The 144,179-nt window shown below is 38.6% G+C and overlaps 2 long non-coding RNA genes across 3 annotated transcripts; both read right to left on the minus strand.

The window, feature by feature from the left end:
* Window positions 56,591-118,060, minus strand: LOC106503347. 2 transcript variants are annotated; one of them, XR_001919921.1, is made up of 3 exons: window positions 116,281-118,060; window positions 110,065-110,252; window positions 56,591-56,752 (listed from the first exon to the last, which is right to left on the minus strand). It is a non-coding gene; the product is annotated as an uncharacterized LOC106503347 (long non-coding RNA). The 2 variants fall into 2 exon arrangements; XR_001919922.1 differs by lacking the exon at window positions 56,591-56,752 and adding an exon at window positions 98,972-101,929.
* Window positions 82,689-92,510, minus strand: LOC106503346. The gene is made up of 3 exons (XR_001919923.1): window positions 92,141-92,510; window positions 89,017-89,086; window positions 82,689-83,261 (listed from the first exon to the last, which is right to left on the minus strand). It is a non-coding gene; the product is annotated as an uncharacterized LOC106503346 (long non-coding RNA).

Here is a 144,179-nt window from a genome sequence, read left to right on the forward strand (position 1 = left end):
AAAGCCCCCAAGTTTAGATTTTGAAGAGGAGAAGGATAGAAAAGCATTCTGTGTTGAGAAAGCTCACAGCGTTTGTAAATATCCTATTGCTGAGAAAGATCCTGGTACAGTAAGGGCAGAATGAGGAATTTCACACAGTCAGGAACCATATTTCTTATTTTCTTGAACTCCATATGGTTTTTAACATGGCAAACTTGGGTAAAGCTCAAGAATGCCTTGATGATATTGTTGATTAATGTCTTGAGAAGAAACTAGAGAAAATGCTTAAGGAAAGTCACCTTAAAATTTCCCAGCTCTCTATCTAAATTCAGACCTAACTTCTTGAGAATGTCAGACTTAGGCAGGAAGCCTTTTGATTATTTGTGGTGTTTTTCTCTTCACTTCCTGCTTTAATCTTATAGCACAGGGACCAAGCTATTCTAAGGGGAACCACTTCCTTGGTATTTTTGGCATGTCTCTTACCAGGAAACTGGTGGAAGTGTCAGGGGTACCCTTTTCAAGAGATTTCCACTTGAACCAAGGGGGGTTGCATCTACTTCCTAACCATTCAAGGCTTTGGCCATTTGTGGTTTACTCATGTTCACTATCATGGAGATTGTTGAGAAAAAACTCAGGAAGTCCTTAAAGGTCCCAGAACCATATTTTCTTAGCTGCCAAGTTATAACTCTATTATTCACAAGAAACTTTTTTTAGAGAGATATATTGAAAATTAGTGTGTTTCAATTGGAAAGACACTCTGAACTCATTGGGTCCAGTCCTTCCCATTTGCCAAGTTGGATGAGCCTGTTCTGGGTGCAAAGTAGTAATAATAATAATGACTGATTCAAAAATCTCATTAATTAAGGACAAAATGGAACTGATTCTCTTGGCTTCCAGGCTAGTGAGTCTAGAACTACACCCTCTTGCACTTTTTTTTAAAAATAAAATTGTTTTCAAATATTTATTTGAGCAAATAAATATTTTCTTGGTTTCTTTAGAATTATTACTCAGCATCACTATTCATTATTTCTGTTTTTTCCTTTGATTATATCTTTATTGTCATTTAACACAGCCCAAAAGTTCCCTACCTATAAGAGTTCAGATTTTGTATATTAAAGGCATTCATTTTAATCAATTCTCTACCTTTGAGTTTTTAATTTTTATTTTTACTATAGTATAGTTGATTTACAATGTTGTGTTAGTTTCAGGTATATAGCTGCCTGAATCAGTTATACATATTATATACATATATTTATACATATGTGCATATATGTATTTATACATCAATTCTTTTTCAGATTATTTCCCCATATATGTTACTACAGAATGGTGAGTACAGTTTTCTGTGCTATACAGTAGTGTACAAGTTTGGTATTCCAGATAATATGTATTCTTGGTTTCTTATACAGCTCATATTATCTAGAACCCCAAACCTGATTTACAAACAAAACTTATACAAAGAGATAAACAAAATATTCTAGTGTCTTAAAACAAGAAAGAGCAAGTCAAAAGAGAAAATGTCATCCAGGGTTCCAAAAAGAACTGAAAGAATGAGTTTCACAGGTAAGGTGATTATTCTGCAGTGGCAAAATGATTAAGGAACTTGGGATGGAGGTGTTTGAAGTGGGGAAATGGACAGGAAAGGAAGGAGAGGAAAGAAGACACTATGTCTTTAAACTGAATTGAATGTTCTGTGACTTTAAATGAAAGCTCTTCTGTTGTTGGGCAAATAAATTTAAACCACTTAACATGGCAGAGAAGGTCAGGCAAGCTTATTATAGTGATCATAGCGTTACAGCTATTGCCATTGACCGCTGCTCTCCGGAATCACCAATAATCAGAGACCACAAGCTGTGTTTGCAGAGAAAGGTCATCATTCATTTTTTTCAAAGCATTAATATCTTTTGTTTGTTTGGCTCAACATGAAACAGGAATCGATAGAGGTAATTCACAGAGCAATTAGCCCCTCATCTGTCAAACGGCATCTGGGTGTATTTAACAAAAAGACCTTTGGAAAGGTTTAAAAAGGAAGAAAGTGCCTATACCATCAACGATTTATATTTTCTACATGACATGTTGTGTATGTATCTGTGAAAAGGGGGGCCCTGGGACTAAGAAAATATACATAAAGCATGCTATAAATCTACACTTCAATGTTATGATGTTGCAGTGTAGAGATAGACCAAAAAAAGCTCGGATTACATTCTCGCCTGGTTCCTGTGAAGAGGGCAAACGGCTTGGGGTTTTGTATCATGGCCACATGCAGCCTTGATACAGGAATTTCACAAAAAGAAGACCTCAAGGAAAAACTGGTTTGGAGAGGTTAAGAATTGGGAAAGAACAAGTGGTCCCTCTTGGCATCAGACTTTTGTGCTGGGGAGCAAGAAGCTCCTAAGACCAGCCACTAACCCATTACATGGAAACAGCCCCACCACAACTCAACCTCAGCCATGCCACCCTGGAGTGGACCTATCTCTATACCTAATTTGCCTTTATTTACATAAGAAAGAGAAAATGAGATGCAAATTAACTTAAGAGACTTCAGTATTCAAAAAATAAAATAAAATTCTGTTCTGGCTCTATTTTTCTTTATTGAATGTCAGTTATGTGGACTATGGAATTAATGCAGTATCACAGATAGGCTTTTTAAAAAATTCAGCTTAGGGAGTTGTCTACACATTTACACAAACGCTATTACTCTCAGCAGGACCAGATGTATTTGGGAAATTTGGGGAATGGTATATTTTCTTTTCAATTCTCTGGCTCTTCACATTTTTTTCTTGACTTTTTTTGTTTTGTTTTGTTTTGTTTTGGTGTTCATCCAGAATACATCAGCATGACCAAAAACGAAGTCATGAGATAAAAAAGAAAGTTACAAAACTTTGCCTTCCCCATGACTCCAGAAAATATGCATTTTGGGTTTTGAATTTAGTTTTATTCTTAATACCTAGACGTTCTAACAGGTTGACTAGCCATCTCTCAGGCTTTTTCAAGGTAAGTATAAATGTCTTATTTACAAATTACATGATACAGTTAAATTTAAAAAGCAAGAGACTGTACTGAACTTTGAGTATAATTACAACTGTGAAAAAAAAATCACAGTAAAAGACTCAGAGGAAACAATACTTAAATAATGTTGTCTTTGGATAGAGAGATTATAGAAGTTATTTTTGTTTCATTTAAAATTTCTGTATTTTCAAATTTTCCTATAATAAACATACTACTTTTTAATTGGATACACTAAAACATTACTTAAATTTAATTAGGCAATGCATACATGACAGTAGTGTCTTATATTTCATACTGATCTCAGATAACCAGAAATTCACTTTTTATAAAATTGTCAAATATTCTTGTTAAATTTTGTTTTCATGGCTAGATCTAAAACCAGTTCTTAGAGCCTCATGAAATTGTACAGACCATGTACAATTCCAATCTAACTATAAGACTGAAGTTGAGGACAGTGGGATAGCAGGAAGTAACTCATAGTACTTCTAGACTTATGAAATAATGAAATCCTGTTATAAGAGAATTTCACTGTCAAATTCTTGGTTTATCTCATTATTCTGTATGTAGAATTTTATTCGGGAGGCATTGTGACCTAGTGTTCCTTTCCCCTCAATCTCCCAGTTTTTGTTTTGTTTTTTTTTTTCTGTTTATGTCAGCTGTGCTGGAAGTTTCCATACATTCAACACATGTCTTCCTTTATGTAGAAAGGTTCTCTGCAGCCTATGCATTGGCTAATAATTATTTCCCACACTTCCTGTTACTAAAGCAAATATTACAGTCCAGCAGTTACCTAGGGTCTCTTTGGTCTTATGAAAATGCTATAATACACGTCAGCAATAATCCAAATCATCCCATTTCCTAAATGGTTATCCAAAAGAAGCTTTTATTTCCTTGTTGGACCATCTTAGGGGTGGGTCTGGCTTCCATGGACTTTGCACATTCTTCTGATTTGTGAGTCAAACCTGAGCTAGAAAGATGGACTGCCGCCTTCTCCGGACTCTGCTTAGAGTCACAGGGGTACAGTTCATCAGACAAACACCTCATAAGCATCAGTTCTGGCTGCTTTCCAGGGAAAACCATGTCATGCCATTGAGTAACACTTAGGACACAATCTTTCATCCTCCTCCTCCATAACTAAATAAATTGGGTAAAGGTCTTGCCCTGCCTCAAGATAACAAGAAGTTTAAAGAACTTACTTATGTTTCATGTGGCAGACACTAAGCTTTAGGGAAGTGAACAAAAACAAGATGGTGGCTTTCCTGAAGTTCAAAGGCAGCTTCTGTCAGCAAATGAACATAGACAATCCTCATTTCCCTGAAGGGAGCAAATAATGTTGCTAATTAAAAGGAAGGAGATTCAGATGAGAGGGCTGAAAGAAAATGAACCTAGACTTCTCTAATGCTACTTTACTTAAAACCTGATGATCAATCTAGCGTAAGACTCTTTTTGTCTAAAACTTTTTCTGTGAATGATCTGATAATAAATAATTTTGTGCTTTGTTCAGCAGTTACTAAACTCTACTGTTACAGTATGAAACAGCCAATGAAATATTTAAACAAATGAGTGTTGACCATATGTCAATAAAACTTTATTATGGACATGAAATTATGAATTTCATATAATTTTCATGTTATCTCAAGTTATCATTCTTCTTTAATTTTTTTTCAACCATTTACAAATGTAAAAACTATTCTTGGCTCACAGGTAATACAAAAGGAACCATTGGCCTGGATTTGGTGGTTGGGCCACTGTTTGGCATAGAACTCTCAGTTCTAGAGTTCAGAAATTCTAGTTCAAGTTTGTGTATCAGATTCTACAGAATGACAGGCCTTTCTTGGCTACTCTCAGTTCAGTGACCGCTGTCACTTATTATTCAACTACCTCAGAATAAACGTTCTTTTCTTCAATCTTATCTTTTGTTATTTCAGAAAACGCTCATGAAACTTTTTAAACTCATTGAATTTAGTAGAGAATCTTAATTATGTGTGACTCAGGTATGGAGTTGGGGGAGAATTTGCATAACCAGACCAAATTAAACTGCATAAAATCACGTCTTCTGGTTTTCCTGTTATATTTTTCAGGTAAAAATCCAAAGTAGTCTAAAAGTCAATATCAATTTAAACTACAGTTTATTCAAATAATAATATAAAAGTAATTATTGAATAAATTTGAAAACTTTCTAGTGACAAAGGAGAATATTCTTTTTCTGATGTAAATGAAAATGAGTGCAAACCTGCATTTGTGTATAGACCTATATGTAACTGAACTATAGAAATTAAAATATTAAAAATATTTTGGGGGAAGTTAGTGCTTCTTTCTACTCTTTTTCCTTGGAGAAGGAAAAGGCAACCCACTCTGGTACTCTTGCCTGGAAAATCCCATGGACAGAGAAGCCTGGTGGGCTACAGTCCATGGGGTCGCAAAGAGTCAGACACAACTGAGTGGCTTCACTTCACTTTACTCTTTTTCTACTTTCTAAATTGTTCACAATGTGTATACTGCTTGTATAATTAGGAAAAAAAGTATTACAATAATATATTTTGCTCCAAGCTTTCAAAAGTATTTCTGTGGACTGACCTATGCTTCTGCAGCAATCTTGGAAGAGGAATCATGAAATATACTGCATGATTCATTGACCACTGGAAGACTTTGCGATAGCACTGAAGATAACCTCCAGTGAGCTCATAAAAATAATTACCTGAAAGTTGTACAAATTCAGCAGTTTTATGACATACAAAATAAAGGAAAGGAAGGAAGAAATAGGCAATAATACAAGTAAGATCTCATTAAAGGGACAGGGACAACTATATGTAAAAGAGAAATAATAGATGTTACTAAATTCTGTAAAATTGTTTCAGGTCAATAGAATTAAATGAGAGAGAGCCAACAAACCCTCCCCTCCTTTGCTATTCAAAAGAGAAACAAAACGCTAATTACTCTCTGGCATCAAAATCTTATATTTATGACCAAAGTTTTCATAAAATCTTGCCTTCCTCTTTATTTATAATTTTTCTAATGTTTGAGGCCAAACATTCAACTTTTATTTGTGGAGACAATATAGTGAGAAGGGATTCTTTCATGCACTATTCAGTGAATTTTTCAACTTTTTTAAGAAAAGAATCAATCTCAATTGACAGTACAACACATGATTCTTATCCATATATTTATTCCTATTTATATTCTAGACATCACCAGGAAGATGAAAATATGGCTTGCTTTTTTCTGAATATATAAAAATAAGACTTTGAAAGGACCTTTAAAGAGAACATCATATTAAAGATATATTATTAAGTGATGGTTTTAAATTATCAAATACTGAAATAGCTTTATTTATGATTTTCACTGCTTAGAAGATAAATCTATGAGAACAAAAGGACCAGTGACATCTTAGAAGTAAGATAAAGACTTTTTAGACATTTGGGTTAAAGCTTAGAATTTAATCATTAGACTTGGCATGTCAATAATTTTAGACTGAAAAGCACTTATAGAAACATACCTGAGAGAGAGACTATTGTGTGTCTCTGTCCTTCTCTCTCTTTTTTCTGCTTCCATCCCATGGAAACTGAGCTCCCAAGCAATCTACTTGACTGACGGACTTGTAAGGAAAGAAATTATAGCTGTAGGACCCAACTACTTTACTTCACCTTATCAAATGCACTCACCAATTTATGCTCTTTTTCCACAGTCTGACAAGAATCAGGACTGTTCCAGGGCTTTCGGAGCCCTCTTGTCTCTCTGGATGGTGACATTCTATCTTGACAACTCAGATCCAGCCACCAGGTACCACCCACCGGCCACTGATAGCTTTTCAGCCTGTTCCAGGTGAAACAAGAGGAAGCATGATCCAGACTGCAGTTTTAATTATTCTATATTATGACTCATAAGTTTGCTTTAGTATTCAAAACTCAACGTGGTAGACTGAGCTCTGCAGCATAAGCTGCTGATTGAAGGCTTGTAATAAATGAGAGTCTCGGATGAGATGGGGAGGGGGATGGGATTGCTTCTTCTGTTGGGTGGGGGAGGCCTTCCAGGCACTCAATAACTGTGTGAAGCTGTGAGTAAGTGCTAAGTGAGTCGTCCAGAAAACAAAGTTAGAAATTGATGCCATGGCCTCCCAGGGAAAGTCATGAAGAACTTTGAACTAGAATGGGAGTTGGAACTTGAAACATCAGTAAGTTTGGGGAGATGCAGAGAACAGGAGAGGCAGGAGGAAGTAATGAGCTGTGTTAGTGACTAATACATTGTGTCCCAGGACTTGTGTTGGTAGCACAACATATGTAATCCCATTTAATTCTCACCGAATCCTGAAGCTGAAACTCAAAGAAAATAGATTTTATGAATATTTCACAGCTAAGAAATATGGGAAAATGGATTGAGACCCAGATCTGCCTCATTCTGAAGCTTACATTCTTTTCAGTACACCAAACTATGTTGAGGATGGTTTTTGGAAGGCAGACTGGTGGGAGCTAGAGTGAAGAGGTGTGAATAAACACAAGCTATAGGATGACAGAGCTTCCTTCCTGGAACAGTGGTTGGGATGAAGAAATAAATACCAAATTTATTCTTTTTTTTTTTTTTCTAGGAAGAATTGCAAGATGAAATCGCATGCACTTGACAAGCGCTTATCAAATCTGAATTTATTTCCTGATTACAACAGTATTCCATGTTACTGGTAGGCTAGGAAACTATAGAAAGAATCACCAGCTATAGAATCAGAATGAGCAACTGTTAATATTTTTCCAATCTCTTTCTTTTTTTCTTCAGATATATACACAGTGCTTATAAGATTTGAATTTTGCTTTTTATATGTTTATATTCTGACGTCTGAAGCAACAGTATTTTCTTAGGCTCTCTTTGTAAACCTATTTTAATGAATACAAAATATTCCATATGTAGAGAGTACCATAATTTATTAAACTCTTATCATTGAACATTAAAGTTATTTCTAATTATTCTAGGTTTTAAAATTATAAATGATGCATAATTTTGTGTGTAGATCATTTTGTTCATTTCTGATTTTTTCTTAAGAAAACAACTTTTAAACAAAACATTCAGTTTTTCTTATTTCCTATGGTATAGAAAGTTTAAATCTAAATATCAATCTTGTAACATTCTAGAACCTGAAACCCAGAGCAGATCCTTGAAGGAATAAGCCAGCCTACCATAAGCTTGACCCAACCATCATCGTCACCACCATCTTCACTTGGGAGAATTAATCCCCCCCTGCATCAAGAAGAGAGAGAAAAAAGCACAGAGAGAGAGAGAGGGGGAAAAGAAACTGAAGAAAAGACGGAGGAAGAAGGCAAGAAAGAGAACACTGATTTCTTTCTCTCAGAAACAGATGAACTTTCTCAAGGTGGGCAAACTTTTTTTTTTTTAGAGAAAACTCCATGGGGGACTCATTTCGGATTTTGTCAAAGTGGTTACTGGCTTTTTAATGTTGAGCAACCTTCAGAGGTGGTACATCTGCTGGTGCATCTCTTCATTCCGGAACATCACACAGTGTCGGAGAGCACCCAGGTTTGAATCCCAGCCACTCACTATAACAGTTCTGTGACTTTGGACAAGTCCTTGAATTTCTCTGAGCCTCAATCTCAGCAAGAGTCAAAGGGGATAATGATGCTAACTGGGAACATTGGATCATGACGATTAAATCAAATTATGTATCACCAGGCAATCGCACCCCAAGAGCTCCTTTCTCAATTTCTTCCATGCTTTTACTTTTCACAGGTGGCAGGTAGCTTCATTTTCTTCAGCACATTTTTTCATTTTTAAAACTAGAGTGCAATAATTTGACAAACTTCAATGATTTGACAAAGTATCCCTAGGTACTGAGAATTGAAAGGCATTGCCCAGTCCCTTATGGGGATCACGGTTCAGTGAAAAAGACAGGAACGGTAATGGAGTAATGTGCTAAAATGTCAAAGGGAGAGAACTGGGTACAACACTGTGTGTGTTCCCAAATAGGGGAGGGAAAAATCTATTTGAAGAGAGTGAGGCAGAGGAATAACCCTTGAGATGAGTTTTATGAGTACGCGCTTGCCAGGCAAAGGCAGGAAAGGAGAGTTCCTGGTGTGAGTTAGCACTTGGTCCATTGGTGGTGGGGTGAGGGTTACTGTTTGGTGTAAGAGTCCTTAATAGAAGCTAAAAGTTATTCAAATGCCGCTTCTGCTGCAGACCATTGCCTGGTCCCCTATACAGGAAACCCTCTCAACAGGCTCAGCACTTTAACTGTTCTCCATTTGTGGATTTCTTTGACATTTACTACTTCCTGCTTTGCATCAGAGATATTTGTGTACTTATTTTACTTTCATTACACAGCAGAGAAACTAGAGACTGTTTTATCCTGGTATTCCCCACAGAGCATTCAACTTAAAATTATATGTATACGTATATGTGAAAGCCAATGTATTTCACTTTCACTCTCTCCATCATGGTGGAGTTCTTGGTCATTTTATTTATGGACTTTACACGGGTGAAAAGAAGCTCAGCTTTTTGTTACATAGCTTGTTGCATATTAAGCATTGATGAGTATGCTACACCTTCCTCATTACCCAGGAAATTGGCTGAGCTTGTTTTGTTCCTGCTCTTAAAGCAGTGATTTCTTCTAACACCATTGATTCTTGCAGAATAATAAAAAACAAAGTCAAGGTATCTCCTCTTTACTACTCACTCAACTTAGGGCTTTTCAGGCAGAGGCTGGGGAATGACAAGAAACCTCTACAAGATGTGATTTGCTAAATTCTCAGCAGAGATAGAAAGTGACTTGGATCTTGAATGGTTAAGGGGCCAGTTTCAGTTCAGTTCAGTCGCCCAGTAGTGTCCGACTCTTTGCAGCCCCAAGAACTGCAGCACACCAGGCCTCCCTATCTATCACCAACTCCCGTAGCTCACCCAAACTCATGTCCATTGGGCTGATGATGCCATCCAACCATCTCATCATCTGTCGTCCTCTTCTCCTCCTGTCTTCAATCTTTCCCAGCATTAGGGCCTTTTCAAATGAGTCAGCTCTTCGCATCAGGTGGCCAAAATATTGGAGTTTCAGCTTCAACATCCAGTCCTTCCAATGAACACCCAGGGCTGATTTCCTTTAGGATGGACTGGTTTGATCTCCTTGCAGTCCACGGGACTCTCAAGAGTCTTCTCCAACACCACAGTTCAAAAGCACCAATTCTTCGGTGCTCAGCTTTCTTTATAGTCAAATTCGCACATCCATACACGACTACTGGAAAAACCATAGCCTTGACTAGACAGACCTTTGTCGATAAAGTAATGTCTCTGCTTTTTAATATGCTGTCTAGGTTGGTCATAACTTTCCTTCCAAGGAGTAAGCGTCTTTTAATTTCATGGCTGCAATCACCATCTGCAGTGATTTTGGAGCCCCCCAAAATAAAGTCAGCCACTGTTTCCACTGTTTCCCCATCTATTTGCCATGAAGCGATGGAACCAGATGCCATGATCTTCGTTTTCTGAATGTCGAGTTTTAAGCCAACTTTTTCACTCTCCTTTTTCACTTTCATCAAGAGGCTCTTTAGTTCTTCTTCACTTTGTGCTATAAGTGTGGTGTCATCTGCATATCTGAGGTTATTGATATTTCTCCTGACAATCTTGATTCCAGCTTGTGCTTCCTCCAGCCCAATGTTTCTCATGATGTACCAATTTAGGGACATTTTGTTTCTCAGTCTTTTGGGTTTAGATCCCTTTCAGTCAACTAATGAGGTATACTTACCTGCAGGTCAAATCTGTCAAGAAGATCATTAATATTCACCTTATCCTCTGGCTTATTATAGGTAGAAATGAGTTATAGTATATTACAACAATTTGTTTCAAAATGACTTACACCTATTAAGCATTAACCATAGCCAGGGACTTTCTAAACATTTTGTCAATACTAATTAAATTCATATCCAAAGTGTTTCAATGACTCGATTGCCATTAGCATCTTCATTTAATAGATGATGAAGCCAAAACATGGAGAACTCAAGTATTTGTAACTTTCCCATGGATCACACTTGATAAGTGATGATCTTAGACATAAACCTAGAACAATTTGCTATCTAGCCTGGGCTTTTATCCTCTATGACACCTGAATTGAGGAAACACTATTGTCTTTATTTTATAAAGAAGGTACAGAGATTTTCATGACTTGTCTAAGTCTACACACTGGAAAAAGGCAGAGTCAGGATTTGGAGCCCAGTCCATCCAGCTCTAAAACTGAGTCTGAATCTTTCTGGTTCTCACTCTTGGCCAAGGTTTATAACACTTTTGGTTATAACTACATGGTACCTTCTCCTACCTATGGGATTTATCAGGAGGGCTTCCTAGGTTGAGGAAGAAGAGAACAAGGTGGCTTCTTGAAGTCAGTCTAGAAGTCATTGATTGAGGTCAACTGAAAGAGGCTGGGATGACTCTATGAGTGATTTAATTTCAGGGTATTTGAACTATTAGGGATGTTTCCTATAGGATCTGTTGAAGATGACTTACCCCACTATACTGTGCAGCGAAAACTATAGTCACTTTACTATATTTTGTTACAGTCCAGGCTTGAGGCTGTGGTTCTGGACAAAAGGAGTCGAGAATCCAGGTCAAAGAGCAAGAAAGGGGGTAAAGGTACAGAGCACAGAATACCAAGATCACATTCATCTTTTGAAATACTGAATGGATACACATCAAAGACAAAGGAAGCCATGGATGGTTCATTTCCAGAACCAAGGCTGGTGTAGGCATCTGAACCCACAGGCCAAAATAAGCAGAGCCCTTTAAAGATAAGTAGAAGTGAATGCTGGTCTGGATTGTGAGATCAGAGCTGAGTTCAGTAGGAAATAGGAGGAAAATAAAAGTGGTCGATTGAGTGCTACTGGTGTAACCTATTGTTCTGGAACCCTAAATGGACAGCCCCCTGTTTTTTCATTATGGCAGCTGTGTTTATACCCATCAAAATCGTGGAGTCTTGAAAATGGACTGATGAATCACCACAGGAAGCTTCTGCTAATTAACCTGAAGTATCTATTTTATGTGTTTCTTTCCTTCAATGAAATAGGATGAAATGACTGTGTTGTCTTTTCATTCTCTGAGGTACCAAAAGAGACAGCAGGATGTATAAAGTATTTCTTCTCTATTTTGAGAATAAAATCAGTGGTATGTGTTTATTTACAGATGGTTCTTAACAGTTGTCCCTTTTAAGTGAAACCTGATGGTTGGAAGTGATTGTACTTAATGGCAGTGAGTTCTGCCAAATAAATAATGCTCTAGAGAAGCAAATATATGTAATTAAATTTGACAAAGTAGTCATGGTTTGCTTTGGAATCATCAACAGCTACTTATATGACAATTAACCCTCTAACAGTCTCTTTAGGTCTTTCTGTTGCCTATATGAGATTATTAAGCCAGTCAGAAGGTGATTAGTTTGGTCAGACTGACAGAGAGTACAATGGATGCCTTAGCAGTAAAGTTGGTTTATCAAATAACCTTAAATGGGTTAAGAAACAAAACAAGTTCTTTTTGTTGTTGTTTTACTTTGTTTTCCAACTCTGATTTTCAACCATGCTATGCCCAAAACTCCCTTTTCCATTCTTGAAAAATAACTTGACAGGGCTCTATAGCTTTCTAGTCCTTCTCAGGTATAAAGACTCAGTGTAGTCTATTTTGAAACTAAAATCTCATATTGGATTCAAATTTCTTCTCTTGGAACTCTCTTACACTGTTGGTGGGAATGTAAATTGGTACAGCTACTATGGAGAAAGATACAGAGGTTCCTTAAAAAACTAAAAGCAAAGTAAACATATGACCCTGCAATCCCACTCCTGGGGACATATCCAGATAAAAACATGATGCAAAAGTATACATGCACTGCAGCGGTCATTGCGGCACTGGTTCCAATAGCCAAAGCATGGAAGCAGCCTAAATATCCATTGAGAGAGGAATGGATACATATATACAGTGCAGCGTCTATATACACAATGGAGTACTACTGATCCATTAAAGAGAACGAAACAGTGCCATTTGCAGCAACACAGATGGACTTAGAGAGTGTCATACTGAGGGAAGTCAGACAGAGAAGAAGTGTTGTATGATAGCCCTTATGTGTGGACCCTAAAAAGAAATAATAGAAGTGAACTTACTTGTAAAACAGAAAGAGACTCACAGACTTACGGTCGCCAGAAGGAAGGGATAGGTAGGGGGTTGGGGAAGGTCATGTACATACTGCTGTATTGAAAATGGATAACAAACAAGGACCTACTGTATAGCACTGGGAACTCTCCTCAATGTTATGTGCCAGCCTGGATGGGAGGGAAGTTTGGGGGAGAATGGATACATACACACACATACACACATACACACACACACGCACACACACATACATGGATATATATGGCTGAATCCCTTCGCTGTACACCTGAAACTACCACAATATTATTCATTGGCTATGCCCCAATACAAAATAATAAGTTTAAGGTTAAAAAAAAAAAACCAAAAAACTGAGTTCTCTTCAGAAGACAATAATGAAAATAACTTTGTTATTATATTATACATAAAAAAAATTCTTCTCTTTCCCCCAGCAGATGCCAAAACAGACTCTATTATGACTACTTGGATTGGAAAAGGGAATTAAGAATTTTTATTGATACTCTTATCTTTCTCTCTCCTCCTGTCAAATTCTCCTGGCCTGCCTGATCTGACTCCTATCAGGAAGAGAGCTAAAGGCACATTTGGCTTTCCCTGTCCTTAACTGACCTTCTGTTGTTGGATAAAGTATGTTGGGAAGGAAGGTAAAGGAGGAAGGATTTATCTAAATTGTCAGAAAACTCAGACTGGGACATGCCCGTGGCTTCACTGATTCTCTTTGCAACCGGTAGCTACCACTCATTATGTATTCTTTCCCCTTGAGGTGTGTAGCTTAACCTCAGGCAACTTTCTGCAGACCTTGCCTATTCCCTTGATGTCCCCAGAAATTCTTAGTTTGCTTCTCCATTGGCCAAGTAGCCTCCTGGGCAGCCCTAAGTTTCCCAAACGCTCTTTAGTTTCAATGCTTGCTCAACTGGAGATGAAACCAGTGAGTCCTCTCCTCACCCTCTGGGGGCAGGAAGGCCACTTAGAGGGAGGGCCGTGGCTCTATCTTCTTCCCAGGCACACTGAACCATGATTCCAGCAAGCTCCACTTTCAGGGGCGCTGGTGGTAAAGCACCTGCCAGCAAATTCAGGATTCGCAAGACACTCGGATTCAACCCCTGGGTTGGGAAGATCCGCTGGAGTAAGCAATGGCAATCCACTCCAGTATTCTTGTCAGGGAAATCTCCTGGACAGAGAGGCCTGGAGGGCTATGGTCCATGAGGTCACAGAGTCGGACATGACGAAACACACCTACACACATACTAGTAGACTTCCCCCCTTTGACGACCTCTTTTGACCAACCTTGAGCCCAGTTTCTATGGGAATTTCACCCTAAAACACAATTAGGCACTTGTTTACATCACACAGGCTGCCCTGGTGGCTTAGAGGTTAAAGCATCTGCTTCCCATGCGGGAGACCCGGGTTTGATCCCTGGGTTCAATCCCTGGGTCGGGAAGATCCCCTGGAGAAGGTAATGGCAACCCACTCCAGTATTCTTGCCTGGAGAATCCCATGAACGGAGGAGCCTGGTAGGCTACAGTCCACGGGGTCACAAAGAGTCAGACACGACTGAGCAACTTCACTTTCACTTTTCAGTTTCACTTTAGGTCATGCAGAATCTTCCTCACTGTGTTCTTCCACTCGGTCACGGTGGTAATAAGATATACTGCAATTTCTCGGTTCCAGCAAACACCCAGCTAGAGGGTAACTCAGTTCCCTTTCTCACAGGTGCCTCCAAGCTGTATAAGTTATCCCCTCGAATCCCTTATTCTGCAACCAGTTACCTCGGGAATGGGGAGGAAATAGCCTCTCTCCAGAGCCTGCTCAACTCATAGAGCTGAGAGATTTTCTCCTCCATGATGTCCACCACCAGTAGACTGGGAAAGAGGTTGAGACTGAGTTGACTGAGACTGGCTTGGTGGTAGCAGACTCCACTTACACCACCCGGGGGAAATGTCTGGCCCCAACTGCAGTTGGCTCACTGGTGACCTGAGTGTGGGGCACCCATGAATCTCATTTCCAGTTGTATACCATGCTTACTGCTTTCAGGAAAATACCAAAAAAATTAAGTTTTATAGACTTAAATCAGTCATAAAATAGTGGTTCTCTTCAACTATATATGTATGGTGGCTTTGATGGTAAAGAATCTGCTGGCAATGAAGGAGATCTGGGTTCAATGCCTGGGTTGGCATGATCCCTTGGAGAAGGGAATGGCAACCCACCCATTCCAGTATTCTTGCCTGAAGAATTCCATGGACAGAAGAACCTGGCAGGCTACAGTCCATGAGGTCCCAAAGAGTTGGGCATGACCGATAACTGACACTTTCACTTTCATTCATTCATGTGTATATATATATATATGTTATAAATATATATATGTGCCTATATATATATATATATATATATATATGTTTGCATATGGAAGACAGGATGGGCTTTATTTGCAAGGGTAAAATGGATGCCATAATGGATGCCATGTCACTTCTGTTTTTTCCTGCCCACTGAATCCTCTACTACATGACAAGCCAGTGCACCTAGGATCGCCAACATCAGAACGCTAGTTCTAGAAGAGAGTTGCCAAGGATTCTCTACCATTCACAGGGACACTGAAACACTTGTCCTCCACTTCATCTGAGTTCCTTCCAGAAGCAGTCATACTTTTGACCACAAGGTCCACTTGTAATCACTGTTTTGTCCTTGTTTCTAATATTTCAAAGAGACAGCCATGAAAAGAAGCACTTGTGGTAAGCAGCCCTTTGCTCCAGTCAAACGAGTACCAGATCATTGCTGCTCCTCCTGTCTATGGCATCCCCTAGCTTCTGAAGAGCCAAAGTACTTCCTCACTCATCCCCTCCAATGTCCTTTAGAGATGTCCACACTGCTTCTTAACAGGCACAATTCTGCTTCTTGCTTCTTACTGGAAATCGGCTCAGTGCTGACCGGATCTGATCTTTTGGTGGGTGGAGGGGAATGAGGGGTCAAAACTGCATTTGACCCTTTGTTCCACAGCCTTACTTCATAGCTGAGCAGTCAAATTCTGATTTAAACTTCTTTTTTCCTAGTCCCTAGATCAGTTTCTTACCTTGGAGCATGTCCCCTTTGCTGATCTCATACATTTTTATTTTATTTGATACTTGATGTTATGCTTGGATTATAGAACTTCCATTCAGTAAAGGTTCTGTAACAAATTGTTCTTTTGTACAATTGCCAACTCTCTCAGACTAAAAACTTATTGGGGGAAAAAGCCAGATAAAGAATTAAATGGAGTCCAAATTAGGGGCTGGCTAATAAAATCAGATTTTCTTGACACTTTTAGTCAATGCAAAAATAATTGTGGGAATATAAAAGGTTTTTTATGGTCAATTATTCTTGTCTTAGTAAGTATCTATAATCATAGCCCCCTTGGAATAGGTAATAATCCTCCACTGAGAAAAGTGAGACTTCCCTACAGATCCATAAGAATGGTAAGACATTATCACATGCATGCATAAAATATATTAATATTGAAATGTGCTGGCTTTAAGGTCAAGCAGGTAGGCGTCTTTTTTTCTACCTTGAAAAAATATATATACTCTCTGACTTTATTGGGCTACTGACATCCAATTGATCTGTATTATTCTTAGCTGGCAAGAGCCTATATACCTAAATGCCTAAGATAATAGGTATTACAGTATTAGGTAAAAAGCCTCCATGCAGTCTATAGCAATATCAAAAAGATAGAAAGTGTAAAATAAGGGAGATTAAGATGACACTAGAAAGCTTTGAATGAGGTGTCATTTTGCATTTAGAGAGACAACCAGGAAAGTTAAGACAGAAGCAAAAAAATCCCCTTTCTCACCAGCTGCCCTTAAAGGTTTACAAATGATCTGTTAACAGAAATGAGTTTCTCTTGGGCTTCAGACACCATTTATTACGCTGGGAGAGAGACAAAAAAAAAGGAGATGGAAAAGACTGGAAAATTATGCTTATTTGAAGGCAAAATGCTTCCCATCAGCAACATGATGAAAATGCACCAAAGGTGTCAGGCAGATGTTGACATGTTACTATTTCTCATGAGGCCTTTCACTGAGGAGTGAGTGCAAAGAACTTTTGGGGTGTTCTTTAGAATATGAATGGAAATGCACTGCTAGGCTAGATGCCTTGCCTGAGAAATTGTGATTATATTCGATGATGAAGAGGAAGAGGAAGTGTGTCCTAAATAGGGGGCTTGAACCTCGATTCCCTGGCTGCCTCCCAGATGTCTTGTGCTACGAATGGGCGCATCTGATCTCTCTTAGTCAATTTCATTCTGGAAAGTAGCCAGTGGGCCTAGTTCACGACCCAGTGATGTCATTATAATTCATTCTCCCTCACCACAAAGACTTAGGAACTTTCCAATTTACAATGGGTCTTTTTAATAAAGAAAAGTGTCATGCACAGAATTTTTAAGTGTTTCTAATAATTTATCTTTTTTTTTTCTGTTTTAGCTTCAAAATGGCCTATGGTATTTCTATGAAGACTGGACTCTCAAAACCATTCAAAGAATTTATATCTTTGTTAAACTACACGGTAAGTTTTATGAGCTGAACTGAGGTCATCGAAGCTTCTTTCAAGAGAGCATCTTGTCCAAATAAACAGACAAAAACTAAATTTTTATCTTTATTCATAAAGCAGGTTAGGGCCCCTCAAATGTACTAAGACTTAACTGATCTTACATCTTGAACATGGATGTACAAACTCTAAATAGGATAAATGCCAATTTTAGCAATATTCTCTGTGTTTTGAGCCTGGCTTTCCAAGCTGAGGGTAGGGCCAAGAACCAATAGAGACACATGTAAGCCAGTTAACAGCATTTAAGGGCTATGGCCTCATCTGTGCATTCTCTCAACACTTCTCCCGGGCTGTAAGAAAATATTCACTGATGAAGATGACATATAAATCGAACTCAGCATTGAGGAGTTAGAGCCCCGCCTGCCCAAGTCCCTCACCTCCTTGAACTTGGTTAACCCTCCTTGCTAAAATAAACTTGGCTGAGATGACTTCACTTATCCTCAGCATGGTTTTTTAAAGCCCTGGGTAGTGCACGCCGAGTGGATGATCAATGGATGTGTGGCCTGTACTGTAATTTAACTTGCTCTGTCTGACAGGAGATGTGGAATAGCTAAAGAGAGGCTTTACTTGTAATCTTCTTATCACCTTATCCTGGAGTGTTTGTGAAGAGCAAGGCCTTGCCTACCCTGACTCCCAATTGAGGGTTAATACTAAGAAAGAGAAATTGCCCTTTAGTAGGTCTTGATGGAGCGACCTGACAAAACCTTTTCTGGACACATCGGGAACTCTGGCTTCTCAAGGCTGGATGGACACTGGCTTTCACGAGCTATAGAATGGTTGTTTTTCTCCTCTATGCTTTGTAGAAATAACTTGCTGTAATCCTGATGTGCTCGGAGGAAAAAAAAAGAAAAGAAAGAAAGAGCCCCATACATTTGTTTTCATTCCTTTTCTAAGGTATAGATTCTAAGTCAGATCTTCCTGCACGTGAAGTCGTTTCTTTTCCCAGGGGATCTTCCCGACCAGGGGATCTAACCCGCATTGGCAGGCAGGTTCTTTATCTCCAGCGCCGCCTGGGAAGCCCAGATCTTCACAGCTGGATTATGATGAGGCTAAGAAGGAGTGCGAAGAGAGAGGTGCCAGACTGCCAGGGCAGGATGGGGAGGAGGTGCGGGCCCCCTGAATGCTGAGATGCAGATACAGACAAGGTCAAAACTGACGGGGTGAGGGACGAGAGGAGGAAAACAGAGAAAGGCGGAGAGAAACAGAGGCAGAAGGAGAAAGAAAGGGCCAAAAGGGGGCTGGGAGAAAGGTTATTAACGAGAAGTAAACCCCATCTGGGGGCGCTTAGAAGAAAGAAAGCTCAGGATATAGCCAAATTAGGGAGGTGTGCATGCAGAGGGAGGGCTGCACAGAGAAGGGGCGTTGACCTTCTCCGGAGGCAGTTTTCCTGTTTTCGCAGAAAGCTGAGCCTCCACAGAAAAGCCTGTCAGCGTCAGGCTTTCCAGGGTCAGGTAATTCACACTCTCCCTGATGACCTTGAGGTATATACAATTCTTTGAAGTGAGCACTCCGTGAATCTGATCAAGGGACTATTTTCTTTCCAAGGAGCAGGTCCGGGATGGGCTATGCCCTCAAAATGATCCTGTATGAGTGGGATGGTGGTTATAAAAGGCAACAATCAGAACTCAGGGAACAAGTGTCACATAGCCATAGAGACGATGGGCTGGGGGACCCAGAGAGTAAGTAGAAGGGACACAGGACAAACTTCTCGGAGTAGCTGTGATAATGCCGTTACTGATAAGAAGAAAAGCAGCCATTTTAATGGCAAGATTCAATGCAGCTACTGATATTTTTTCAGCCCCTATCATTTGCGTGTGTCCTGAAAATGTGTCTCAATTACTGTTGAGCTCAGTCCTGTCCGACTCTTTGTGACCCCATGGATTGTAGCCCGCTGGGCTCCCCTGTCCGTGGGGATTCTCCAGGCAAGAATACTAGAGTGGGTTACCATTTCATTCTCCTGGGGAGCTTCCCAACCCAGGGATTAAACCTCTGTCTCCTGTGGCTTCTGCATTGTAAGCAGATTCTTTACCCACTGAGCCACCTGGAAAGCCCTATATATTTATGTATTCAAATATGTATGGGTCTATAAATACATCTAATGTTCACAGACTCTCTCAAGGTAATTATTTTTATTATTCTAATTTTATAACTGAGGCTATTAATAAATGCTTGAAAAACTTACCCAAGGAAAGATGCCCGTGTATTCAGAAAGTTTGATCAAGGTATACTGCATAAAAGCATGCAGCTATATCTATGGGATCCATAATACATGTGACCAGAGTGGGAAAGAAGGAAAAGGGGGATGGTGTTAAGTGAAGGAAGACAGCATGGGGAGATCTGGGGGAAACTGGCTCACTGAGTGGTTTACATGCAGCTCCTAGAGAACTATATTGTATCTTATAGGCAGTGGTAGATAGGGGAGTTTTATTAGGGAAATCATCTGATTAGATTTGTATTTGTGAAAGATAACTGAATGGTAATTGATTGGAGGAGGGGTGAGAATTCTGATAGGGTGTCAATGAGAGATTCAGGAACGTCATTTAAACAAAACATAATATGAGTTAAGAACTCACAGAAATAAACATGGTAGTTTATTTAATCCTAACGCCAAAAACTATCACTCCTTCTTTGTACCCTCCCCATCGTCTGGCAAAGAGGGTTTAAATAATCTTCTCATGTCAGCACAACCAGTAATAGCAGAACTGAGAACAAGTTCTCAAAGTCAGGATGCAGAACTTACTCTTATATTCACCATCCTGTATTTTTAAGAATGAGAATAAGAGTAAGGAAGGAAATCGAAACCATGAGCTAGATTCCGAAATCTTCCTGAATTAGAGGGCAAGATAAGGATGACTGTAGATAAAAGAGAAGAAGGTGGAGAGTCAGTGCCTTTTTTATGAGCACAGGAAAATCATGGTCAAAAGACATACTGAGGATCAAGAACAGTGACCAGAGTTCTTGACCCTGAGGAATTTGGGGAATGAGTATAAAGCATCCTCTTCCTTGAGGGACTGTGGATGGAGCAGTACCCTCAGGTACCAGTCCCTTTCTACACACTGATTCAGTTGGACAGAGGTGGATTACAGGGCCTCAGCTTTTATCCTGAGCTATTGCTATAAGTCAGATGTGAACCCTCAGTTGACAACCACAGAGTAAACTCAAGGAAAGGTACATTGTCTGACAAGAGGGAGGAAATTTTTCTGGACAGAATGGGAATTCTAGCAGGACAAGTGGAAGTGTTTGAAGAAGAGAAAACAGCCATTGATGTCATTATTGCAATTGTGTGTGTACCCATGAGTCACACTCTTCTCCATCACTTGATATTATATTGATTCCATGACAATGGTTCATTCAGATTGCATTATTCTTTTACTGCAAGCATCTAAAATATTTTTGTTCAGAGAGGCATGGTGTGTGAATTCTAAAAATAAAAAAAAAATGGAAAAAACAGTGATAATAAGATATAGCAATGTGTGATTGACTCAGTTCAGTTCAGTTCAGTCGCTCAGTCATGTCCGACTCTTTGCGACCCCATGAATCGCAGCATGTGATTGACTATAGGCTTGTAAATACTGCTGCTGCTGCTGCTGCTAAGTCACTTCAGTCATGTCTGACTCTGTGCGATGCCATAGACAGCAGCCCAGCAGGCTCCCCTGTCCCTGGGACTCTCCAGGCAAGAACACTGGAGTGGGTTGCCATTTCCTTCTCCAATGCATGAAAGTGAAGAGTGCAAGTGAAGAGTGAAAGTGAAGTCACTCAGTCGTGTCAGACTCCTAGCATCCCCACAGACTGCAGCCCACCAGGCTCCTCCGCCCATGGGATTCTCCAGGCAAGAGTACTGGAGTGGGGTGCCATTGCCTTCTCCATGTAAATACTAGACAACACAGAATATTAAGTAGTTCTAGGAGAGTGAGTTTTTCTCTGTTTACGCTGTGAAGGGATGGCTTGGGCTGGATTATCCACCATGTCACGTGCCAGCTCCTTCTTTTGCATTTCCCTCTCTCACATACCAAAAAGTTTCTGATCTCACTTAAATCAAGATTTGAGAGAAAAAGAAACAAAGAAAAGATGAGGGAAGGAAGGAAAGAAGAAAGGAAACTAGGAAAAGGAATCAAGAATTCCTTATATATCAAGGACAAGTAGAATGAATTTTATGGCACATATAAAGCATAGAAAGATTGCCTGGAGGAGGAAGGACAGTTCATGATTATTTATTAGACTAATGAAAGAAATAAGAAATGAAAGCAAGCTGTTTCCTGAAACATGGCAGTATATAGATATAATCAAAAGATATTGCAGTTTCATATGTAGTGTGTGCACAGGTGATGATTCTAAAGAAGTAGATGGAATTAATCAAAATCTTTTTTTTAAAAGCTATTAAGGAAGAGTTCCGTGGTTTTTATTATTAACTGCCAGTTTAAACATTTGATTTTGATTATATTTGAAAAATTAATTATGCTATAAGAATAGGGAAACAATAATTCAGAAACTGGTACTTGAGCTTGTCAGTCAAATATGAACTCTACATCTGAGTCCAAAACCTCATTAAATCAGGACAGTATGCATTCATATAAGTAGCATATATGTGAGCTGTATAATACGGCTGCATAAGAAAGCAAAGTAGGCATGGCCACATAATGAATGACTCAAAGCAGGAAAGAATATAATACTGCTTACCTGTGGGACTTTGCCGACAAAGGTCTGTCTAGTCAAAGCTATGTTTTTTCCAGTAGTCATGTATGGATGTGAGAGTTGGACCATAAAGAAGGCTGAGCACTGAAGAATTGATGCTTTTGAACTGTAGTGTTGGAGTAGACTCTTGAGAGTCCCTTGGACTGCAAGGGGATCAAACCAGTCAATCCTAAAGGAAATCAGTTCTGAATATTGATTGGAAGCACTGATGCTGAAGCTGAAACTCCGAAACTTTGGCCACTTGATGTGAAGAACTGACTCACTGGAAAAACCTTGATAATGGGCAAGATTGAAGGCAGGAAGAAAAGGGGACAACAGAGGATGAGATGGTTGGATGGCATCATTGACTTGATGGACATGAGTTTGATCAAGCTCCAGGAGTTGGTGATGGACAGGGAGGCCTGGCGTACTGCAGTCCATGGGGTGGCAAGGAGTAGGACAGGACTGAGTGACTGAACTGAACTGAACTCACCTGTGGACTGTAGTAGTCATACCTATATAGACATAGAATTCTGTTCAGAATGTTAAGAGGAGCATTGATGAGCTTGAACAGAGAGGAGATGACTGTTAGGCTTTTTTTCTTGGTTAGTAGACAATTTACAGAGACATAATAAAAATCAACTTCAAAAGCTTGTATGCCATCCTAGAAAGTCTTGTTAAAACAATTTCAAGAAGGGCAATTTTCATCTGATTATAAGAAAGAGCATTTTAATAATCAGAACTTTCCTGAGATAAAATGGACCTCTATAAGAGGTAATGAGTTAACTTTAGCAGGAGATTTTGATCTCGGGACTAGGTTATCATTTATTGGACCTATTAACAAAGAGATTAGGGTGTCAGGTGGGGATAAAAAGTAATAATAATCATAGTAATAATAATGGGCAATAATGAGTTCTTATTGTATCCCAGGTACTTCTTCATATGTATCATCTTATGTATCCCAATTACTCCAGCAAGAGATTGATGATATTCTGCTTATCACGTAGATAAGAAAAATGAAGCCTCAGAAAATTACTCCTAAAAGGCATAGCCAAGAGCTGCACACTTTTGACAACCACCCTATAGTGCTTCTTCAGGTAGCTGCAATAAGAGATCTTCAAGGTCACTTTAAATTCTAATGATCATTGATTTTGGAAGTTACCTTGTAGGAATTTAGAGTAGTGATTTGGAGTCAGATCAGGGTTCAAATTTGGACTGTCTCTTGTCATTAATGCGTAACCTTGGATGATGAACCTAAACTCTCTGAAGCCCAGTTTTTCATCTGCGAAATATAAATTACTGTGTTTAATTTATACGATTGTGAAAATTAAAAAAGGTCATGTATGCAGCTTTTAAGCGCAGTGCCCAATGCTAGTCATACCCTTAACCAATCATGGGTAGCACTTTAGTGTTCTAATATGTAAGATATTATTAATATGGTGTTCTTTGCACTACATATTGTCCTCCTAAGTTTTAGTACCAAAATGTTAAAAAAAACCAAACATTGATTCCAGACCAAATGTCAATGCTTTTAGAGGATAACCATTTGATTTCATCCTTTAATTTCTTCAGCAGTAAGATATCAACTTAAAATTAAGTGACAGTTTATAGAGATATTTGCAGTATATGTAGAAAAAAGACAATATCAAGAATATATGAAGACAAAAAATGAGTGCATGAAGGCATATAATCCAATAAAATAGGCAAAGAACAAGTACTTCAGGAAAAAAGAGACACAAACAGTGAGTAAACATAGGAAAACATGCTCAAACAATTATTTTTGGCCCAACTCTCTGGAAAAATCATCACCATCATCATTACAATTTTAATATCCCACTCAGTGTCTTATTCCCCCTTGATTCCACATCTCCCTCCAATTATCACTCCATTACCCTGTTCCCTTTGTAGAAAACTCTTCAACAGTGTTGTCCATACTTACTCTTTCCACTTCCTAACTTCTCTCTTGTTTTTGAAACAACTCAAATCCAGATTTCTCCCTGTCACTTTAGAAGAAAAAGTATGTTTCTCTTAGAGCTGTTGACTGCCATCTTGAAATCATAGAGGAAGCCAGTTCTACCCAGATCAAACAGATAAGAGGTTCCAAAGTGACATCACTGAGATTTCTAACTAACTTTGAAGCCTACTTGACTTTTGGACATTTCTGTTATCATTTAGCAGTTTGGATGAAGTTTCTGTTTCCTAGAACAAACATGGATGAGTATGACCAACCAGCTGGGAGAGTCCCTGTGTGAAGATGGACTCCGGGAGAGGAGGGAGTATGTGGGGAGTCAGAGACTGGCAACTTCTAAGGAGAAAAGATGTAGGGGAAGTGATACATAAAATGCCAGTCAGTATTCAATCCAAACAGTGTTTGCAGATTTGTATCTAAAGAGTACAGGGAAATTCACGTATGAGATGTCAAATCAGCGAGAGATTCAAACAGGATCTGAAAGGCTCTGTGAAAGGATAAGGTGATGCACTGAAAAAAAAATCAAGAAACATTTTAAAATATATAATTGCTTTGCCCCAAGATTCAAACTAAAATGGTTTTAAAGTCCAAGTTGCTTAATTGATCATTAAATTATTTAATGTTTCCTCCTTCCTTCCTTGTGTGTGTGTGTTTTGTTTTAGGTTATCAAGCCCATATTTAGCCATGAGTAAGATATTCCTCATGTCCTCATGTAACTTGTATAATGTAACACAGAAGACATAAACAAAAGACTTTACCTTTTACTTATTTTCAGTGTGGCGAGTGAATTTCTTGTGTTTGACTTTCAAATCTTAATTAAAGTTCTTTAACTTTCTTTAGAAGCAGACTCTAAGATTCCTAAGCCCAATATTTAACCTATAAATTTGCCTTTTTGAGTTTTTTGAAAGTCTCACATCTTTTTGCTGATTTTGACCTTAAAGAACCAAATAGATTTGGGAGAAGGAGAATGATGAAGCAGGATACTCTTTACAAGGGGAGATTCAGGGACATCCTAGAGTACAGGGGACATGCACAAGAAGCAGGGCCTGATGAGTCTTTGAATAAAAGTCAGTCAAGAGGCTATCCCACCTAAGGTGACTTATTCACAGTTTAAATCACAACATGGAAAATGATCACCAGAAACTTGGATTATAAGTCTTTTTTTTTCTTTTTAGCTGCAGCATGTAGTGTCTCTAGTTGTGGAGCGCCAGCTTAGTTGCCCTGTGGCATGTGGGACCTGAGTTCCCTGCCCAGGGATGGAATCCATGTCCTACTCGGGGCAGACTCTTAACCACCAGACCACCATGGGTCACTGGATTGCAAACCTTGGCAATCAAAATGTTGCCAGGATGCAAATCCTGGTTAATAACCTTTGATTATGGGTCCACTGAAGTCATTTTTTCTGTATTTTATACCCTCTGTTGCAGTAATTTTTATATTGCATTTGTAGATTTTTTTTCCTATAAAAAGTAGTCAACTCAAAACTTGTATTGTACATTTCTCAAATAATGCTTATGTAACTATATACATTAGGAATAAAACAATGCTCTAGTTTATGGCCATCATTCATGAACATCATTCTCATACATGATATTTTCATAATATTTCTGAATCTGAAGAAGAATCTCTAGAAGTATGATGAATACTAAAAAGAGGGGCATCTAGAGAGTAGAGATTGGCTTTCAGAGAAGGACACATTGAATTGTGTTCTGAATTTTTAAAAAGTACTTTCATCACTGAAAATTTTCTTAGTGTGTCTTATAATGATGACGTAATCTCCTGAATTAACTTGCTTCTTTCACCATAATTTTATGCTTTTTATTCAAAATATGTAAATTTTTAAAGTATATATTAAACATTTGTACTCAACACAGAATAAATGGCCATAGCACATAAGGTTATCAATATATTTGAGTATATTTAAATTTGTCATCCTGACTTTATGTTTAAAGATACTCATGTTTATGTTATAATAATGTATACACAGTAAGAATACATGTATTTAGAGAGTGCTTCATTACTTTTTTATTGTGCCAACAAAGATTTATTATGTGGAAAAGACAACGTCATATCTCTTATTACCTGCAATCTCAAACAAGAGAATTGTTGCCATAATTATGGTCACTGTTATCTTCAAACAAATTCATGGGTATTCTACTTTCTCTTGAGTGGCAATGAATTTTAAAATAATATTAAAAAACATCAAGCAAATAAACAAAAAACATATACCCTACATTCAAGGAAATGTAACTCTTCTGGGTCAGCAACTCTTCTTGGATAGGAACTCTTCTTGGAAAATAACGCTTAATTAAAATCTCTTCAAAAAAAAAAAAAGCTAACCACGTAAAGCTGTGTATGTCAATGCCAAAGGAATGACGGAGCTGCTAAACAAGATTTTGTCGGAGGTGGGCATGTTTGTGTGTACCTGGAAAAGAGTTTCACAAATGGGGGAATCTTAAATTGAGCTTTAAAGAACTGGGTAATCTTGGACTGTGGAAAGATGGGGTAGGTAAAAATATGTTTTACATAATAAGATGAAAAGGAAAGAAGGCAGGAGGGGAGAAAGGAGCAAAGGGAGGAATGAAGGATAAAAAAGTGAGAAAACCTAGTCTTCCCCTTTTTCTTGGGATTTAGAAAGAAATGAAAGGCTTTAATTCTCAAGAAAAATAACAAGAAATCATCAATTGAATACCAAAAAAAAAAAAAAGAAAAAAACAGAAACAACACATATTTTTTTTAAATTCCACCAAAGATCTATAGACAAAGAAATACAAAAGAAATAAACTCTGGAAAATCAATTTTTTTCTAAGTAAATAAAAAATACAGAACAACTCCAACACTGGTCATTTGCTGAAGATGGAAGCCAGTGTTCTGAGAAACAAACCTGTCATATACAACCAGAAGAAACCAACTGGATTGTGATGAATCCATAGGTTACCATGGCAAACTGACCACTGATCTTGAGAACCCCAGATCCACAGAGAATTCTCCCAATCAGGTTTTCCCTTAACAGGGGAATGTAGATGATTACACAAAGGCTGGGAGTAAAAGCAGAAGGATTTCACTGCCTCACAGTGTCACATTTGTCAAAATCTCAGTTTCCTGACATCTAACTGGGATCTTACCATCACGTAGCTTCAGGTCTGTGATCTCATAGTCCTCTGGAGCTTGGAGAAAGTGTAAACATAGACATTATTTCCTTCATTTTTTAAAATTCTTTTAAAGTAAAAAATGCTTTAAAAGACTAAAGAAAAAAATCATAGCAATGTATTATGAGGTCTTAATATATTAAATTACTGTGTAATAAAAATAGCACAAAAGTTAGGAGAGAGTATAAATGAAGTTACACAGTTATAAGGTTATTTCATTATACACAGAATGGCATAAAGCTAATTCAATATTTATTGTGATAAATTGAGTGCATACTATAAACTTAAGTGCAACTATACAAATAAAAATTCAAAGATTATAGCTAAAAAACAATAGAAAATATACAGTGAAATATTTAAAATTTATAAATTAATCCAAAGAGAAAGCAAGAAAAGAGAAATGAAAAAACAACAAAAAATAGAGAGTGCAGACAGGAAACCAGTAGTAAAATGTTTGACTTAAATTTAGACATATAGTTAAGTAAAAATATTTTAAATGTAAATGAGTATAATACATCCCATGGAAAAAATTAAAACTTTCAGGATGAAAATAAGCTAAGACTCAAGAATGGGCTTTTTACAAGGGATACACTTTGACTATAAAATCACAGATGTATTGAAAGTAAAAGAATGGGAAAAAATATGCCATGGGGAAAGTAATTATGAGATTGCTTCTGTGTGGGCATGCATGCTCAGTCACTCAGTCATGTCCAGCTTGTGTGGACTGTAGCCTGCCAGGCTTCTCTGTTCATGTGAATTCTCCAGCAAGAATGCTGGAGTGGGCTGCCATTTCCTTCTCCAGGGGATCTCCCCAACCCAGGGATCAAACCCGCATCTCGTTCATCTCCTGCAATGGCAGGTGGGCTCTTTGCCACTAGCACCACCTTGGAAGCTTGCTTGTGTAGTTATATTGATATCAAACAGTAAACTGGAAAACAAGAATATCATTACCAGAAATAAACTGGGTCACTTCATAATGAGAAAAAGCATCAATTCATATTTATAAAGATATTCACAATATAAAACAGTCCTATATGTATACTCATTTAATCAGTTTCAAAGTAGGTGAATAAAAAAATAGGCCTATAGAGAATACTACATAAACTCAGACTCATATTTGGAGATTTCAATATCTCTCTGTCAGTAATTAACAGATGAAGCTAACCAAAAAAAATAATTACAAATATAGTATATTTGAACACACTATAAAAAACTTGACTTAAACTGACACCAACAGAACATTATACTGATAACTGTGAATATGGATTTTTTTCAATATACAGGGATTGTTCAACAAGTCACACCACATGATGTAGTATAACTTTCAATAGATTAAAAAAATGTTGAAGTTTTATAAACTATTTTCTCAAACATCAATTAAATTACATTCGAAGTCAGAAACAATAAAATAGATAAGAAAACGTAAAACATTTAAAATTTAAATGATAGGCAAATAACCCAGGGGTCAAATAAAATACCACAAGTATAATTAGAAATTATTCTAACTGAATGCTAAGTACAAATATTACATATCAAAATTGGTAGGATGTAACTAAAGCAGCTCTTCGGGGAAATTTGTGTCTTTAAATGCTTGAAAGTGAAAAGAGTAAATTAAAAAAATAATCTGAAATATAAACTTCCACTTCAAGAAAATAGAGAAACAATAAAGTAAATTCTAAGACAGGAGAAGGGAAGCAATAAAAGATCAAAGCAGAATGAATAAAATGATCAAGCAGAACCAATGAAATAGGAAACAGAAGAATAGAATAGAATAGAGAGAAACAATAAGAAAATTACCAAAGTAAACAGCTCTTCAAAAAGAATAAAATTGTTAAACTGTTTGCCAGATTGATCAAGCAAAAAGAGAAATGGTACAAATTATCAATATCAAGGAAAAAAAGAGAGACATCCTACAAATCCTATAGGAGTTAAAAGGATAATACTAGGATATTTTGGGGGGAAAAAAAGGCAATAAATTCAAGAGCCTAAACAAAATTGACAGTTTACTTGGAAAAAAGAAAATGACAATCTTCCAAATGGTAAACAGAAAGGATCTGCAAAGTTTGCAGAGTCAGTTCAGGTTGCCATAGCAAAACGTCAGAGATGGGGTGGCTTGAGCAATAGAAATTTGTGTCTAACAGTTCTGGAGGCTAAAAGTCCGTAAACGAAGTATCAGCTGATTTGGTTTTTGATGAGAGTTCTCTTCCTGACTGGCAGATGGCTGTCCTGATAAGACATCACACAGCTTTTCCTGGGCCCCTGATGTTTGTCCTGAGGGCGCTGGAGCTGTCAGAACAGGACCCCATGATTATGACCTCATTTAACCTTAATTACTCCCTAGATGCATCATCTTTACATAGAGACACACAGAGGGTTAGGACTTCACGCGTATTTTAAAGAACACAAACATTCCGTCCATAAAACTCTATACTTATGAAAATATTAAATATAAAATTTGAAAGTTTCTCATTCTTCCTAGTCCCTCAAACAATCAAAGAAAGGAACAAAAAATCTCTTCAGACCCTGATGCCTTCGGTGGTAACTGCTTTCAAACATTTAAGGAAAAATTACTACCAATGTCACACAATATCTTTCATAACATAGGAAAGAGGAAAAATATCCCAACTTGGTTTATGAGCTCAGCATAACCTTGACACCAAAATATTAAGAAATAGAATACAGCAATACTTTAAAAATATATTCTGTCTAAATGTGATTTTTCCCAGAGAGGCAAGGTTGGTTCAATATTCAAATTTTAAATTCATAATATTAATAGCAAAAAGATAAAAATCACATGACTATCTCAATAAATGCAAAAAAATCATTTTTAAAAATTCATAATTAAAAAAATAAGAATGCTAGGAATATAGCTCAGAAAACTAGGAGTATTCTTAACTTAATAAAGGGTTATCTACAAAAATTTTTTATTTATTTGTGATATACCCTTGTATTTCATATAAGTGTCCACTGGCACCACTGCACTGGTGAGCCACGCTTTTTCTTTTTCTTTTAATGAAAAACTATAAGAAAGATGGAGAAAAGGATTACATTGAGCAAGGCACAGCAGTGTGGTCCTTAGATCCTTTCAACATTGTGTCTTCTGAATTTTTTTTTTTTTTGTCAGCCAGAAAGAACCCACATCTTCCCCATCTCACCTTACCTCAGTCTTATAGATTTCAATCTTCTCTTCTCTGGATACTGCCTTCAATATGCTATTCCCAGAGAAAGAAATTAATTACTGCTCTAACTCTTCCAAACTTGCAAATCCTCCTCCTGCTCTGCAGCCATCCAAGGCTCTGAGAGTCACATTGTGACTTGTAATTATACCCATAAGTGGACCAGTTTTATTAACCTTGAAGCTAACACAATTTTGACAGTCCTCTTTAAGAAAAAATATTAATAATACACAACATCAGATACAAAGTGCAATATTCATTGAAAATGAAAATAGAAGTGGAACAAATTGCAAATTAAAAAAAGATCAATAATTGCCACAAATGTCACTAAATCCAGATTTTTACCATGATAAATTTTAAGTTAACAGTTTGGTATCTCTGTAATACCTTTTTCTTATATTTTTCTACTTATACTTTGAGTACTTCTTCATGTAACGAACTTCAAAATATTTCACTCTATAGAGAAATTCGAAAGATAGATTTTCTTTTCAACATGGTGATAATTAAGCTCTAGCATTTAAACTCCTGAACATTTGGGAAAATATTTAAAAATTTACAATTGTCATTAATGACAATTTCATGTAAAATATGGAATTATTGTCAAACATAGGAAAATCTTTCCCAGGTCTTTTTATATAGGAGCTATAAGATTTCAGGGCATTTCAGTTTTTCTGAGGGGTGAAATAGTCTTTGATATCACTCATTAGCCAGTTTGCCTACTTTTGTGTAAATAACATCAGTATTTTTAGCTTTTTCAACACAAATTATTTATGTCAAATCACCTAATACTAATTTTTCCCCCAATGTATTGATGCTATTCACTATGTTTGATTATTTGTAGAAGTGTACTTGTAAGAGTGTGCTTGAATGCATTCCTACCCCAGAATTGCTAATAATAAATTGACTTTGCACAGAAATAATAGTGAATCATGTAAACGTATCATCATAAACTCAGACTAAATAGACTTCCAATTCATCTTCTAAAGTAGGTCCCCGAAATAACTGGGACCATGGCAGTGTTCTACCCAGCATAAGGGAAAAGGTGAAAAAAACAAAGTCAAAAAGGAAAGAGACAGAAATCTTAACCCATTATATTTAAAATATCTTCTGCACAAAATCAGATGACTATGTCATGCGGTGCTGCGCCCTCTCCTTGGGCCTTCAAAGTCTTGAGCAAGTGAGAGGTCCTGAGGCCTAAGCTCCCTCAGTTTCCAAGAGAATCAGCCTCTGATTTTGCCTGTAACTATGTTTTCATCTCCGCTGCCATCTATAGATCTACTGAAAGGATATAACATATCTATATTTCCATTCACATTCCTGTTCCATAAACCTCTTATAGCTAACACAGTGCTCTATGCCTAAAATAGTTTCTTACTTATGGTGAGAGCAAGATATGAGCTTTTAGAATTAGTTGAATTGGACTGAATTTAACTGACAGTGTAAACAATTTAACTGGGTTGGTTTTCATCCTTTTTATGCCTTATGGCAAATGAGAAGAATGCAGGCTCTAAAACTGCTTACTCGATTTATTTCCTTTTTTTTTTTTTTTTCCTAATTTAGGGAAAGTTATTTTGCCTTCCTTAGATTCTGTTTTCTAACCTGTAAAACAGGGAAAATAATCTTATGCCTGAGACTGTTCATTGTTTCCCTCTATTCATTTTTGTCTTCTGTAATCAGAGGAGACTTGGCTCTTGCTGGATGTGTGCTGCCTAGAATAAAAGCTACAGTTCCTAGACTCTCTTGCACTTAACATGAGATGAATGAGGTGTAAACGCCATTCAACTCTTTGCCAGAAACTTTCTGAAGGGATCTGACAGACATCTCTGCCTTCCTTCATCTTTTCTTCGTCCTGGCACCCAGAACACACATGAGATGCTAGACCTGCCGTCTTGGACCCTGAAGGAAAAACGACCACACCTTCAGGGGACTAGAAACACGGGTGGGAAGGCTACTCACCTGGTGAGATTTTGAGAAGCAGAGTCACAGCGGCAATTGAGCTGCTCTCCTTTACGTATGTTTGTTTCAGGGAAATACTGTCCCCTGTTATTTCAGTCGCTAATATTTTGTGCTTCTGATACTGTCACTGGATTGAATACTAATGACTGTCCTTGCAGGGTTTGTGAAGACTGAATATGAAAGGTGCCTTGTGCAGTGTCTTGCGTAGACTTGGTGGCTAATCTTAGTAGTTGCTCAGCACTTTTTCTTTAATCTGGATAATTTTGGCTTGTCCAATAAAGTGACCCTGAAAAGTATTATGTTTCTGATGCTGGCTAGTAAATATCTTCATTTCTTAATTTTCTAAAAATAAGCCTGCTTAATTACATCTGCGGATTAAATTTGCTTAGCCTGATCTCTTTTATGAACTGTTAACGAGGGAACCTTCCAGGATGGGATTAAATTTTTGCTACTGTGTAGATTTCCCAGAATGAGGTGGTATGTAATTTTTCCTAGCATATAATTTTCATCTTATTTTCTATTTTTTCATCCTGCTGCTGTCAGCTATAACTTAGATAACATCTTTAAATAGATACCTGGAAGTTTAAAAAAGCAGTGTAATTTTTATTCTTTTTAATTTATAGCACAAGCATTTGTGTAGACAGTATACAAAATGACCAAATTTTGTCATTTTAATAAAAGTCCATGAATTTGGGTTGGAAGGGGCCTATGCCAGAATCCCATGAACTTGAAATAGATGGGGAGAAAATGGCATTATTCTATCTTCCCAAGATAGGGATCGAATTCATATTATTATCATTTGTGAACGGAGGCAATTGTATACATGTTCAGTCCAACCTTCCCAAATTCGCATTTATCATGCAGGTTTTCTTCAGTTACCATCAGTGGATTATTTCTCTCCTTCTGGACACGTTGTTTGGCTTCATTATCCTGCCAAGTTCTTTGGATCATGACTTATAGCTCTTTTCCACTAAAGATGCAAAATGCAAATAGAGTGTTAGACAGATGAGTGATTTTTCCAGGAGGAGGGCGATGTGGCGGGAGTGGCTCTCCCAGCCTTCCAGGACTTGGCTCTTTCTTCAATTACAGCCCCAACAACTCTCCTCCTTCGGAGCCCCAAGAGGTGACTTGTTAGAGAACGTGCAACATGCCATCGGCTCAGGAAGGGCCCCCAAATTAATCTCGCCCGGTACATTAGGAAACACTTCGCTGACATTTGCTGTCCTTGTCAGCCCTAATAAAGAGATTTTTACCTGTATTTGCCTATTCAACACTTCAGCCCCTCAGCCAATTTTGGAAATTATTTCTGATTTATGGCTTTCTCTCAGGCGGGTGTCACCCTGCCTGTCAATTATGCCTCAAAGCAAATGCTAAGTGAATGCTGGCTGGAAAATTAATAAGGGAAACCTTTACTCAAAAACCTAGAAAGAGGCTTGTAAAGAGGATCATTCAGCCTGGCAGTAACTCCCTGACTGCCTGTGATATTTATAAGCCAGATAGAGATATGTGGAGAATTTAGTCACACACAGAAGGGAGAAGTATTTTTTCTCCCTCCATATTTGGAGTTTGGCCACTCTGGAGATTGCAAAAACCATGATGATGGAAGTTCAGTGGCTCAGTTTCTTCAGAGAGAGCCTGGGTTATGCCAGGCTTTGAAGAACGAAAACTGGTTTTCTTCATTTTGTTAGTTCAGACCGCTCATTTTAGTGTGTGTGTGTTCAGTCACTCAGACGTGCCTGACCTTTTTTGTAACTCCATGGACTGTAGCCCACCAGACTCCACTATCCATGGAATTTTCCAAGCAAGAATATTAGAGTGGGTTGCCATTTTCTACTCCAGAGGATCTTCTTGACCCAGGGATCGAACTTGAGTCTCCTGCGTTGGATTCTTTACCGCTGAGCCATCTGGGAAGCCCATATATAAGATATATGGAATAATGCAAAATGGAAAATTGTGTGTGTGTGCTAAGTTGCTTCAGTCGTGTCTGACTCTTTGCAACCCTATGGACTGTAGTCCACCAGGCTCCTCTGTCCATGGGATTCTCCAGGCAAGAATCCTGGAGTGGGTTGCCATGCCCTTCTCCAGGGAATCTTCCCAATCACAGACTGAACCCGCGTCTCTTGTCTCCTGCATTGGCAGGCAGGTTCTTTAGTACTAGCGCCACCTGGAAAGCCCGATTACTCAGCCATAAAAAAGAATGAAATAATGTCATGTGCAGCAACGTGGATGGACCTAAAGATGATCATACTAAATAAATTAAGTCAGGCAGGAAAGACTATTATATGATACCACTTAAATGTGGAATCTAAAAAGGAGTACAAATGAACTTATTTACAAACCACTTACAAACCTAAATACAAACTGCTCATTTCAGCACAAATCCACAAACACCATCTTGTCCTGTTCTTTTTTTTTTAAAGTGAAGTATAGTTGATGTACAATATTGTGCTAGTTTTAGACGCAAAGCAAAGTGATTTGACTGTGCATGTATCGGCTTCCCAGGGGGCTCGTGGCTCAGTGGTAAAGAACCTGCCTCCCAGTGCAGGAGGTTCAGGAGACTCGAGTTTGATCCCTGGGTCAAGAAGACCCTCTGGAGGAGGAAATGGCAACCCACTCATATTTTAGCTGGGAAAAATCCCATGGACAGAGGAGCCTGGTGAGCTGCAGTCCATGGGGTCACAGAGATTCGAACACAGCTGAGCGACTGGGTTTGCATACCTGCATGCATATGTATATATCTCTATAATTTTTTATTCGTTTCCATTACAGTTTATTGCAAGATATTGAATGTGGTTTCCTATGCTTCACACTAGATCCTGTTGTTTATCTATCTTGTATATGGCAGTTTGCATCTGTTAATCCCATACTTCCAATTTATCCCTCCCCCTGCTTCTCTTTTGGTACCCATAAGTTTGCTTTCTATGTCCTTGAGTCTGTTTCTGTTTTGTAAATAAGTTCATTTGTAAGATATTTTTAAGATTCCACATGTAAGTGACACCATATTTTACTTGTCTTTCTCTGTCTCACTTAATTCACTTAGTATGATCATCTTTTGGTTCATCCAATGTACACCTGAGGAACACAATTTTCCAGTTTTCTGGCATTGGGAGGCTCTGATCCTCAACAGCTATGGGTATGTTAGATTCCAAAGAAAACACAAAAAGTAAAGATAAAACTCCAGATTTATTAATATGTATTGTTTTAGATTAGACACCTGCTTTTAATTGTCAAATTAAATAACATAACTAAAGTTTCAGACTGATAGACCAGGAGCATTCATCCATTCATTTGAAATATTTGAAAAACTTGTGTTTCTAAGCATATCCTAGATGCTGAGCATATACAATAAATTTAAAATTTCTTAATATTATAAAGATGAAATAGATGGCATAACATAACCAAAGTTTATAGTGCCTTGTTATTGAGTTTTGGCCAGTATCAGTCAAACTGATAATTAAAATTACAATTGTGTGTGAATTAGTTACTCAGTTGTGTCTGACTGCAACTCCATGGTCTGTCCATAGAATTCTCTGGGCAAGAGTACTGGAGTGGGTGGCCATTCCCTTCTCCAGGGGATCTTCCCAATCCAGATATCAAACCCAGGTCTCTTGCATTACAGGCAGATTCTTTACCATCTGAGCGACTAAGGAAGCTAAATTTACAATTAAATTGATCATTTCTCTGCTCCCTCAAAAGCTTTGGAAGTAGTAGTATTTTCACTCTTTTCTTTGAGAAGAAACTGGAAATCATAAAAGTTCAGTCCTTATCCCAATTCTAATACTCTTCTCGTGGCTGAGGCTGGATTTGAACCTGTCTTTCTGACTTTTAAGTTCCCGTGTATATTCCCATGCACACATACACACTGGAAGCAAGAACATGATTGTTTAGAACTTAATGATCTTATCTCTCCCTCCAAATTAGTAGTAAGGGACGATCAAAGGAAATGGAAAAAGGAAAATATCAGATATTAATAGCAAATTAGAAAGGTTAGAGAGAAGAGGAATCTGGGGAAAAACCTTCTACTGAGTTATGTTTGTGAAGTGTATCACTCTGGGACAAGGTTTTCTCAGCATGCACGTTTTAAACCATTTTTACATGCCCCATGTTGCTTGTCAGCAGGGATTTGAAAGGGATAAATGTAACCCCTTGAGGTTTCACAGCTTTGCACTTTGAAGAAATGAGCAATCCTTTGCCAGTTATCAAAAAACCAACATTTCTCAGAGAGATGGATGTAACAACTTTTGGAATTACACAAGTGGAGGCAGCAAATGCTGGGCTTCAAAATCACTGCAGATAGTGGCTGCAGCCACAAAGTTAAAAGATGTTTGCTCCTTGGAAAGAAAACTATGACAAACCTAGACAGAATATTAAAATCAGAGACATCACTTTTCCCACAAAGGTCCACGTAAACAAAGCTATGGTTTTTCCAGTAGTCATGTACAGCTGTGAGACTTAGACCATAAAGAAAGCTGAGCATGGAAGAACTGATGCTTTTGAATTGTGGTGCTTGAGAAGACTCTTGAGAGTCCCTTGGACAGGAAGGAGATCAAACCGATCAATACCTAAGGAAATCAACCCTGAATATTCATTGGAAGGACTCATGCTGAAGTTGAAGCTCTAGTACTCTGGACACCTAACGTGAAGAGCCAACACATTGGGAAAGACCCTGAGGCTGGTAAAGATTGAAGGCAGGAGGAGAAGGGGGCAACAGAGGATGAGATGGTTGGATGGCATCACCGAGTTGATGGACATGAGTTTGCGGAATCTCTGGGGGTTGGTGAGGGACAGGGAAGCCTGGTGTGCTGTAGTCCATGGGGTCACAAACAGTCGACACGACTGACTGACTAAACTGAACCGAAGATACTGAAAGATTGACCCCTGGGGTCAATAAGTTTGGCCTGTGCTCAACTTGCAGTTCAGTTTTCCTTGCCCAGAGCTGTTGCCTTAGTATTCTGGATCCTCCCTCCTTCCAAAATAAGCACTGGCTTTCTAAATTGATCTTTGGAGACGCACTATTGCATGGATGAATCCTCAGCACCTGCAGCCCAAGCTCCATGCTTGCCATTGTACCTTTAGGAGATCTGCTTTCAAATTCCGGAGATGACAAACTCCACTTGCTCCCTTGGACATTGATGTGTTGGCTATTGATGGGTTTTTCTAAAGGAGACAGTTAGCATCGTGGTTGAGCCCACTGCCTCTGCTCACTATTGTGCTCTATTCCATCAGCTCTCCTGCCTGAAGAAATGGATCCTGACCACAGTAGGTGTGAAAAATTCTTCCTCTCAGAAAAGGCAACCTAAGATTCCTGGCTTGGGACAGTTACAATGCTGCCTCTTAGCTTAACAAAGGCAGAAGGAATGCTTCTTTGAAAATATTCAGTTACAAATCAAGAAATATAACTTCTTGACATTGATAAACAGTCAATAAATATGGATTGAGATAGGAAAATAAAACAATTCAAATTCATAGACAATATTATCTAAACTTTTCTTATTGAGACCCCCATCAGAAAAAGAAGAAATTAAAGATTACCCACAGTATGTTGTTGGTGTTCAGCTGCTCAGTCATGTCATGCTCAACTCTTTGCGACCCCATAAACTGCAGCATTCCAGGCTTCCCTGTCCTTCACTGTCTCCCAGAGCTTGCTGAAATCCATTTCCGTTGAGTCAGTGATGCCATCCAACAATCTCATCCTCTGTCACCTGCTTCTTCTCCTGCCCTCAGTCCTTCACAGCATCAAGGTCTGTTCCAATGAGTGGGCTCTTGGCATCAGGTGGCCAAAGTACTGGAGCATTGGCTTCAGCATCAGTCCTTCCAGTGAATATTCAGGGTTGATTTCCTTAAGGATTTTCTGGTTTGATCGCCTTCCTGTCCAAGGGACTCTCAAGAGTCTTCTATAGCACCACAGTTCAAAAGCATCAGTTCTTCAATGCTCAGCCTTCTTTATGGTCCAACATTCACATCTGTACATGACCACTGGAAAAATCATAGCTTGCATGATAGGGACCTTTGTTGGAAGAGTGATATCTCTGCTTTTTAATTCACTGTCTAGATTTGACATAGCTTTTCTTCCAAGGAGCAAGTGTCTTTTAATTTTGTGGCTGCAGTCACCATCCACAGTGATTTTGGAGGCCAGGAAAATAAAGTCTGTCACTTCTCCCACTTTTTATTTGTAAATTATACATGTGTGAGGACTTCCCTGGTGACTCAGATGGTAAAGAATCTGTCTGCAATCCAGAAGATCCAGGTTCAATATCTGGGTTGGGAAGATCCCCTGGAGAAGGGAATGGCAACCCACTCCAGTATTCTTGCCTGGAGAATCCCATGGACAGAGGAGCCTGGTGGGCTACTGTCCATGGGGTCACAAAGAGTATTATAAAACATACCTAAATATGCAGATTTTAAAAGGATGAACAGAAACTAAGTAGAAAAAGAATTTTATTCAGCAAAAGATCATCCTGCCTAGTGGTGCATACTCACAGATGCACCAGTCATGCTCCAGAGAGCTCTATGCTCAGACAGATGATCAGTCGAGAAAGTTCAAGATACATTTCCTCTGCTGCTCCTTGCAGTCACCATCCAAACTCATATCACACTGAACTCTCTGATCTGGTCATCACTCCAACTTAACTGTGGTGTGAGATTACAGAGGCATTCAGAGAAACTGACGAGTTCTGTGCACGCACATTTTTAACAGAATAAAATGAAGCAAACTGTGTGGTTGTTTCTGTTTCACACATAGGGGAACCTAAACAAAGCATGGCTAACAGAGAGAGAGAGAGTTTTCATGATTTGTAAGAGCAGAGTCCCTTGGACTGCAAGGAGATCAAACCAGTCCATCCTAAAGGAAATCAGTCCTGAATATTCACTGGAAGGACTGATGCTGAAGCTGAAACTCCAATACTTTGGCCACCTGATGCAAACAGTTGACTCACTGGAAAAGATCCTGATACTGGGAAAGATTGAAGGCAACAGGAGAAGATGGTGGCAGATGATGAGAAGGCTAGATGGTATCAATGGACTTAAATCTGAGCAAACTTTGGGAGACAGTGAAGGACAGAGAGGTCTGGCATGCTATAGTCCATGGGGTCACAGAGTCGGACAAGTCTTGGCAACGGAAGAAGAAGATCAGTATTAGAAAGAAGGCAAGAAATCAGGAGAGAGACATAAAACATGGCTGCCTTGTCCTGAGTAAGCAAGGCAGGTTCCACTGGCATGTGTGCTCAATAAAACCTTTGTACACATGCCCAAATTCAGGCTGCTGGTAATGTTCACGGACTGTGTAATCTAATGCTGTTAACAAATTGTTTAGCTAACTTAGTGCAAGAATTTTATCACACCTATGTATTTCCTACTTATATATCAGAAAGAAAAACCAGATATTCAACCCCTACAAGTCTTTTGAACAGTGAAATTGGATTTTTAAGTATGTGTTTACAAATAACTGGGATTATCATTACCTTGTAAATTCAATGTGGGGGAGCAGCCCACTGGGTTCATGTTTAGTTAGTTGTGGCAACTGGTTAGGATTTCCCTATTTTTCCCCTCCCAGAGAAGAACTATGAACAGAGATCTGCAAGCTTCCCAATCTAGCATTCCAGTTCAGAAAATGTCATTTTTCTCCTTGACCAAAGTGCCTCCCAGCTGTCTACTCCTGCCCTCAGCCCAAACAAATCTCAAACAGTTTTGTTCAGTGATAGGAAGACATCCTTTGTCTGACACTCCAGAATTGGTGTTAGGCTAAATGCTCAGGATAGCATGAAATAGCCAGTGAAAAATGAAAATATCTCAGTGACAACACAAGAGAATATTCTATTTTCTGAGGTACCAATTGCAAAAGGATAAAATACCAGACCCAAAGAATATGCGCTTTGTCAGGCCATACGTCTTCACCGTTGCCCTCGATGGTATAATCATGAAGGCAGGATTTCATCTCCCCCTAAATACTGTGCATATAATAATGGCTTTCAAAATTTCACAGCACATGCCTATGGTGGTCAAAGACCAGTAAGTTACTATTAATCATTCAAGAGAGCTGGAGTTTCATGAGAGTGACTTGAAGGATTCTGAGTCTGAACATGACTCAGAGGAAGCCGCAAGACTGACTGTGGTTTTCCTCTGCCTTCAAGATCACCACTGTCCCACAAGGCTGTAACACTGGATCAGCATATTTGTGGATGCTTCTGTTCTTCCAGATCTCACGAGGTTAATAAATGCATTTGTTTCTCTCTCCTCAGAGATATGGGTTTCCCTGGTGGTTCAGTGGTGAAGGATCTGCCTGCAATGCAGAGACATGGGCGTGATCCCTGAATTGGGACGATCCCCTAGAGAAGGAAATGGCTACCCATTTCTGTATTCTTGCCTTGGAAATCCCATGGACAGAGGATCCTGGTGGGCTAGAGTCCATGAGGTGGCAAAAAATCAGACACAGCTTAGAGACTAAACAGTACCAACAACCTCAGAGACATACATCTTAAAATCGGGTGGAATAAACCCAATCAATGTGAGCAAATTAAGCCATTCCAGAACTATCTTTCACCTAAGAACCAAAAGGAAACAATAAGAGAAAGAGTTGTGTCACCAAGTAAGCTTAGAATTTAGCCAGGATGACCAATTATAAACTTGAAACATTGAAAATCAGAGCAACTGAAATGTGTATATTATCGACATGTTTCTGTATGAAAGTACAGGATAACCTAATAACATATGTATGTTACATTATCATTGCCAAATTGTGTGATATATTAGCCTTGTAAAGCCTCAACAAAAAACTTATACTTTTATATTTGTATAGCATATTATCATTGTAAAGTAGATCAAAATAGAAAACTGTAAGGAAGATAATAAATCATCCTTTATTCTAGTACTTGGTGATAACTTCCATTGATGACTTTTATTGTACAGACTATAAAATTTAGTTTCCTAGATTTTACATTCACAATCACAATATAAGCCTTAAACATACTTTAATTGCTGCATAAAACAGTATTACATTGATATTACATAATTTATTCACTCAATCTTTTCTATTCTAATATACTTATTCATTATTTGCTTTAATATTCTATAAGGAAAATTTTTAAAAATAACATCTATTTATATTTTAGATTATTCATTAGGATAGACACCTAAGGATGTTATTACTTGGCCAAAAGCTATGGAGAGTTTAAGTCTCTCGATTATTAATAATAAATTGTTTTCAACAATAAAGTAATTTTAGTTATAATAATAATTATTTCAGGGGAAAAACTGTATGTACAATATTCAAAATATTTGACTCAGTAATCCTACTCTTTAGAGTTTTGACTGATGAAGACAGGGAAAATGGGAGGATAAAAGTAGTCAGGAGGGAAGCTGGAAGTATTTTAATTTCTTAAGCATTTATGTGTCAGCTTTCCTTACAGTGAATGGTTCTGTTCTTCAGATTCATATTTGCCTACCCATTAAAATAACCAATCAAGTAGCATAGTTAAAATGATTCGTCCTCTTGTTACCTCATCACTCATAAATAAATCATCCAATAAGTATTTTCATTTTTCAGTGAAAATGTTTTAGGCCAATTCCAGTCAATAAATCAGTGGTTCTTCACTTTTTTATGATTGAGAACATGGAAATATATGAAAGCTATTGATTCTTCTAGAAAATGTACGCACACACAGAACTTTGCATCCATTGGCAGGGCTCCACAGATCCCAGGATGATCTTTCTGCAGTCCCCTCTATGTAGTCTTTTGATTAAAACCCTAGGACAATAGCTCTTCGAAACATTTGAGAGAGAATAAAGAGACAATATTTTAATGCCATAACCAAATGTCTTATTCTTTAACATTCATAGAATCATCGAATTCTATTACTGGAAAAAATTAAAAATGATATTTGGTTAAGTAATCTACACATTTAGGGGGACACAAGTTCCCTTTAGAACATGATGAAAGCAGTTGGAAAAAAAAAATGCACCTTTTTCCCCAGGGAGAAGTGCTCACAGTCACAATCAGCCACAGCAATGACATAGCACTGCTGGGTTCCGAGTTCTCCCCTTAGCGTCCAAAGAGTCCACACTGACAGTCATTGAGTTCCACTCCACCATCTGCTCAATTCGTACAGATGAAAAAAACAAAGGCTAGAGTAGGTAAAAGATTTGTTCCCACTCACAAAAGGAGTTGATAGCAATGCTGGAACTCTAGTCTATACTTTATGATCTCTCAATTGATACAATTTTGGACCCATTTTACAGATCGGAAAATTGAAATTCAAAGAAGGCAAATTACTTACCATCATCCTATTTCACATGACAAACAGCAGAAAAGAAAGTGACTACATTTTCAGGCTCTTGAATTTACACCCGAGTTCATGGCCCTTTTCTTCCAAGAAGAAAATAAATTTGTTTTGGAGAGTTACATCTTAGGAATAGATCGGTTAACTGAAGGTGGTCAAGTTAGTTATTTTGTTCAAATAATGCATTTTCACTGAAATACTTTGTAATTAACTATAGAAACTCCATGTTTAAAAGCTGCACAGATGTATTTGCATACCTGGGTAACTACCAGTGCAAGTGTTAGCTTCTCCGTGTGCTTTTCCAATTTGCATCAGCAAATACGAACTGACTTCTCACCGAGAGCTTGCCCTTTTGCCCTTTCAAGGCTGACCCTTCCAGTTCTGAAGTTGACAGTAATTATCTGGTTTAACTTTTGAATATGGAATGTCTACAACCAAAGTTCTTCAAATAAATACTTCTTCCCTCAGGCCCACTAATTTACACCACGTATGGAAAGAAGATATAAAAATGTCCTGGTTTTGATAAGGTCTTTTATAGATCCTAGTTTCCAATTTGGGAGCACAGAAGTGAGATGCCACAAACTGTCAGGAAGCCCACCTTCTTGAAACCAACATATCAATAAATATGTAGACAACCAGGTCCACTGGGCCTCACTGCCCGTCACCCATTAGTTGTTTAATCATATCACCACTCTCAGAATCATCAGAGGCAATTTAATCAAATGGTGCCTAGCCACTGGGAAATTGTTTTCTAGGCCTGTTAGAAAAATAAAGGTTGGCATTTATTAAATGCATATCCTCTTGCCTGTTGATTGCTCTGCTAATTTCTTGTTTGTAATCCTTTGTTCTAGCTTTCAAGAGAAGGCTGAATTCCAGCCTAGTAAATCAGTACCCAGAGGGACAAATTAAAATAGAGAGCTATGTCGGGGCCTCCAAGGTTGAGACCCCAGAAAACTCAGGTCATAAAGCTGAGGGGTCATCCACAAGTGAGCCAGAATTCGTTTTCCTTTGCACACTTTCTGCTTTTCTGCTAGATACATTAAAGAGGTCTATTTGCTTTACATGGCCATTTTCTGTCACTTATACAATGAAAATCAGGACAGTCCACACACAGAAGATAACTTTTGTGTTCATTTCAAAACTGACCTGAAACAATGGAGATGTACTTCTCAGGACTGCACCCGTAGTCAGCTGCTAGAGGAGAAAAATCAAGAAAATGTTGCTTTTTAAATTATTTATTTATTTATTTGTCTGCACTGGGTCTTAACTGCAACATGGGGATCAGTTCACTGGCCAGGGACCCAGCCTACGCCCCATGTATTGCAAATGCAGAGTCTGAGTGACTGGACCTCCGGGGAAGTTCCAAGAACACTTTTGCATGTATGCCAAGTTGCTTCAGTCACGTCCGACTCTTTGCGACCCTATGGACTGTAGCCCACCAGGCTCCTCTGTCCATGGCATTATTCAGGCAAGAGTACCGGAATGGGCCGCCATTCCCTCCTCCAGGGATCTTCCCGACCCAAGGATCCAACCTGCATCCAGTGAGTTCTTAACCACTAGTGTCATCTGAGAAGCCCCAAGAAAATGTTTAAACACAAGGATTTTGATTCAGTTTAAAATCATTTCATCTTGTTATGGATTAACTAAAGTGGCCACAAGTAGTTCTCAGCAGCTACACGGTTCTTTCTACAGAGATCATTGACATACACCATCCAATCCTACCATGCTGATGCTAATTAAGTGGGCAGATCATCGGACCACTGATTACAAGAAATATCACTGTAGCTATCATATGTTGTTTGACCAAATGGTGTGGTCTTTGGTAAAATTTTTGTTTAGAAGGGAGAAAAAGGAAAGAATCTTTTCCCACATGGATGTTCTTGCCACATTGTGTCAGACTTCTAGTTATCTGAACTCAGAGAGACATGGGATGGGCAAAATTAGGTGGTCAGATCACGTAAGGGTTGAGTTCCTACTAAATGCTGATCTTGAATGAATTTTTTCCTCACTGAGCTTAAGCTCAAAGACCCTGATGCTGGGAAAGATTGAGGGCAGGAAGAGAAGGGGAAGACAGAGGATGAGATGGTTGGATGGCATCACCGACTCAATGGACATGAGTCTGAGTAAACTCCAGGAGTTGGTGACAGACAGGGAGGCCTGGCGTGCTGCAGTCCATGGGGTCGCAAAGAGTCAGACACAACTGAGCAACTGAACTGACTGAACTGAGCTTAAGCTAACTCATTTGCAAAATGGAAACAGTGATATTTCCCTCATGATCCATTTCAAGGTTTCAGTGAGGAAACACATGGAGCATTTAGGGTAGCCTTCTGCACATAGGAGAGGCTCAGTGAATGATAACTATTATCAGTAATCGAGTGTGAATCATATTGTGAGATTCTTTTCCATTTGTATATAAACTTATGACATACTGTAGCCTGAAGCTTGGCAGAATTGAGATAGCCGACTTAAGTTCCGAGAGAGAATCTAAGGCCTTCTAGATGATCAGAGAGCAGCCAGGACTCTGTATCCCCATCAACCTCCACGTGATACTGCAAGTGAGCAGGCTGGTATAGAACCCCAGGAAATCTCTACGATTATCTTCAAATAAAGCAGTCCTGGGAACCTTTTTACTTGAAGCAAGTTCTAACATGAACACAAATGGCATCTTTGGTGAGGGACAATTCATTTTCATAGTGGAATTTCATGGCTGACAGAATTAATTTGGAACATTGAGCAGAAGATTTCATTGAATTTCTCTGTGGTGAAAAGAAATCTCATCATTTACTTAGGTAATTTATTTAGTTTCTGGGGGAAAAAAAACAGTGATTTCTTTTTCAATTAAAAAAATGAAATAAAAGTTTTAGACAGAAAATTTTCCAAGTAGCAGAATAATTGCAGAGGTAATTCAAGCCAGAGTTCAAGCACAATGATTTATTTGAGCTGAGGAACTTTCCATATAATCGTGCTTAATATACATTTTCTAGTTGTTGAGATACTACTATATGAACATGCATGTATGTCCAAATTCAAATAACAGAACTATAAAATATGATTCAAGTCATATGCTTATTCTCCTTTCTTTAAAGAAGGACATGCAGAAAATAAATTGGGGTATAGATTCATAAAAGACTGTATAAATGTATTTTAAAAAATTAATAGCCAGGTGACACCTGAAATGGGGTCTTTGTAATACCCCCCCAAAAGATCTGGTCTCACCAGCCCTGAGGCTAGAAATGTTGGACAATCCAGCTGGTTGTAGTAAGATTTCAGAGCTGGTAGACACAATTACCTGAATTTCTCCACCCAGCTGGTGAGTTTGCTGGTCTAGGCACCATGGATTATAAGGCATATGAAATAGAGAACAGAAATGATGATCTAATTCAACAACAACAAACAGTGACAACCTGGCCTGCTCCATCACCCACTTTTAATTAATTTACTGTGTAAAGCATGTCAAAAAGTCGAGTCTGATCCCAGTTCAGAGCTATAGAAACCACTTCTATGCCGATGAGTGTCTGTACCACCATCACGCTTATTGTCATCAATATCATCATCATTCTTATATGTGTCTACTGTGTAGCAGGAACTGTGCTGACTTTTACATACATTATACCATCTGAGTCTCCAAGTCATTTTGGGAATTATGTATCCCCATTACAGCTAAGAAGACAGTGACATTCAGAAAGAGCCTTTTTGTACTTGACAGTCTGGATATAAGATAGAAATACCATTGTCTGTTTCACAAAAATTTACTTTGCTTCATTTTGCCACTTCTTTCATCAACATGCCTTCCACATATCAGTCACAGCATGGGCAGGTAGATAAAGGACGTATCTACAATCTACTGACCTGGGTTTAATTCCCAGCTCTTATTCCTATCTACTGAGCAACTGGCTTTGGGCATGTAGCTGCTAGCCTGACTGTACTATCTTCCATTTAAAGATGAGGAAACTAGCACCTACTTTATAATAAACAGAGCAGACATCAGTTAAACAGCTTTGATATTGCTTGACTTTCTTGTGGCAGAAGGGCCAGGTATCATGCACGCTCAGTTGTGTCCAACTCTATTCAACTCTTCGGACTGTAGTCAGCCAGATGCCTCTGTCCATGGGATTTTTCAGGCAAGAATATTGAAGGGATTTTTTTCTGATGCAGGAATCGAACCCACGTCTCATGTCTCCAGACTTGCAGGCAGATTCTTTACCCACTGAGCCATCGGGGATGCTGGAGGAAACTCGGTTATCTCCAAAAATGAAGAGACATGATTGTTCAGTACCTTAAGAACTTTTACAAAATACAGCTAATTTTTATTTGCTTAAAAACAATAGATAGGTGGCCTATGGTAACTTCGAAGGAGCTTGTCAAAAAACCAATCAACCCCATGCCATTTTGATGCCGAAGTTCAAAGGAGGCCAGAAGTCACTGTTCTGCTTCATCCTTTGGGTTAGAGTGGCGGTTCAGCCTCGCAGTGCCTCACACAGTCCCTGGGGCCACTTTACAACACCCTGGGTCTGTTCCTGCTACTTTCCTAAGAATTTTAACATTTCTGACAAACGGGGATGGATAGCATCAAAATTTGCCTCCCCAGAGGGAAGTTCAGTTGTCAGTCTTCTGCCTTTTAAATTACCCCAAAAAATGCATATTTTTATTTTTTGAAAATATGTTTTTGCCAATTTGCACTTGGAAAGTCATAAATATATAAAAAGGGAATTTCCTTTTCTCTGAATAATTAGGAGAGAAAAATGTAGCTTTTGGTCACGGCACATCTGCTTTAGTTTTTTCAGTTATGTATTTAAAGGGAAAGGCTGTCAAAGGAACCAGTCCTTTTTGTACACTCACAAAATGCTGGACTCCTAAAGTTTATGTATTTGTAAACTTTAAACGGATCCTGGATAAACTGACCTTGTATAAAAGGTATTATTATCATCTCCATGTGATAACAATTTTATTTGTATGTATTTGTATTGTATTTCTAATAATTTTGTTTGCAAATAAATGTATTTGCATTTATTTGTAATTCAGACATGTACTGAGAAAGTATCTGATATGGCTGAGACCTTATATTTAAGATGAGGGAACCCAAAGAGGTTAAATGTCTTGTCTTGTTAGAGGATAAATGCCCAGGGTGGCACAGTGATTTGGGGTCCAAGCCTCACCTTCCTTCCCCTTGTGGAATACTTCCTATTTAATCTGGCTTGTTTAAATTTCTTTCTCCTTAATTTAGAAAGCATGTTAAGTAACAAATCCATTTGATTGACTTAATATAGATGCTGCTTGAAATCTTACAAGCAGGATTTCTTTTGGTCACTCGACTCACTGGGACCCTTGAGCAGGGCAGACTGGATCCAGCGTGGGTTAAGGAGGGTCACTGTAGAACCCGATACTTCAGTACTAGGATGGAGCTTTGAGGACTGAGAGGTCCAATGCTTGCCATCTTTGGTTATTTCTGACTTAAAAGCTCTTTCTGACTGCTGCTGTTTAGTCATTAAGTCATTTGCAACCCTTTGTGACCCCATGGACTATAGCCCACCAGGGTCCTCTGTCAATGGGATTTCCCAGGCCAGAATACTGGAGTGGGTTGCCATTTCCTTCTCCAGGGGATCTTCCCGACCTGGGGATTGAACCAGTGTCTCCTGCATTGCAGACAGAATCTTTACCATCTGAGCCACCTGGGAAGCCCTTTGACTTTGAACATAACTAAATAGTATTTAATCTTATTATCTTGTATTATAGAAAATGTTATCAAGTATTTCTTTGCCAAGCTAGCATCTGATAGTTAACTCTCTGTTTGTCTCCAGGACAGATTGAAAGAGTGGTCCAATTCCCTCCCCTCCCTTTGTCCATTCATTTCCCCAAGTAATGTGCAGTCGCTTCCACAGAAGCAGAGTGTGCTTCTCCACCCCCAACTTTGAACTTGGCCAAATTACTTCTTTGTAAGTTATTTGGCTCAGCACAAGCAGGGGATTGCACTGTGTTCATGCCCCTGGGCTCACCTGCTTGCGTTTCTGCCACACACATAACAGCTTCCTTCAGGTAGTTCCTCTTGAGCTCCAGCAGGTCTATGTGTGGAGCTCAGCGGAGCCCAAGCCATAGTAAGGTGAGAAGCCAAGTCCAGCCGGATCCACTGCTTGACGCGGAGAGGCCCAACTGACCCCCAGGTAACCCTCAGCAGAATAACAGACACACAAAAAAATAAATACTTACGCGTCCTCCACGATCTTGTGGTTATTGTTCCATAGTAATTGATGATCAATAGAGCCCCTGATTATATTTTGATGATAAAGTACAATAGTTCAACTGTAAAATGGATAGCCATCACTGATCTAATGTTTATAAATCTCAGGGTTTTTACAAGTGAGCAATTTCCAGAATATCTGTGTATTACTGTTCTCTTACAGAAATTAGGCTCCCATTTAAGAGATTTAGAAAATATGACTCTTGGTTGAAGAGGTGGACCAAGAAGAAAAGAATTACTTTTTACAACATTATTATGTGTTTCATCCAAGTACTGGAAAAAAAATCTCTCATTTGTTCATTAATATATTCCATAAACTGCACTATTATGGGGCAGGTAGTAGCTTTATCCAGATGAACTGCCCAGGTGCCAAACAAGCTTCCAGCCTAAAAGAGAGACAGAGATTCAAATGAACAATTGGTCTATAACCTGATAAAAGGCTAAAATGGGCACATGAATTGTATAAAATTTGAAGAAAGCTTTTAAATAACAATAGCTAAAATGGACTGTGTACGTATTACAAACCCAGTACTGATCTGGTCCTTTATATCAATTGTCTTATTTAATCTTTCAAACTCTCTGAAATAAGGTGGAAATAACTAATACTGCTTCCATTTTACAGACAAAGAAATGAAGGTCCACAAAGGTCAAGCTCCTTGTCCTGGGTCAGATAACCTATAATGGCAGTGACTGCATTGTAACTTGTACAGCCTGATTCCAGAGCCCAAGTTCATCACTGGTATCCCACAGACTGGAGATCAGGTTATACCTGAGCTGATTCTTAAATGATAAATGAAAGGGCTGCAGCAAATAGCCACATTGTTTGGGGTGGTTTCTGGTAGACACAGCAGGCTGGCCAGACTCAACATCCTAGGACCTGGGGAGACTCTTGATTCACCCTGATGTTCATATCAACCGGGGCCCAAAGTTCTTTCTTTTGAGAATCATGCTAAATATAAATAGTTAACCAACAATCTTGTTTCTCCTTCCTATTCACAGAGAATTCTGACTCACATATTTTCCATCTTACTTTATTCTACAAACTACCAATGTCCACAGGAATGACATAGTCCATATCTTGACGTGTAGCTCTGGACTTCAACTCCAGTTCACCCTCACCTCTATTTTATAGTTTGATGACCTTAACTTTGACTTATCACTATCAGGAACTGTGGTACCCATTAAAATGTAACTATCCCATTCTCTGACCACAAACTCTGTAATTACAGCTCTCTAGATTCTCGAGCTCTATTCAATCTGCACACAATAGCACATTCCTTAGAATCTTTCTTGAACCTCTTTTAGTCTCTTCTGCTTTTGCCACTTATTTTAATATATCTCCTGACTTAGGAAGCACATTTCCTCGATCCTTTGGCCTTTTTAACACCTCGTCTCCCTACGATATCCATTTAAAACACTCACATCAGTGGACCAGTTACGGTCAGCTGTGTCCCCCTACAAATTTGTGACTCTTCAATAGAACTAGATTGTGCAGCAGGCAATTATCTATATTTGTGTATTAAGCCATCTCTCCCTTCTTGACTGCAGTTATTCCAAAGTGTTATCTATGTTGTGGGTTGAATTATGTCTCCTCAAAATATATATATTGAAGTCCTACTCCCAGTACCTGAAAATGCAACTGTATATTACAAGCAAGAATACCTAGTGGATTGCCGGTCTCTTCTCCAGGGCATCTTGCAGACAGATTCTTTGCCATCTGAGCCGCCAGGGAAGCCCATATATTAAGATAGGGCCTTTAAAGAGGTAATTAAGCTAATGTGAAATCATAAGAGTAAGCCCTAATCACATATGACCAGCGTTTTTATAAGAAGACTAAACTTGGACAGAGATCCACACAGAGGGTAGAGCATATAGGGACTTAGGGAGAAGATATCCATCTACAAGCCCAAGGGAAAGATCTCAGAGGAAACCAATCCTTCCAATACCTTGATCTCAGACTTCTAGCCTCCGAAATGTAAGAAACTTAATTTCTGCTTTTGTAGCCACCCAATCTGTGGTACTTTGTTAGGACAGCCCAAGAAAATTTATACAATTGTTATTGAAACTGAGTTCATGTGCCCAATGCACAGTGATGCCAAACAAACCAACACCTTGATGTCTGGAGCAGAGAAAGGCTTATTGTGAGGGCCAAGTAAGGACAATGAGCAGCTCATGCTTAAAAAGCCCAAATGCCCTGCTGGTTTCCAGGGAAGAACTTTTAGAGGCAAATTTGGGGAGAAGGCTGCTAAGTGTGTGACTTTCCTCTGATTGGTCACTGGTGGGTCACCGAGTGGTGTTTCAGGAGTCTCAGTCATCGCCTTCTAGTTCCAACCAGTCTAGGTTCCACACGCTTGTGTGTAGCTTGAAGTTATCATCACCGACTTGGGTGGAAGCATCAGTTCCTGTAGAAAAACTCAGAGATCTATATCAATCAGATTGTTACGTGTATCTCGAGGAAGAACTTGGACTGTATCTGATCATTCTTTTTTCTTGACTACTTTCCCTTTGTTTCTGCATTCCCCCAACCCCCTAATTTGTAACTCTTTGAATCTGACCTTTGGAACTCAGGAAACATCTCAAAGGCTAAAAGCCTCTTCCCTACATATAGGAAACAGGAGACCTGGGAAGACTTTTGTGCCCAAGAGGTTTCTGCATGGTTTCACAATCAGCCCCTATAAACTTCCCATTTCTTCTTCTCTTTTGTGTAGCAAGTAAGCTCATCTCCTATTTTGGGGGGTGGGGGGGCATAGATGATTTCATGCCTGAATTCTAACTGCCTACTGTTATACCTACAAAAACCATTCTTCTCACTTTCGGTCTCAAAGAAAGAACACCTACCTCTTCTCAAAGCTGACCTATTTTTCACTTTGGAGCATATGTCCTCTGGGGAGATTCCAGTTTGGGAACTGTTGACCAAAACCACCTGCCTTGACCAGGCATGATGACAATCACTTGCACATGTTGTCTCAAAACAGGAGGTTCTGATAAGGAATATGATGTTGTCACCAAAGCGAACTGGAATAATTCAAAATCCACCAGATGGAGGAAGGCGACTCCAGCCCATAATATTGTTTTACCCTCTTCCCTCTAGAATTCACCTTGGCTGAGAGATGCACATACAACCGGGAAGGATACTGGGTCAGACCAAATATGGGTCAAGCAAGATGACTGACCAGACACAACCCAGCAATTAGCCCCATTACCATAAAACCTAACACTGGGAGCCACATGGCAGAATAGTTCTCCTGGGTTCCCTCACCCTGCTGCTCTCCCCTGGGGCACCCCTTCCCGTGAAAGTCATTTGTCAGTATGTGTGTCTTCTCAGACAACTTATTTCTGTGTGTTAGACAAGACCACTCTCAGACCCTGGAATGAATAGGTCCCCTTTCCTGAAACAATTCCATACACGACTGCCTCCCTCTCCTTTCTCCTAAACATTCCCATATTTCTTGCCAACCAAGAGTTATACTAACATTACAGCTATACTTTAAACAGTGATATAAATAAAATCTTATTCTATCTTATAATACCCTAAAGAAATGATTATACATTCTCTTTCTTGTCCCAGTCAAACCTCTTTAAAAAAAGAAGTCAATATATCCTCCTCCGCCCATGACCCACTAAATCTAGCCAATATCCATTTACTACACTGAAACTGCTTTGACAAGTCAACCTAGACTTCAAAAAAATTGGGTATGTTTCCATTCCAGTCCTTTTTGACTCCTCTTGTTCTCAAACTGTCCACTTTATTTCCTCTTATGCTTTGTTTTCCTTCCTAAATTCCTAACAGAAGGATTGTTCATTCTCTACTTACTTTTAATGTCTCTTATTTCTTCTTCTTTTTACATCTGTTGATATTTCTGTGAATTCTGCTTTTCTCCTTCTTCTTATTTCATTTTTATTCCCCTCTTCCTCTACTAATGTCTACCCTATATTCTACTAGAATTTCAACCCCTTGGAGTCATCCTGATGACTACTTTTTTTTCCTCCAGTAACTATACTGTAGTGATTAAGAGTGCAACTTCAATAGCCAAATTATTGGATTTACCTTATGGCTCCACTACTTCCTAGCCTTGCAACCATCAGGAAGTCATTTAACCTCTCTATTTGATCTTTTAGTCATCTTAAAATGGGTTTGATTGTTTTGAGGATGAAACGAGTTCAAATATGCTAAGCACTTAGAAATTTCTGGAACTTAACAGACCTCTAGTAAGTGTTATCTATTATTAAGTAACTGTCCAGAAATCCAATTCTATATTTAAAACCATAACCATCCCTGGATGTCCCATGAGTACCTCAAAATCTTATCTCAAGCTGAAGCCATCATCTCCTCACCACGAAATTTTTTTTACCCTGGATACTTTCTTTGAAAGATTTGTACCACTGTTTCCAGATAAGAGGCCAGAGTGTGGCTATCAGCTGAGATTTCTTCCGTCTCCTTCCTATCCATCTTTCAATAGCTACCAACTCCTATTATTTGTACTGTCAACTTTCCCTCCAGCCTGTCTCTTCCCTTTCAGTGCTGCTACTGCTGCGATGCAGGTCTGCATCTTCGATGTGTGTGGTTATGTTGGGGGAGTGAGCATATAGACTATTACAACTAACATCCCTTGACTGGCTCCATTCTTCCAGAACGTTACTCACTTGGCGCTCAGGGTATGCTTTTAACAACAAACATTCATGCCACTCCTCTGTTTGAATCCCTTCAACAGCTCTTCATCAGCTTCAACATAGTGTCCATCCTTTCAGGCTGATTTACAAGCCCCTCCACCCCCATCTGGATTTAAACAAGGCTCTCGACCTTTCCAGCTTAAACTCCCATCACCTCCCCAAAGTGCCCTACAGTTCAGTTAAGTTCAACCACTTGCACCTGAGGATTCCTGTTATTTTTCAAATGCCTTCTTCCCACCTACAATATAGCTCTAATCAGAGGCTAAGTATGAAGCTCAAATAAAAGTCCTAAATATGTAAGCAAAAATAAATTCAGATGAAAGAAAAACCTAGATGTAGTAAAACTATCTTGATGATTTAATAATCTAATTATATAAAATAAACAATATTTTGATTTCTTGTAATCGTCGCTAATTTCTCTCCATTTAAAAGAAAAACTTCTTTTGAAAATGCATTTTCCTTTCCCCCTCTTTTTACAGCTTGACTCACATTATTATTCCATTTGGCAATCCCTCTCCCAAAACTAGGCTTTCTAGGTGGTGCTCGCTGGTAAAGAACCCACCTAACAATGAGGGAGATTTAAAAGATGTCAGTTTGATCCTTGGGTCAGGAAGATCCTCTGGAAGAGAGCATGGCATCCCTCTCCAGTAGCCTTGCCTGGAGAATCTCATAACAAAGGAACCTAGTGGGCGACAGTCCATAGGCTCGAGAAGAGTCGGACAGACTGGAGTGACTTAGCATGCATGCACACACCCTTCCAATACTAGGCTGAAAACAGTCTGAATTTAGTTATAGCAAAAATGAATCCAATTTTGAAAAAAAAAAATAGAATCAAATATCTTGATTAGACAGAAACCAAAAACAATGAATAATATCATTGGAGTTGCCTTCATAATTGCCCTGTGTGTGTGTGTGTGCCTACGTTTGTGTTCAAACCTATACATTTATTACATCAGTAATAAGAAAAATATGTCTAAAAATGAAACAATTACCAGACAGTCAACAACTTAAAATATGTAATGGGATCCACATACGTGGTCTCTTAGCATAAAACACTTGGAGTTAAGTGTTACTGAATGCAAATGTGGAGACACCTGCTAGTTCTATGTGTACTTTAACACAGACCCCCTGGGGATTTGCTATATTCTTGCCAGATGTAACTTTTAGATTTTCCCTCTGGTTTAGATAGCATAACGTAGTGGAAACAGCCATATGACTTGCGGACTTTCTCAGTATCAGTGTTGATAGAATTACATTTGAACTTAACTCTCTTTAACAGGATTTGAGGAATCTTCCCACATCTCAGAGTGCATGATTGTAAGTGTTTCATTCTTGGCTTCAGGCACCCAGGCTTTCTCTGCCTTCTCTTTTCCCAACCAGTTCCCTGGCTCTGTCCCCACACATCTCTCTATTTATCTCTATGAATGCCACTGCTTTGTTTATAGTATAGGTGACAAGACACAAACCAGGATTTGGAAAGAGTGCGTGGGATGGAACTGACTTCAAGTTGCCTTTTAGGAAATGTGCTATAATTGTAACATTTGATTCTGGCATTTTGTAGCCTGTAGCCCCCTCATCTTATGCTATGTGTGAATTCCAGTCGGGTGATTCATCCTGACATGGGAGTTCTTTGCGTCTTCTACTGCAAAAATGTGAGAGAATGAGGGGAGAAGTGTCTCATTCCTTCTGATTTCTCTAAGTAATCTTTATTTTTTTCCCATAGCTGGGAAAGAGATTTTCCGATGAGAAATCTTACAGTTATGACATAACAATTCCATGTTTCACAACCCAACTCACTTTTCTGGTTGCTCTTTTCTACCCTATTTCTCACAATTCAAAGTAAATTGTGAGATTACAAGGCTCGGGAAAGAGGAAAACTGCATATTACAGCCTTGATAACCCTTCATGGAGAACAAGTCACAACTGTGCCACAAATTCCAATTTTAGAGTTGGATTCAACAACAAGAGTGAATAGAAGAAACACAGGAAAGCAGATATGTGTTTTTAAATCATCTTGACCAGAAATGTTTATCTAGAAACACTGGGCTCCGACGAGATGTCTATCATCTCCTGCTTTGCATATATTCCAGTTTGGACAGAATAGTCCTTATCTATTATCTAAGTACTTTTACAACCTTATTTTGGAAAGGTCTCCCTGGTCACACGTACATTAAATTAGAGAGGAAGGCAGTTGATTGCATAGTTTTTTTAACCGAAATAGTTTCTGTAAAACAATGCAGAATTATATTTATACCATCACTTCCAAAGACAAAGATAAATGGAATTGTCACAGCTACTGGGATTGGGATTGAAAGCCTCTTTGTTTCATGGGAAATACATATATTTCATAACCCAGATAAAGCTGAAGGTAAAACTAAAATTGCTAAGGCGAATAATCTAGCCAGAGGTTAAATATTTTGAATTAGGATACTATATTTGTACACAGTCTGATTTCAAGCAAGTATTTAAAAGTCATAAGAATGTGCTGTCCTTCACTTTCAGAGATTCTGTAATAGATAAAATATCACAAAGAAGTTTTCACATCCAGCATGTCACTTTATACTTACTGGTATATATCCTTCAAATCTATACCCCATTTCTATCTGTTTCCGTGATCACTGGTATAGGATTTCACTATTTTTTATTGGTAGTGGTGATGGTTTTGTTGCCAAGTCCTACTCATCGCGACCCCATTGACTGTAGCCTGCCAGACTCCTCTGTCCATGGAATTCTCCAGGCAAGAATACTGGAGTGAGTTGCCATCTCCTTCTCCAGGGGATCTTCCCAAGCAGGGATTGAACCCTGGTCTCCAGGATTGCAAGCAGTCTCCTGCATTGCAGTCAGTTTCTTGACCAGCTGAGCCACTGAGGAAGCTCATTTTTATTTTCTTAGTCTTCCGTCTTGTCTTCTTGCCTTCAAACTTCTCCAGCTCTTTTCTACAACCACCAAACCTCTCCTTGTGCCTGAATTAATTTAAAAAATTAGTGAGGATTTTTTTTCTTTAGTTGGAAGTGACAAAACTCTATTTAAAATTATCTAAACTGGGACAATTTTGGCGGTTCAGCGGTTAAGACTCTGAATTTCCAAGGCAGAGGGCATGGGTTTGATCCCTGGGCAGGGAACAAAGATCTCGCATACCTCATGGTGTGGCAATAAATAAATAAATAAAAGCATCTAAACTGAAAAGGGAATTTATTGAGCCATGCAAGTGGGGAATGTGAATGGTTGATACAGATCTGGCTCTCAGAGGATATTATCAGGACTGTGTGAGTCTCTTAATTTCATGAGCTTGATTAATTATGATTGCCTCTTTCACAGATAGAATTTCTCAATGTGGTAACAAGATGTTTTCAAGAACCCTAACCTAAATTTCGCTCTACCCAACCACACTAATAGAAAAAAATATTTTTGGTGGGGGTAGGGGGAGGAGGAAGAATACTTGGGAAATGTTATGGCTATTTCCACGTGGTTTATATTTCATTCTTGAATAATCAAACGTTATGTCCATGAGCAGGGGGCCATTCAAATGGATAAATCTGGATAAGAGGCCAGAATTAAAACTCTATCAAATGTCCAATACACAATAATCAGTGTAATAAATGAATAGACAATTAGAGGAACTATGCAACATGATGAAAAAATAAAAAGTAAAAAGCAGTTAACAGTAAATGTTACAGGTATTCCAAATATTAGTATTATAAAACATACAGTTTAACTGTATTTACCATGCTCAAGGAGATAAAAGACATAATGGAACACACAGGCAAAGAACTGAAAATTATAAAAACGAACCCAATTAGAAATGTGAATTAGATTAATGACTTGATTGGTTTAAGGAGAGAGTGGACACAGCTAAAGAGAGTTTATGAACTTGAAACTACTTTGAAAGAGCATGTACTGATTATGAACAGAGAAACAAAAAGTTATAAGAAATAATGAGATACGTAGCATGAGCGTGCATGCTCAGTTATTCAGTCATGTCTGACTCTGCGACCCCGTGGACTATAGCCCGCAGGCTCCTCTGTCCTTGGGAGTCTCCAGGCAAGAATACTGGAATGGGTTGCCACGGCTTCCTCCAGGGGATCTTGCTGACCCAGGGATCGAACCCAAATCTCCTGCAGCTTCTGCATTGCAGGCAGATTAATTATTGCTGAGCTACCTTGGAAGCTCCAAAATATAGCATCTGTAGTAAATTAATTTAATCAGGTAAATAGTATAGGATAATCTTTATGCAGAAAAAAATGATTACATATGGAATCTCAGAAATGCAGAAAGAAACAAAAAGCAGTAGCCAAATGGTGAGTTGGTGAGCAAATACAAATAATTATAGTACATACTTAACAATGATAATTATAAGCTTGTGATTTTAAAATACAAATTATTAAATTACACAAAAGTATGATATAAAAGTTAGGAAATACAGTGATCTAATTTCCTTTTACTGCCCTGTAAGAGCTTAATAATGACTAAAATTTGATTGTGAAAACTCAAGCGGTCATAGTATGATTCTATAACAACTATAAAAAAATTGTAAAAGGTACAATTTGCAAGGTAATCAAGAAAAATTTGGATTAATAAAAGATAGCTAATCAATATAAAAACATGAGAGCAGAAAAAAAAGGACATGAAATTAGCAAAATGATATGTTTAATCTCAGATATATGAGAACATATATTGAATATATTTGATTAAAATACAAAGATTGCTGGTCTTTCAGAAACACTAAAAACCAAATTCTGTACTGTGTAGAAAAGACATCTAAAGCATAGGGATATAGAAATATTTAAATCAAATGAGTGATAAAAACACACAATACAAATACTAATATAATATTTTTATGTTATATTTAAACAACAAAGTAGACTTTACAATAAAATACTGATAATTTTGATAATAAGTGTCAATTAAATGGTCTCTCAAGTGGGATGATAACAATTTTGATATGAATTGCATTTTATTTGTAGATTGTTTTGGGCATTTTAACAATATTAATTCTTCTAATCTCTTGAGCACAAAATATATTTCCATTTATTTTTGCCTTCTCAATTATTTTTATCAATATCTTCAGAGTTTCAATATCTTCACCTCCTTGGCTAAATTTTTTCATAGGTTTTTCTTTTGGATTTTGTTGAAATTTTTTATCTTAAATAGATGTCACATTTTGCCAAATGCTTTTCCTCCATCTATTGAGATGATCACACGATTTTTATTCTTCATTTAGTTAACATGGCATATCATGATGATTGATTTGTAGATACTGAGCCATCCTTGCATCCCTGGAATAATTCTCACTTGATCATAATTTAGGATTCTTTCAGTATATTGTTGAATTCTGTTTGATAATATTTTGTTGAAGATATTTACATTTATTTTTATCAGAGATATATGCCAGTGATTTCTTTTTCTTTTTTCCCCCGTGGTATCTTTGTCTGGTTTTGGTATCAGACTGATCTTGCATTGTAAAACAAATGTGAAAGTATTTTCTCTCTACACTTTTTTTGTGTGTGTGGGGTTGGGGGGGTATTGATTTTTCTTTGAATGCTTGGTAGAATTCACCAGTAAAGCCATCTGGTCTTGGAATTTGGTTTTTTGAAGGTTTTTAATTACTTATTCTGTTCACTAGTAATTCTTCTACTCAGATTTTGTGTTTTATCATGATTCAATCTTTGGAATTTGTGTGTTTCTAGGTATGCATCCATTTATTCTAGGTTGTTCAACTCATTGGTATATAATTGTTCATAGTGACCTCTTATGAGCCTGTGAATTTCTGTGGTATCAATTGTAATGCCCCTTCCTTCATTTCTGACTTTATTTATTTGCACTCTATTTTTTTGTAAGTCCAGCTAAATGTTTGTCAATTTTGTTTACCTTTACAATGGCCTTCCCTGGTGGCTCAGACGGTAAAGCGTCTGTCTGCAATGCGGGAGACTGGGGTTCTATCCCTAGATTGGGAAGATCCCCTGGAGAAGGAAATGGCAATCCACTCCAGGACTATTGCCTGGAAAATCCCATGGACAGAGGAGCCTGGTAGGCTACAGTCCACGGGGTCGCAAAGAATCTGACACAACTGAGTGACTTCACTTTCACTTTACAAAGAGCTAGCTTTTATTTCCATTCATCTTTTCTATTTTCTTTATTAGTCTCTATTTCATTTGTATATGTTCTGGTCTTTGCTATTTCTTTCCTTCACTCATTTTGAGCTTTTTAATTTTTTTTTTCTAGTCCCTCAATGTGTAAAGTAAGAATAATTTTTTTTCCATGCAAAAGGCATGTATCTCTATGAATTTTCCTTTTTAGAGCTGATTTTGTTGCATCTCATAAATTTTGATATGTTGTATTTCCATTTTAATTTGTCTCAAGGTATTTTTTATTTCTCCTTCACTATTTTTATTGAAGTTGTTTAGTAGCATGTCTTTTGATCTCTACATATTCGTGACTTTTTTCGAGTTTTTTCCTTGGAAAGGTTTCTAGTTTTATACCATTATTGTAGGGAAGAATGCTTGATATAATTTCAACCCTCTTAAATTTATTAAGAATTTGTTTTGTGGCTTAGATTTAGATCTTATGATCTATCATGGAGAGTGTTCCATGTGCTTTGAGAAAAATGTGTATTCTATGACTTTTGGATAAAATGTTCACTACATATCTAGTAAGTCACTTTATTCCAATGTTTTGTTTAAGGCACATATTTCCTTATTGGTTTTCTGTCTGGATAATTTATACTTTGATATAAGCGGGGTATTAAAATCCCCTGATATTATACTATTGTCTTTTTCACCCTTTACATCTGTTAACATTAGTTTTATAAATATAGGTGCTCCTATGTTGGGTACATATTTACAATGCAATATCCTCATGTTGGATTCACCCTTTTATCACTATATAGTGTCCTTTTTTTATCTTTTCTTATAATCTTTGTTTTAAAGTCTATTGTTTTTCTGAAATAAGTATAGCTACCTCAGACTTATTTTGATTTTCTTTTCATGAAACATCTTTTTCTATCCCCCCTCTTTCAGTCTGTGTTTGTCCCTACTGAAACAAGTCTCTTGTAGGAGCGAATAGATGTAGATGGGGCTGGTCTTTTACCCATTCAGCCACTCCATGTTTTTGATCATAAATTTTTGAGGTATTATTAAATCTCACTAGGAAAACATTTGTTTCGTCTAATAAGATGCAATTGCTTCTAAAGAGACATCTTCTCATGACCTAGATCTTTCTGGGATAAAATGCATTCTGTGTTCTAAGTATCCCTTCCTTTGCCACTGTATAATCATCCATCCAAACCAGTCATCCACCACAAGCCTTGGGCTGAAACTTAGTAATCTGTCAGTACTTAAAGAATGCTATCTCATTATTGGTGTATTTAGTCAAAGTGAGATTTATTTTCCCAATCAATAGATGTCTGCATCACAAAGTGTGTTCATTCTTCTCACCAATGTCATTTCACTAGAGAGAGCAGAAGACATTCAGTCATAATAGGCTGTGATCTCTTACAAACAAATGACAACCATTAAGTGTTTGGCACACATATGCTAGTGACCATGATCTGTAGAGTCGGTGAGCAAATTTCCCACAATACTTGACAACCTAAGCCTTCCAAGTATATCATATGCTTGCCATGAGTGGTAGTTTTACAGGGAACAAATAACACAGTAAATTATAATCACCTCTTCAAAATTGGTATGTTGTAACAGGACCTTTTTATTTATACTTTATCTTCACAGGATAATTCTCAGAATAAATGGTGAAATATAGGTATTAAAGAAATGAGGTAATAAACTTTTTTTTCCCCTATCACTGAGGCTTTCTTATAAGCCTGAGTGTCCTCTATTACTAGTTCTCTCTGACTGAATTTCCTTATATTGGAGTATCTAAATCTCATTACTGATAAGTAAAGAGTTTCTATGGATCAGTTAAGACTTGAAGATTTGTTTAATTTATATCTATGTGCTTATTTTACCAGTGATCATGTGAATACTATGGTTCTGGTCTAACTTTATTTCTAGCCTATGCCTACTCTCCTCCATCATTTCTTTTCAAAACAGTATGTTGAATATTTAATATGTACTTATATTTATGCTAAGAACTTGGAGATACAAAGATGAGTAAAATAATTTCTCTTCCCTCAAAGAGTTTCTAGGCCTGGGGGACATTCAAGGATAAAAATAGCTACCCACGGTCTCTAATAAGATTCTTCCCTTCTCACATTCACTTATATAATTCTAGAAGCATGTAGAAATGCAAAAGACCCCTAAAGTTCACTGTAAATATTTACTTAAAAGAAAAGCAAAATACTTCTTCTGTGTTATCAAGGTATTTAACAACTCCAGATAGAAATAAAACTGTCAATTGGCAAATTTACAATTTTAACAATAATCTAGTCTTTAAAAGATTATATATTTTTTTGTTAGATATGCTTTAAAAGTCATTGAATTTAAACTAAATATTTTGATACTGAATATTTGTAAGTTGCCAATGAGACAATTTTGGCCATATTACTAGTAGTTTTGACCAAGCAAGCACTTAAAATTTTCTTTCATGGTTCTGTGAATAGATATTTTTACACATAGATATTCATCTTAATTTTTTAAAAATTGAAACTGATCATATAGTCTATGTCCTGAACCTTGACAGAAAAGTACACATTTATTGTATACAATAGATGTATTCACAAGATAGGCTAAAACAGATTCCTCATAGCTCTCAAGTTTGCCAAAGACTGATTTCAGTTCAGTTCAGTTCAGTTCAGTCGCTGAGTTGTGTCCAACTCTTTGCGACCCCATGAATCGCAGCATGCCAGGCCTCCGTCCATAGACACACCCAAGTTTCTCATGCCTAATTAAATTTAAGGCAAAGTTATATAGAACTAGTTTAATCAAATATCCATCAATTCCACCCCCACTCCATATCCAGGCTTGCATCATGAAGCATAAATATGGTTGCTTGAGACCCATCCCTATAAAGAAGGAAGAGAGGGAAGACATTGTGATAAACCAAAGACACAGCCAGAAAACCATCAATTTCATTTCCTTATTTGGAGGGTGAGCAAATCTTTCACTTTTCCCAGAAGATTTCACTTTTATACATAATATTCTCATATAATTATTAACAGTATCCTCTTTCACTGATAGAGACAATATGTTGCTTTGGATAAGAACTATCTGATATATTTAGACTTTACTTATTTGATATAAATTGACTTTTCTAAATTAGACTTTCTTTTGGCTATGATTACTAGTTTGGGGCCATAAAATGAGATTGTTTCTAAGATATTAGTTTAGCAAATGCATAAGGAATGCCTATAAGTATGCATAGGCAGATTAAACTTTAGATGATCAGCAAAAATACAAACTCACATTATCCCAGAATATGTACATGTAAATCAAGCCAAGTAATAATCATCCAATTTTCAAAATATTTATAATCTATGACCAGAAAGATAAAGCACTGAGATCCTACCTAGTATTTATTACAGGTTTTCTAGGTTTCAGGAAGCCATGTTGGTTTTTTTAAGGTATATTTTCAAGATTCTTTATCATGGCTATCCCTATTTTAAAATGACTCTCATCTAAACACAGAGAATAGCCATACTATTCAAAGAAATGGGGACTAGGTGAAGTTTTCCTGGAAAGGATGCGTCAGTTTAAGCAATAAATAGAATTTTAGCCTGTTTCTTACTGTTTGTTCAGCACAGCTGATTAACAATGGAAGATTTAGAATGAGCCATTCATATGAAATAATTGATTTTGGCATACATGTTAAGCACAGGGAGAAGGAAACAATCAAGATAGAATGTCTTCTAAGAAGGCATTCCTTAGAAAATTGTTTTGCAAATTTTGAAAGAGGTGTTGGCAGCTTTTTAACGGGTGCTAAAGATAGGAGTGTCAGAATACACTTCTCCTGGGCTCAAACATTATTATCTGCAAAAACCTGGGTTAATATTAAGAAACTCACAGTGAAAATTTTGCTTCTCTGATCATAGAACTGTGTACCTTTCACTCTGGTTTCATTTTCTTACTTCAATGCCAAGAGGATAGGAGAGAACCAGATATGCAAATTGAAACCAAAACATAAACAAGGATTCAGTCCCAGGGTACAATCCTCAGAGGAAAAAAGGAAGTTTATGAACTCTACGTTCAGTGGAAGCAGGCTACAAAAGAGTTTAGTTGTCCTTCTAGAAAACAAAAATTAATTTGCTTTGGCCAAATTAAAATTAATTAAAATTATGCAATGTCGCCCTTGTGTTAATTTTAACGGTGAGGTTGTTGTGATTTAAGGCTACAATTAGTTCTAGTGTTTGAAAGAGAAGCTCTGTAATCGAGACAGGACATTTTAATAATCCTGGTTATAAACATTTAATACATCATCTTTAGGGACTCACAAACACATTGTAATTAACTTTTACAACTGAAATAAATCAGATTGCATTAGCATATTGCAAAGGAAAAAATCATTTGCATGATTGAAAACAGCTTCAGAAAATTATGTATAACAGGCTTCATGCAAACACCAGCAAAACTTTTACCAGGTTTCTTATATGAGGATTCTTTTTAACAAGTACAGTTGAGGATTCAGTAACTAATTATGACTTTCACCATAAAAGGAAATATCCTGGTTTTGAAGAAGCAGCAAGAGGCATTCTCTGGTCACTAGAACTATGTCCAACTTTATTGTAAACTAATTAGGAAATATTCAAATAAAGATATGATGACTTGGTCTGTAGCTACTTCTATGCTACAAGCAAGTAATTTGGTCAGGAGAAAAGAAATTTTATTCATATGTTATTCATTTGTCTAGTGCTAAAATCTTTAGCAGGAAAAGAGATGCTGATATTGGACAAACAAGTGTTCCTTTGCCCAGCACTCAATCTGCTTGGTAGAACTACCAATGCCTTCCTGACTGGTTGAGCTGTGACTGATATGCAAGCTCTGACAGTCTGCATGTTCACTTTGGAACTGAGCCAATGGAACAAGTTCTTATTAAATATTGGCTCCTATTTTTACCAAAGAGATTTCAGGTCAGTTGTACCAATTGGATGCCCCATTCATCCTTGGGCTTTGGTCAATTATTTTGCCTACTAAGTGATCACTGGGGCCTAGTAGTTAATAAAAGCAATACAGAATCTAGGTTTCCTAGGTTTGAATCCTAGTTCCATCACTTAGTCACATTGTATTCCTTGCCTCAGTTTCTCTATATAAAAACAGGATAATAAAACATGCTGAAAAGTACTCTTGTGAGGAATAAATGAGATAATGCATGCCAGTCATCTTAGCATAATGTCCAGAACACTCAATTAGTAAGCACTCAATAAACATTAATGATTATCACTGTCACTAATATTTCTATGGGCTATCCTTAGGCCAATGCCTAAAGGAAGAGGGGAATCAGTTCATTATGGTCTGGAGGCTGGTGACTTTCCTGTATAGACTCTAACCAGGGCTTTAACAAATATGCAATTTCCATTCATTTATCCAATTAATATTGTGCCCCTGCTATGTACAAAACATTATTAGATTTGCAAGAGAGGACATGTTTGTGACACTGGGACTGAAGACAAAATAGACACAGCAGAGTCAGGGATCAATCAACTGGTCAGAAGTCTCACCAAGTTATGAAATTAGGGGGAAGAGCATGGCAAGTTTAGATTTCAGGTGTCTAGGCAAAGTAACTAGAAGCCTACCTCCCACACTTTCCCAATGCTCCCTCCAAAAGGGAAACAGTTTGAAAAAAACCTAAGAATCCCCAAGTAGAGCAGGACAAAAGTCAAAATTTATGGCTCAATCTTTGGCCAAAGGAAAGGAAGCAGGGTAAGGCGTGCTGGTGAGAGTATTCTGAGTTGCATTGAGACTGTTCCCCAGGATGGTTCTGAAATAGTCCTTTCTCCCTGCTACTAGGATCAATGATTAACAACTAAATGACAAGGATAATGACAGCATTTTGGAAGGAAGGTTAAAGCTTATCATTTTGATACGAAGCAAAAAAGAGATTGTTGATTATACAAAAACAGGTCAGTGGTTTCTCTTCAAGTATTTCTACTCAGATTTGCATTTAATTTTGACTCTAGAAATGGATCATGAATGAACTGAAAATGCAATTTGCTCTTATAAGTTTTTCTTCATTTAGGTCTTTGTTTTAAAAGCAGAAGGGTCCCTATTCTGTCCCTTTCTGGGGGAGGTACTTGGACTTTTTCAATGGGAATCTTCTCATTTCTCCTGAGGCTATAGTTTATTGACTTAAAAGAGCAGTAGTTTAATTAACAGAAGAAATGAAGCCTATTGCATACTTAACCAGACATTTACCTAAAATCAATAATCTAATTGCCACACCTACAGAGGGGATAATGTTTATCCTATTGAAAACAATTCATTTGTATCTACATGTTAACAAGGTGATTGGTGGTTTGTTTAAGAGACTAACCTGATCTGTAAAGTGATAATTTATTGAACAATCAATTAATCTTTTTAGTACTCCAAATATAAACAAGCAAGGAAGAGCCACAGTGTGTCTGCTTATGAAAGGTCAAATTTAACAGACTTCCATCTTGAGCTCTTTCTCAAACAGCGCAAAGATGTAGAGGCAATGAATAAAAATTTTAGTTTCACACTATCCCCTTGGACGTGACACTTTCACAGGGAGTCAATAACATGCAAAACATTTGCAAATACATAAAGTAGTTTAGACCTATATCCTGTCTTTATAAAGAATTCTTACTTTAAATTGCATTTACCTTATGACAGATACCCATCAAGCCTGTCCCAATGATTCTGGTACACCCAGCTGTATAAACTTACATATTCTCTAGGCTTTTAACTCAACAGAAGGAAGAATTGTTTCCTATCTAGAAAAACAGATTATTACATTTATCTAAGACTATGGGCCAGTGTCAAAAATCTTTAAGTTTTAAGTTGAATTAAGTAGCCCACAGTCTGCATGTTTGTCCAAAGTTTATTTCAATTTTTTCATCCTGAATAACTGAATGTGAGGTTTCCCAAGATGTAAGGTACTCCTTGTTTTATAACTGTTTTCAAAGCATTTCATTTCTTAAAATAGTCATAGACTAATATGAATTCTCTTGCATCTATCTTCAAATTTGACTAACATTTAAATTCTAGGATTTATACCAAGATAGTCCAACCTGCTAAAAACATAATTGATGTAATAATCATATCAACCTGTGTCCAGGTATGAAGAGCAATTTAAATATCCTAAAGATTTCAAAGACTTGGACTCAATGTCTTTACAAACTTCATAAAATGGATGTATAGCTGCAGAAGAGCAAACAAGGAGGTGGTTATGGGAAAACACAGTATGCCAAATTCATCAAGGGAAAAAAAATTTTAGGTTTTAGACAAGGGGTTTTAACTTTGGGTTTTAAGCAGAGTCATTCTTCATTTGGGGTTCTAGAGCAAGGGGTCTAAGATGAAACTGCATGGGCAAAAGTTGCATCTTTATTTTCCCTGATTTCTAACTGAAAGGGAGCATTCCCTTTCATTATGAATATGGATTAGACGTCATAACAGTACTAACAATACCTGTGAAATGTCACCAAGAGATATCACAGATATGTTCCTATTATATTCCACGTGTTACAGATAACTCAGAGTATTATGTGTGCACAATACATCTTTGAACTATAGTGGATGGGTAGGTATGAGACCTGTGACTGCTGCTGCTGCTAAGTTGCTTCAGTCGTGCCCAACTTTGTGTGACCCCATAGATGGCAGCCCACCAGGCTCCCCTGTCCCTGGGATCCTCCAGGTGAGAACACTGGAGTGGGTCGCCATTTCCTTCTCCAATGCATGAAAGTGAAAAGTGAAAGTGAAGTCGCTCAATCGTGTCCGACTCTTAGCAACCCCATGGACTGCAGCCTCCCCCGCCAGTGGGATTTTCCACGCAAGAGTATGGGAGTGGGGTGCCATTGCCTTCTCCAATGAGCCCTGTGACAAGATTCCATTATTTACTATCCTAACAAAGAAAAGTGTATATTGTGGTATGATGTTTGTCTTTTTAAACATTTTAATGATGGCTTTTTAGAATGCATTTTTTTAATATATTTAATGTATTATTTTTTAAGTGTGTGTATGTGGTGTTTTTTTTTTTTTTTTTTCAATGAGAAAGTTTCATAGGCTTCATCAGTCTTCCAGAAGAATCCATGGGCAGATGTTCTTGGAAAGACTCCTGGCTTGGAGTTCCACAGCATGGTGATAAACTTCCCCGTATAGCGCGCAAGGCAGACTTGCTCATGGGTCAGGGAGCATTTCCCTGGCTGCGGGCTCAGATTCAGAATCCTTCTTATCCAAGCATTATTACCAACTATGGGCTTCCCAGGTGGCTCAGAGGTAAAGAACCCGTCTGCCAAATGCAGGAGCCACGGTTTCAGTCCCTGCATTGGGAAAATCCCCTGGAGAAGGAAACGGCAACTCACTCCAGTGATCTTGCCTGGAGAATCCCATGGCCAGAGGAACGTGGCAGGCTACAGTCCACGGGGTCACAGAGTCAAACACGACTGAGCACACTCATGCACGCACTAACACCAACTATAAGCACAACTATTACCCTCTGATGGCTCCTCTTTCATTCCCACAGAAACTATTTTAGGTGAAATTTTCTACAAATAATGACTGTAACAGCAGCTATCATTTACTGAGTACCAGTACTTTACCTATGTTACCTAACCAGGACTCACCAGGATCCCATGAAGTGGGTGTTTTCATTGAATAGATATGAAAAATAGCTTAGAAGGGGACAGAGTCGGTTTTCTAAAATCTCTGCTTCTTCCAGTATCCTAACACCAACAACTGCGTTTTTTTAAGAGAAGTAATGAGGTCATGTATGTTCAAAGACCTTCATATTAGCCAATAAATAAAACATAAAGTATATATTTTATCATTATCGTAATATGTGGCTCTTATCAGTCAGTCTTCCACATGGCTTTGTATGGCAATTATCTAATGCTTTATTGTTGCTTTTGAAAACAAAAAAAAACTGGATTATTAAGAAAATCAAAGCACGGAGAGTGAAAGGAATGTTCTGGTCAGAAGATGTTGGCATGACTTAAGACCCTCTTTTTAGTAGTACTTTTGTGCTTAGTACTGAGATGTCATGGAGTTGAATGAAACTATTCCTGGGCCTTCAGGGGACTCATGAGTGTAGGAGAGATGGCAAAAAATCTACCAAAAATAAAAGATAAAATGATAGAGCTGAGGTTTATGGAGTAAGCCATATGTCAAATGCTTTTCTGAAAGATCTCTATATAATAAGCCACTTAATCAAAATAATTTCAAGAAGTAAACACTAATTTCCCTCATGCGTACAATAGGGAACTAAGGCAAAGAGAGGTGAGGTTAGTTGCTTGAGGACAGTATGTGGTGGAAGAGCTGGGATTCTGACCAGGGCTCGTGCTCTAAATCCCTGCCACTCATAATGAACCAAATGTTCCTAGTGTGGTGGCACCAGTGATGAAGTAAAGATGGATTCTGATTGAAAAACTGCCGATCATTTTCCCAACCTGTGTTATATACACTTGAACACTAATCTGAGTCACCTGACTTAGTAGATATCACCGAGTCTCTACTATGATAGTATTAGCCACTTCTGACAATGCATCATCTCAGTTGTCACAGAGATTTATAACCATTTTGGATCTGACCTGTGAAAGCAGAGAGCTGATTAGGAGGATCAAAGGACAATTTACATTTTGCATAAATATTAAAAATTCCCATAAACATTTTCCATTGAAAAAGTGGCCAAAGCACTTATTATAAATAAGGAGATTATCATCCAGGAAGAAAAAAATCCCATTGACTTTGGGAGGTAAATATGTTCATAGGGGGATCCCCTTCCACATTCATATATGTTTATTTTTTATATAAATTTTAAAAATATTGGAGATACATTTAGAACAAGGATAGAGTACTGTATGATTTACTTATTCACATTTTCAGGATTTTTCTATTATATTATACTTGGTAAGAGAACTTAAATCCAAACTAATGTTTTGCCTCTTCACTGATTCTCAGTATAAGAATTTATTTTTTATAAGAACTTATTTTTTCTTGAGAAATCATTTCTCTACGCAACAAGGAAGGGTTTGGTTTTTTTATTGTTTAATTTTTAAATTTATTTTATGCTTGTTCCTAACATAATTTAAAGTATTTAAATAATTTTGGTCATTGGAATACTTTTTTAAGATACACATTCTTCATTTTTTCATTGGGATTCTAAAGTCATCTATTTCAAGTATACTGCTACTATTATCCGATTTATGATTTTTCCTCTTTTAAGAGTGTACTCGATAGAATGCCCTGTGTGCACATGTGTGCTTAGTTATTCAGGCGTGGCCGACTCTTTGCAACCCCATGGACTGTAGCCCTCCAGACTCCTTTGTCCATGGGATTCTCCAGGCAAGAATACTAGAGTGGGTTGCCATTCCCTTCTCCAGGGGATCTTCCTGACCCAGGGATGGAACCCTGGTCTCCTGCATGGCTTCAGGGTCTTTACTCTCTGAGCCACCAGGGAAGCCCATAGAATGCCCTACCAATGATAAAAGACTAATTTTCTATCCTGACTCAGATGGGTCCTTCAGGAGTCTATGTTCAGAATATATACCAGAATAAGAGTTTTCATAACATATTTCAAGTATTGGAAAAGAATAGAGTTTACTCATGTCTAAATAGGTATCTATTTCTGGACGAGAGTGAAATGTGAGACCCTCCAATGTTTAGTGTTGAAAACATAACAGAGAAATTAGGCAAAGGCCTGGTAAGAATTGGAGCAATGAGCAGGAGAAGCCAAGTAAAGCCAGAGCAAATAACAGACTGGCCCCAAGTCTGAAATGAGAGTTTAGAACTTAGGAGATCAAGCAAGACAAGGCAAACTATAATTTGCACACTGGAGACCCAAGCGAGTTTGTCCAGTCAGTATTCCAGAGTAATGAAGCCTTTTTTCAAAATCCATAGATCAGCTCATGAGAATGTCCCCTTGACGAATGTTAAAACCTTTGTATTAAACACTCCCGCTACGTTCTTTTACTTTGAATTCTCCTTAACCTATTAGGACTCCTCACACCTTTGCTGGAATTGAACTCTGCAATTTCCTTTCATTCCTTGAAAGTGGACAAAAGTGGATATTAAAGAAGCTAGGGAAAGATCCAGGAGGTAAGAGTCAGTCCACATAGGTAGACCATATCACTTTTTTTTTTTTAATCATGCAGGGACGAGTTATCATTGAGATTTCTTTTAAAACAGAATTTTTACTTTACCCCTCAAACTGCTGTGGCTAGTTTGTTTCCAATAGTTTGCCTGTTATCAATTCTGGCCTTCCATTTTTCTGAGGACTATTGTCTTAACGCATTTAACCCTTTCTAGGTTTTGCTTCTTCATCTCTGTTTTACTTTTATGCTTTTGGACTTTAGCCATACACAAACATCCCAGCTAATCTTTCCAAATTAGCACAGCACCAGCTCTGGAGGGTCTCATTAGATGTGCAGCTGAGATTTATCAGATCTCATTTGCCTAATATGGAGCCTAACTTTGGGCACCTGGCCCTTGCAGTGGGGGGTAAGGGAGAATAGGAACGGGTCTTTTGTCACTGCTATGCAGACTCACTAATTTGCTCCGCCTAATAAAATTACAAATGAATACAGCTTTATTCCCATTGCCTTTATAGGTTATAATAACCTTGGTACCCCATAACCTCCTGCTAGCTGAATTAATCAGATCATATTAATATTTCTTCTTACTTTCTTTTAACTGGTTCTTCTCTTAATTAAAGGGGCCAAAGACGTAAACAGGGTAGGTGACTAGAAACATGGCGTCAGGTTATAAACAAGGCTCATTAAAAAGATGGATGTGCAAGCCGACTGCAAAAATTGCTTACTTCGCAAGTGTGCATTTTGTAATTTCCTGACGACTAAAAGAACTAATGCCAGACCCCACCCCCTCCCTTTTTTCACATGTATAAAAGATGATAATTTTTGAATGCTGGGGTGGGAATGGCAAAGCCCAGGAACCTATTCATCAAGTAGAATAAGGTCTTTCATATTATAAAACTCCACTCCTTTCCGATGAGCCTCCAAATGTGAAATATATTCGAAAGAGGAGGAAAGGAAACAAACAAATAACAAAAACCAGTTAGTGAGCTAAGAAGAAGAAAAAAAAAAAAAGATGAGGAACTTTTAAAAGAGAACATTAACATGTATTAAACCACAGTTAGATTGGAAAGAGAAAATCAGGAATTTCTTACAAGACAGATAAGTCTTCTGAACTTGCAAATATCCAAGGATGCATAGGACCTGGACACATGGTCCTGGACACACAGAACGCAATGAGAGCTTGATCTTTATGTGTGAAAACAACTGTCGAGGTGGACAGTCCATGATACCAAGCTTACACAAAGTTTTAAGGGCAATAATCCAGTAGAACTTGAAATGGTATGATTTAGGAAATGTAATTCTGGTGTATTTTCCACTGTTGTAAATACTTTGAATCCAATCATGCACTGAAATGATGGTGCACCTAGACAATGCTGATAAATAGGTTCACATAGATGGAATGATTTTTTAATATTATACATGTATTAGATAAAATGCATACATTATGCATATTATGTATTTATAATATATAAATATGCATATGTATAATATATGTTTCTATAAGTATACTCACACAAATTTAGAGGCTCATTCAATTACGGTCCTGGCTTTTGAAACTTTTGCTCACGTTCACTTGCCCTAGCAAGAAGGCACCAGCATTTCTATTCTCACAGCAATTACCAGCAAAGCCCAAGACCACGGTTTCCTGTCCTTCCATCTCCCTCCTCGACAAAAGAGAAAGTGATTCTGACAGGTTGATGCACAGCATGACCAGGCAAGACCTCGCTCCTTCATGAATAAATTAGAGATGAAAGTTTAACGGATCCCCTTGCATTTTTATGGAGGGACCTCATCCTAATTTACCTAAATGCTTTGAGTAGAAGGAAAGAAAATGTAAGAGGCTAAGGTGGAAAGGTTAAAATCCGTGTTTAAATGGAGGGTTTTTTTTTTTATTCAACACACCACAACACATGGATGCCTGCAACTATACTGATGATTCGTTACTCAAACGTTTGCGGCAAAAACCAAAGAAAGGAAGATTTTTTTCCCTGCCACTATTGCTTTTCATATGAGCTGCTGCAGGTGTGACCAATAATTCTGAGTTCAAGAAATCCGGTTCAGATAAGTTGTATATAAAAACATATAATGCAGGATTGGAGACTCTGAACAATCTGTATTTAAGATCATTTTCTCAATGGAGCTCAAACTCTGTGCAAATGACATTTTTTTTTTTTTCCTCAAGCACTTCTAGTATATGCTTCACAGAGTGACCTATTTTAGTATGTTCCTCACCGATGCATTTTTAGTACTAGGTGGGCGTACCAGGAGATGGCGGGGTATGGTCAAAATATATGGTTTTCCCATATAGGATCAGACCAGTGGGCTAATGGTTTTGGAATCCTCCTGCTGGCGGTGGCCATTACCTGATGCTTCAGAAGCCAGGAATGAATTTGCATGACCCCAGCCCTTCAGATGTCCCCTGTGGAAAAATAGGAAATTGGCAAGGAGGATCATTTCACGGATGTGCTGAAGTTGTCATTCCTAGAAAATCTCTGACTTCGGCTCTGTGCCTGGTGAGTTCACTTACAAATGTCTTCTGAGCTGTTCCTGTTGGCAGTTGATCGTTTTATAGGGAGAAGAGCCCTAAACTCATTCTTAATCCTCCTTGCCTTTGGCTCTTGAAAAGGTTGCTAAACACTGAGAACTGATAATATTGGGACTGAACGTACAGACTTGTCAAGCATGGCTGAAACCATGAGGGAGAATATTTTTAAAGAAGGGTCAGTGAAGAAAATTAAATCATTTCAATCACTTATTTTTTTAAATGGTAGTTTAATATTCCGCTGTAAAACAGCAGAGGAAAAATAGAGGCACATCTCTTCATTTTGTAATTCCACTATTCCCTTAATACTTAACCAGATATTCTTAAGGTTTAAATATGTGCTTTGTGTTTTAAGTAATGCTTTCTTAGCATAAAATCATTTGAACGTCTCACTGTACTTTGTCTGAATAAGGAAAACTCTAGTCCATGGCATACCACATAAACATTTTTATAGAAAGCCTTTTAATTTTACGTAAGTTTTTTGTAATTGCCATATGTGTTTCAAAAATAAATAAACCTCAAGGACGAAATATGCTATTTTCATCCCAGCGATTCTGAATTTTAATAACCATTCTAATTTAGTATTAACTAAAAGCTTTAGTAAAAACTAAAATTATTTCTGTTTCACAAAAATAATTGTGAGACACAATTATTTCACATTGTGTTTTTTGCTGAAATGACTCAAGTTTTGGAAATATTTACCATGATCCACCATTAAAATTTCCAACAACACCTTAATGAGCTTTTGGGAGCACCCAAGATTTCTACTAAACAGAAGCACAGCATTTTCAGAGTCCTGCCTACTAGCTGTGCATATTTTTCTGAATTAAAACTCTTTTTTTCCCTTCTCTTTTGATCATCTTTCTGCAATGGATTGTCTTGCTTTCTCTCTCTCATTTGTCATTAGAGGAGTGTAATTTCAAGACCCTTTTATTCTACTTGCAACTTCCTCTAAACAAAAAGACACAATAAATAAACACAGGAGATAAGACAGTTCCCCCACCACCTCCACCCACTCTTTTCCCTTGAATCTCTTGGGCCGCCAGAACCACTTTAGTCCTTCAAATATTGTCCTGAATTAGTATCCATGCTGATACAGGAGGCAAGAGTGTATGATAAGAATAAACACCAAATGGGGTCCCAACTGTAATATGTGTATTGATATATATTTTTCCAGTACTTTTGGCAAACCTATCTTGCTGACTATACTGATGAAGGTTGCAAGTAATTGTGTATGCGTTTCTGTGAAAGATAAATGACCTTCCTTCCCAAGGACGCTTGGCCAGGCCTTAATCCTGAGTGTGTGTGTGTGTGTGTGTGTGTGTAACTGTTTTTTTGAAGGCCTGACAAGGCATCTTGATCATTTCCTCATTTTGAGGCCTACCCACAGCCTCGCACACGGCCCCCCTCTCTGAAATGTTATTATTCTGTCATGAGGCCTTCTACGGCCAGGATGTTACTTCATTTCCACGTTTTGTCTCAGCTCGAATGTGAATGATGCTCTTTCAGCAATATACAGCCGCTTGAACTCCCCGCTGCTGGCTTACATAAATATACAACACCCGTCTCGCCCTATAACTCACGTTAGGCCTGGAAAAATAGTGACTTCCTTTATTGGTCAGATTCTCTTGCAATTCCCAACAGCTGTACGTTCTCACCTCTGGGGATCCTTATCTTCAAGTTTCCATTTGTCTCAGCACTATTCCAGTGGATTGCCAATAAAAATGATTCCCGTTTTTATAACCCTTGAGAACACAGGAGCCAGCTTTCCAGAGAACCCGATCCTCCCACCCGTGCCCCCCACATACACACACAATCAAACAAACAAAACCTTCTTTCGACTTACAAAAAAAAAAAAGATGTGGTTTGTGTTTAGGAGAGATGGCCTTAAAACTGAGCAAGTTGGAGGGTTCGGGAAAATGTGAAGTGTGGTTCTGAAACATTAATTATAATCAAGAAAATCTGTATTTTTCTTCCTTGAGAGAACAAATTGGGAAATATGGCATGTAATCATTAAAATAACACATGTTCAGAGGTGTATTTAATATACATAGAGGTAAGTAACTATCAAAAAGGAATACCACGTTCATATTACATTAGTTACTTTATCTTTGCTAAGAAAACTTAATCACTTCCTTGTGCCTCTAAACTGAAAGGTATTTTAAAATTTCATGGGTTCTTTGAATTCATTATTAAAAGAGAAGAGGTAGGAAAGAAGAGTGCTTTTGAAATGGAAATTTCTATACAGTTAAATGGTAATATAATGGCTGCTGGCTGGTGCTTCAGTTGCTAAGTCATGCCCAACTCTTGGGACCCCATGGACTGTCGCCCGCCAGGCTCCTCTGTCCATGGGATTTCCCAGGTAAGAATACTGGAGTGGGTTGCCATTTCCTTCTCCAGGGGACCTTCCCCACAGAGGGATTGAATCAGATTCCCTGGTACAAGCAGTATCCTGACTGCAGGTGGATTCTTTACTGGCTGAGCCACCAGGGAAGCCCAATGTAATGGTTAGAGGCACTTAATGTAGTTACTGATGCCAGTGAGTGATGAACTTGAGGGAGGGCTCTGCTATTTAGTGCTGTGGAATCTGGGATAACTTACTACTTATCTCTGAGCCTCAGTTGCTACATTTGTCAAATGGGGGCTAAGTTTCTCCCTCTCAAGATGTGTTGAGAATGAAAAGAGATGCAATAACTAGTATAATTCAAAGTGCTCTCCAAATAGAAGATCTATGTTATTTTATTCCCTCCATACTAAAGTTGTGGTTACACTCAGCAGTTTTTAAATAAAACTGTTCTGGAGGCGTAGGGCCATGAGATAAAGAGCATGAGTATTGTGGGTAGTAGTATCTGTTCCACAATACCATACACTCAGTGGAAGGGCAAGAACAGTAAATATTAATGTGTTAAAGCTACACTTAAAAAAACAGAGATGTGGATTTAAGAAACAGAGAAACCACCAGATTAAAGTGAGTGATACCCTTCTCTTTTATGACCTCACAAGTCTCCATAAGAGGAAGCAAGATGGTTGCAGACATATAGCATGTGTTCAGTTCAGTTCATTTCAGTCACTCAGTCATGTCCAACTCTTTTCAACCCCATGGACTGCAGCATGCTGGACTTCCCTGTCCATCAACGACTCCCAGAGTTTACTCACACTCATGTCCATTGAGTTGGTGATGCCAGCCAACCATCACATCCTCTGTCGTCCCCTTCTCCTCCCGCCTTCAATCTTCCTCAGCATTAGGGTCTTTTCCAATGAGTCAGTTCTTTGCATCAGGTGGCCAAAGTACTGGAGTTTCAGCTTCAGCATCAGTCCTTCCAATGAATATTCAGGATTGATTTCTGTTAGGATGGACTGGTTGGATCTCATAGCAGTCCAATGGACTCTCAAGAGTCTTTCCCAACACCACAGTTCAAAAGTATCAATTCTTCGGTGCTCAGTTTTCTTTATAGTCCAACTCTCCCATCCATACATGACCACTGGAAAAACCATAGCCTTGACTAGACGGACCTTTGTTGGCAAAGTAATGTCTCTGCTTTTTAATATGCTATCTAGGTTGGTCATAACTTTCCTTCCAAGGGGTAAGTATCTTTTAATTTCATGGCTGCAGTCACCATCTGCAGTGATTTTGGAGCCTAAAAAAGAAAGTCTGTCACTGTTTCCACTGTTTCCCCATCTATCTGCCATGAAGTGATGGAACCAGATGCCATGATCTTAGTTTTCTGAATGTTGAGCTTTAAGTCAGCTTTTTCACTCTCCTCTTTCACTTTCATCAAAAGGCTCTTTAGTTCTTCTTTGCTTTCTGCCATAAGGGTGGCGTCATCTGCCTATCTGAGGTTATTGATATTTCTCCAGGCAATCTTGATTCCAGCTTGTGCTTCATCCAGTCCAGCGTTTCTCATGATGTACTTTGCATATAAATTAAATAAGCAGGGTGACAATATACAGCTTTGATATACTCCTTTCCCAGTTTGGAGCCAGTCTGCATTCCATGTCCAGTTCTAACTGTTGCTTCTTGACCTGCATACTGATTTCTCAGGAGGCAGGTCAGATGGTCTGGTATTCCCATCTCTTGAAGAATTTTCCACAGTTTGTTGTGATCCACACAGTCAAAGGCTTTGGCATAGTCAATAAAGCAGAAGTAGATGTTTTTCTGGAACTCTCTTGCTTTTTCCATGATCCAGGGGATGTTAGCAATTTGATCTCTGGTTCCTCTGTCTTTTCTAAAACCAGCTTGAACATCTGGAAGTTCACCGTTCGTGTACTGCTGAAGCCTGGCTTGGAGAATTTTGAGCATTACTTTACTAGCGTGTGAGATGAGTGCAATTGTGCGGTAGTTTGAACATTCTTTGGCATAGCCTTTCTCTGGGATTGGAATGAAAACTGACCTTACCAGTCCTTGGCCACCGCTGAGTTTTCCAAATTTGCTGGCATATTGGGTGCAGCACTTTCACAGCATCATCTTTCAGGATTTGAAACAGCTCAACTGGAATTCCATCACCTCCACTTGCTTTGTTCATAGTGATGCTTCCTAAGGCCCACTTGACTTCACATTCCAGGATGTCTGGCTTTAGGTGAGTGATCACACCATCATGATTATCTGGGTCATGAAGATCTTTTTTGTATAGTTCTTCTGTATATTCTTGCCACCTGTTCTTAATATCTTTTGCTTCTGTTAGGTCCATACCATTTCTGTCCTTTATTGTGCCCATCTTTGCATGAAATGTTCTCTTGGTACCTCTAATTTTCCTGAAGAGGTCTCTATTCTTTTCAGCATGTATTAGAAGATGGAATTCTAGGGGTAGCTTTGTGCCCAGTGGAAAGTGATGATTTATTATGCAAAACTCTGACTTCTGGTATCATTTTCCTTTCCTGCTCCCACTGTCCACCATTGCCCCAAAGAAGGAATCGTTATCTTGGAAAGCAACCTAGCTGTGTTCAACATGGTAAACCACCCCCAAAGACAGCTCCCAAATTAACTAAAATTATCCTTTCACCATTTACTGCTCAATACATCCCAGAATACCTTGGCCACCTGATGCAAAGTGCTCACTCATTGAAAAAAATCCTGATGCTGGGATAGATTGAGGGCAGGAGGAGAAGGGGACGGCAGAGGATGAGATGGTTGGATGGCCTCACTGGCTCGATGGACATGAGTTTGAACAAGCTCCAGTCTATGGGGACAGGGAAGCTTGGCGTGCTGCAGTCCATGGGGTTGCAAAGAGTTGGACACGACTGAGTGACTGAACACCAACAGCATCCCAGAAACGTAAAGTTTCTTCCTTCCTGCTCTCCTTCCTTGGATGTACATGCAAAAGTTGCTTTCTATACATTCTCCTTGATACTCTCACATTAGACCCAAATCTCCAAAACTGTCTCTCTGAATGGGAGGTGATTGTAATCTTAGAGCCCACAACACTGAGCAGCTCTATCTTCTATTGCCCATTACCTCAAACAGCTGTGGGTAGAACTTAACATTTTCTTAGGGTCAAATGTTCCCTTGTTGGTGGGGAATTTTTTCTGCTCTAAATGAAATGTTACAAAATATATTTTCCCCCCACAAAGCTCTGGAGCTGTTTTATTTATCCAACCGTTCTGAGGACTGTAAAACACGCTATTTCACGTTGTAACATAAGCTCTTTTTTAAAGTGTGCCCTGAGTATTTGCAATTGTTATCAGGCCCAGATGTATCCGAGTGTCAGCGTGAAGCTTGGGTAGTTGGCTCAGATATACAGAACATAATTAGCTCAAAGGCCTCTGTGCTGTTTGTGGTAGGAGCATTGTCTGGGAATAACCATTTGCTTCTCTTCCCTCCTCTTCTCCGAGAAACTCCCCACAACCACCGCCCACTACCCCCCCCCCCACCGCCCCGCCAACAAAATTGTGGCAGATTAGACTCTCTTTTTCCTGACACTGAAGCTGTTCAGAGAAGTGAAAATATATGTCTCTGAGATTTTTGAGTGAGAGAGAGAGAGCCAGTGACAAAAGTTAGCTGGAATAAAGAAGCAAGATGAATAAAACCTGGGACTGGAAGTAGACAAGTTTAGAGGGTCTCAAATAGAAAACGTTGAGTGTTAAGCCTGTGTGCTTGAAATCCCAAATCATATTATTTTTCTTTCTTCTCCATTCAGTTTTCTCCTTCTAGACCTTCAGTGCTAAAAAATAGTTCCATGAAGGGACATTTACATTTTACAGGCAGCATTTCCCAACCAGTGCTCTAGCCAATCTGATATGATGCAACCAAGGAGGGGCATGGGCTAACCAGAGTTGCATTCTTCAGAAAACTGATCAGTATATTCGTTTCAGAAAAAAAGGGCAAAACCAAACAAAAATAGGTAAGTAAGTTACCCAACGCAGTCCACACTGGTAAAGGCAGCATAATTCCTTCCTGACCCTTGCAGGAAATCAGTTTATGCCCTGAAGCATGAAATTTGATTGTAATTATTTTAGCTTGCTCCGCTACATATGTTATTGATGATCTTTTCTAAAAATCACCAGCCTTTTAGAAACCCTGCCATAGTACTTGACTCAATGACCTGTAAGGTATACATAATAGAAAATAAACCATGCAGGGTTTTGCTATTGATTGTTCCACAGAACATGCTTCCTAAAGAGCAAAGCACCCATGTTATTCGACAATGGTATATAAAGCAAGATTATGTTTACAAATGTCTAAATATTTATAAAATGTGCAAATTCCACAGGCAGTAACCAACAGCCTGGGAATCTTGAGTGTCTTAAAAACTTAAAGTTCAAGTTCAAGTAGACATTTTGCCCTTTGCTTATAAAAAGCTGTGTTTTTTTTTTCTTTTTTTAAGTTCACCGAAGTAATACATTGAGATAATTATCTTGCTGATACAGATTTTCAAACCCACTGCTGAAAATACACATTGTGGTGAAGACTGCAACTAGTCATATGCATATAACAAAGTTCTAAATAACCTTTTGATCCCTCACTTTGCTTTCCTGCTCAATAAATGAGTAAAAAGACAGCTGCTACTGTTGCTAAGTCGCTTCAGTTGTGTCCGACTCTGTGCGACTCCAGAGACGGCAGCCCACCAGGCTCCCCCGTCCCTGGGATTCTCCAGGCAAGAACACTGGAGTGGGTTGCCATTTCCTTCTCCAATGCAGGAAAGTGAAAAGTGAAAGTGAAGTCGCTCAGTTGTGTCCAACTGTCAGTGACCCCATGGACTGCAGCCTACCAGGATCCCCTGTCCATGGGATTTTCCAGGCAAGAGTACTGGAGGTAAAAAGACTAGATATGTAAATAAAGAATAAAGCAATCAATAAGCCAGGTAGTACAAAATTTGAACTTCCTACTGGTGGCCCCTGAGAGTCCCCAAGTGGTCCCCAAGTCCCAACATGGAGACTTGTGACATTTGTGTATTTGTTGTGGTATTTATGGGTCTGGTGGCAGAACTAGTCTCCTCTAGTAGTGTGTTATCTTAAGAAAATCATACATTTGTCTTGGTAGACAGGAAAGTTCTTTTTCATAATACAGGAAATGCGTGACAGCATATATAAGTTTTCTGTTATTTTTCTCTTTGGAGAATGTCGCCTTCCGTTCTGAACAAGAAAACCTAATTGAGAGATTTAAATCTTAATTGCAACTTGAATTCCCACCCACATCCCCTGCTAAATCAAGTTTTACTCAGGGTTTCTCTTTAGTCTCAGCTTCCAAAAATTTAATGCAAACCTACTATATGGTGTATGAACAAACATATATAGTTATTGAGGGGAAAGGGGGGGAAGGATAGTTAGGGAGTTTGAACTGACATTTACTCACTGGTGTATTTAAAATGGCTCACCAACTAGTACCTACTGTATGCACAGGAAAATCTGCTCAATGTTAGATAACAACTTAAATGCAAAAAAAAATAAAAAAGCATTTGCAAAAGAATCGGTACATATATAATTGAATCACTTTGCTATACATCTGAAATGAATACAACTTGTGAATCCACTGGGCTCCAATATAAATTTTTTAAAAAAAAAACTAGTGATGTAGGGAATTCTTGATAATCCTGTAATAAGTAGGAAGGGGGAGCAGGGAAGGGTGTGCTCTGAGGGAACATCCAGAGAAACAGGATCCTAGATTGAGGGGTGGAGGAAAGGAGGTTCTTGGGGACGGATATTGAATGAGATTTAAAGCTCCATAGGAGCTGCAAGGTCACGTGAGAGGTAAGACACATTTCACACAGCAGTATTTCTCAGCGAAAGGCATTTGAATTTGTTTGAAGGTCTGAACTCTTCATTCAGAGAAAAAGTCAGCCTTAGTGCATTCAGGACAAGGTATCTACGAGACACCTGCTCTGCGATTTGTCACAGGGGCACTCAGTCTCTGGGTGTCCCCGTAATTTTTTTCTGATTCCACTGTGGTTCTTTTTTTTCCTCAACTTCATTCCCACAGCTCCTGATTTTGCTCTGATTAGAAAGCCTCTCATTAAGGGCTAGGATACCCCAAAGGTACAACTCAAACCAGGCCAATTTCAATACAAAGAGGTAGAAGGAAGATTTTATAAGATATCTTTATATTCAAAGAAGAGGATAAAAAAGAAGTGGCAGATAACAGAGGCAAAGTGGAATCTCCTCTGAAGATGTTTCCTACATTGTTAGGAAAAGAAATAAAAGAAAGAGGCACCCAAATGCTTAAAGGAACGACACCAAGTAAACAACTGCAAGAGAATGGGAGAGAGCACAGACATCTTCGCAGGCAAAGATGTGCTCCTACCCTCCCCTATCCTAGCCACCTGGTGAGATTTTGCAAGACCTTGCCCCTCCTCTTATGAGATAATTTTTCCCTGCAGCCTCAGTTCTGCAAAGTCAACATGGCTTATGAAAATCAAGTTGTATTCTGTATATTTAATACATCATCTCTAAGGATAATCATCCTGGAATCTGAACTTGTTTCTGTTATCTAGCTCCGCTTGACAATGATTTATGAACCAGAAAACAAGATGGCTTCATTTTCATAAAGCAAACGGAACCTTCTGGGCCAGGAGGAGCTGAGAAACTTGTTTTGACTAGTAAACTGAAACAAACATGACATAAAAGTCAATACAACCGCACCACTGGGCTCTCATTTTACAGGATAACTTTCCCCCCAACCCAGCAGGATGACAGTTGAAATGGTGCATTATCCAACAGCAATTTTTATCTTACTAATTACCAGCCTGGTGTGATCATGAAGGGTGCTGAAAAATGGAAATGAGCACATGACAATCATCTCCTAGAGCCGTCAGTCTGACTCAGGAAGTGGGAGCTTAAAACAATGTTTTTAAATAAATGTTTTACAGTTTCTATTAAAAAAAAAAACCCTTTGATGCCTTTAACTTAAAGAGATGTCAACATTATTCACCTGATGTGGGCATAAATATTACTCATAATGAACATTTGCAAAATAATTTAATGATGGACATGCAATACACTAAACATGTGAAGACAGACCTTTTACTGTAAACATACATAACATATGCATAATTGCATATAGAGTAATTTTGCTCATTCATATGGGATGGAGGGCAATTTATCAGAATGGTAGAAAAGGCAAAACATCACAGTTCAAATATGAGCATAGCCATTTATTTTGGGAAAGTGTTTATGTTTCCTGTGCATTATTTTTCTCCTCTGTAAGAAGGGGATAATTAAGACCAGTATGTATCTTACAGAGCTGTTGAGAGAGGATAAAAGGAGATATTATGCTCTGTGTACCTTCATCGTGCTTGGCGAGTTATTCAGCAAGCATTATGGTTTGTCTGTTACCTTCTTCCATTTCCTGTTGGAAAATAAGATAAAGATAAAAACTATTCAAACAGTATCTACTGTTTTAACACGTGAGAGTATGATTTATCTAAGTCTCCTAAAATTATACAACAATGGTGACTTTCAAATTACATCATGAACACATCTGGGGGAAATGGGATGATAGTGGCTAAAGTGTCTGATTTAGTCTTTGAAAATTGTCTTAAAAGGAGACAGGAACATAAAACAATGGGCATTTTAATGGACTGTACTTGGCTAACTTCAACGTCTGAATAATTGATTTAAAATCATAACCCTTAGACATGCTGCTAACTATTAAACGTATATGCAAAGTATTACACAGAACATGTGAGATCTCCTATAACTTTCATGTATATTAGATAATCTCTGTCTAGATTTGATTTAAAGCTGATACGCTACAGAAACACATTTCTATTTGTGAGATAAAATGCACAAGTTAGAGGGGTACCCATTTTTGCTTACACCAAGCACTGCTGAATGGTTTTGTCAGTCTCTTTAAGTGAAAATGGAAAAAAGGAACAGAGGTGTCTTTGAAGTCACCTCCACCTCTTTTTCCTTCTTCTATTTATCTATTATCATTTCTTACGTTTTGAATTTTATATTTAAAAAATGCATAACTACTAAATGTACATTTAAAATAATGGGTATTTTTTTTAATCCTTGTACCTATCTTCCAAGACTATATTTCCATGTAAGATTTCTTCCATTGCCAGTGTAGCAGGAGTATTCCACACTGTCTACCTTCTTCCATCATATACCCATCCCTTAGCCCAGCTTCTCAAAATGCTGCTATCTTGAATTTTGTGTTAATTATTTTCTTTTCTTCTTTAAAGAGTTTTCACCTTCATATGAATCCCTACTCGGTGTGAAATTCAGATTTGCTTTTTAAATCTTTTATGAAAATGGAATGAAAAGTGTACATCTCTCTCTGTCTTCCTACTTTCTCTCAACATTAAGTTTTGATGTTCATTGATGGTCATACACATAGCTGTTCATTCCTTTTAATTCAGAGTATAGTTGTCCTTGTATGAGCATGTCACAATTTATTTTTTAATTCTACCACTGATGAAATTTGGGTTGTTTCCAGTTTTAGGCTAGTTTGGCTAGGCACAGGTATTTCTGCAGGTATACATCTAGAAATCAAATGATTATGTTGGAAGGTACACATATTTCTATATTACTTGATAATGTCAAAACATTGTCCAAAATAGTGACATCGATATTTTCTCCATGCAACAATGAATGAAACATCAATTTGCCGAGTCAAAATAAGGAATATATTCACTGAAAAATGATTCAGTCTAGGGATATTGAATCATGAGTGTATCATTTTGATTTTACAATCCGTTGTCTTAGTCTTATAACAGCATTTCAACTAACGTGTTCTTGGCTAATTAACTCAATAACAGTGTTTGCTGTGAAACACTAAAAACTGAGTCAAGAAGCTTGGCCAGGACTCTGCCCAGAATGATCCGAACAAATGAAATGTCATACAGTCTTTAGAACCTCAAAGATGGAGACAGAGATAAAGAAAAACACCAGAGCCCACCTTTCCCTCCTGCATGCTTCATCTGAACTTGGGGGAAAAGAAATGGGACAACACTTGTGCAGTGTGTATATCAAGGAAAAGAGAACTCAAACAATAAAATTTGAACCCAATGTTTTAGTGATTCAGAAAGACCATCCAGGTGATGCTGAAATTTCCTTTTAGCCCTAAGTATTATAATGTCAACGCAAGAGTACAAAGAAGCTACAGAACTGTTTAGAAGCATGAATTTGTTCTTCAGTTGTTAAGCTGTGTCTGAGTCTTTGCGACCCCATGGACTGCAGCACACCAGGTTTCCCTAACCGTCACTATCTCCTGGAGTTGGTGCAGACTCATGTCCATTGAGTTGATGAGACCATCCAACCATCTCACCCTTTGTCAGCCCCTTCTCCTTCTGCCTTCAATCTTTCCCAGCATCAGGATCTTCTCCAATGAGCTGGCTCTTTACATCAGGAGGCCAAAGTATTGAGCTTCAGCATTCATCCTTCCAATGAATATTCAGAGTTGATTTCCTTTCAGTTCAGTTCAGTTCAGTCACTCAGTCATGTCCAACTTTCTGCAACCCCATGAATCGCAGCACACCAGGCCTCCCTGTCCATCACCAACACCCAGAGTTCACTCAAACTCATATCCATCGAGTCGGTGATGCCATCCAGCCATCTCATGCTCCGTCCTCCCCTTCTCCTCCTGCCCCCAATCCCTCCCAGCATCAGAGTCTTTTCCAATGAGTCAACTCTTCGCATGAGGTGGCCAAAGTACTGGAGTTTCAGCTTTAGCATCATTCCTTCCAAAGAAATCCCAGGGTTGATCTCCTTCAGAATGGACTGGTTGGCTCTCCTTGCAGTCCAAGGGACTCTCAGGAGTCTTCAACACCACAGTTCAAAAGCATCAATTCTTCGGTGCTCAGCTTTCTTCACAGTCGAACTCTCACATCCATACATGACTACTGGAAAAAACGTAGCCTTGACTAGACGGATCTTTGTTGGCAAAGCAATGTCTCTGCTTTTTAATATACCATCTAGGTTGGTCATAACTTTTCCTCCAAGGAGTAAGCGTCTTATAATTTCATGGCTGCAATCACCATCTGCAGTGATTTTGGAGCCCAAAGAAATAACGTTTGACACTGTTTCCACTGTTTCCCCATCTATTTCCAATGAAGTGATGGGACCAGACGCCATGATCTTAGTTTTCTGAATGTTGAGATTTCCTTTAGGATTGACTAAAGTTTGCTCTTGCTCTACAAGGGACTCTCAAGAGGTTTCTCTAGCACCACAGTTCAAAGGCCCCAATTCTTTGGCACTCCTATACATCACTGGCCATAAATCCTTAGTCAATGATTTTGACTAATTGCTCTGCTGTTTTACACGTAAAGACTTTATCAAAAGATATTTTCTCTGATAGAATCAAATGTTGTAAGCTTAGTAAATGAGCAGACTTAAATGAGTCTAATTCTTAATGATTTCTAGCAATTAATAGACTAAATGATTTTATGACCAGTCATGTAACTGATGGGGAATTGCGACATATCAACAGATATTAAAATCATATTCATGTTAACCAGAATGTATGAACAGTAGCATTTTCACAGGGCAATTTCTCAGCACATCAACTTAATGGTTTTCCTTCAGATGAAGAGGCATAAAATACTTAAAAAAGGTTAGGTTAGGTCCTCATGTGGTGACCAGACCCCACTGAAAAATATATGATTAAATCATTTCCTTTCTAAGAAAAATCAGCAGTAGTTACTATATAATTAATCCATCATAGGCAATTATTAAACTGACTATAAAAATAGACAAAAATATTGTGTTGACCCTGCCCTGTCTTCTTGTTCAGGTGAGTAGAGAGACGACGGTCCAAAGTATGAATTGTCTCCTTCTCACCTAAATTAGGCAAATGCACTGGGAATATAGCATTTAGGGAGGCACTTCTAATCAAAATGAAGCAAAAGTATTAAACTATAATTTCATCTAGTCATTCCACTTTGTGAAGTACGGTATATCTTGGAATATCTGTATAACCATAGGACATAAAAGCCATAAGTGGAGATGGAGATAAAAGTGTAAATCTTCTTGGATTGTTTATTCTCAAAATACATTTTTGAATGGTTAACAATAAATATTTTAGACTCACTCATATAAATTGTTAACAAGAATTTTGGATTGCCCAGTAGTATCTATTTGCCAATGTGTAGTGCTGTTCTCTGAGAGCATCTGAGTATGGGCTAGCGTAAATGCAGAAGCAATTACATAAGTTAATAAAGGAAAGCATGACTAAATTAATCTCAGATCCAGTTGCTATAGCTCCTCCCTATCTGATACAAATTTTTTTTTTCTTGCAAGTAACCCATGTTGATGGCCATGGGCCAAAAACCTCAGTGTAAGGTGGAAGAAGTTACAGATTCATTTCACACTCTTCTAATCAATACATTTTGATTACTTACTATGTGCCAGGCTCAGAACTAGGTGCAATAATTTTGACTGAAAGGAAAATACTCACAGATTCCTTCATGTCTTCATTTTTTGTTACATTTACAAAAATTTTAATTGAAGTATATTTGATTCACAATGTTGATTAATTATTGATATGTAACAAAGTAAGTTATACATGCATATACATTCTTTTTTATATTCTTTTCCATTTTGGTTTATCATAGAATACTGAATATTGTTCTCTGTGCTGAACAGTACGATCTTGTTGTTTATTCATTTTATCAATAAAAGTTTACATCTGCTAAACCCAACCTTCCACTCCATTTCTTCCCCAACCCCCTTCCCTTGGCAAGCACAAGTCTCTTCTCTATTTTTCTGACTGTTTCTGCTTCATAGGTAGGTTCATTTGTACCTATTTCAGATGACACGTAAAAATGACATCATATAATATTTGTCTTCCTCTTCTTGATCTACTTCACAGAAAATCTCCAATTGCATCCATGTTGCTGCAAATGGCATGTTATTTTTTATTGCTGAATAGTATTCTATTGCATATGAAAGTGAAAGTTGCTCAGTTGTATCTGAGTCTTTGCAACTCCTTGCCTCTTCTGCACTGCAGGCAGATTCTCTACCACCTGAGCCACCAGGGAAATGGTAAAGAATCTCCCTGCAGTTCAGGAGATCAGGGTTCAATCCCTGGGTCAGGAAGACCCACTGGAGAAGGGAATGGTTACTCACTCCATATTCTTACCTGGAGAATTCCATGGACAGAGAAGCCTGGCGGGCTACAGTCCACGGGGTCGCAGATTCAGACACAACAGAGTGACTATTTAGATCAGGTATTCCGTTGTGTATACCCTTCATTTTTCATTTGAGGTAGTCATGGTAGGGAAGTAGGGCACATGTCCAGTAACTAGTTGAGTACACATCTGGGGCAATGTGGAATAAATTACATGATATGGTACTGCACACACAAGGTTGATGTTTTCTTCTTAGCACTGGCACAGAACTGAACTGTGTATTTGACTTTAACCTTAAGTCATGGAACAATCTGAGGTTCTACTGGAGATAATAAAATTCCCTTTTGGTGTGTTATTTGTGCCAGGCTTAGTTTTGGTATCAATTTAAGGCTATTGTTGACAATAATTAAAATTTTATGATCAAGGCCACATATGAGTAAATTTACAATGTTAAGAACAGACACGACCCCTATTAAGACATATGTCCTGTTTAAACATGAGATCTAAATCAAGTTTATAATTTTATTACATTCACCAAGCAATACATGTTTATTTTTGATATTTAAAACATATAAAACTCTTTCAAGTGTTGAGTCTCTAGGTTTACATTAGTATTATAGATAGGCATAGGTAAGTCAAATATCTCATCATGTAAAGGAAGAAAAAGCCTTACAGAATTTCTATACTTCAAAACAAATGTGGGTCCTTTCGAAGTGCACCATTAACTACAGAATATATTGTAACTTGGGGCTTCCCAGGTGGCTCAGTGGGTAAGGAATCCACCTGCAATGCAGGAGACGTGGGTTCAATCCTCGGATCAGGAAGATACCCTGGAGGAGGGCATGGCAACCCACACTATTCTTGTTTGCAGAATCCCATGGACAGAAAACCTGGCAGGCTACAGTCCATAGAATTGCAGTCAGACAGGACTGAAGCGACTGAACATGCACGCATACATATTATAGTTTGCTAAAAGAAAGACACGTATGCACAGAAATCACAAAAGCATCTAATTTAGGACTTACTTACCTGGATCATTTCTCCAGAGTTTCAGTTCTGACCCTCATCCCTCTTTCCTGCATGTGAACGCCAGAGATCTCTGAGCAAGGAGAACAGAATGGAAAATCTTCAGGCATATGGCATGGCGGAAGTAAGCAGGCAGCAAGATTACCCTAGAAAGCCATTCATTACATGTTTTCAATATCCCTTAAAAGCGTTGCCCACCCCTAACTACATATTTATACGTATTTACTTGATAATCAATAAAGGAAAATGGCTGCATTATTCTGATTAAAATATCAACTCTACGTGTTACTATAAAATCACATTTAAGAAGCCAGAAAAGGGGAGATAGCAGTTCAGGCTACCCTCCAGCCCATGATATATGATATTTTCAGGCTGCAAGGAGAATAGACACATTAAGAAAATAGTGCTAATGATATTAAAGTACTTTACAAGGCTTGTTACTAAGAGCTGACAAACCTGTCAAGTGTATAATGTAGGAGGCTATCGTAACGTTCTCAGAAAACCATACCTCTACCCCATTTCACTGCAATCTCCTAATAATGGAGCTGCTATAAATTCTAGCCAGCAATGGGACAGCCATGGCTTCTCACCCCAATGTGAGGACATGATAAATATAAAAGAAAATGGCTGTCAGTTTTGGCGCCCGAACCTTATTACAAAGTCTTAATCTTACTGGCCTCAGCACCTTTTATCACCGCCTTGTTATGAGCTGATGGCTTTTTTATTTGCTAGGAGATGGAGGATGTGTCATTTGATGTCATTTTATGTAGCCACTGCTCTGTCCTCTCATGAAAAAAAAACCACACTTTATATGTTTATTACAGTAACCGATTAAATGCAAGACTCTCGCTGTTGGCTCAGGTACTGTGGGTTTAGGATTTAACAGACTCTGGATTTAAATGCATCATTATGAGTATTTATGTGAATGGAACACAAATAGGAAATTAATTTTTCTCAGCACAGGAGAGAGCACATTGCAATATTCCTGCTTGTTTATTCTTGCTATTATTGTTATTGGGATTGGCCAGTTTGGGTTCCAAGGTTAGCCGGAAATCCCAGCTCTCGCTTTTCTCCTTTCTTTAAACATCTAGCCCAGAGGAAGAAGGCCTTGTAAACACAGCAAGTTCATACTCGGCTCGCGTTCAGTCAGCTTGATCCTTAAGATGAGATAAATTGCAGTGATCTAAATATTAGTCTAAAAATCTCACAGCTCACTTCCCATCTTCTTCATTTATGGCAAATGAGACTCTCAGCTTCACTGGAGACACTGACCCCGCCAGAACCTTTATCCACCGGAAGTGCTGCAAAGTGCCGGCATCAGGTGCTTAACGAAACCTGACATTGATGGGCTGGTCTCAGGCTGTGGCCGGAGACTCCATCAGTAGATCTTATCTTCAGTTTGTGTCCATAAAATGCGATGGCTCAAGTGTCTAAACACAAAGAGGCTTATCCTGTCTGTTGTGCCTGCCAGCTGAAAATCAACCATTCCTCTCCGCCCACCCCTCGTGGGGAAATTCGCAATTTCACTCAAGGATGGGTCTTGCATGGCTGTAGTCTGCAGACGCTGGAGCACATGCTCACCATACGTTTCTTTTCTCCCAGAGCGTTTGCATTCCAAAGTCAAAGGCCAAGGGTCCTCCGAGATTTATTTCTCTCTATCTTGTAGGAAATTGCCAAGTTGGTTGCTCTAGTTACTCAGTTCGTGTATGTCTCCTAGCTCTGAGGCACTGTCTATGGGAAGCTGGCAAAACTGGTTTAAAAATAAACATTCAGTTGTATGACTGAGACTTCCTTTAACTACATCCTACCAAATAACTGATCTCACTAAGTTTTTGCCTTATGAGTTATTCATTTTACAAAAGGACAGAATTAGTTAGTAAATTGAGCATTATAACAGTGCAAGTAACATTCTCTCCTTTAATAAATGATATCTTGAGAAATTGCCTAAGTTACACCAGAATACATTTTGTTCTGGGGTCTAGTTTTGGCCCATGAGAAGAGATGGAAAAGACCTTATGTTCTTTTCTTTGGAAATAAAAGAATTTGAGTACTTGCATTTCCTGAATGCACCTGACACAGGAGAGTTAAAATCTCTTTGAGTATTTTTAGAACCTTGACGTTTCACTTGGAATTTTCCGTCCAAGGAGTCTTTATGCTTAAAATGCAGCTTGGACATGAGTGGGCACCCAAACGGCCCCTTCTGTGATTATTCCTGAAATAAGCTGTTCGTGATTTGCCACTCTACGAGGAAAAAGCTGATGAAAAACGTAATACATCGGAAAAGGCAAATTGCATGTCTAGAAATTTAATTAAAAAGGAAATAACCCTCCCTGTATAAAGGTTGGCAGTCTCCTGCACAATCCTCTTCATGCTCCTCTTCTTCCTTCTCAATCCAAGTACAAAAAGTCCTTACCAATGATAGCCACCCATGCATATTAATGAGAAAAGGCAGTCTGCTGCAAGTAACTCAGAGGTTCTTGGCCCCTGAGAAGAGGTGAACAGGTTAACTGGTCTATAACTTACAGTATCTCCTCTCATTGACTTCCACTCTGCATGCTTCAACCTGTTCCTGAACTGGTGATGATTTCAAAACCCACACTAATAATCATAGCATTCCCACATATCTGAATCACATGTTCCAATTCATAAAACTTTTGCATGTTTATTTTTTATGTCATCCTCACCATCGCCCTCTAATACAAATGAGTAAACACCAATATCTCCTTTATCAGACAAGGGGATTGATGCTAAGTTTGCCAGATAAAACTCAGGACGACCAGTTCAATTTCAATTTCAAATAAACAATGAATGCTTTTTAGCATAAGTTATATCCTGATATTTCCTGGATTTTTTTTTATCCTAAAAATTATTTCTTATTTATCTTGAATTCGAAGTTTACCCAGGCACTCTGGATTTTTATCTGCTAAATACTTAAGTTTCAATTGAGGTCCAAAGAAGAATTAGACAGTTCATATAAGTAACAGATGTCAGGGTTATTCCAAGACATTATAAGAGTTGCAAACTCTAAGATTTTGTATATATTGTCTCATTTAATCCTGACAGTGTGAGGGTATTTTCCCCATTTCCCAGATAAGGAAACTGAGATCTCAGGGAATAAGTAACTTACTGAAAGTGGCAGAATAGGGGTGTAGTTCCAGACCCATGTCTTTTAAGCACTCCACTGTTTTCAATCCTCTGCCATGTTTGGGAGCTGGCATGGTGGTTCTTTCTTGCAGTGTCCTCTTTGGTTGCATGTTTCAGGCAACTGCTTTGTGGCCTGCATGCCAGATGTTGTTGAGTCCATAAAGGCACTAGGAGAAAGTCCTCCACAGGTGCCCAGTGTGCACTGGAGTGTCAGCTCCCACTAGCAGAAGTTTCTGCATGAGATTTTGCACTAAGGCATCCTCAGTGAACTCCTTCACCCTCTCCTGAGAAAGCCATCATCATCAAGTGAAGTCTGACTTGCACAAATGAGAAGTAAGGCACAGATAAGGGCTCCTTACCATATGCCGCTGGTTCACACTCCTGTGGAGGTCTTGTGGAGAAGAAAGATCTGTGGCAGTGGGCTCACTCTGCAGAGTCAGAAAGCCCGAAAGATCTTCAGTGTGGGCTTCCCTGATGGCTCAGTGGGTACAGAATCCACCCGCAATGAAGGAGACACGGGAGGCGCAGGTTCGATTCCTGGTATTGGGAAGATACCCTGGAGGAAGAAATGGTGACCCACTCCATTCTTCTTGCCTGAAAAATCTCATGGACAGAGGAGCCTGACTGGCCACTGGCCATGGGGTCACAAAGAGTCAGGCATGACTGAGCGAATGAGCGTAACACAGCAAAACAACTTCAGATGCAAAACACAAATGAAACAAAACAAAAAAGCCCCAAACCTCTAGATAGGATTGTTGGGTCAGAAATCAAATGACTGCTATACAGATTATTTCCAAAAGGGGGGAAAAAGTGAAAAGGGGAATGAGCTTAAAAAGGTTGAAAACATGTTGTAGGTTTTACATCTGTTCAACATCCGCACTCAACGGTAGACTTCAGAGCTTTTATTTTTTCCTTCGAAGACTTAGATCCTGCTCCCTGTAAACTGCCAACAATACACAGTGTGGGATCTCTGGATACCCAGAGAAGACACACGAATTGTACTCTTTCTGAGCGATCCTTGTACTTACTTATCTGTCCGTATGTCACTGCGCATTTGAAACATCAGCTCTGAGCCAAAGTTTCGGAGGCTCCAGCATACTTCCCACTGGTTTTATTAAACCATTAGTGCATGTTCTTTTTCTACTTTCCGTGTAGCTCCCTTTTTAAAATGTCACTGTCGTGATTAATTTTCTGTTCCCTTTCACGTTCAGATGACATTTGGAAAACAATTCTCTCTGGAGAACCAACTTCCCCGATTCCTGACCACTCCATGGCACTTGAAGTCAAGATGAAAATTAGACTCCCTTCAGAACCTCCACACTCGGAAAAGTGTAAGATGCTTTAATTACCATGTTGTGAGTACCTTGTAATCACATGACTAGCACTATGGTCATGTGTTAACGAAGTGAGAGAACATTGAAAACAATGCTAAATGGTAAGTTCGTGGCTTTTTACAAGAAGTATCCCTCTCTTTTCCCTATTGTGGGAGCTATAGAATTAAATGCAATTTCTTCTTTGAATGTACAATAGAATTGTATTGTAAATATGCATATCTGGTGAAATATTTTGGAATTTTCACTAGTTGCCCTTTCTCCTACCTCCACCCTTCTCAAGGTTATGACTTAACCCTGAGGCTGGAATCTGAATAGAGGAGAAAATTTCATGAGGGATGTTAAAGAAAAGTGTGATCCTATAAGGCAAGGGAAGGAAGATGGGAGAGATCAGAAGGAAAGGGGACTGGGCATTGATATCCTAATCTTCCTTCTCCTAAAAAAAAAAAAAAAAGAAAAAAAGGTCAAAGTGTTAGTCAATCAGTCGTGTCCATGTCTGACTCTTTGCGATCCCATGGACGGTAGCCTGCCAGGCGCTTTTACATTCAAGCCAGAAATGGAAGTTTATATGATAAATTGAGAGGGATATCAAAGGAAAAGGATGGAGGTCCTTTTCCCAGCTCAGTGTCTGGATCTGGGGAGGGGTTATGCAGAGCCTTCACACACAGCATCTCAGGACTGTCAGTCCACAGTGAGCTCGGAGGTAGCAGAGTCAGAGAGGAGGAGGGCAGGGTTTACATTTCCCACTCTACCTTCCCACACACCTGGAATGGAGCTAACCTGGAGAAGCACCCACATGCCCCCTGGAGATAAACTGAGGGACGGTCAGCCTGCGGTGCGGTGCTCTGGGATTCCAAGGCAATGCCACAGCTCTGCAGCACAAGCCCTCAGGTGCGCAGCCCAGACTCAGGGCCAGATGAACGATGTGCTGGCAACTCAGAGGAGCCAGTCACACCGTGGGAAGGATGGTGTGTGGCTGACTGGGGAGCACCAGTGGGCTTGATCAGACACAGGGTGCGCGCAACACACGGAGCCTTCCCGCTGAGACTCACCTCTGCAGGAAGCAGCCCAGAGCAGCAACTTGGTGAAAGGGGCCAGAGATGCCCTGAGGACGCAGGGGCCCCATCTCTCCTTGAACCATGAGAACAGAAGACATGTTTAGAAACCAACTCAGAGAAGAGATAGGAGGATGGGGTACCTCCAAATGACTGGAAATTATGTCAAAAGGAGATTACATTGTCTAAAAACTCTTCAAACTCTGCTGTCAAATTGAGATCATTTATGCTGTTAGATTGTTCTCCATTGTTGGACCCTTTCCCCTCCATCAAGCAGAGGAAGAAAGGACTCAAGAGAAAAATCAAACAAATTAGTTCAAAAAATAAAATAAGTAAATGAACCTCATGTGTGCTTTGTGCTTAGTCACTCAGTCGTGTCCGACTCTTTGTGACCCCATGGACTGCAGCGCACCAGGCTCCTCTGTCCATGGGGATTCTCCAAGCAAAAATACTGGAGTGGGTTGCCATGCCCTCCTCCAGGGGTCTTCCCAACCCAGGGATTGAATCCAGGTGTCCCGCATTGCTGGCGGATTCTTTGCCATCTGAGCCACCAGGAAAGCCCACATGAACTTGCATAGTATTTTGCAAGAAACTGGGTGATACTGTTACACATGCTTATGTGATATGCAGACATGCATTTCAAAGATCTCAATGCTTCGTGAACCAAGAGTTGACCTACTCAAGGCACACTTGGAGGAAACCAAAAGTCTAATTAGAAATATTAAGTACCTATGTGAACAAAACAATAAATAGAAACTTTACCAGATAACATAAAACACTATTTAATCAAATGAAAGGTGGAGCTGTATGTTACATACAAAAATTCAACATTATGAAGATATATTTTTCTAAGTGTATCTATGGTTTAAATATAATACAAATCAAAATTGCAGTACAATATTTAATGGCACATGTCATGTTGATACTAAAAGACTATGTACAAAAATAGTCAAGAAAGTTTAGCAAACAAGAGCATAAATGGAACCTTACTCTATTAGATTGCCAACCACACTGCAAACATAATAAAACTGTGGTACTGGAAAAGCAATAGCTATATCAATGGAATATATCAATATCAGTATAATATATATATATATATATCAATGGAAGAGAAAAATGTAAAAAAAGGCCCACGTGCATTTGATCATTTACTTATGATAAAGTTTACATTTTATAGTCACTTGCTTCCCTAGTGGCTCAGACAATAAATAATCTACCTGCAATGCAGATGACCCTGGTTAGATCCCTGGGTTGGGAAGATCCCCTCGAGAAAGGAATGGCAACCCACTCCAGTATTCTTGCCTGGAAAATTTCACGGGCAGAGGAGCCTGGAGAACCACAGTCCATGGGTCGCAAAGAGTCACACAAAACTGAGTGACTAGCACTTCTGCATGCATTTTACATTAATAGGAAAAAGAAAACTGTTTAATTTTTGAACTGAATAATTAATTAGAGCCTTAAGAAAAAAACAAAATTCAAAGTAAACCTCTACTTTACAGCAGAAAAATAAATCATTGTAGATGTACCAGAGAAGTACATACATTTGAAACCATAAAATATTAAAAAATATTAGAATAAAGTTCTGAGCTACTTTCATAGTACATGAAATGTACTTGTTTGGAAGAATTTAATATATTAAACGAATACATTATATAAAGAGAACATATGAACATATAAAGAGTTACCACACATCATTAAGATAATATACCTCTTTCATAAGATTCATTAACTTGAATTGAAATAACTTATTTTCTTTGTTTTTATATACAAAATATCTAAATAGATTCTATCTTCCAAAGATTAAAACAATCAGAATAATACCTATGTAAGACTCTCCTTTCTCTTTTCACAGACTCCTTATTAACACCTTCTCCCCTACCACCAAGAAATATCACCTTTCTACTGTTTGCTTTGCGTCCTTTCAAGTGCTCCTTTGGCACATTTATACATGGTCTTTTTTGCATGTTAGCATACGTGCATTACTTGTTGACTTCTTTTTTTTTCACTTGACATATCTTGGAGATCTTTCCAGGCTAGGCATTTTTAAGGTGTGTCTAGAATCCTATGGCACAGACACATCAAAACTTTGTTGCTGTTGTGGTTTAGTTGCTAAGTCATGTCTGACTCTTGTGTGAGCCTATAGACTGTAGCCCACCGGGTTCCTCTGTCCATGAGATTTCCCAGGCAAGAATACTGGAGTGGGCTTCCATTTCCTCCTTCAGGGGATCATTCCAATCCAAGGACTGAACACGCAGCTCCTGCATTGGCAGGAAGATTCTTCACCACCAAACCACTAAGGAAGCCCACCTCAAAACTTGAATAATCACTTACCAACTGCATGAACACTGAGCCTATTTGTAGTGTTTTACTATTACTAACAAATCTACTTTGAAAATACTCATGAACAATGCTTCTGTGACCATGCTAGTAGTTTTTTACAGCATATTTCTAGAAGTAAGGTTGCTGGGTCCATTTCCATTTGAGAGTACAAAACTTCCTGTCAATTCCTTTCAACAGTAAAGGAGTATGTATCCTTGCCAAACTCTACTTATTAATATCTTGGTAATTATTGTTAAAATGAGAAACAAAAATTTATGTTTCTTTATTTGCTTTTGTCTGGTGACTTGTTTCATAAACATATTGTTTTATAAATTATGTTATTTTACTGTTTCAGACATTTATTGTCTTTTCCTGATAATTCATTCATCATGATTTGCTCATTCTCCTACAGAATTTCTTCCTGATTTGTAAGAACTCTTCATATACTAGAATGTTAACATTTTGTCTCAAAGCATTACAAATATTTTCCCACAATGCATTTTCAAAGACAAGTAGGAGTTTATGTTAGGAGTTATGACCAACCTAGACTGCATATTAAAAAGCAGAGACATTACTTTGCCAACAAAAGTCTGTCTAGTCAAGGCTATGGTTTTTCCAGTAGTCATGTATGGATGTGAAAGGTGGACCGTAAACAAAGCTGAGCATCGAAGAATTGATGCTTTTGAACTGTGGTGCTGGAGAAGACTCTTGAGAGTCCCGTGGACTGCAAGGAGATCCAACCAGTTCATCCTAAAGGAAATCAGTCCTGAATATTAATTGAAAGGACTGATGTTGAAGCTGAAGCTCCAATACTTTGGCACCTGATGTGAAAAATACTGACTCACTGGAAAAGATCCTGATTGAAGGTGGGAGGAGAAGGGGACAATAGAAGATGAGATGGTTGGATGGCATCACCGACTCAATGGACATGAGTTTGAGTAAACTCCGAAAGTTGGTGATGGAGAGGGAAGCCTGGTGTGCTGCAATCCATAGGGGTACAAAGAGTTGGACATGACTGAGTGACTGAACTGAACTGACTGAGGAGTTTATTAGGGGATAAATAGAACATATTTAGGCATGAAGAAATATTGATTATTTATTTGAATAGAAGGGTTATATAATACACTTAATTTGTATCAATTCAGGTTAAACATTTTACATATAGAGACAGTCTTACCAAAATATAAATACAAGAGAGTTCCTTTAGCCATCTCGTACTAACAAAGTTTTATAAGGTAGAAGAGCATGGCATATGGTTGCTTACACTACATTGTCCACACTATGAAAGGTCTTAACAATCAGACCTACTCAAAAATAATAGCTATCATCTGTCTGTCATGTTCTGTATAATTTCTTTCAATAAAGCTGTATATGTGTGTTTTGGGAGAGGGAGGTTTTGTTGAACTGAAAGTGGGAAGGAAAGATGGGAAGGTGGTTAAAGCAAGGTGTTAGTGGGCATGCTGCTGACATCTGAAGGGTGTCTGGCATTGCCCATATGTTTCCACACATGTCTTAGCCCTCAAAGATGACATTTTTGAGACATGTAAGGCCAGTTTGTTCTCTTATATGATATTAAATGACTTGTTCAAACTCAAGAACTGGTAAAGAGAACACTTCTTTCCTTCCCCCTCCCTCTTTTCTACCTCATATGCCTATAAAGGTAACTGCTTATCCAATAGGACATTTAAAAAAATTAGTTGATCAGAGTACTGAATTGATAACCATAGAGATCATATAAGCATAAAAAGGTGACACAGATCTTTTTGTTAACCTGTTCGAAAGATGCTTTATTTTTTCAATTCAGTTACTCAGTCATGTCCAACTCTTTGCAACCCCATGGATTGCAGCATGCCAAGCTTCCCTGTCCATCATCAACTCCCAGAGCTTGCTCAAACTCATGTCCATTGAGTCGGTGATGCCATCCAACCATCTCATCCTCTGTCATCCCCTTCTGTTCCTGCCTTCTATCTTTCCTAGCATCAGGGTCATTTCCAATGAGACAGTTCTTCCCATCAGGTGGCCAAAGTATTGGAGATCCAAATTCAGCATCAGTTCTTCCAATAAGTATTCAGCACTGATTTCCTTTAGGATTGACTGGTTTGATCTTCTTGCAGTCCAAAGGACTCTCAAGAGTCTTCTCCAACACCACAGTTCAAAAGCATCAATTCTTTCTCTTTTTTTTAACCTTTTATTATTATTTGTTAATCACCCACTATGAGTTAGGCAAGAAGTGAAGAGAGGTGTGAGAAGTAAAGAAAGTGTCTGCCTTACCTTCAAGAAGTTGGCCTATAGGGGCAGGGGCTCTGTCCTTGGCTCAGTCCTGAGTTTATTTCCAGCTCAGAACAGGGCATCTACCATTTAGCAGGAGGGCTGTAAATATGTGTTTGGTCAGTGGGACTCAGATTTAGGATTTAATGGTCCAGTAACAAAAAGAAAGACAAAAATAAGTAATAAGGATACACAATTGATTGTCAATATTCTAATTTAGCAAGTAAGGTTATTTAAGAACTATATTAATCAGATAGCAATAGTAAGTATATAGGGACCCAATACTGGAGCACCTAAATAACTAAAGCAAATATTAACAGAACCAAAAGGAGTCACATTCTTGTATTTCTGTCTCTACAATAATAGTAGGAGAATTCAATACAATATTACTATGTAATACTAGGGGATTACGACACCCTACTTTCAACTTTGGCTAGATCATCCAGACAGAAAATTAAGAAGCAAACAGAGTGCTGGAATAATACCATAGACCTCATAGACACATGCAACTCATTACATCCTAACAGACACATACAACACATTACATCCAATAGCACCAGAATACACATTCTTCTCAAACTCACACAGAACATCATCCAGTTTAGGTCATATTTTGGAACACAAAACAAGCACTAACAAATTTTAAATGATTGAAATAAAATTAAGGCTCTATCCTGACCAAAATAGTAAGAAACTAGAAATCGAAACCAGAAGGAAAACTGAAAAATTCATAAATGCATGTAAATTAATCTACACAATTCTTAACAGCCGATGGGTCAATGAAGAAATTAAAAAAAAAAAATCAGAAAGTCTCTTGACACACATAAAAATGAAAACACATGAAAACTTATGTGGTAGAACAGAACTGTATTTAGGGGAAAGTTTACAGAAATAAATACTTACATTAAGAAAAAGAAAATTTCCATATAAACACCTTTAAAATTTTCATACAAACTACCTTTACACCTCAAGAAATTAAATAGAGAAATAACTAAGCCCAACATTAGCAACAGGAAAGGTATAAAAAGATAAGAGCACAAATAAAGAAATGAAAACAAGAAAGACAATAGAAAAAAATCAAGGAAACTAGTTTCTTTGAAAGGTAAAGAAAATTGACTAATCTTTAGCTAGACTAACCAAGAAAAAACAGGGAATGCTCAAATAAAATTATAAGTAAAATAAGAGAGAATACAACTGACCACAGAACCAAAAATTGGATAACCTAGAAGAAATTGATAAAGTCCTATAATACACAATCTTCTAAGATTGAATCAAGAAGGAACAGAAAATCTGAGCAGATCAATAAAGACCAAGGAGGTGGAGGCAGTAATTAAAATCCTACCAAGAACAGATAGTCCAGAACCAGACAGTTTCCCTGGTGAATTCTATTCTAAAGAAGAGTTAACATCAATCCTCCTCAAATCCTAATAAAAAAAAAAAACTGAAGAGACTAGAACACTTTTGAATTCATTTTATAAGGCCAGCATTACCCTGACAGCAAAGACAGGTAAGCACAATTTAAGAAAGAAAGAAAGGAAAAAAAAAAAAACTACAGGCCAAAAATCCCTAATGAATATAAATGAAAAATATTTTGAAAAAAATTCAAGCAAATCAAATTCAATAGCACTTTAAAAGGATCATACGCCATGGTTAAATGAGAATGATCCCTGGGATGCCAGTTTGGTTCAATATTTGCAAATCAATAAAGGTGATATACCACATTAATAGAATGAAGAATAAAAATCACATGATCTTCTCAATAGATGTACAAAGAAACATTTGACAAAACTCAACACTCTTCTATGATAAAGCTTTTAAAAATTGTGAATGGGAAAGTTATACATGAATATATAAAGGCTATATATCGCAAACCCATAACAAACAAAATCAATGGTGGAAAGCTGAAAACTTCTCCTCTAAAATTAAGAATAAGATATGGGTGCCTGCTCTCACCATTCCTATTCAACATAGTACTAGAAATTCAAGTCAGAGAACTTAGGCCAGAAAAAAAAGTAAAGTCATCCAAATCAGAAAGGAAGAAATAAAATGGTTTCTATTTGTGGATGTTATGATATTATAGATGTAGCAACCACAAAGATTTCACCAAACGCTTTTAGAACTAATAAATGATTTCAGTAGTTGAAGGATACAAAATCAGCATTCAAAAATCAGTTGCACTGCTACACACTAACAATAAAATATCTGAAAAAGAAACAAAGTAACACAATTTACAATCATATCAAAAGTGATAAAATACTCAGGAATAAATTTAACTAAGGAGGTGAAAGACCTGTACATGGAAAACTGCGACACTGATGAAAGAAGTTAAAGAAAAAGCAAAGGAAAAGATTTTTCTCACTCATGTATTGGAAGAATATTGTTAAACGGGCTGCACTACTCAAAGCCATCTATAGACTGAATAAAGTCTCTATCAAAACGCCAATGACATTTTTCACAGAAATAGAAAAAACAATCCTAAGATTCATATGGAACCACAGAAGACCCTGAATACTCAAAAAACTTTTGAGAAAAAAAGAGCAAAGTTGGAGGCATCCCTCCCTCTAATTTCAAATATGCCAGAAAACAACAGAAATCAAAAGAAGGGTAGTGGCATAAAACACACATACGGCGTATAATAGATAGCACAGAAATAAACTTACAAATACAGGGTCAATTAATATTTGTATAGGGAGCCAAAAACACTCAAAGGGGAAAAGACAGTCTTTTCAAGAAGTGATGCTGGGAAAAAACTAGATATTTACCTGCCAAAGAGTGAAACTGGATCCCTGCCTTGTATCACTGTAAAAAAAAATTTGAAATGGATTAAAGACTATAATGTACTACCTGAAACTATAAAACCCTAAATGAAAATATGGAGATGCTCTTTGACACTGATGCTGGCAATGAGTTTTTAAATATAATGCACAAAGCACACGCAACAGAGGCGAAACCATACAGGTGGAGCTACATCAGACTGACAAGTTTCTGTACAGCGAAATAAACAATCAACAGAGTGAACAAGCAACCTACTGAAAGGGAAAAAAAAGAAAATCTGCATATCATATATCAGATAAGAGGTTAATATCCTAAGCATGTAAGGAACTCATACAACTCAATAGCAAAAAAAAATTTTTAATGGAGAAGAGGACTTGGATAGACATTTTTCTAAAGAATGCAGGCAAACAGACAGGAGGTACATGAAAATACAGTGAAAATTACTAATCATCATGGAAATGTGAATGAAAGCCACAATAAGCCTCCTCACACCTGTTAGAATGGTTGTGTTCATGAGGATGTGCAGGAAAGGGGAACTTGGTGCACCGTTGATGGGAAACTAAGCTGGTCCATCCACTTGGGAAACAAATGGAGTTTTCTCACACAATTAGAAACAGAACTATCCTGTGATCCCGTCATCCCAATTCTGAGTTTATATCTTAAGGAAATTAAATTGCTATCTCAGAGAGATAGCTGTGGATTTATGTTCATCACAGCATATTTCACAATAGCCAAGACACAAAGTTCTAGGGCCTCCCTGTAGGTTGGTTGGTAAAGAATCTGCCTGCAGTGCAGGAGACCCGGGTTTGTTTCCTGAGTAGGGAAGGTCCCCTGGAGAAGAAATGGCGACCCACTCCAGTATTTTTGCCTGGAGAATCTCATGGAAGGAGGACACAACTTAGCGACTAAACCATCACCACCACCAAGACATAAATTAATCTAAGTGTTCATCAACAGATAAACGGATAAAGAAAATGGAATATTATTTGGGCATAAAAAAGAAATCCTGTCAATAAAAGGAACTGAATGGACCTTGAGAGCTTTCTGATAAATAAAATAAGTGAGACAGAGAAGCACAAGTTCTGTATGCTCTTTCTTATATTTGGGATCTAAAATGAGAAGTCAAATTCATGGAAACAGTGGAGTACTGGTTGCCAGAGGCTGCAAGTGGTGGGTGGTAGGGAGATGTTGATCAAAGTGAAACATCCAATTGTAAGATAAGTAAATACTGGGGATCAAATGTATACAGCATGGCAACGATAGTTATCAATATTGTATTACTGGCTGGGAAGTTACTAAGAGAGTAAATCTTATGTGTTCTTATAACACACACACAAAATTTTAGTTATGTGAGCAAATGGATGTGCTGGGTTTCCCTGGTGGCTGAGCAGTAAAGAATCCAGCTGCAATGCAGGAAACTTGGGTTTGATCCCTGTAGAAGGAAATGGAAACCCACTCCAGTATTTTCGCCTGGGAAATCCTGTGACAGAAGAGGCCGGTGGGCTGTGATTAAACAGCAGCAACAATAATGGATGTGTTAACTAACCCTATTATGGTAATCATTTTGTAAGATATATATCAAATCACCACACTGTATACCTTAAACTTACACAAAGTTACATGGCCATTTTTTCTCAATAACAATGGAAAGAAAGATAAAGTACAACTTCAAAAAAATTTTAAAAAAAACTTGTTCATACAAGCAGGCTAAAAAAAGAAAAAGAAAATCACATGATTATATCAATAGAAGCAGAAAAAACATTGGATAAAATCTAATCCATTTGTGATTTTTTAAAAATCTAAACAAGGAATGGAGAAGAATTTTCTCAACTTGATAAAGGATATTTGCCAAAAAAAAAAAAATCCTGCAAATATTCCATGTTCATTTTATTGCACTGTGCAGATATTGCATCTTTTACAGACTGAAGAGTTGTGACACCTCGTGTCAAAGAAATGTATCGGCACCATTTTTCCAACTGCATTTGTTCACTCTGTGTCTCCAGGTCATATATTGGTAATTCATGAAACATCTTATACTTTTTAATTAGTATCATATTTATTACAGTTATCTGTGGTCAGTCATCTTTGATGTTGCGATTGTAATTGATATGGGCTGCCACAAATCATGCCTTTATATATAAGACTGGAAACGTATTATATAAGTGTTGTCTGTGTTCTGACTGCTCCACCAACTGGCTGTTCCTCCATCTTTTCCTTTGTCTTTGGGCCTCCCTCTAACCTGAGACACAGCAATATTAAAATCAGGCCAATTAATAACCTTATGAAGTGAAGTCGCTCAGTCGTGTCTGACTCTTTGCGACCCCATGGACTGTAGCCTACCAGGCTCCTCTGTCTATGGGATTTTCCAGGCAATAGTCCTGGAGTGGATTGCCATTTCCTTCTCCAGGGGATCTTCCCAACCCAGGGATCGAACCCAGGTCTCCCGCATTGTAGACAGATGCTTTACCGTCTGAGCCACCAGGGAAGTAGGTATTTAACTGTTCAAGTGAAAGAACAGTCACGTCTTTCATTTCATATCAAATATCTGACTCTTTGAAACCCCATGGATTGTAGACTTCAGGCTGCTCTGTCCATGGAATTCTCCAGACAAGAATACTTGAGTAAGTAGCCATTCCCTTCTCCAGGGGATCTTCTCAACCCAGGGATTGAACCCAGGTCTCCCACACTGCAGGCACATTCTTTTCTGTCTGAGCCACCAAGAAAGTCCAGAAATGACTGAACTAAGTTAGGAAGGCATATAGAAAGCTGAGATAGGCAGAAAGGAAATTGAGAGTACCTACTCCAGTGAATACATGAATGATAAGAAAGCAAACAGCCTTATTGCTGACAAGGATAAAGTTTTAGCTGTCTGGAGAGAATATCAAACCAGCTACAACAGTCGTTTCAGCCAAAGCACAATCCATAGCAAGCCCCCAACTCTCTTCAATTCTATGAACACTAAGAGAGATGAAGAAGCTGCAGAACAAAGTCTGAAGCTAGCAGAGGCTGATTCATTAGGTTTAAGGAAGAAGCTACTTTCATAAAGTAAAAAAAAAACAAAAACAAAAACAAAAACAAAAAACAAGGTTAAGTAGCAATTGCTGATATAGAAGTTGCTAAAAATTATCCAGAAAATCTAGCTATGAAAATGAATGAAGATGGCTATACTAAGTAATGGATTTTCAGTGCAGTCAAAAAACCCTTCAACAGGAAGAAAATGTCATCTAGGACTTCCATAGCTAGAGAGGATAAGTCAATGCTGAATTCAAAGCTTCAAATTATTGCGGTAATCATTTTGCAAGATACATACATATCAAATCATCACACTGTTTATCTTCAACTTACACAGTTACATGTCAATTTTTTCTCAATGACATTGGAAAGAAAGTGTAGGGGCAAATTTCAAAAAAACTTTTTAATAAAACTATTAATCATACAAGCAGACTAAAAAGAAAAAAAAAATCACATGATCACATCAATAGAAGCAGAAGGTTCTAGATCTGCAGGTTTTTTTGCTGACTCTCCTATTAGGAACTGCTGCAGCTGGTGACTAAGTTGACGCCAATGCTCATTTACCATTCTAAAAATTCTAGGGCCCTTAAGTATCGTGTTAAATCTGTCTGCCTGCGCTCTATAAATGGAAAAACAAAGCCTGGATGACAGCACATCTGTTTACAACATGGTTTCAGTTCAGTTCAGTTCAGTCGCTCAGTCGTATCTGACTCTTTGCGACCCCATGAATCAAAGCACACCAGGTCTCCCTGTCCATCGCCAACTCCCGGAGTTCACTCAAACTCATGTCCATCGAGTCGGTAATGCCATCCAGCCATCTCAACTTCTGACATCCCCTTCTCAACCTGCCCCCAACCCCTCCCAGCATCAGAGTCTTGTCCAATGAGTCAACTCTTTGCATCAGGTGGCCAAAGCATTGGAGTTTCAGCTTAAGCATCAGTCCTTTCAATGAACACCCAGGATGGATGTCCTTTAGGATGGACTGGTTGGGTCTCCTTGCAGTCCAAGGGACTCTCAAGAGTCTTCTCCAGCACCACAGTTCAAAAGGATCAATTCTTCAGTGCTCAGCTTTCTTCACAGTCCAACTCTCACATCCATACATGACTACTGGAAAAACCATAGCCTTGACTAGACAGACCTTTGTCGATAAAGTAATGTCTCTGCTTTTTATGCTATCTAGGTTGGTCATAACTTTCCTTCCAAGGAGTAAGCGTCTTTTAATTTCATGGCTGCAGTCACCATCTGCAGTGATTTTGGAGCCCAGAGAAATAAAGTCTGACACTGTTGCCACTGTTTCCCCATCTATCTGCCATGAAGTGATGGAACCAGATGCCATGATCTTCGTTTTCTGAATGTTGAGCTTTAAGCCAACTTTTTCACTCTCCACTTTCACTTTCATCAAGAGACTTTTTAGTTCCTCTTCACTTTCTGCCATAAGGGTGGTATCACCTGCATATCTGAGGTTAACTGAGATTTCTCCCAGCTATCTTGATTCAAGCTTGTGCTTCTTCCAGTCCAGCGTTTCTCATGATGTACTCTGCATATAAGTTAAATAAGCAGGATGACAGTATACAGCCTTGATGTACTCCTTTTCTTATTTTGAACCAGTCTGTTGTTCCATGTCCCCTTCTAACTGTTGCTTCCTGACCTGCATATAGGTTTCTTGAGAGGCAGGTCAGTTGGTCTGGTATTCCCATCTCTTGAAGAATTTTCCCCAGTTTCTTGTGATCCACACAGTCAAAGGCTTTGGCATAGTCAATAAAGCAGAAGTAGATGTTTTTCTGGAACTCTCTTGCTTTTTCCATGATCCAGCAGACGTTGGCAATTTGATCTCTGGTTCCTCTGTCTTTTTTAAAACCAGCTTGAATATCTGGAAATTCACAGTTTGTGTACTGCTGAAGCCTGGCTTGGAGAATTTTGAGCATTACTTTACTAGCATGTGAGATGAGTGCAATTGTGTGGTAGTTTGAACATTCTTTGGCATTGCCTTTCTTTGGGATTGGAATGAAAACTGACCTTACCAGTCCTTGGCCACTGCTGAGTTTTCCAAATTTGCTGGCATATTGAGTGCAGCACTTTCACAGCATCATCTTTCAGGATTTGAAATAGCTCAACTGGAATTCCATCACCTCCACTTGCTTTGTTTGTAGTGATGCTTTCTAAGGCCCACTTGACTTCACATTCCAGGATGCCTGGCTCTAGGTGAGTGACCACACCATCATGATTATCTGGGTCGTGAAGATCTTTTTTGTACAGTTCTTCTGTGTATTCTTGCCACCTCTTCTTAATATCTTCTGCTTCTGTTATGGTTTACTGAATATATTAAGCCCATTATTGAGATCTACTGCTTAGGAGAAAAAAAAAGATTCCTCTCAAAGTATTTCCGCTCATGGACAATGCACTTGCTTGCCCAAGAGCTCTGATGGAGATGTACAAAGAGACTCATACTGTTTCCATGCCTGCTATCACAACATCCATTCTGCAGTCTATGGAACCAAGCAATCACTTTGACTTTAAAGTCTTATTATGTAAGAAATATATGTGAGGCTCTAGCTGCCTTAGAACCTCTGATTGATCTGAGAAAATTCGGTTTAAAACAGTCCGGATAGGATTCACCATTCTAGTTGCCATTGAAAACATCTGTCATTCATGGGAAGAGGTAAAAATATGAACATACACAGGCATATGGGATAAGCTGATGCCCATTTTCATGGATAACTTTGATGCGTTCAAGACTTCAGTGCAGATGTGGTAGAGGTGAAGTCTGAAGATGTGACTCTATCACAATTTCATGATAAAATCTGAAGAGATAAATTGCTTCTTATGGATGAACAAGGGAAATGATCTCTTGCAATAAACCTACTCCTGGTGAAGGTGCTACGACTTTACTGAAATGACAATGAGGAATTTAGAGTATTACATAAGCTTAGTTGATAAGCGGTAGCAGAGTTTGATGAAACTCAATCTTGATGGAAATTCTACTGTAGGTGAAACAGCCCTGCTTGTTACAGAGAAATCTTTCATGAAAGGAAGAGTTGATAAATGAAGCAAAATTTATGGTGTCTCATTTCAAAAACTGCAACAACCACCTCGGCTATGATGTCCTTCAGTAGGTGAATGGATATATAAACTGTGATACATCCAGAGTGGAACATTATCCAGCACTAAAAAGAAATGACCTATTAAATTGTGAAAAGACACAGAAGAACTTTCAATGCCTATTATTAAATGAAAGAAGCCAATTTGAAAAGACCACATACTGTATGACTCCAGGTACGATACAATAATAAAAAAATAAGATAAAATAATAAAATCAGTGGTCACTAGAGGTGACCATAGGGGGCTCCCCTGGTGGCTCAGCAGTAAAGAATCTGCCTGCCAATGAAGGAGACATGGGTTTGATCCTTGGGAGAAGGAAATGGTAACCCCCTCCAGTATTCTTGCCTGGGAAATCCCATGGACAGAGGAGCCTGACAGGATGCAATCCATAGGGTTGAAAAAGAGCTGGACACAACTTAGTAACTAAACAACAACAAGGGTTGGCCATGGGGGAGAAAGATGAATTGGCAGAGCACAGAGGAGTTGAGTGCAGTGAAAATACTTTTATATGATGCTATAACAATTAATAAGTGTCACCACAGATTAGTCCAATCCATAAACTGTACATCACCTTGGGTGAATGAACTCAAAGATAGATGGCGAACTTTTGGCGATTAGGATGTGTCAATATGCAGTAATCCTGGGGGGGGGGGGGAAATACTATTCTAGTGAGTACAGTTGATAATGGGGGGAACCATGCATGTATGAGGAGAGGGGTATAAATCTCTGTTCCTTCTTTCCAACCTTCCTAAAACTGTTCCAAAAATTATCTTTAATTTTTTTAAAACTATCATCTACTATTACCAGTATTTTGAAATCTCCTCCAGAACTTGGGCAATAGGGCAAGCTGGTCCCCACTCCAAGCCAGTGGCTGATTCTGCTTCTCTTCTTGTCTATGTTCCTTCTACAGTGTAAAGACTTTGCCAACACTTCTCTGGACACCGGGCCTGCTCTGCTCATTGCTGCCCACCACCACTCTCAAAGGTGTTCAGACTACTGGACCTGACATCTGGACCTGAAGGTTTGAAGAGCCAATTTATATAGCTTTTCTTTCTACATTACTAAATATAAATGACACGCTTGGTTAGGCTTCATGGACACAGGACCTATGGAAGATATCTGGAATGATTAACTAAGTTTTACATGAGAGTGTATACCTTACAATTCAACAAAAGGTGCATTTGTATTATGTGTTTATTATGTGTTTTTTTATGTGCTATACTTAATAATTAATGTGGTTTTTTTGATATATGATAATTGGATTAGAACATCAAATATATGACTGAGTTCATGGTGGCACTTGAAATGTCAATGGTCACTTTTGGAGACTGCTAGTGAAAATGTCTTTATTCTGAAAACTAGTTTTTAATGAAATGTTTAATAAAGACTGTTTAATTAAACGTGACCCAAATTTCCTTTTATCTTGTGCCTAGTAAGCTTAGACCCATCCTGAAAAAATGAGGGTTAACAAGACAGCACTGATAAAGTCAAATCAGCTCATCCATCTCACAACCCATGCAACGATGGGACATATGACAAGGACTCGAAGAGTACCAACAGGAGTGTCCTAAGGTCATGATGGACAGAGAGAGCTGCACCCCTTGTCTGGTTGATTTCTCCTTGGCAGCCTTGGAGGCAGATTTTAGAAAAGAAAACTGGAGCAGCATAATGAACCAGAAGGTGCAACAGGCTCACCTCTAAATCAGAGTCATCCAGAGAAAGCCCTAAGCAGGGAGATTTGCAAACTTTCAAGGTATCTACCCTCAGATGATGAGGGTTCTAAAGTGCTCGAAACTCAGACCCAGAGAACCAGCTTGATGTGTTTAAAATTATATCATTCCAGGAACTTCATCTCTAATATCTTTAGTATATAATATCTGAAACCCAGAGCACTAAAAGTATAATGCCAGTTGGTAGAAAAGTTAACAACAAAAATATAAGAAAATGATAATAATACACATGTGAAACCAACAGTGAAATCATGAACAGCAACAATGACTTTCAGATTATGAGTGTGCCTCCTCTAAGCCAGGCTCTGTCCTACATACCTTGTTAAATTCTGATAAACACTCGCGATTATCCTTATTTCACTTGCGAGGTAACCAGTGACCACAGATAAGTTTAGTAGCTTTCTCATAAGTGGCAGACATGGGATTTGAACCCAGCTGTGTTTGACTCAAATCCTGTGTTAAGACTGGAACTCACTCCTTCTGTCAATTACAATCTCAGGAAGAAGCTGCGAATTATGAGAAAGAAAAAAAACAACGTGGTATTTTATTTCCAATGGTAAAAATTCATTTCTTCAAGGAAAAGGGCCAGCACTTAATCAGTATTTGCCACATGCCATCAAGCTCATTTTCACAATGGTAATATGTTCTTGACAACCAGAGATAAAGGTGATCTTCTTTGAAAACGAGGCCACAATCCAGATAAAATAAAAATGTCTGATACAAGGTAAGCTTTAATTTAATTTAAGTCTTGGTAAACAGCTTGCCTAAAAATGACTTTTGCAAGTCACGTACAGTTTTTCAATCTGTCATTTTGTATTGACCTTCACAGGCCTGAAATATATTGCACTGGACTTGTGAAGCTTATGAGAATGATATTAAAGTTGGTAATATTTTTAAACTTTTATTTTATATCCACTCTCACTTTTACTTCATTGTGTACAGTTCTTGGGAGAAATGGTTTTATAGAGTGTTCTTAGATATCTACCAGTTTTCTTGTTAATTAGAATTTATGGAAGGTGATTCAATAAATCACTGTAAAGGTAGAATGTTTACTCAAGTCAAATGCAGCAAATCACATATCCAAAAGAATAGTCCCTACAATATTTCAATGCCCGGTATGATGTTTTGTTTTAAGGTTTTAAGAAAGTGTGTTTAAGGCCTAGCACTCAGCTTATCAAAATTTGCATGTGCAAGTAGGATTTGGAATAACTTCCTTTAAATTTTATCTTGTCGACTATAACTCTTCTATAATATAATCTATTTCTTCTATCTCAATTTTCACTTTTCAGTAATCTCATAATAGAAATTAATCTTCTTTAAGGTGTGGTACCTTCTGCTTTGTTGGCCAACGTCGAGCTCAATTCAGCATCATACATTCATATTTTATACATATTTCACTCTATAGTCAGCAATCCTCTACTAATTTGGGGAATAATCAATTGCTGAGATAATCAATAACATGTTACATAAAAAAATAACATAAACAATATAAATATTAAAATGATGTTAAGAAAACACTAGGATATGTGGTATGCACAATTAGAATCTTCTAGAAAGGTGGAAAATTATACACTATAGTACTGTAGTCTTTCTAAGTAAAAATTTTTTAAAAACTACAAGGTGCTTTATAATCACAAATAAAATAATAAAACTCTTTTTTGGGGGTGTCATGTCTTTAAATTTCATTTTAATAGACTATATTAATTACCTAATCATTGATTTGTATTTTTAAAAAATGACCCCAAATTGACTTTTTGATAAAAATACCTATAAAAGTTGAAAGGAAAAGATTTTCTATCCTAGAATTCTAGTCCAAGAAGATTACTAGTTAACAGGGTGGCTAAAACAAGAATACTTTTAGACTGCAAAGCCCCCCTCCTTTTTATAGTTAGCCATACGGGGATGAGTGCCACATATGTAAGAGACTAAAGCAAGAAAAAGAAAGAAAAATGATACAGTAACAGAAGACCCAACACAGCAGACTGGTGGAGCATAGTTCTGAAGGGAGAGTCCAGAAGGACAGCAGTGCCCAGATGACAAGGGTTGCTGGTCTAGAAGCAGGTAGAAGTTTCCAGAATGAAAGTCTTGAAAAAGTAACTGAAGTATATGAATGTCTTGAGAGGAGACTGCCAGAGAATTTAGTGATGGCTTAGTGGCGACTACCTAGAAAGTAAAAGAAAAAAAAATTAAACTAAATTAAAAACAAAGGAATTATTAACTCTACGAAAAACAGAAAATGTGTAAGAAAAGGTTTGTTTGTTCCCTAGCACAGTCCTCAGCAGAATTTATTAGTAATATTACACACCAAATATTAATAAAAAATGCAATGTAACAGTATAAAGAATGTTAAAGATGTAAGTATAGTTGGGGGCCGGGTAAAGAGAGACAAATCTTCTTCTTTTGTGGAAAGTCCATTGATAATGCCCCATATTCAAACATTCTAAGAAGGCGGAGAAGAGGAAGAAGTAGCTGTTAAGACACAGCAATACAAACATGTTGCTTACAGATAGGAAAGTGAATTCTGAAGAAATACAATAGAAATGTTGGAGGAAGCTGCAATTATGAAAAGGGAAATGAAGGGTTGAACCAGGAATGGTCATTCTTAACATTTTGGAATCAGATATTTGAAACTATTGCAAGTGTAACTACACTACATACTGTCTGCCTTGTGTATAAACACATTTTATTTAGGAGAGCAAGGTAGAAAGTCCAAAGTTTAGTCTGTGGAGAATCATCAAATTTCAAGACATTCAGAATTTTTAATAAGCTACGTTATCATTCTATCAACAGAATACATGTCCTGTACCAAATAACGTAACATCTACTTGCAATTAATATAGACTATGCATCTAACACAATACACATTTTTAGGTCTCACGTGCATTTTAGCAGTCATTTAGCCCTGAAAACTCAAAAACATGTGAGCCAGACTCCTCAAACTTGGTTTTACTGGCACAGTGGGATCACAGTTTTCTGAATGAAATATATAAAAACAAACACCTTGAGGTTTCACAAGTAGAAAACCATCCATACCACAAGGTCAATTTTAATAAAAGTCTCAGTATTATAAAGCTCATAATTTTATTACAGTTGATGTACATTCCAAATGATGTACAATAAACTTTCAACTTCCTTCTTGTATGCATTTAACTCAAAAACTAGACTAGAGCTGGTTCATCAGGTACTCATCAGATGGGGATTTAGAGATGAATGATGTAACCAAGGTGTCTGTCTCATGATTCTGCTCACCCATTAAATATGATATTCTGAAAACCTCAAAGAAATGCTAGAATCCCCTTATTTATGTTTTTATGTTCCTCAGCCAAACAATGTTCTCAAATTAAGATCACTAGATTGGTTTCTTTAATTAAAGGTTAAAAACCTGTTTCAATTTAGGTGCAGTCGATTAGAGACAGAATATGAGGAAAATGCATGGCTCCATATCCACGAAGAAACTTTCCCCAAGTACTTTAATACATCTTACTTGGAACCTAGAATTCCTTTTCCTCTGGGAATAATACCAGAATGAGAGCAGCTAATACACTGAATGTGTTTGGTGTTCATGGGAACCTATGGCTTATGTATTTTTTATTGGCAATAACCACGTGTGTATATTTGGACATGCAAATGTATTCAAATCATGCTTTGACAAAAAAAATTAATAGGGTAGTCAATTGGAATAGTTTAAGTTTTTCTTTTCTTACTTATTTCTAAAGGCACATAGAGCACTAAAAATACAGACGAGTGCCCAGAGGTTCCAGGCAGCTTATGTTTCAGCATGAAATTCGATATTTGATGGTATATTATTTTCTCATTCCCATCAACATTTTTTGCATGAACTGCATTATGCATAGCCTAGGATTTGGGGAGGAGGTGTACAAATTAAATCTCATTGCTGTGAACAATTTGCTTCCAGGTAAAATGCCAAAAAAAAAAGGACGTTTGCAGTAAAGTCATTTTAATGTAAACCTATTAAAATCTATTGTAATAAAGAGCTTTGAAAAACTAAACTTTTAAAAAACATTATTTTGAATCAAATACAATATTTTAAAATAAACAAATATGGACAAGCTCTGTCTTGGACATATTACTGCATACGTATGGCTTTCTTATTTCAAAAGAATGGGACCTTTTTTTGTAAATGCTCTTTTCTAAAATGTGGGAGAACAATGTCCGTTCCAAAGTAGATTTTGCACAGTCTCTGCATGCTCAAAATTATTAACTTGGTGAATTAGTGCATCCCTTCACAGATATTGTGAGGAAGACTGGTCTCACTCCCTGTCCAAAGTTTCACACAAGATTCATTAGCAAATTTTTCATTTTTTAGATGAAATCAATAAAGCCAGTCAATGCTCAATTGTCTTATGTAAGATGTATGATACAAACAATTATAACCAGAAAAAAAAAAGTGGTATATTTCATTACAGTTTACACAAAGGAGTTTGGTCCATAGTTCCACCACACACACACGATACACATTTTGTAACTGAACAGTTCCCCTCTCCAAAACCACCATAATAATTTTTTTAATGTATGATTAGAGCACCTGCCTCAAATCCTTTGAAAGCTTTTTAGTTCCTTTCTTGGGAGAAGTGATTCTGACTGTTTCTTTTTTTAATCAAAGCTACTTTGCTAAATTGCTTTCCAACCAGACCTCAGAATATTAGCTGAGGCTGGCCCTGGCCTTGTTGCAATTTGAATATTAGCAGTCATAGTTTCACAGCCGCTCCATGTTGAGTAATGCACCGCAACTCCCACAATTCAGCCGTCCTTCCTTCCCTTCTCTGGCTGGCCCTGGCCCTTGGAATGTTTGCAGGGTGTCACCGTGAATGTGCTCAGAGCAGAGTTATATGGCATCATTTGGAGAAACATTGCGTTAATAACCAGAGTTCAAGGGCAAAGGATATAAACGGAGCAAATTACAAGTCTGAACAGATATATAGCTTTTGCTAAAAGGGACATGGGCTGCTACTTTATTTACTGGGCGCTGGTTCACTTGTGGAAGGTGCCGGAATGCAAGAAGGCATTTTTAAATGATCGCATCACAGTTTAAGGAAACAACACAAATTTTCAGCCTTGAAAGAATGGCAGTGCAAAAATCAACGGGTCTGAGTTTCCTAATCAGAGAATACGACTTGCTATAAAGTACCTCAAGTTTCTGAGGTAATTTCACAGATGATAATATCATTTTATGTACCCCCATGAAGGTACGGTGGAAGAAGCCTGCTGGAAACCTAAATTCAGTAGATCATTTTAAATTGCAACCTGACTCAATTTTGTCCAAGATTTCTTGCTATGATTCTTTTAACCAGGGGTTACCACCTAAGTTCAAAATTAACACCATGAAAGAGTGATTTATAAAAACACTCTATTTTGTTTTTATATATGGGGGCTTCAGGGCTACCCAAAATAATGAAATAAAAATAAAACCAATAATGAAATAAAAAAGGAACCAAAAAATTCAGAAGAAGGGAAGCCAGAAGAATTTTCTTAAAAAGGCAACTTTGTTAATAGTCAAAAAAGAAATAATTTTCACCAATTATCAAATATTTTAATTAATATTCTGAATAATACTGAGTATACTGTAAAATATGTGGCCTAATATTTTCCTATTGGTAGGATGGAAGGCTACTTTTTTTTTTAGTAAAATAGCTTGGAAACTATTATGAAACTATCAAAATGTCCATAAAGCATGGCTTATTTACTCCATTAAAATTTATTTGAAATCAATAAATTCAAAAATGAAAATTTTGCTTTAAGATGTTCCTTACTGTAGTATTTACTTTACTGAAATCTAGAAGCAACCTGAATATCCAACAATAGGGAAATGGTTAAGGAAATTACATACATATGCTCCATAAAATTTACAATTATTAAAGCTGATAAATAGGGCTATTCTCTACTACCAATAATTAAAAAAAAGAAAAAACTATTTTGACATTATACAAAACAACCCCATAGGATTCAAATGTGCTCTTTTATAAAAGTATTTAAGCATCCAGAAAAAATATATTTTTTAAAAATGCATGGATTTATGTGCGTACTTGTTTCTTTTCTTTTTCGGTATATACTATCAGTGTTAGCCTGATGGGATTATTAGGTTTCCTTTAATTTTTTTTTTCTGTTTTCTAAACTTAGAGCATTAAAATATAGCATTTAAAACAGAAATGCATGCAAGTTCTTTTTCCCCCTGATCACTTTTCAACGACAGTGAGATAAAGCACATCTTTGTGACATGGTTCAGTCTCACTTACTGCTATTTTAAACGTGGCTTTCATTTTGTTAGTGGTGTAGTGGGGAGGCAGAGGGGGTTGGTGACTGCTCTAAAGCACAATTAGAATATTTCCCTCTCACACACACACACATATATGAATATATATATATGCATGCATAAAGCCACTATATTCTCTAAACTCTTTTGCTATCAGAGGTGACTGCATCAGCGTTCAGCCAGGACTGCCTTATTCGTGGACACCAGATGTATTACCGTCAGCTCGCCGCCTGTACAGGACGAAATGCCCAGGGTGAACCGACCTGTCCTTCGGTTGCCAAAGAGCCCGAATGATACAGTAGCTCTCTACCAGTCCCATCTCCATGATGTTCACGATATATTTTTTCCTGTTAGCCCGTCTGTCTGTTTCAACTCTCGTTCTCAACCTAATGAGTTTTAAAAAGGACACTTCTTAAATCGAATTGCCTAAAACCACTCGCTGTCATCTTTTTGCAAGGATAAAGAAAACATATTCAAATTGCTCGTGACTTTTAAACACGTAAGAGCCAGACAAATTATGAAAATTTTACATTCTAATCTGCAGACGATATCTCTAGAACACGTCTATCTCATTTTATTCTTTTTGAAATCAAGTTCTGTTAAACATTTAATATCCAGTTGTCTTATCCTGCACAGACCATCTAAAGTGCACCCCCCTCCACAATTTTTTTAAACGTATTTTCAATGATTTTGCTATTTCCTGAGATGAAAGGCTGCAACTGTCTCAGATCCTGCTAGAGCATCATTCACAGACACGACAAACAGGAGTTAGAAGCTGTTCCGGAAGGGGAGGCTTAGGGGTTGTTCGGATGGCAAAATGATTTGTCAAACATCAGGCCAAAATTCTGCGAGGTTCTTGGCACGCCACTTTCCCAGAGCGCGTTTTGCTTTCTCCCACAGAGATGGACTAGAAACTCATCTTCAAAATCTAAACGTTCCCAGCCGGGTCCTTTTGTGCCTGCGTCTCGCTCCCGGCTCCGGCCGGGAGGCTCCGAGCTTGCGCGTTTTTACCTTCCGCTCGGCCCGCCGCTCGGACCCGGGCGGGGAGACCATCCATCACCCACCCGGCTCCCGCCCAGCTCGCCGCCGCGGCCAGTCGGGCGGCAGGTAGGGCCACACCTGCGGGCCGCCTGCCCCAGCCCTGCTCTACCCTCCGCTCGCCTCCGGGGCAGGCGGTGCCCGGGGGAAGCCCCGCTTTCTCCGAGGCCAGGACTGGACAGGTGCGCTCAGGTGACCGGGCGGAGTGCGCTCGGAGCCCGCCGCTAGCGGCCAGGGATCCGCAGGATCGCGGGGCGATTCGTTTTCGCAGACACCTGCTTTGGATCGTGTGTGGACCCACGGGCCCTCACTGCGTTTATAGTCTCCCCAAACCGGAAGAATTCTGATGCTTACCTTCGGAAAGGAAGAGTCACTGAGGACACGCGCAAGTGATAGAGTTCTTTGCCTCTGGTCTGTTTGTGATAGTATGAACCAGGGATGGAGTGTGCCAGCCAAGTGTGAATTCGGAATGTCCTCTTGCACACTTCAGACAATATCTCCCCAAGATCTAACTGAGCTATATTATCACTGCACTAATAGCTAGTCTCCATACGGTGCCCAAACAAAACCTTACGCATATCTTAAGGGTCATGAGAACAGATTGCAACAATTCAGAGAAAGAGCTGAACCTCAAATCACAGGGAGTCTTCCCTTTCCAAATAGGCAAAATAATTGTATCGCAAGCACCTTGCTTTTGGAATTCTGAGTTCCTAGGCTGCTCTGTGGAGGCAGCTACAACTAGTCCTGCTAATGTGGTACAGACTTTGTAACGAATCCGTAACTCTTTCTGGTATAAAGGATCCAAAATTTCTACTTTATCATGTAATTTGAGAACAACTGAGGACGAGCAGAATCGGACACCCTCCCCTCAGCTGTGTCTATATAGTTGTCAATTACATCCAGACAAGGCTTTGGAACAGAACAGACTGTGCTGCTGGTGACATCAATGCTTCAAGGTTTCTCCAAGAAAGCATATCTTTTAAAAACAAACAGAAAAAAAGCAACCACAGCAGCAAGCATCACCCCAACCCTTTACCCCTATCTTGCTTCTGAATCATAAATCATGAAATCGAGTGAGCAGTGACTCCAGCCTTCCTGCCTTTAGCAACCGGAGCTGATAATGCCGAAAAGGAAGAGAAACAAACATTTGAGCTATAGGCTGTTGGGGGAGGGTGCCTGTGGGAAGTTCCAGGTTCACCATTTGTTAGAGACCTCCCAGGGATAGGAAGGGTCTCTCTTCAAAGTAAGTGGTTCTCAAACCCAGCTTCACAAGAGACTCACCTTGGAGTTTTTAAGAAAATACAGGTGCTTCCAGTGTCTCCTAGTTTATAGTCTATGGGAACTTGAATTTGTATCCTACCATTGTGTGGAAATTGTATAAATCTTAATTATGTTGAATTGGTTCAATATAAAAAGATGCAAGCTTTCAGTTACAAGACAATTGAATACTAGTAGTGTGGTATATGTGTGATGACTATAGGTAACACTGCCCTATGATGGATATGAAAGTTTGGAGAATAAATCCTGAGTTCTCATTACAAGGAAAAAAAATATTTTTTTGTATCTATGTGAGATGATGGATGCTCACTAAACTTACCATGGTAATCATTCCATAATGTATATAAGTGAAGTCATTATGCTGTGTACCTTAAACCTGTACAGTGATGTATGTCAATTTTATCTTAATAAAACTGGGGGAAAAAAGAAAATACCAGTACCCAGAGCAACCTTCTGATTCTCTTGGTCTTGGGTGTGGTCTGGATAGAAGTACTCTGGAAAACCTTTCCTGTCATTGGCATGCTCAGTCCTCCAGCTGCACATTCCAATTTTGCTCTGTTTTATGGGATATATGAATGGGATCCGTGGGGTATTATTCTCTTCTGTTTCATGGGATGCAAGTGTCCCCTCTCCGTCATCCTTTACTCTTCCCTCCAAACACAGCACAGAACCCACAGTGGATAAACAAAGTCTCTTCTCTTTGTGAATTAGAAACGAATAGTGAAATACAGTTGATTTATAATATGTGTTAATTTCAGATATACAGTAAAGCTGTTCAGTTATACACACATATATATTCTTTCTTTACGTTCTCATCCTTTATAGGTTATTACAATTTATTGAGTATAGTTTTTCCTTACCCTTCGCTTGCTCCTATTCACATTCTGGTCTATTCATTCTAGATACTAAAACTGTATCATTGTATTGTGAGTGTTCACTCACTAAGTCATGGCTGACTCCTTGCAACCCCATGGACTGCAGCGTGCCAGTTTCCCCTGTCTTTCACCATCTCCCAGAGTTTGCTCAGTCATGTCCATTGAGTCGGTGATGCTATCTAACCATTTCACCCTCTGCCATCCTCTTCTCCTTTTGCCTTCAATGTATCATTACTCATTTTCATACCTTGATATTAATAGAAGTTGTTTTTGCTATTGATAGTTTCAGGTTTTCATTATTTAAAGTATTGACTGGAGTGGGGGGATTCTTACTGAGGGATTCTGAACTCTAAAATATTTTTCTTAGAAAGTTCCACCGTGAGCTTGTGGCTTTTTATTCATCGGCTTCAGGCCCACTTAAAGCTTTCCCAAATCCCACTCCGATGTCTGGATCCACATTTTGTAAGATCAGAGCATCCTTCCTGTTCACCAAAGTGGAACTGGAGTTTGTCTTTCCCTGGATTTTCCGTGCTCTCCGTGGCCAGCAGTGCCGCATTGCTGGATTATGTTGTACACTTTTCCTTGAGAGATAGATGATCTGCTCTTTGATTAGACACCCTGACCTTTTACGGGTGTTGATCATTGATCTTGATCTGGGCTGGAGAGAAAGCTCTTGACTCTGAAAAGTTCCTCTGCTGCCAACACCAGAGGGAAATTCAATTTCTGCATCACATACCAACGGCAGCAAGATTTCTCTTCAATTAGGACTTTTCTCGTTATTATTTTACTTTTATTAAGCAAGCTGCAGCCTCCATTTTCCAGCTCTGGCTTTTAGTTACAGTAATCAATTTTTCAGTGTAACTGGCTGTAATTGTTGGCTTGGATATTGAGCTTTCATGGGGCTTAGACAGAGTGTGTTCCCATGAAGGGTCTTCTCCGTACCTCGTAGACAGATGGATAATAATACCATACATTAATACCTCCACATTGGTTTATGTGTGTTTGACCACAGTGCAAGCATAATTATTTTTGCCCAGTAAAAGCTATTAGAGATCTATTTGGTAGGTTTTACGATCAATAGCTCCTGTGATATTTGTGTTGCAGCCACAGAATAATCAATTGAAGGTCATATAAAGTAAATTACCATCCTCCTATAATGATTCTTTTTTCTAGATGAGAATTGGGTTTTATTATTTCATCAGGAGCCTCTCTCGATGCATGCTCTGTCTGTTTGAGAAAGAGAGAGATAAAAGTTGTGAACGTGTTTTGAACACAGTATTAATATCCATTACTTGAATTTATGTTATTGGATTATTGAATTAGTGGATTCACACTGGAATTCCTTCCAAACCCTTTCTTATGGACTCAGTGCCACAGTTAATAATAGGCGGGAGCACACAGATGTCTTTTGATACACGGTGGAGTGAGTCACTTTGCAAAAGTCAATCTTTGTAGCTGTCTCTTTAAAGCAAATTTAGAGTTGGTTAAGTGTGTTCTATTGACAGGGTGCCTGAATTTCTCTCTTCAAACCCTTTTGGAGAATGACTGGTCAACTAACCAAGGGATGGAGGCCAGAAGGCTGAATATCCTAGTTCACTGCCCACTGGTACAACCGAGATCAAAGTGGAGTGGGGCAAGGGCGCTGTGCCTGCTTTCCTGGGGGCCGGGGGAGGGGGCTTCTCCCTCTGCTGAGATGCCTAAGCTGGATTTCCTACTCATGTTGTGAGCCAGAGTGATGGACGTGACTCTAGACAAAATTGCAATTTGCCAACCTGAGGCATACAATCCCCCAGCTGTCTTAAAGGGACCCATTTTCAGAGTTCAGTCTTTCTTTTTGTGGGTGCAATCAGTTGTGCACTGAAAAACTGCAGCCACAGTTGGATAACTGCAGGCACAACAGGCCACCAGAGGCCTCTTTGCTCCAAATTTTGTACCTGCAACTAATTGCACTTACAGAAAGTGGGAGTGTGGTAGGAGATTTTTTAAAAATTTGGGCCAGTAAATTCTCCATGGAGGGACTAGGCGAGGAGAGAGACAGTTACTCACTTTCTTAAAGACAAAGGCAAATAGAGGCATCCTTTTCTTTACACACTCCATCCAGCCTGGAGTGCAGGGCTTGGGAGCCAAATACCAGGTACCACAAGTATCCTGATCATTTGGGACACGACCCATCTGTGACATTTCACAAACATACCAGAAATCATTTGTTGAAAAGTACAGTAGAAAAGACATTGGTGCGTTTAAGGCTATGTGCTTCATGCTATGTTGCTTCAGTCGCATCCAGTTCTTTGCGACCCTATGGATTGTAGCCCACCAGGCTCCTCAGTCCATTGGATTCTCCAGGCAAGAATACTGGAGTGGGTTGCGATGTCTCCTCCAGGGATACCTTCCCAACTAGTGGGTTCTTTACCACTAGCACCACCTGGGAACCTGTTAAGACAACAACTTTTGTGATAAATTAATGTTTAAAAAAAAATGGGAAAAGGCTCCTTTGAAGAAATGTTTATCATGGATATTACTTTTCATTTGCTTTGGGGACAATTAATACAGAAATTAAGATTAGTAGTGCCTCTAGATTTTAATCAAATGATAAATTAACATATATTTTCAATTTATATAAATACAATATATATTTATGTACATATATATATTCATGTTCAGTTCAGTCTCTCAGTCATGTCTGACTCTTTGTGACCCCATGGATTGCAGCATGCCAGGCTTCTCTCTCCATCATCAACTCCCGGAGGTTGCTCAAACTCGTCCATCAGGTTGGTGATGCCATCCAACCAGCTCATCTTCTGTCATCCCCTTCTCCTCCTGCCTTCAATCTTTCCCCCAGTATCAGGCTCTTTTCAATGACTCAGTTCTTGGCATCAGGTGGCCAAAGTATTGGAGTTTCAGCTTCAGCATCAGTCCTTCTAATGAATATTCAGGACTGATTTCCTTTGGGAGGGACTAGTTGGATCTCTTTGCTGTCCAAGTGACTCTTAAGAGTCTTCTCCAACACCACAGTTCAAAGGTATCAATTCTTCGACACTCAGCTTTCTTTATAGTCCAACTCTCACATCCATACATGACTAGTGGAAAAACCATAGCTTTGACTAGGCGGACCTTTGTTGGCAAAGTATATATATATATATATTCGCGTATACAAACATGCATATATTCATGTACTTATATTCATCTCCTGTGCTGTGCTAAGTCGCTAAAGTCATGTCCGACTCTGTGACCCTATGGACTGTAGCCTGCCACTCTCCTCTGTCCATGGAATTCTCCAGGTAAGAATACTGGAGTGGGTTGCCATGCCCTCCTTCAGGGGCTCTTCCTGACCCGGGGATCAAACCTGAATCTCCTGGGTCTCCTGCATTGCAGGCAAGTTCTTTACTGCTGAGTCATTGGAGCGTGTACTTATATATATCATATATTCATGTATTCATGTATTAGTGTATTTATATATGTATTAATGCCTTTATATATGCATGTATACAAATTATACCTGAATGTCTCTATACACATATGTATACACAGGCATACATACAAACAAACATATTTCAAATACACATGCGTATTTTATTTACCTTTTTTATGAGCCCCAGGAAAGAGGGGCTCATAATCTGCAGTCTGAGTCACTTCCATATCCCAGTGACTTTGCGTGGAGGGGCTGTGGAGCTATGTCACATGGACCTCAGCCTAGCATCTCTTCTGTATAAAGTAGCAACAATCAAGCTGAGCTTGAAATCAAGAACTTATTTTCCACTTTTGCAGTTGACCATAAATTAAACAGATATTCTGGAAACCAGAAGTCAAATACAAAATCTTATTGGAAATTTGACATACTCTTCCAACAGAAATAGTTTAAAATATACTTTTATCCCAATGACAGATTTAATAGCAAACAAATCAGGAACAGGTCTCAGTAGTTCTTACAGTTCCCAGGAAATTGATGAGAAATAGTATAAGCTGTTGTTCAGTTGCTAAGTCGTGTCCCACTCTGCTTCTCCATGGACTGCAACATGTCAGGCTTTCCTGTCCTTCACTTTCTCCCTGAGTTTGCTCAGATTCGTGCCCATTGAGTCGATGATGTTATCTAACCATTTCATCCTCTGCTGCCCACTTCTTTTGCTTCCATCTTTCCCAGCATCAGGGTCTTTTTCACTGAGCCAGTTCTTCACATCGATTGCCAAAGTATTGAAACTTCAGCTTCAGCATCAGTCCTTCCAATGAATCTTCAGGGTTGGTCGGTTTCCTTTAGGATTGACTGGCTTGATCTCCTTGCACTCCAAGGGATTCTCAAGAGTCTTCTCCATCACCAGTATGGTACCAGTATAGTCGTAGCAGTAGTTTAAAAGTAAGGAAGCCCAAGATACCATCGCGGACTACTCTTGGAATGAGACGATTAAAGACCAGGAATTTTGTCCCTTGTCCCTTTCAGTTACTGTCTTCATATTACAGTTTGAGAATAAATCATATTTTGACGGGTTTTTTTTCCTATAGAATAATGTCAAAAGGAATTGCTAGTTTCTCCCAGAAGTTTACTTTGCAAATTGGCTTTTAATATAAATCTAAAACCCTACAACACAGCGCTGAGCGTATCTTGGTAGCAATAATGCCATTTGTTTTCATCTAGGTGTGATGTCCTGGGGATTTGGTCTCCTAGAAAAATGCCTTCAAGAGCTGAGTTGCCACTGAAAACACAAATTAACCCTCAAGCCGCTTGTTAAGGGCCACCCAGTCTGCACCAGGACGGGAACTTTCTATATCTCAGAGCGGTCTTTTCATCTCTCTGCATCTTTTCATGGCACCTTACAAAATGAGGCCTCCACCATGGCCCTTTGGAGAGTTAAACCTCCCCATTTGCCCTTAGTCCTACTTCTAAAGGGGATGGAGAAGTTGGAGAGGATTCAGATAAGAGGAACGCGAACAGTTTTTGTGATGAAACGTTGAGATGTGTTTAGACAATCCCTTTGTTTTACAGAGGAGGAAGGTCAAAATGAGAGTCTGAAATGATCTGTGACGAAATTGCAGGACTGTTTTACTTCAGGGGTAATATAATATTATCCCTGTATTACTTCAGGGGTAATATAATAGCAATTTGGGAAATGGATTTAAATTAGGGACAATTCCATACATACTGAAAAACATCTTCTGAACCATTGATAGTTTAAAAAAATAGTTTTAATGAACAACACAGAGATGCTACAAAATATCAATCCTTATAATTAAAAGTGCTCATGCAAATGAGGCATTAAATAAATAAGAAGCTGTTACTGGAACTGATTGATGATGATAATACTGGTGATCATTAGAACCACTTCCTTCCAAGTTTCTGTAACAACTTCCCACTCTCTTAGTCACTTAGTACTTGCCTTGCCAAACCCCAATCTTGGATTAAATCAACATCTGCCTTCTCCACAGTTGTGCCAGCAGCTTCATTTAGCTAGTGTGGTCTGCCCCTGCCTGGATCACCTTGGTTTGACTCTTAAGTATAAAATCCTGAGCCTCAGATGAGCTCTTAATGCTGCCCTGAGGTTCTGTTGAGTCTACCTGCTAAGTTGGATCTCCAAGACAAAAAACAATTTCATGCCTTCTTTCTCCTGAAACATTTAGTTTAAGCTTACCTTGATTCAAAAGGCACCTGGGAAATAGATGCCATCAGTTAGGAATTTCTCATCTTTTACATGACTTTCAGTAGTAAAACTCACTGACATCTACACTGTCTTATCTTTTCCCTTTAAAATTCCAACCGAAGACAGGTGCCTTGTGTTTTCAAAGTCCCTTGACCTGGGTTCTGAATCCTAACCCCTCCTCCCTTTCAAGGATTTTGTGGCCTTTGGTCCACCGATCTCCTGCATCCAGCACTCCTTTACTGGATCAGCTTACAAACTCAACAGTTGTTGACCTGAAACCAATAGTCCACTAGATATTTCTCCAGCAAGGATTGGGCTTATTTGGGTTCAGCAGAGAATTGTGGTTCAGACTCTGCAACCAGGGTGAGCTGCCACCCCTGCAGGGTAAGAGAAGGAGAAGGTGTTCACAGAGAGAAGGAAGTTGAGAGGATTATGATGAATGGAGAGTCCATGGGTTTTTTTTTTTGTTTGTTTGTTTTTTTAATCCATGGAGCCCTTGCCAGGAAGAAGTCTTTCTTTTTTTGTGTGTTCACTTTAAGTCACTTCAGTCATGTCTGACTCTGCAACTCTATGGACTGTAGTCTGCCAGGCTCCTCTGTCCATGGGATTCTCTGGGCAAGAATACTGGAGTGGATTGCCATGCTCTCTTCCAGGGAATCTTCCCAATTCAGGGATCGACTCCACATCTCTTATGTCTTATGCACTGGCAAGCGAGTTCTTCACCACTAGTGCTGCCTGGGAAAGCCCATACTTTGCAGAGTCGTATCTAACTCATTTGGAAAGCTAATCTGATTCAAATGTCTCGTTAATTATCACCTGGCAATTGTTCCGACTTCTGAGAAACGTACATGCTGCTTCCAAGAGTCTCCTCTGTTCTTTCCTTTCTTCATCCTCCTAATATAGTCTGTACACCTTGTCAAGAAAAATTTACAGTAAAAGAGTCTGTTGCATAAAACTGTTTTGATAATAATAGTCATATTTCACAAAATACTCAGTTTCTTTCACTTAGCTTGTTTAAAACTGAAACAGGTCTGAAAAGGTGGCCAAGATATAAGACAAAGTCGTTCTGGGTGTCCATAAGTTTCCCAACTTTTTTTTGAGAAGAGGGAAGGGAGTGAAACAAGAAAGGGAGGTGATCACAAGAGAATCACTGAAAGTGACTAGTGCACACCTGAAATGACAACCTTTGGCAAGTCATGGTCTTCCACTGAAAGAAGAGAGGGCTCACCTATCTGTCCCCAACTCAGTGCCACAGAGCATGAGAGCTCCCCCTTCTGGTCTTCCAACTCTATTTAACCGATTTCCCAGTTTAACTAAGGTTTCTGTTTATTTCTGGGCTTTCCAGGTAGTTCAGATGGTAAAGAATCTGCCTGCAATGTAGGAGATCCAGGTTTGATCCCTGGGTCAGAAAGATCCTCTAGAGACGGAAATGGCCACTCACTCCAGTATTCTTGCCTAGAGAATTCCACGGAGAGTACAGTCCATGGGGTTGCAAAAAGTTGAACACAACTGGGCAACTAACACTGTTCATTTTTTTTTTTTTACACAGTTATAACTGTATAACACCTAAATAAAACAAAACAAACAAGCAAAAAAACTAACAGAAATCAAACAGTATCTCTGGTAAACGATGATAGTTGGTCTTCAATACCCATTGTCCCCTTCTGCTTTCATTAAAGAACCTATGCCTTTAGTTGAGCCCATACATGCCTGGAATAGGCAACATCTCCCAGACTCTTGCACTTAGGTGTGGCCATGTAAACAAGTAAGCAGATGGAAGAAGCATCGTCCAAATGAAAGGGTCTGAGCACTTCATCACTTCCTCCCATGCTGATGTTAGCCTAGCTATACAATAGAAGGATTTGGGCCCCTGGACATAGGTTCTTTAACCAAAGGAAAAGGGGACAATGAATATTGAAGACCAGCTATTATCCTTTAACAGAGATACTGTTTGATTTTTGTTAGTTTCTTGCTTTTTTTGTTTGCATGTTTGTTTTATTTTATTTAAGATTTGGACCTCTGATGTGATGTTTGGGGAGACACCATAGCAGCCCCAAACTTCTTAATGCCTAAACTAAGAAGGGGATTACAAAGGAAGATATGGTTGGATGGCATCACCGACTCAATGGACATAAATTTGAGCAAACTCCAGGAGGTAGTGAAGGACAGGGAAGCCTGGTGTGCTGCAGTCTATGGGGTTGCAAAGAGTGGGGCATGACTTAGTGACTGAACCACCACCACCACCATTACAACAACAAAGTAATGAAGGAGAGAAACATACATCTTTCTTGTTCAAGTTGTTATTGTGGGGCTTTTTAACATTTGAAGCCAAAACTAAACTTAAATGATGTGCTTATATTCTCTGATCCCTCATTCCTTAAAACGAATGCCATTCATTTTATGCTTAGAAGAAAGCTTATCTTCCATTCAAGTCCAAGTATTTTGAATCATCTATATATAAGGCCTCATCACCCTCACTCTTTGATTACAGAATGGCTTTCACCTTCATCCCTACAGAGACTGCTCTTGTTAGGCTCATGGGGCTTCACTTTGCCCATCCTCATATTACCAGCATCACTGTCCACTCTCACTTTCTCAGAAGTCTCTCTTTCCTAAGATTCTATGATGTCACACTCTGTTGAGTTTTCTTTGGCCTCTCTGGTCACTATTTCTCAGCCCCCTTTGCAAACTTCTATTTTTGTGCCTTTTCCACCACTTCTAATTGGTCAGGCCTTTTAAACGCAATGTGTCCAAAATGAAACTCTTGATTCTCAACCTTCCAAATTTGTTCCTACCTCAGTCTTTCTCATTTCACTAAATCAATAGTAAATTCTCTAGCTAGAATGTGGAATTCATTTTGATTCTTCTCTTTTCCTTGCTCTTCGAAACACAAATTTTAAAGTACCCACATTTAGATCTACCTCAAGCATTCAAATCACAGGCATCTATTTCTATCCATCTTTTCTTCAAGCATCCTCTCACCCAAGATGGCATCATATGCTCCTGGGCTGTGGAAGAGCAACTGATCTGATTTTTCTACTTTCTCTCATACTTCATTCAGTCTCAGTTAGTTCAGTTCAGTTCAGTTCAGTCACTCAGTCGTGTCCGACTCTTCGTGACCCCATGAATCGCAGCACACCAGGCCTTCCTGTCCAACACCAACTCCCGGAGTTCACTAAAACTCACATCCATCAAGTTGGTGATGCCATCCAGCCATCTCATCCTCTGTCGTCCCCTTCTCCTCGTGCCCCCAATCCCTCCCAGCATCAGGGTCTTTTCCAATGAGTCAACTCTTCGCATCAGGTGGCCAAAGTACTGGAGTTTCAGCTTTAGCATCAGTCCTTCCAATGAACACTGATCTCCTTTAGAATGGACTGGTTGGATTTCTTTGCAGTCCAAGGGACTTCCAAGAGTCTTATCCAACACCACAGTTCAAAAGCATCAATTCTTTGGCACTCAGCTTTCTTCACAGTCCAACTCTCACATCAATACATGACCACTGGAAAAACCATAGCCTTGACTATATGGACCTTTGTTGGCAAAGTAATGTCTCTGCTTTTCAATATGCTATCTAGCTTGGTCATAACTTTCCTTCCAAGGAGTAAGCGTCTTTTAATTTGATGGCTGCAGTCACCATATGCAGTGATTTTTGGAGACCCCCAAAATAAAGTCTGATACTGTTGCCACTGTTTCCCCATCTATTTCCCATGAAGTGATGGGACCAGATACCATGATCTTCATTTTCTGAATGTTGAGCTTTAAGCCAACTTTTTCACTCTCCTCTCACTTTCATCAAGAGGCTTTTTAGTTCCTCTTCACTTTCTGCCATAAGGGTGGTGTCATCTGCATATCTGAGGTTATTGATATTTCTCCTGGCAATCTTGATTCCAGCTTGCACTTCTCCCAGCCCAGCATTTCTCATGATGTACTCTGTATGTAAGTTAATTAAGCAGAGTGACAATATACAGCCTTGATGTACTCTTTTCCTATTTGGAACCAGTCTGTTGTTCCATGTCCAGTTCTAACTATTGCTTCTTGACCTGCATACAGGTTTTTCAAGAGGCAGGTCAGGTGATCTGGTATGCCTGTCTCTTCCAAAATTTTCTGCAGTTTATTGTGATCCACACAGTCAAAGGCTTTGGCATAGTCAATAAAGTAGAAATAGATGTTTTTCTGGAACTCTCTTGCTTTTTCCATGATCCAGTAGATGTTGGCAATTTGATCTCTGGTTCCTCTGCCTTTTTGAAAACCAGCTTGAACATCAGGGAGTTCATGGTTCACATATTGCTGAAGTCTGGCTTGGAGAATTTTGAGCATTACTTCACTAGCGTGTGAGATGAGTGCAATTGTGCAGTAGTTTGAGCATTCTTTGGCATTGCCTTTCTTTGGGATTGGAATGAAAACTGACCTTTTCCAGTCCTGTGGCCACTGCTGAGTTTTCCAGATTCATTGGCATATTGAGTGCAGCACTTTCACAGCGTCATCCTTTAGGATTTGAAATAGCTCAACTGGAATTCCATCACCTCTACTTGCTTTGTTTGTAGTGATGCTTTCTAAGGCCCACTTGACTTCACATTCCAGGATGTCTGGCTCTAGGTGAATGATCACACAATCGTGATTTTCTGGGTCATGAAGCTCTTTTTTGTACAGTTCTTCCGTGTATTCTTGCCACCTCTTCTTAATATCTTCTGCTTCTGTTAGGTCTATACCATTTCTGTCCTTTATTGAGCCCATCTTTGCATGAAATGTTCCCTTGGTATCTCTAATTTTCTTGAAGAGATCTCTAGTCTTTCCCATTCTGCTCTTTTCCTCTATTTCTTTGCATTGATTGCTGAGGAAGACTTTTTAATCTCTCCTTGCTATTCTTTGGAACTCTGCATTCAGATGCTTATATCTTTCCTTTTCTCCTTTGCTTTTCACTTCTCTTCTTTTCACAGCTATTTGTAAGGCCTCCACAGGCAGCCATTTTGCTTTTTTGCATTTCTTTTTCTTGGGGATGGTCTTGATCCCTGTCTCCTGTACAATGTCACGAACCTCATTCCATCGTTCATCAGGCACTCTATCTATCAGATCTAGTCCCTTAAATCTATTTCTCACTTCCACTGTATAATCATAAGGGATTTGATTTAGGTCATACCTGAATGGTCTAGTGGTTTTCCCTACTTTCTTCAATTTAAGTCTGAATTTGGCAATAAGGAGTTCATGATCTGAGCCGCAGTCAGCTCCTGGTCTTGTTTTTGCTGACTGTATAGAGCTTCTCCATCTTTGGCTGCAAAGAATATAATCAATCTGATTTCGGTGTTGACCATCTGGTGATGTCCATGTGTAGAGCTCTCTCTTGTGTTGTTGGAAGAGGATGTTTTCTATGACCAGTGCATTCTCTTGGCAAAACTCTATTAGCCTTTGCCCTGCTTCATTCCGTACTAAAAGGCCAAATTTCCTACTTTTGCATTCCAGTCCCCTATAATGAAAAGAACATCTTTTTGGGGTGTTAGCTCTGAGAGGTCTTGTAGGTCATCATAGAACTGTTCAACTTCAGCTTCTTCAGCATTACTGGTTGGGACATAGGCTTGGATTATTGTGATATTGAATAGTTTGCCTTGGAAATGAACACAGATCATTCTGTCATTTTTGAGATAGCATCCAAGTATTGCATTTCAGACTCTTTTGTTGACCATGATGGCTACTCCATTTCTCCTAAGGGATTCTTGCCCACAGTAGTAGATATAGTGGTCATCTGAGTTAAATTCACCCATTCCAGTCCATTTTAGTTTGCTGATTCCTAGAATGTCGACGTTCACCCTCGCCATCTCCCATTTGACCACTTCCAATTTGCCTTGATACACGGACCTAACATTCCAGATTCCTATGCAATACTGCTCTTTACAGCATCAGACCTTACTTCTATCACCAGTCACATCCACAACTGGATATTGTTTTTGCTTTGGCTCCATCCCTTCATTCTTTCTGGAGTTATTTCTCCACTGATCTCCAGTAGCATATTGGGCACCTACCGACCTGGGGAAGTTCCTCTTTCAGTATCCTATCACTTTGTCTTTTCATACTTTTCATGAGGTTCTCAAGGCAAGAATACTGAAGTGTTTTGCCATTCCCTTCTCCAGTGGACCATATTCTGTCAGACCTCTCCACCATGACCCGTCCATCTTGGTGGCCCCACACGGCATGGCTTAGTTTCATTGAGTTAGACAAGGCTGTGGTCCATGCGATCATTGGCTAGTTTTCTGTGACTATGGTTTCAGTCTCCTGCATTGCACAAGGATTCTTTATCAACTGAGTTTTGAGGGAAGCCTGAATGTGACTATAGTAGGCTGATTAACTGGTTTGCCAGTTAACTGGCATTAGTGGTAAAGAACCCACTTGTCAATGCAGGAGACGCAAGAGACAGGGTTTGATCCCTGGGTCGGGAAGATCCCCTGGAAGGGGGCATGGCAACCCACTCAAGTACTGTTGCCTGGAGAACCCCATGGACAGAGAAGCCTGGTAGGCTACGGTCCATGGGGTCACAAAGAGTCAGGCACAACTGAAGCAACATGCAGGCTGAATAATAGTCCTCCAAAGATATCCATGTCCTAATTTTACAAGCTCATGGACATAGTCTTTTACATGAGAAAAGATAACTCTGGAGATGTGATTAAGGTCCTTGAGATGGGGAGATTATTCTGAATTATCCAGTGTAATCACAAGGAATAAGAGAGACAGGAGAGTCAGAGTTAGAGAAAGATGCAGCTGAGGCAGAGGCTTGAGTGACGTGGGGCCGCAAGCATGGGGAGCAGGTGCTTCTAGATGCTGGAGAAGGCAAGGAAGCAGATTGTCCCCTCGTCTTCAGAAAGAATAGAGCCCTGCTAACCTGCTTTAGACTTCTGACCTCCTGAGCTATAAGGTTCTGACCTCCTGAGCTATAAGGTATATGTTTGTTGCTGTGTGGTCACTAAGGCATGCCTGACCCTTTTGAGACCCCTCTGGGCTATAGCCTGCCAGGTTCTTCTGACCACAGGATTGCCCAGGCAAGAGTACTGGAGTAGGTTGCCATTTCCTTTTCATATATATATATATATATATATATATATATATATATATATATATGTATATATGTGTGTATATGTGTGTGTATATATATATATATATATATATAAAGGAGTATTATTGAAAGTAATAACATATATTTTGGGATCTGTGAAAGTGGTGGCTGTTAGAGAAATTAAGCAAACTTAAGAAAACTAAGAAATTTCAAATTTTGAGCCTTTGCATAATATCTAACCAAGATGTATCATACCAGTTAAACAAACCTCACTAAAACTGGAATTGCAGAATTAAAGCCATAACTGATAGCAGTAAAGGGTAGAAATCATATTGAAAATAAGTAAACACAGAAAACTCTACTAGAGATATCAGGAAAAAATTTAAGTACTCAAAAGAAAAGCATATTTGTGAAAATACAGTAGTGTTGATCACAAAATGGAGATGGAATCTAAGAAGCCATGAGTCCTGGAGGAAGAAGACAGGACAGATGGAACGGAAACAAAACTCAAAGACAACATTAAAGAAAATTTACTGTGTTAGAAAACTAGACTATGTATATCAAATGGCTCCATACCAGTATAAGCAACCTCAGTAGGAAATTAACAGACTGGAAAGATAATTAAATTATTAAAGTAAATATCATATAAGCACAGCAGACTGTTAAGGAAACAAAAAAATTACCTAAAAAATGACACAAACTGGGCTGACAGACATTTTTTTTAGTTGAAAATGCCGAATATAATAAAAAGCATCTCCTCACTTATAGGGGAAACAGACTGTGATTCATTTCTGTTGTCACTAATCAAGTTTCTTCTGGTATGGAAAAGCTTCATAGGTACATTTTCAAATATTTTGAAAATTGATCATGTGTGAATTATGATTTTTGAAAGTAAATTCACACTTATATACTGGCCAACAGAGAAATGAATCAAAGTGAATAAATTGCGAAGGGGGATTTCATGGCTTTACACAGCCCCATCTTCACTTTTTCAAACTGTATTCCAGTTTTAGAAATGCAAATTAGGAAACCAGTTAAAAGGATGATCTGTGTTGAGAAGTATGTCCTGCTACCAGGCAAGTAGGGTTCTGCATTGCTGTCGTCAGCCTCTCCTTTCTAAGACACCTTCCTGGAACTGGGAAATGAGGTCTGTGTGTAGCTTGGTTGCTTGTGTTTGATTACTCCTCAAAATAATAACTGATGGAGCTCTGTTTCAGCGCTTGGTAGAGATAACACCACACTTTACACTTTTAGGGCATGACGCTGAGCTATGGAGCATCCCCTCCTCAGTCCTCTGCTTCCTACGAACAGCAAAATGATGGCCATCTCATGCCAAATGAATTATCTGCATCATCAGAACTCGTATTGAATGCTCTAAGTCACTGGTTTTAGGCTGTAACTGAGCAAAATATAATAATAATCCCAAGAGCAGCAGGCAGTATCTCTCGTGAAGCCTCATTTTTCCCTTCAGAGGTTTAGCTATAAAAGGTACTGTAATTTGGTTTTATGTTTTAATATAAATTTATTTATATGTATACTGACATATGGCTTCCCAGGTGGCTCGGTGGTAAAGAATCTGCTGCTGATGCAGGAGACCCAGGTTTGTTTCCTTGGTCTGGAAGATCCGCTGGAGAAGGGAATAGCTACCCACTCCAGTATTTTTGCCCAGAGAATCCCATGGACAGGGAAGTTTGGTGGGCAACAGTCCATGGGGTCGCAAAGAGTGGGACATGACCAAGTGACTAAGGTTTTCACTTTACATAGTGACTTATGGCTTCTCCTGTGGTTTGGTGGTAAACAATCAGCCTGCCAATGCAGGAGGCGTGGGTTCAATTCCTGGGTTGGGAATATCCCCTGGAGAAGGAAACTCACTCCAGCGGCAACCCACTCCAGTGCTCTTGCCTGGGAAATCCCATGGACAGAAGAGCCTGGCGGGCTACAGTCCACTGGGTCTCAATGAGTCAGATGTGACTTAGCAACTAAACAAAAGCAACAGTACTGGCATATAGAAAAAAAGCAATGCAAAAGATGCATTTCCATTTTTCATTCCATTTTTTTGTTTTTCCTTTTCTTTTCAGCTTATAAACTCACTTTCCCCCTTTCTCCCTCTACTCACATCAGCTTACTCCTCCACAGGAAAATAATGTGAATTACCTGGAAAGAATCCTCCCATATGTCTTCAGGAATGTATACTCTCATCCATTATATATCCTATGATCCTCTGTGGGTGATACAAACTTGTGGCATGCAAGTTTGGAGTGTGTGTGAGTGATTACTTGTTTTTTCCAAAATGGGCTACACCCAAAGATTTTCCTATTCAGCAATTCTTCACAGAATTTCATCTAAGTCATTTGATGCACCTCTAATTTTTTTTTCTTTTTAGTGATTGAATCATTGTCCATGGCATGAATGTACGGAACTTTTTTTTTTTTTTTTGTCACTATGTAGCAAATATTCACAGAGAAGGAAATGGCAACCCACTCCAGTGTTCTTGCCTGGAGAATCCCAGGGACAGGGAAGTATGGTGGGCTTCCGTCTATGGGGTCTCACAGAGTCGGACACGACTGACGCGACTTAGCAGCAGCAGCAGCAAATACTCACATATATGAATGTTTATATGTATTTAAATGTATATATAACCTTCAATATTCCACATACTGACTAAAACAGAAAGAGAGGGTTTCATTCATTTCATTTCTTCATTTCGTGGGGAGACTTTTAAGGATGGGACTATTGAGTGGAAAAATATATGAACTTTTAAAATATGCTCTCAGATTGTGCTTCTAAAATGCAAAAAGTCTTTGAAGCACAAATTGGAATCAAGATTGCCAGGAGAAATATCAATAACTTCAGATATGTAGATGACACCACACTTATGGCAGAAAGCAAAGAAGAACTAAAGAGCCTCTTGATGAAAGTGAAAGAGGAGAGTGAAAAAGTTGGCTTGAAACTCAACATTTAGAAAACTAAGATCATGGCATCTGGTGCCATCACTTCATGGCAAATAGATGGGGAAACAATGGAAACAGTGTCAGACTTTATTTTGGGGGGGGCTCCAAAGTCACTACAGATGGTGACTACAGCCATGAAATTAAAAGACACTTCTCCTCGGAAGAAAAGTTATGACCAACCTAGACAGCATATTAAAAAGCAGAGACACTACTTTGCCAACAAAGGTCAGTCTATTCAAAGCTATGTTTTTTCCTGTAGTCATGTATGAATGTGAGAGTTGGACTATAAAGAAAGCTGAGCGCTGAAAAACTGATGCTTTTGAATTGTGATGTTGGAGAAGACTCTTGAGAGTCCCTTGGACAGCAAGGAGATCCAACCAGTCCATCCTAAAGGAAATCAGTCCTGAATATTCATTGAAAGGACTGATGCTGAACCTGAAACTCCAATATTTGGTCACCTAATGCAAAGAACTGACTCATTTGAAAAGACCGTGATGCTGGGAAAGATGGAAGGAAGGAGGAGAAGGGGATGACAGAGGATGAGATGGTTGGATGTCATCACCAATTAGATGGACATGAGTTTGAGTAAATTCCAGGAGTTGGTGATGGACAGGGAAGCCTGGCGTGATGCAGTCCATGGGGTTACAAAGAGTCAGACGTGACTTGAGTGACTGAACTGAACTGAACTGATCAGATTGCTTCCCTAAAATTCAAAAAGTCTTCACATTTTTACAAATGGTGTATGAATGTACCCTTTCCACGTATTCCTGTCCTAAATGAGTGATGTAGCATTAAAACAGTACCAGTTTGATGAATTAAAGTGATACTTTGCTATTTCATTATTTTCATTTTCCTGCTGCTTAAGTGATTTGACCATCTTTTTCTTTGTTTGGGGGCCACCTAGACTGGCTCTGCCTTCTCCTCACAGCCTCTGCCCATTTTGTGTTAGACTGTCTCCATCTTGACAGTTTGCAAGTGTTTTTGGTGTGTATTCCTATTAACCCTTTTTCTCTATTACTTTTGTAATTAAAAGAAGATTTGTTTTAGAAAAAGAGGCAGAAGATAAAAGGATCTGAATTTCATTCAAAGATGAAAATGCTCAAAACATTCTCTCTTGGAAAGATTTGCATTTTAATTGGTATCAAGCCTGGAAAGAATGAAGATCCTAGAGATACTTCTGATCGTCAAGGAAAGGGTATAAATCAAACCTCTTTGATGGCTTGATTCGCATTTCTCCCACCGACATTTAGTCTGTACACACTATAGTATCTGGATACTCGATCATGCTGAAAAGCCGAGTATGTGTTGTGTCCAGACTTACAGTGGAGAAGGGGCTGGGGCACAATGGCAGGGGAAGCAGTTTTTAGAGACTTAAACTTTGGGTCTTAGGTGACTGTAATGGACCGTTTGTTTTGCTTTGCTTTGTTCTTATTTTTTATTGTGGTAAACTACATATAACATGAAATCTTCAGCACAGAGCTCAGCTCGGTGGTGTTAGGCGCATTCATATTGTTGTACAGTCATTACCATCATGTATCTCCAGAACTTTTTCATCTTCCCAAGCTGAAACTCTGTATCCATTAAACACCAGCTCCCCCTCCCCCCTCTCTCCGCCCCTGCAACCATCATTCTGCTGTCTGTTTCTTTAAGTTTGACTACTCTAAGAATGTAATATAAATGGGATCATATGGTATTTGTTTTCTGTGACTGGCTTATTTCACTTAGAATAATGTCCTCAAAGTTCATTCATGTTGTAGCATATGTTAGAAATTCCTTCCTTTTCAAATTCTGGAATATATATATATATATATACACACACACACACACACACACACACACACACACACACACACACACCACATCCTATTCATCCTTTCCTGCGTGCATTTATGGATACTCATACTGCTTTTACATTTTAGCTATTGTGAATAATGTTGCCACGAACATAAGCATACAGTTATCTGTCTAATATTGCTTTCAATTTTCTTGATACCATTCTTAGAAGTGGAATTGCTGGATCATGTGATAATTCTGTTTTTGATATTTTTGAGAAACCACCATACTGTTTCCCATAGCAGCTACACCATTTTACACTCTTACCAACAGTGCAAAAGAGTCCCAGTTTCTCCACATCTTTGTCGATGCCTGTCATTTTTAAAAAATATATACTAACTATCTTAATGGTTGTGAGTTAGTACCACTATTGTAGGTTTCATTTGTATTTCCCTAATGATTAAAGATGTTGAGTATCTTTGCATGAGCTTATTGGCTGTTTGTATCTCTTCTTTGGAAGGACTTTTTGTTTTGAGGCTGCCACAGGCTTGATTCCATAAAGGGAGCTGATATGCAGACCTCCTGGGCACATAGAAAACAAATTCTTCAGTATTTCCAGAGCACCTAGAAAGACTGGAAGTAGAAGGCTGATGTTTGCCTTCACAATTTAGAGGCAACAGAGGCAGACGGACATAGTGCAGCGCCCTCTCACCCTCCAATCCATCAAATAAAAAAGACAGACAGCAACAGAGGTCCATGAGCACACTCTTCTCAGCCTCTGTATCTTGTGGCCATAGATTCCCAATGTGGGTACCAGTACAGGCTCCGCTAATTACTACTCACTAGTCGTATAAACTTGGACCCTTAGATACGCTACTTACCTTGTAGGATGAACCTTGACTTGCTTTTGTGTCGAATTAGGAAAGCATCTCCAGGAGCTGTTCAGGCATTAGTGGATCAAGAGTTGAATGTGTATGTAGTTGCTTTGAAATTGATTTAAAACACTCTAGAAATGGGACTGCTTTGGCGATTTTTCAGAGAAAGGCTAGTCTCATTCTGTGAGCTATAAACCCTGGAGAGTCATCGTTAAATATCTCCTTAGAGTGAGAATAAGATGGCAATTTAAGTTTGGTTCTTTATAAATGTTTATTGTTAAAGCCTCCTGTTTAGTAAGGATGCCAGAGGGGAGAGACTCCACCATGGTAGGACGTCCCACTCAAAGGTGTGATTCGTAACACAAGGTTCTGGGCAGTGGAATCTGCTTCCTCCTTCCCGCATTCAAAATTTCAAAAAGCGTAGATGAGCTACTGGCTGGTGAATGCTTGCCTACATGGATGAAGATGGGCTGTTTATAGCTGAGAATTGAGGTCCTGGGGGTGTGGACCGGCAGGCTGAGCCCACGCCAGCCCTGCTAAATAGCACCCACGTTGTTCTCTTTACCTCCTCCTCATGGAAGCCAGGTGCTTTGCGAACCCAGAAACATTATTTCTGCCATTTACATCATGTTTTTTTAACGTTTGGAAAATATAAGTAGAAATAAAATCTGTCGGTAGGCAAAATGTGTTATGAATCACAGCATCTCTCTGAAAGAATTTGAGCCAAGAGGATATTTTGATTCGAACAAGTCATATAATTCAGGCCAACATGGCTTCAGATTTGAACTTCCCCAAAATAGTGATGGTTTGCCACGTCACTCGGCTGACACAGATAGGGTGATCCCCACTTCTAGGATGAAATGAAACTTCTAGGAAAATTCAAAACTGTCTAGTTCCTTTGTACCTCTGGAGGGTATGGGAGGAAGAGAGACAAACCAGGGAGCAATACTATGTTGTAATCTGTTAGGCATCAAAGAAACCTTTCTCTAGGTTTTATAAATCCAGCTGCATAAACTGCACTAGACTCGAGCCTACACACATGCACACACACACACACACACACACATAAACACATAGGCACAAAGAATAGATCTAGGGACCACTTTAACAGCAACATGGCCGTAAATCAGTGTGTTGGAATTTCATCGATATGACATCATTCCCAATGTGACATCGGAGAGCCCACCCTCCATTTCCTCTCCCTCTATCCCTCACACTCGCCCCCTTTCCTCTTAAAGAGATGATGAAGCTGCCCGTGCAGCACAGAAGGATAATAAAAACCTGTATCCCTTAAGCTGAATTCAGCCCATTGAACTGCACAAACAGCAATAACCAAAACAAAGCTAGCAGGAAACGTTTGCACACAGCATCTGTTATGATCACATAACCACGAGACAGCTGTTTAATCCCAACTGTTAACATAAGATCATTTGTGTGTTTGAAGAGCAATCCCATTTGGATTTCCCCCTTTATTTATTTATTTTCTAGCTTTTCCAAGAGAGAGGCTTTCTCAGCTGTAGGATGCAATTTGTGTTTCTGTCTTTTTCCACTTTCACCCTCAGCTTCTGAAGGAGAGGGGTGTTGTGGTTTTCCTAACTCTAAATACTCAGAAGGGAGAGGGGATGGCTGTGTGGTCTCCTAACCGAGCAGGGCATGGCCCTTTCACAGCCTGTGGGACCTGCTTTTTGCTCTCCAGAACATTTATAAACCATTCTGGTCAGATTATGGGAAAAGGCCCTCACATGAAACGCGTCTGGTGGTCTCAGCCAAATTCTGGTGAGACTGGAGTTTTCTCAGCACCACCCAGGATTGGAACCAATTCCTGTGAAGCTCAGTTCCAAAACCCAATCGTTAGGCTCACAGCTACTTTGAAAGGGTCAAGGAAGGATGTCAGCAGTTTGGGTGGCCTGTCTGAGTACCCACTTTGGAACAGTGAGCAGGACACCTACAAGTCTTCTGATAGTGAGTTTTAGGGTCATACTTTTTTCTGTTTTTCCATTTACATCATATGTCACTGCCTGCAGACTCCCTAAATGCTTAGCAGAGAATATGCATGCTTCACTGTTGAATTGCAGCCAGCATATCACAGAAGGAGTTGATGCCAGTGGCAAGCAGGCCAGAGCTGATCATGTGGGCTTGGGGTGAGGAGAGCTGGCCATGCAAATGTGGACAAGCATTAACCTTGAAAACTGCCTGAAATTAGCATCACATAAATCTTTCCTCACCTCTTGCTTTAAATATTTAATTCCAGCAAACCTTCCATGTTGATCCCAACATGGTGATAATATTTGTGATATTGTTTATTTTTCTGGGAAAATAGAAAGTCTATGGTTTCTAATATATGTCTTAAACCTGATTCTTAGGACAAGTTCATTTCTAGGTCATATAAACCTTGGGAATGGAAGGGACTTTTACTCCTCCGGCATTTTTTTCTTTTCTTAATTTATTCCTGATGTTTAATTTTAGTGTTTTTTTTTTGAATTATTGACAAATAAAAGTTGTATATATTTAACGTATTCCACTACATATTTGACATATGTTTCCATTGCGATCATGCAAATTAAATTAATTAACAGTTTTAAAGATGTTTTTATGTGGACCGTTTCAAAATCTTTATTGAATTTGTTCTAATATTTCTTCTGTTTTATGTTTTGGTTTTTTGACCCCCAAGGCATATGAGATCTTAGTTCCCCAACCAGAGATCAAACCCACACCCTTTGCTTTGGAAGTTGAAGTACTAACCACTGGACTGCCAGAGAAGTCCCAATTAATATTTTTGACTTTAACTTTTGAAAAATGTAAGTTGTTTAAGAGGAATTTACATCTCTTTGAAACGAAAAATATCACAATAAAAATTTTTGAATGACCACTGAATTTCTCCTGATGAAAGCAGCCTCGTTCTCTCTTGTGGCTTCACATTCTCACAGCTATTGCTTTATTCTCTCTCTCTGACCCTTCAAAGAATAGGTATTGAGCTTCTACAGAGGTCAGTTTTCTGTGATTTAGTAGGAAAAACAAAAATAGTCAGTGATGGAAGCAGTTAAAAAAAGAGTAACTATCAATGTTGGAAAAAATTAAACATGTAGGTCAGTCTAGGTGGTGATTTATTACCATACTTAGATAAAATGCATTTAACTTTAGCTTGACATTCTTTATCACACACACAAAAGTTTGAGTCCAGCTGCAGGGGTTGGGGGAGTAACTGTGATCTCTATAGACTTTGAACATTCATCTTAATGGTCCACTTCCCCTCCATGGGACAAAATCGCCAACATCGTTAATGGGAGAAAATCCTTTATCGACTGATTCATTTCCATGTTTTGTTTCTGCAGCGAGACGGGATATCCTGTAAGGTGGTGAAAAGGGAGGGAAAATTAGTACTATCCGTTTTTGATTTGCCATTATTATTATTGTTATTTCTGCTCTCAAGATGGTATTTTATTTATCTACTGGTTTTCATATATAACAAGTATTTTTGGTGATGTTTTTCTCCTCTCCCTTCCCAGTTTACCCCAGTTAAAAAACTCCTCTCGGCAGGATTTGGAAGGGAGTTTACTTTTGTCACATAAAGATGTCATTATCATTTAATATTTGGTTCTTTTATTAAAACTAATGGAATAGTTATTAGGTACCCTCATTTACTGAATAAAAGCCCTGGTTTATTTTGTTTGTTTTGCCTAAGTATGGGAAATACTTTTGATTGATTTTAGAAGAAGAACTACCAGAGTGAAGAGAGACATTCCACTGCCTGAGCAAGCACACACAAGTTACAAGTATCTTTCAGATGCTCATTAGTCAGCTAAAACCAGGAAATAAATATCCTACTGTTTTGTGATCACTTCCAGTTACTGCTGTCACAGGAAACATAAACGAGAGGGAGATGATCTGAGAAAAACTGGGTCCCAGTTGGACCCCGACCAATTCACATACCACACACACCTCACCAGGACATTCAGCCCTGGTGAAAAGAACCAGATGAGTCTGCTGCTACCCTAGAAATATTTGAAACTGACCACATTTATTTCTGAAACTTCAAACACTCAAAGTTTTAGAAAAGTATTTTTTTCTGGATTATTAAGCTTTGTTGCATTTTTATCAAGTACAAAATGCTACATTTCAAAGCAGTATATATCTCTAGAACAAGGCTTGAAGATTTTCCCATTGAATAGACTTTTCTTTCCTGGTGGCTCAGACAGTAAAGAATCTGACTGCAATGCAGGAGACATGGGGTTCAGTCTCTGGGTTGGGAAGATCCCCTTGAGAAGGGAATGGCAACCCACTCCAGTATTCTTACCTGGAGAATTCCATGCACATAGGAGCCTGGTGGGCTACAGTCCATGGGGTCAAAAAGAGTCAGACATGACTGAACAACACACACTTTCACTTTCACTAGTAAGAATTAATAAAATGTTTCTCTGAATTTTGAATATACTTTAGAGTTCTATGAAACATAGGACAGATCTTGGCAAACAACTATTCATAAGATCATGATTTTACAAATAAGCACCTTTGAAATGAGGACAGGAAGGCAGTATATTGCTTGACATCAGAGGATGGAAAACAGAAATAAACCAGTTCTAAATTATCGAGAGATTTTGCAAGATGGATCCTTCTTATATTATATCTTCTTCATTTTTGCAGACTGTGACTCCTGAAGTGGTAGCCTTTTCTCAAGATGTTCATCTTGAATATAAGAAAAAAATAAATTTAAAAATGAGTAATCATATTTGGGAACGCATGTAAGAATAAAAGATTTTAAAATTAAAAAAAAAATGAGTGAACAGACAATGGAGGTGAAGTGTTAAGAATGTGGACAGTATGTGAGTAGGAAGTTGTCCTCCAGAGTCTAGTGCATCATTTCCTGTAGCTTCTGTTTCCACCTCACCTTCCTCTTGTCCATTCATCCCCCTGTTTTTCCATGGTCTATGTCCTGTGGCCTGTAAGGCTGTTTCATGCTGACTTCCAGCTTTGCTTTCTCTAATCTACATTTCCCTTCAAGATTAGACCAGAGGTCAAAGAGAATTTCTGCTTACCCACTATCTCCTCCTGTGATTATTTTATATTACATCAATCTTCCTTGTCATTCTTAATAATGAGTTCTAGTTTAGAATGTGTTTGATATCGTTTAATATAAGACACTGGGGAAAAATGAGAAGGACCCTAAAATTTACCTGCCACACATCCTTTGGAAAGTGTGTACCTCAGTTAAGTCGTGAGAGGAAAAATGTTCACATTTTCTTCTAAATTGCTGGACTTTAGCCACTCTTTACTCCCTCTTCAAATCACCTCCTATGTCCCTCCCAACAATCTGCACATACGGTGGAGGAAATGGAAACTCTGTCCAAGACAGTCACTCCCATTGTCCTTGTAAATCTGATGGGACATAACTCAGCACAACACAAACTGTAGATTACAATTTACTTGTTAAAAATATTCCAGGGAACATTTTACACTTTAAAATATGTGCTTTCAATTTGTAAACTAGATTGTTTGCTTCTGTTCGGTTTTCTTTAAAAAAAATATTAATTTATAGAATTGATTGGTAATTTGGACATTGATAACTGAAATATTCTTTTGACAAATGAGTCAAAGAATGTTTTATATAAAAGAGGATTTTCACTGAGCAAAACAATATTTTGAGACAAACAGTCCGATTAAGCATTTTATACAATCAGAAAAGAAAACTATGCCAACCAGTTCTGGGTACTTCATTCCCTCAAACAACTGCAGGGGTAAATTGAGGCAATTATCCCAAACACCTTTTCTTAAATTATAGGGACTGTCTAGGTAAGCAGGTTCTGGGCCTAAATTTATCCAACAATTATCTTAATTTGCACTTTGTTTTGCGTGTGAAGACACTGCCTATGCATCAGGGTCACTTATAATTTTGTTTTTGAACTCTGTAACTAAACACATTTGAAAACAGTAATTGGTCCAAAAAGGTATTTTAATATCACTGCTAACTTTATCTTTTTTTAAGCTTACGTTCTTGAATATGCATTCCATTTATAATTTAAAATGAAAGAGCATTTCAAAAATTATATTAAAATAAAATACCTTGAATGAATTTGCAGAGTTGCTCAATGTGTGGTCTCGGAGGAGACTGTGGCAGCCATCTTTGGAAAATACAACCTGTCACAGAGGCCTTCTGGTTATATGTGGTACCTGACCACTTCCTCTCTTTAAAAACCACATGCTGGATATTAGGAACCTTTTCTAGTTCAATGCATTCAATGATCTCATTCAAACATGTAGGGCTGGTTTCTCTGAACCGGATGTTCCCTTAAGGTGAGCTCTCGTCCCTAGTCTACCCCATGACATTTGTCCTCTCCACCTCTGAGGCCACCCTAGGTCTCTTTTCTTTGTTCTGCCTCACATCTCTTTAATGACACAGGAAAATAAAAGCAAGAACAGCAGATGCTTCAAACCGTTGTTATTTAGATAGGTCTTCAACACCATCTAGCTCTGGGCGAGACATGATCTTACAGTCCAAAATCATGACTCTCATTTTGCCAATGAGCAAAACTAAGGCCTGAACAAGGTATTTTAGGCCCAAGGTCACATAGCCCAAGGTCATGAAGCCAAGAAATGTAGATATGACATTTGAATGTAGGTGTGCCTGACTCTCAGACCTTCCCATTTCCTGTTCATAAAATCACCAGTGCCACTGGAATTTCAATCAGCAAGATTCCACTTGGACCTAAAC

Source organism: Capra hircus, chromosome 21 (genome assembly GCF_001704415.2).
Source record: "Capra hircus breed San Clemente chromosome 21, ASM170441v1, whole genome shotgun sequence".
NCBI classification, from domain to species: Eukaryota; Metazoa; Chordata; class Mammalia; order Artiodactyla; family Bovidae; genus Capra; species Capra hircus.